General features: G+C 37.2%; 4 protein-coding genes, 2 long non-coding RNA genes, 2 other non-coding genes and 5 pseudogenes across 24 annotated transcripts in view; 8 read left to right on the forward strand and 5 right to left on the reverse strand.

Moving 5' to 3' along the window:
- Positions 1–7,500: 7,500 nt before the first annotated feature.
- Positions 7,501–19,482, reverse strand: LOC120596303 (uncharacterized). The gene is made up of 3 exons (XR_005651133.1): positions 19,335–19,482; positions 18,394–18,488; positions 7,501–10,379 (listed from the first exon to the last, which is right to left on the reverse strand). It is a non-coding gene; the product is annotated as an uncharacterized LOC120596303 (long non-coding RNA).
- On the forward strand, positions 19,399–24,468 carry MED18 (mediator complex subunit 18). Of its 4 annotated transcripts, none has more exons than XM_039854895.1 (3): positions 19,399–19,508; positions 20,241–20,380; positions 23,554–24,468. In XM_039854895.1, the coding sequence occupies exons 2-3, from the start codon at positions 20,308–20,310 to the stop codon at positions 24,105–24,107; spliced, it is 627 nt and encodes a 208-aa protein (XP_039710829.1). In that variant the 5' UTR covers positions 19,399–19,508; positions 20,241–20,307; the 3' UTR covers positions 24,108–24,468. The 4 variants fall into 4 exon arrangements, with proteins under 4 accessions (XP_039710829.1, XP_039710827.1, XP_039710826.1 ...); XM_039854893.1 differs by having other exon boundaries at positions 19,457–19,580; XM_039854892.1 differs by having other exon boundaries at positions 19,491–19,650.
- Positions 22,799–43,355, reverse strand: LOC120596300 (uncharacterized). 2 transcript variants are annotated; one of them, XR_005651131.1, is made up of 3 exons: positions 42,933–43,355; positions 40,957–40,992; positions 22,799–24,074 (listed from the first exon to the last, which is right to left on the reverse strand). It is a non-coding gene; the product is annotated as an uncharacterized LOC120596300 (long non-coding RNA). The 2 variants fall into 2 exon arrangements; XR_005651132.1 differs by having other exon boundaries at positions 22,799–24,331.
- A 145-nt stretch (positions 43,356–43,500) lies between these two features.
- Positions 43,501–119,520, forward strand: PHACTR4 (phosphatase and actin regulator 4). 9 transcript variants are annotated; one of them, XM_039854878.1, is made up of 17 exons: positions 43,536–43,637; positions 47,674–47,758; positions 60,883–60,936; positions 93,837–93,860; positions 94,819–94,995; positions 95,573–95,653; positions 99,810–99,983; positions 100,487–100,888; positions 102,770–102,832; positions 104,273–104,873; positions 106,251–106,435; positions 107,252–107,399; positions 111,472–111,527; positions 112,898–112,959; positions 114,273–114,410; positions 115,005–115,081; positions 117,370–119,520. In XM_039854878.1, the coding sequence occupies exons 2-17, from the start codon at positions 47,704–47,706 to the stop codon at positions 117,383–117,385; spliced, it is 2,313 nt and encodes a 770-aa protein (XP_039710812.1). In that variant the 5' UTR covers positions 43,536–43,637; positions 47,674–47,703; the 3' UTR covers positions 117,386–119,520. The 9 variants fall into 9 exon arrangements, with proteins under 9 accessions (XP_039710808.1, XP_039710810.1, XP_039710813.1 ...); XM_039854874.1 differs by lacking the exon at positions 47,674–47,758 and having other exon boundaries at positions 43,501–43,637; XM_039854879.1 differs by lacking the exon at positions 47,674–47,758 and having other exon boundaries at positions 43,504–43,637; positions 93,837–93,864.
- LOC120596378 (uncharacterized) lies at positions 49,908–50,026 on the forward strand (annotated as a pseudogene).
- Positions 59,557–59,675, reverse strand: LOC120596351 (uncharacterized; annotated as a pseudogene).
- Positions 66,342–66,460, reverse strand: LOC120596348 (uncharacterized; annotated as a pseudogene).
- Positions 80,036–80,154, forward strand: LOC120596401 (uncharacterized; annotated as a pseudogene).
- A 4,297-nt stretch (positions 119,521–123,817) lies between the features above and the next one.
- Positions 123,818–132,442, reverse strand: LOC120596293 (endogenous retrovirus group K member 5 Gag polyprotein). 2 transcript variants are annotated; one of them, XM_039854881.1, is made up of 2 exons: positions 132,338–132,442; positions 123,818–129,996 (listed from the first exon to the last, which is right to left on the reverse strand). In XM_039854881.1, exon 2 carries the CDS (start codon positions 129,809–129,811, stop codon positions 127,883–127,885), a length of 1,929 nt encoding a protein of 642 aa, XP_039710815.1. In that variant the 5' UTR covers positions 129,812–129,996; positions 132,338–132,442; the 3' UTR covers positions 123,818–127,882. The 2 variants fall into 2 exon arrangements, with proteins under 2 accessions (XP_039710815.1, XP_039710814.1); XM_039854880.1 differs by having other exon boundaries at positions 123,818–130,015; positions 132,338–132,438.
- Positions 132,443–132,505: 63 nt separating this feature from the next.
- Positions 132,506–144,179, forward strand: part of RCC1 (regulator of chromosome condensation 1) — a 26,995-nt gene continuing 15,321 nt past the window's right edge. For 2 of the 4 annotated variants that reach the window (XM_039854882.1, XM_039854884.1), the window contains exons 1-4: positions 132,506–132,628; positions 133,566–133,599; positions 134,407–134,504; positions 141,532–141,669. The gene's annotated coding sequence lies outside the window, so the exon portion shown is untranslated. Of the gene's footprint in view, positions 132,629–133,565; positions 133,600–134,406; positions 134,505–141,531; positions 141,670–142,955; positions 143,084–144,179 lie in introns of those variants that run through there. The other 2 variants (XM_039854883.1, XM_039854885.1) reach the window with 1 other exon arrangement.
- On the forward strand, positions 133,252–133,455 carry LOC120596473 (small nucleolar RNA SNORA73 family). The gene has a single exon (XR_005651164.1). It is a non-coding gene; the product is annotated as a small nucleolar RNA SNORA73 family (small nucleolar RNA).
- On the forward strand, positions 134,123–134,327 carry LOC120596474 (small nucleolar RNA SNORA73 family). Its single transcript, XR_005651165.1, has one exon. It is a non-coding gene; the product is annotated as a small nucleolar RNA SNORA73 family (small nucleolar RNA).
- LOC120596446 (uncharacterized) lies at positions 138,693–138,811 on the forward strand (annotated as a pseudogene).

The following is a 144,179-nucleotide window of genomic DNA, read 5'->3' on the forward strand; positions in this document are numbered from 1 at the left end:
CTAATTGAAGAAAAGAATAATAATAGAAATTTGTCCATTTAGTGAAGAGAGTTTGACCATTGATAAAAACTATACCTGCAAAGCTACAAGAGGTACATGAATAACCGATTGCTTCTTGAGAAATGATGACATATATAAGGCAATATTTTTATTTAATTTAAATATTTCTAAAGAAAACACACTTGAAAAGAAAGAATTAAGGATCAATAGTCATTATCCAATTTTTTCAATTTTGTCTTTTAATTTCATGATATACAAATTAAGAATAATTCTGAAATTTCAAAGAGATGTCAAGGAAGAAATGAGGGAAAATGATAAAGTTCTGTTTTGTGATCTCTTGTTGAATAGGAAGATAATCATTATATCAAACAAAGAATAAGTAAATAAGCAGGAGAAATGTTTTCTCTAAATTTAAGGTGGTTAATGCTGAAACAATACCTAGATGGTGTTATTGGTCTAAATTAAGGCAACTTTTTTTTAAAATATATTTTTAACACTTTTTAAAATATGAAAAATCAACAAATTATATGAGAAAGAAAACCAACTCATATTCTCATTGTTTTAATCGTATCAAACAAGTCTTAAGTCATCTCCTCAAACACAGTCTGGTGTCTGTAATTCTCCTGCTTAAACATCTTCAATGGATCTATTTTGCCACTCCTTTTAGTTTTGCATTCAAGTAGATTAGTTTTGTCTGTTTATAATTTCATATAAATGGAATTATAAAGTATGTACTATCCGTGTATGGTTTCTTTTGCTCAGCATATTTTTAAAGTTTACTCATAAGTTTCCTATATCAGTAGGTCTTTCCTTTTTATAGTTGAGTGCTATTTCATTGTATGAATATATCACGAGTTGTTCCTCTGTTCACCGGTTAACATTTGGCTTGTTTCCGATTTGGGACTATTGAAATTAAGCTGCTATGAATAGTCAGTTATAACTGTTTTTGAGAACATATATTTGTGTTTTTCTTGGAATTGGAATTTCTAGATTGAATGACAAATGTATGTATAACTTTGCAAAAAGCTGCCAGATTCTTTTCTAAAGTGGTTGTACCATTTTATACTCTCACCAGCAATGTTCAAGAGTACCAGTTGCTCCACATCCTCTTTAACACTTGAGATAGTTGGTCTTTTTCATTTTAGCCATTCTCACAGGTTTGTCATGGCATCGAAATTTTTAAGGTGAGCCTCATCGAGGTATAATTTGCATACAATAAAATCTATCCATTTTAAGTGTACAGTTCATTGAGTTTTGAACAACGTGTACAGTCCTGTCACCATCACCACAATCATGATAGGAATATCTTAATCTCCCTAAAAATTTCCTTGGGTTCCTTTACTGTCAGTTCCTTCCCCTCACCCCATTCCCTAGCAACTACTGATCTGCTTTATCACTAAAGTTTTGACTTTTCTAGAATTTCATATAAATAGAAGTTTCCATTGTGTAATCTTTTGTGGCTGGCTTCTTTCAGTTAGCATAATGCTTCTGAGATTCATTGTGTTGTGTGTATCAGTAGTTCACTCCTTGTTATTACTGAGTTTACTATTATGTGGCTACATCAACTCACCAGTTGATGGACATTTGAGTTGTTTGAAATTTTGGCTATTATGAATAAAGCTATTTGTGTGGGCATAGGTTTTCATTTCTCTTGGGTAAAAACATAGGAGTGTTGGAAAATGAGATAAGTATATATTTAATTTTATAAGAAATTTCGGAATTCTTTTCCAAAGCGGTTAAACCATTTTGTAGTCCCACCAACAACATATAGGGGTTCCAGTGGCTTTGGATACTTGTCAACATTTGGTATTGTCAGCGTTTTTAACTTTAGCCATTCTCATGGGTATGTAATGGTTTTATCTCATGATTTTTAATATGTATTTCTGTGATGACTAATGATACTGAACAGGGTGCTACTATCATTAATGGGTAGCAGCCAGGGATGCTGCTAAACATCCTACAATGCACAGGACAGTCCCTTACAACAGAAAATTATTCAGTCCAAAAGTTAGTATAGTCTCAAGGTTGAGAAATCCTAAATTAAATAATGTACACAATATGTTCAGTATAACACTTTGGCACATATCAACTGCTTGGTAAACGGAAAACAAATAACTTTGGGGGAAAAAAATGTTTCCAGGAGGAGGACTATGAGTTTGGTGGATGAAGATCCCATGGTATTTTTCCCAGATATCTAGTCGTAAACGCTAGATATTTGGGGAGGCTCGCAGTGAAGAAGTGGTTTTCCACCACAAATTCCTCAGAAACCAAAGGGTGAGCAATGCTTTCAAGACAGGAGACCTGCAGCCTTGGACCTTGGACTCCTCTACGTGGGGGAGGATGGGAAGGCTCACACATTCCTCCTCCCCCACCAGGCAAGATCTCCCTTAGCAAGAGTTCCAGCTGTTGTCTGGGTTAGTGCAAACAAAGACCTTTGGGCTGTCCCAGATTCAGGACTTATTACCTATGAGCTCCTCTCAGTTTACAGGAGTGCTAGGAAGACACATTCAGGGTCAGCAGGAATTAAGTGGGGCCCCCAGGGGTGTGTGCCTCACGTGGGCTGATGACAAAGTCAGGATGAACTGGAGAGGGGCAAACCACAGTCCAGGGGAAAGTGCAGCCAAAGTGGAATTTGATTCAATTCAACAGAGTTAAGCATTTAAGCGACATTCATTGCATTTCTGCTGTGTGCCAGGCACTTTCTCTCTCCTATGCGGGAGGCCATTTGGAATAGTGGTAGGAGCACAGTCTATTTAAAAAAGGTCATTTGAGTCCCAGGTTTGCCAGCACTTGCCCTTTATAAGGCACTTCATGTCTCTGATATATAGTACATATATGCTCACTAAATCAGTCCTCACAAAAAAACTGAGGTCGGAGCTATTATCACCCCTATTTTACAAAAGAATAAGTCAAGGCTCAAAGAGGTGAAGGGTACTGCCCCATGTCACAGGACTAATTAAGTGGCAGAGGATCACTATGACAGACTTTTGGGAAATAGAAAGATGAATAAGAGGCATTTTCTGTCTTCAACCAACTTAGAGTCTCAGAGATAAAGACAGGTCAAAGTCTAATTCCAAGCAAAGGGACAATGAGAGATGTTAACATTCAGGTAGGGCAGGTGAAAGGTCAATTCCAGGTGGGGGCAATGAAGATATGGTAGTTGAATTGGTGGTCTTCGAAGATGAGTAGGCTTGAAAGTTGACAGCCAGTCTTCCATCAGAGTGAGCTCCTGAGAAGTGTGACCAGTGGGTTGGGCATAGAATGTGTGCCCATGAGGGCAGGAACAGTTAAGAAAGTTAATAAATTGGGGCAAGAGTATTTGGTGGAAATGGGCAGGAGTAATGTTCATAATAATTAAAAACCGGAAGGGCATAGGCATCAACTGATCAGAATGGATACTGAGTTGTAAACATCCCCCACGGCCACCCAGCCTCCTTTACACCTCTTGGAAACAGCATGTTCCTATTTTACTTTAGAAAGTCACTTATACTACTCTCGTTCTATGTAGTTTGGTGAGCCTGAACCTGCCTTTATGTCTCCAGATGTAGATGCACCATTGAGTCTGGTCTAGCCAATTAGAGCACAATAGCGACTAATACAAAGATGGATCTATAACCCAAGGTAGGTCAATGAGAATCTTCCCCAGCACATTTTTTTGGAACTCTTGGGGAAAAAAAGAAGCTCTGTTTCACTAGGGAAGCTAAGAGAAAGGAAAGCCAAGTTAAAAGTGAGACAGAGAGAGAGAGAGGAAAAGACAGAAAGAGAATTAGAGAGAGAAAGACAAATTCTTTACGATTATTTTTGGGTCTCTAGATCCACATATGCCTGAGTCTTCACTTATCCTCTTTAGTTACATGAGGTTGGCTTTTTCATTATTTGCAACTAGAGGAATTCTGACTAATACAATTATTAGGGGTCTCAAATGTTGTTCTAAAGAGTTCTACATAGGTCCTAGAGAAACATGAAAGGGGAGAGGGCAGACAGCCAGCAAGAAGGAAAAAGATGTGATAATTACTAAAGCAAGCTCCATGGGGGGTAAAGAGAATTGAAAGTATAGGAAAGTAGAGGGAGCATCTATGGATCCCTATTCTCAGGGAAAGAGGGCACCTGAGTTTCTACCTTGATTTAAAGAGATAGAGAAGCCAAGAAATTAGTCTTTGCCATCATCCATCTCTTTCTCTCTGAGTCAGCACTTAAACGTTTCCATGAATCTGATTTTAAGTGTACCGAGACAAATTTAGAGAGGCTCTGCATGTTATAGAGCTCAAAACATGCACAAATGTTATTTAGCCATTAAAATCTTGTTATAAATGAACATGCATGATCATGGAAGATACATCCAGTATATCGTCAAGTGATAAATCAAGTTACAAAACAGTATGGATGGTATGATCTCATTTTCTGATTTACAGATATATTCATATTTTTGTAAGAAATAGGTCTGAAAGACATTGTAACAGAATATTGTTATGCGCCCAAAATCTCTTTTCTCTTTATTCTTTATTCATTGAACTCCAAGTTTGCTAAGGTATTTGTCATTTAGGATAGGTGTCCAAATCCAGCGTTTAGCTGAAGACTTAACTCTAAGCCAATCATGATAATGCTAGTGATTGTTTCAGGGGCAGCTATGAATACAAGCTTTTTATGGTCGATAGAGGAAGGAGAGTCTGCTGGAGGGCTTCTGGGAAAAGTTTCATGCTGGTTAAAAAAAAAGAAAAAAGGACAGAGGAGAATGTGGAAAAATTGGAACCTTCATACAATGGGAATGTAAAATGATGCAGTCAGTTTGAAAAACATCTGGCAGTTCCTCAAAAGGTAAAGCAGAGTTACCACGTGACCCAGAAATTTTACTCTTGGGTATATACCCAAGTGAAAACATCTGTCCGCACAAAAACTTAAACACAAATGTTCACAGCAGCATTATGTGTAATAGCCAAAAAGTGGAAACAACCCAAATGTCCATTAGCTATTGAGTGGACAAAGAAAATCATATAATGGAATATTATTCAGCAATATAAAGGAATTAAGTAGTGACATTTTATAACATAAATGAACCTTGAAAACATTACATTAAGTGAAAGAAGTCAGTCACAAATGACCACATATTTTATGATTTTATTTAAATGAAACATCCAGAATGGGCAAATCTATAGGCACAGAAAATAGATTAGTGTTGCCTAGGGTTGATGATGGGGAGCGTGTTAGGGGACAATGTGATAACTAATTGGTGCTAAATTTCTTCTTGGGATAATAGAATGTTCTAAAATTGATTGTTGTGATGGTTGCACAAATATGCCACTATAAAAAAAAATATTTAATTGTATATTTTAAATGGGTGAATCGTATGGTATGTGGATCATATCTCAATAATGCTATTTTTTTTAAAAAAAAGAGAGAGAGATACCTTTATAGGAATAGCATCCTCTTTTTGTTCCACTACAATCTACTGGAGCTGGATGTTATATCAGCCTGCAGTGCTTGAAGTTGTGACAACTGTCTTTCAGCCATGAAAGAGAGAATGCCAATATGTTGAGAATGGAAAAATCGAGAGAAAGAAAGAACTGGGGTCCTTGACGAAATCTTCAAGTTACTGAAATAATTCTAGAGCTCAGGAATTCATAATAGGAGACAGAATAATGTTTTAAACAAGCCTGAGAGTAGTTTTTTTTTTAAATAATTTATTGAGATGAAATTCACATAACATAAAATTAACCACTTTAAATGCCATAGTTCAGTGGCATGTATACATTCACAATGTTGTACAACCACCACTCTAATTCCTAAATATTTCCATCACTCCAGAGTAAAACCCATTACCCATTAAGCAATCTCTCCCATCCTCCTTTCCCCCGGCCCCTGGGAACCAAGAATCTGTGTTCTGTCTTTGTAGAGTTATCTATTCTGAGTGTTCATGTAAATGGAATCATATAATATATGGTCTTTTGTGTCTGGCTTCTTTCACTTAGCCTAATGTTTTTTGAGGTTTATCCATGTTGTAGCATATATCTATACATCATTCCTTTTCACAGCTGAATAATATTTTATTGTATGTATACACAGAATTTGTTTATCCAGTCATCCATTGAGGGACATTTGGGCTGTTTCCATCTTCTGGCTATTGTGAATAATGCTATGAACATATGTGTATATGTATTTGTTTTCAATTATTCTGAGTATATATCTAATAGCGAAATTTCAGAGCCATATGGTAATTCTGTTTAACTTTTTTAAAGAACTGCCAAATTGTTTTCCACAGAGGCTGAATCATATTGCAGCCCCACCATCAATATATGAGGTTTTAAATTTCTCCACATCCTCGTTATTTTCCATTTTTTTTGATATAACAATTCTGATGCATTTGAAGTGGTACCTCTTTATGGTTGTTTTTTTTATTTCACTTGCAGCTAAAATCATAGAAATCGATACAAGTGTTAAGAGTGGTAGAATTACAGTTGTTTAAAACATTTTCTTCATTTTGAATATTTATATTTTCTAATTTTTCTATAATCATACTAGTAGTTAGTAAGCCCTTACAATGTACCAAGTACCATACTTAGCATTTTATATGCATTATATCATTTGTTTCTCACAACAGATCTATAAGACAAATAAAAACTGAGGGAGAGAAGAAAAGTAACCTTCTCTAAGACATAGAGCTAATGGATGGCTAAGGCATAATTTGAACACTGGGCCCAGAACTTTTTATATTAAGCCTTTTCTTTCTGTGTAATTACGAATTCATATGCAGTTGTAAGATATAATACAAAGAGATCTATGTGCCCTTTACATAATTTCTCCCAGTGGTAACATATTGCAAAACTATAGTGCAATATCACAATGTTGACTGCAGTCAAGATACAGAATATTTCCATCTCCACAAGGATTCCTCATGTTATCCTTTTATAGCCACATCCAGTCCCTTCCTGCCTCCACCCCCTCCTTTAACCCCTGGCAATAGTCATCTGATCTCCATTTCTGTAATTTTGTCATTTCAAGAATGTAACGTAAATGAATTGTACCAAGTGTAGATTTTTGAGATTAGCTTTTTTCACTAGGCATAATTCTCTGGACATTCATTCAGATTGTTGTGTGTATCCAGATGTCATTCCTTTTAATCACTGAGTACTATTCCATGCTGAGTGGTATTCTATAGATATAACATAGTTTGACTATTCACCTATTTAGGTACATCTGTGTTATTTCCAGGTTTCAGCTACTACCAATAAAACTGCTCTAAACATTCACGTACAGGTTTTTGTGTTAGCGTAAGTCTTCATTTCTCTGGCGTAAATGTACAGGTTTGCAATTGCTGTGTTGAATGGTAGTTGCATGTATAGCTTTTAAGAAACTGCCAAACTGTTTTCTAGAGTACAGAGGCCAGGATTTTAATTACAATATTTTACAATATTATGTATAATTACATAATAATATTACACATTGCAATATCCATTTTATAATAAATGAATTTAATAATAATATATTTTATAAAACCCCCACAATATTAATTTTAATTTTTAATTAAAAAAATATTCACTGGGCCTTTATACATTAGAACCCATACAGCAAGGGCTGCTGAGCTGCTGACCTTGGGAGAAGCTGAAGCACTGTCTTTTCTCCAGCATGTGGTCAGATGCCAGGGTCAGTAGAGCATGCTCAGTACTCACCAAGTCCTCAGGAAGCCCCTGCTCTCTGCCCTGGTGTGGGTAGAATTTGTCCTTTTCTGAATCAGGGCCTTTTTGGGTGTAAGTAACAGAAACATGCCAAGCTTTAGGCTAAAAAGGGAAATCTATTTTGAAGATACAAAAAGTTCAGCTGAGCAGTGCAAAAGACTGACACTAAGAAATGGGAAGGTCTTCAGATCCAACCAGCCAATCTAGGGGCCAGTCCCATGGTGCAAGTGTGCTGCAGGCAAACAGAATAATTAAGATCTTATGCTCAGAAGCCCAATGATTTGGGATGAAATCCTGGTTCTACCACTTACAAACTGTGTGACCTTGGGCAAGTTACTTAACCTCAGTTTTCAGATCTTAAAATTGGGTTGATATGGGGAACTAAAGGAGTTAATATATGTAAAATGCTTTAAAATAGTGCCTGGCATGTAGCAAATGCTAAAGTTAGTTGTTATTATATTATTAATTATTATTATTCCAGAATTAAATTAGAAAGACACTTAAACAATAGCACACTGTCTGGCAAGTGTTCAATAAATGTTAGCTTTTAACAGAAACATACAGTTCTGGAGGCCAGAAGTGATAAATGAGTCTTGTGGAGCTAAAATCAAAGTGGCAGAATTGGTTCCTTCTGGAGGCTCCAGGGGAGACTTCGTTTCCTGGCCCTTCCAGCTTCTAGTGGCTGCTCACATTCCTTGGCTTACGGTCACATCACTCCAGTCTCTGCTTTTGTAGTTAGGTATTTCTCTATCTCCCTCTTATAAAGACACTTGTGATTACATTTAGAGCTCATCTCTCCATCTCAATATTCTTAACTTAATCACACATACAATCTCATTTACCATATAAGGTAACATTCACAGGTTCCAGAGACAAGGGCCTGGATATTTTGGGGGGCCAATTTTCAGTCTACCATACCCCTTAATTAGAAATGTCTCTTCCTCTTCTAATATAAGGAAATGGATCCTATAATCAGTACGATAGTAATGATACGACTGGCCTGAGGCATGTATATGTGACAGTTGTACTGGTTGCTTTTTCATCACTTTTGTCTAAGTGGGAAAGTGCCATTGCAATATATACCCTTAGCTCAAGAGGTGCAATTTCGGTTTGTAGTGGAAAAGGGGGCGTATTTCAGTACAGGATCCTAATAACAATTTATGAAGAGTTTTCTATATTCCAGGAAATTTATGTCTTTTAAATCTAAAAGACAATTTTATAAGGCGGGCATTCTATAGAATAAAGAAATTGAAACTTAGTGAGGGTAAACCACCTGCCCAAGGTCACAAGGACAATAAGCAGCAGTCTGAAGTCAGGGTCTGAACTCAGATCTGCATAAAGTGGACACCAAAAGTCCAGGCCCTGGCCACATCAAACTGCCTCATGAGAAACAGTAGCTCCCCAGCCTCTAACACATTCCCCTCTTCATGACATTGGCCCTGGACAGCTGTTAGACAAGAATAGCAACCTGGAGATGTTGTATACAACTTAGGAACCTCAGTTCAGTCATCTATGATGCCTCAGGGACCAGAGTTCACAATCTGTGCTTGGCACCCCCGTCAGGGCTTTGACGAGCAATGTGTTTGTTAGACACAATGTCCTTTCAAAGCCCAACCAAACAGCCCCAGCCTGCCTGCACTGACCAGCAGAACAGGCCCCCAGGCTGAGTCACTGCCCAGGTTGTTTCACAACCTGTTTGTGCACTGAGGTGGCAGAGGCAGGGAAGGTCATTATGGGTGGCTAATGTCTTCTTGAACTCCTGGATAGAAAGGTGGATCCCACTGACAGGTGCAAGGAGAGCTTAGCTCATCCTGTGTCCACCCAATTCTCACCCAGAGGTTTCTTCAGTTTCTTCTAGGCTCTGTTGTTGACCTTAAGTATAATCCTGAACCAAGGGAAGTTTCAACAAACCTCAGTTCCTCATCTGTAAAGTGGGAAATGTATGCATGTTTAAATTATTGTATATTCTACATGTACTATATAATTTAATATTTATAGCAAATCAGTAAGGTAGATGCTATTAATTCATTTTACAAATGCGGATACTGAACATCAGAGATAGATCACATAACTAGCTAGTTCACGGTCAAGAATCGACCCCAAGTCTGTGTGGCTAAAGAGCTTGGGTTCAGAGGAAATAGCAAAAGTCTGGCCACTATTCCTTGTTCTATGCTGAGTTATTTAAGTCCCTTCTGCTACTTGGACTTTGGTTTCCTCATCCATTCTGTGGGCTAATGAGTCTGAAAGCTCACTTTTAAGTCTATGATCTATGATTTCATGTCAGAAGGTCTTTCCCTACATCACCCCTTGGGCATGGTCTCTATTCCCTGTACAGCCCACTCTTGCCTCTTCTTGGGGAAGAGCAGACAACAGTGATGAAGAATTCTTCTAACTTGGAGATATCTCAGAAAGTCTCAGCTCTTGCTTATAATTTTTTCATGACTTCAATTGACTCATGTCCTCATCTGTAAAATTGGGATGACCATAATACCAGCAATCCCGTCGCAGTACATACCACTGTGCTAGGTGTGTCATATGCAGTTCCTTTTATCTTCATAATGGCCATAGGAGAGGATGTCACTGCTTGAGGTTATCTGGCTTATAGGAGATGGAGTTGGCATTTCAGCCTAGGTGGGGAACGTCTGCCTCTTTGTCCTTTGCCGCATTGCCCCTCCTCATATCTCTTACTTCTGATGGTGGGAGAATGAACTGAAATGAATGAAAAGTACTTGGTGAACTGAAGAATTGCTGTGCATATGTGAACTATTAAGAGTTATTATTAGTTCGCTTTTCCCCACTGTAGTGGGAGTTGGGTTCTGAGTCTTCAATCATTATTGCATCTGCAAATAATGCCAGGATAGGGCTTTCTATGGGTTCTTGATACATAATTGCCTACTGATAGAATTCTATTCACAAGGACTAAGGAGTGGGATCAGTTAACAATACTTTGGCCAAGCAGGAAAGACAGCAATGTTGGGAATTAACTCCCTGGTCGACTTGGTCATTACCGAAGACCCCCGGGCCCATTTCCTCTTTTATTTATTCTCAGTGTTTCTCTGCTGTTATGATTTTTATCACAGTTACATTCTCACTCTTTTAAATGGGGAGAGAGAACCCTAGGAACAAGTGGAAAAGCCAGTCAAACACAATTCCTTATCAGTTCCCCCATTCTGACCTCCATTCTCACTTCTTCCCCAATTGGGGTTTCACAGAGGTCACGCATCTGTCCTATCAACCCTGACAGACTCATCTTCCAGCAGGGCTTTTCCTAGATTTACATATTTGACTGGGTGTTCTGTTCCATTCACTCTTCTCTCCTTTCTGATGGGGTTAATTCTCTCTCTTATTCTGTTTTTTAATTTACCAGTATTTACTGTGTGCCAAACCCTGTGCTTAGAGTTGCAGTGACTTGCCATTTTTCAAAGTGAAGAAAGTAATTTTTTACTAAATGTTAGAATTTTTTTCTAAAAAATTAGAATTTCTTATAATGAGCATGTACTGATCTTGTAACCAGAAAAAATTATAATTTTTTTCATTATTTCAATCAACTTTATTTACATACAATTAAAATTAAAATACAATTTAAATGTATAGCTTGATGAGTTTTGACAAATATACATATTTGAGTGACCACCACAATCAAGATATAGAATATTTTCATTTTCCCCAAACATCCCTTATGTCCCTTTGCAATCAGTCCTTCTCATTCTTTACTTCAGGCAAGTGGAGATCTAAATGCTTCCACTATAGATTAGTTTTGTCTGTTCTAGAATGTCCTATAAATGAAATCATGAATTATATATATTCTTTGTGTCCAGCTTCTTTTACTTAGAATGTTTTTTAGATTCAATTATCTTGTTGCCTATCTCAGTAGTTCTTTTTTATTTTTTATAGTATTCCATTATATGAATCTATCACTATTTATCTATTGATGGACATTTGCTTTGTTTTAAGTTTGTTTGTTTGTTTTTTAAGTAACATGCTCATAGAAATTTTGTAAAATAGAGATAGGTAGAGGGAAAATAATCTCTGGTCTCATTAACCAAACAAAGACATTTATTGTTAGCATCATAGTGTTTTTGTTTTTTCACCTCTGTGCACAGATGTTTTGGAAACTACATATAGCTAAAATCATATTGTACATATGACTTTGTAACTGTCTTTTTTAGTTGACATCATAAGTATTTTTCACATTATTTCTTTTGTAACTATTTCAATGCTATATAATATTTTATTACTAAAATGTAGGCTTTGTCAGAGGAGGGATTTAGGCTGTCTTACTTATTCTTATAGCATTGCTTTGCTATGTTTATATAGAGATATATCAATTCTCCTTAAAATTTTCTTTTCATTAGTCCTCTTTTCAACATTTATGTCCTGCCTCTTCAACCAAGCTATTTGAAGGCAGTGTCTGAAACAGCTATTACATGCTAAACACATTGTATATATCATCTACACTCTTCACAGCAATTCTGTCAAGTAGAAAATCTCCCTGTTTTACAGATTAAGAAACAGAATCAGAGAAATTTAGTGACTAGCTCAAGGCCACACACCAGTATGTAGCTGAATCTAGATGTGATCCATGTTTGTTTGTTCGTTTTTAACCAATGTTTAATAGAGTCTAGTTGCCACAATAATATTGGAAATAGTTAAAAATTTTTACCGACACTTGCTATGTGCCAAGTGTATCAGTTAACTCTCATAATAACCTTAGAGGGAAGTACTAGCATTCTCTCCATTGGAGAGATGAGGACGTGAGGTTCACAGAGGCAAAGTAACTCACCCAAGTTTACATGGCTAGACAGTGAGAGGATTTTAACTTAAGCAGTCTGATTCCATGGCCCATCTTAAATCCTAAGCACTAGTGTGTTAACTCATGCCCTTCTGTTTCTCCACAGAGTCTCCTTGGTCACCTTCATCTCCTCTGGACTATACAAAGGTTCTCCCCAGGAAATGTTTGAGTCGATAGTGTAGATGATGGCATATGACCCTCTGGCCCAAGGAAGGGGTTAATAATGATGAAGGAGATCAGAAACAAACCCTCTTATTTCCAAAGATACCACATGACAGACTCATAGTTCTTGCAGCTGTGAGACTGGAAGAACAGCACCTGCTTCAGAAGGCTGGTATGAGGAGTAAATGAGTGATCCAGATTCACAGAATGTGCTTACCCCAGAGCCTGGGAGAGTACTCAGTAAGCATGCACTGAAGGGGAGCTGTCAAAGGGCCTCCATCTAGGAAATTTGAAACCCAGTGGGTTAATTATCCTCAGACAGAAAACAACACTGACTTCCCCAGACAGACCTGGGAGGGGAAAAACCCAAACAGACAGTTACAGTTCAGCTAAAACACAGCTAATCGTTAATCTTTTATAGATATGTGTAATATATTAACTATTATAGCTATCCCCTCGAGGCACCTCAACACCTGGTCAACCAGAGGCTGGGGTTGGGTTGGCTGGGCTAAGTAAAAAGGAGCAAGTAAATAGGTCAATTATCTGTCTGCAATAGACTTTCTTAGGTCCCCACCTTGAGATTAAGAGGATGAAATGGCTGATGCTGCCTGTCATATGGGGTGGGGTAGGGAGATGAACACTTGAGTCAGCAGCCAGTGAAGAATACTAGGCACAAAATAAATAGGGATGTCTTTCTTACCTGTCTCTCAGCAAACCAAACTCCTTAAGAGAAAATATTGTATCATTTATTATTTGTCATTGGATGTTTGCTCTTGGTGGTTACTATTAATAATGATGCTGTCATTTTTATAATAGGAAAAAAGTACAAAGGTGAAGAATTACTAAAACTAGGTGTCTCTATGAATTATGAAATCATAAGTTTCAACTACTATATTTTTTTCAGCTCTAAAGTGTACTTTGTATCCATGTTTATTACGCTTTGTCTTATAATACATACATACATGTATATGGAGGTGTTTCTCAATTGCCTGAAACTTTGTTATTAAGGAAATGCTGTGACTTAGAGTGGCTAGTGCCTAAGAATCGAGGCAATGTAATAGTTCAGTCTCCCACTGCAGGCAAGAATTCTTTCTACCATAATCTCTGCTTCAATATTTCCAATGGAAGGAAGTTTACTTCTCAACCAAGCAGTCCTTTCCATTACTGGACACCATCACTGTGATCAGTTGTTCCTTATATGAAGCTGCAATCTGTATCCCTGTAATTTCCACCCAACATTTCTAGTCCTGTCCTCTGGAACTATACAAAATAAGTCAAATTTTTCTTAGGAGGTGGAGTGGCTTAGGACAGTAAGCAAATTCTCTGGAGGCAGACACATGAGGGTTTTAATCCTGATGCTACCAGTTATTAGCAAGTAACTTAACTTCTGTTCCCTCATTTGTTAAGTGGGTTAAAGTACCTATCCTTGTGAAATTTAAATAAGACAAAGATGTATAAAATATCTGGCACCCGATGCTCACTACATGTAAGATACTCCCCTCTTTCTCTCCACTCTCTCCTTGTTGGCTTTGTCGTAATTTTACATACTTGAAGATAGATGTATGTCACACCCTTCTCAAGTCTTTTCCAAATTAAACATTCCTCAGTTCCTAAACCATTCTCCTAATAATAACTCTGATTCATTGTATATCTACAACATTCAGTATGTGCCAGATACTGAATGAAAGGCCCAAGAAGTTAAATAACTTGCCTAGGGCCATATAAGCAGTGGCTAGGATTCAAACCTAGATCTATCTGGCTTTAAATGCACAGCAGTGCTGTCCAATAGAAATATAATGTTAACCGCATATATAATTTTAAATATTTTAGTAGCCACATTAAAAAGGGTAATAAGAAACAGGTGAAATTAAATTATAAAGGTATTTTATTAAACCTCAAATATCCGAAATTCATTTCAACATGTAATCAATGTAAAAAATTATTAGGATATTTCACATTCCTTTTTTTCATAGTAAGTCTTCAAAATCCAGCATGTATCTTATAGCATATCTTAATTCAAACTAATCCATTTCAAATGGTTAATAACTACATATGGCTTGTGGCTGCCATATTCAATAGCACATACTTAAAGCTGCAGTGTCCCTGGAATTTAAGGACTTAGATTCCTCCCTTGAAGCCAGTGCTAACTAAATATAAGAGACCAACAAAATAATTTAATAACCCCTCTGCTAACCTCTGCTCTCTACCAATGATTCAACAAAAACAGTATTTATCAAGTGCCTACACTGTCAGGTATCATTCCAGGTGCTAGGGATATTACAGTGAATAAGACAAAGCCCCTGCTTTCATGGAGCTTATGATGGTGGTGAAGGGAGAGATAAATCAGTAAGTAGGCAGTGTGTCACCTAATCAAATGTGCTGTGAAGAAAAATACAGCAAGGTAAGAGGGTCGGGGACAGGGCAGATAGTGGATTGCAATTTGAAATAGGTGGTCAGGGAAGGCCTCTCTAATAAAGAGTTGAGCAGAGACCAGAAGGAAGCAAGGGAGTGAATCCTGCAGTTCAGTGGAAAAGGAGGAGTTCCAGGCAGACTATACAACAATTACAAAATACTTAAAAGCACTCGTGACATGTTCAAGTAGGAGCAATGAAAACAGCATAGCTAGAGCTGAGTGGATAGGGAGTGGGCAGGCACAGATGGGGATGGTTGGAATATGGTCAAAGAGGAAACAGGTGATGGGGGGCAGATCACACAGGCATAATGAGGACTCCGGCTTTACTGAGTGGAGGAACAACATGAACTGATAAGGATACTGGAGATAATTAGGTTGAGAAGCAACGGTTCCACCTTTCTCATGGGGCTATGCATATAGGAAGTAGCCAATAAATGTCAGCTCATCCCTAGGGAAATATTAGTTTGGTACTCTAAGGTTGAGAGTCTAGCATTGCATATAATAGGAGGGTAGAGCTATCTTATTTCCAATAAGATCATTCCAGAAAGCTGAAAAAGGAATTGTCTATAAGTAAGGGGTGTCTTGTAATCCATATTGACTGTCAGCTGCCCTGATGAAGACTGGCCAAGAACTGGTCCTACTCTGAGAGCCCTGTCTAGTGATTGGCTGGGAATCATTAACATATGAACTTTTCTCCTCCTTTGCTGCCATTAATTGTAATGATGGGGAAATTCGCTGTGGAGAAAGAGCCCATGAATTCAGAAGAAAGCACAGGAAAGAGGCGTGATATCAGAAAGAACTGAATTTGAATTTGAGTTCTGCCATTTGGTGGCCATTTGGCTTTAGTTAAGTCACTTCTCTGAACTTCTTTCTCCTCTGTCAAGTGGAGATGGTAATAACTTCCTTTTAGCAGTATTTGGCATATTTATACACATATGGTGTAAAGTTGCTGGTTTGTAGCACCTGTTCAATAATTGGTAGCTATTGTGATGTGTTCACCAAAATTTTGACAACCTACTACATGTAAAGCACACTGCTGTGGACTGAATGTTTGTGTTCCCTCCTCCCCCCAAATTCATACGTTGAAACCCTGCTCCCCAATGTGATAGTATGAGGAGGTGGGGCCTATAGGAGGTGAATAGGATTAAATAAGGTCATGAGGGAAGTGCCCTCACTAATGGGATTAGTGCTCTTATAAAACTCCTGAGTTTGCTTTGCTTTGCTCTTCACCATGTGAGGACACAAGAAGTCGGCAATCTGCAATGCAGAAGAGGGCTGTCACTAGAACCTGACCATGCTGTCACCCTAATCTCAGACTTCTGGCCTCCAGAACTGTGAAAAATAAATTTGCTATTTAAAAGCTACCCACTTTATGGCATTTTGTTGTAAGAGCCCAAGCTAAGACATATGTAAATAAAGAAAATACATGATTTCCTCCTTTCAAGTTGTTTATATCCAGGGAAATGAGACATGCACAAAATATATTCAATAAGACATAATGTACTTGCTCAAATGAGAGATATAAAATATAATAATAATAATAGTTACCACTCGTTACTTAAATAAGCCAGTTACTATGCTTTTTCATAAACGTCTCATTTTATTTTTGCAAACTCCACCTTAGAACGTTTTGTTTTTTATCTCTATTTTACAAAAAGAAGGAAGCTGAGGCTCAGAGCAGGGAAGTGAATTGCCCAAGGTTGCACAGCTGGGCAGTGGCAGAGGACAGAAGTGAGCCCCATTCTAAGCTACGGACCTCACATCCTTATCAGAAAAACTCATCCCTGAAACTCCTAGTCCTTACTCAAATTTTACCACATTGTTCATTCATTTCTGTCCATCTTTTTTTTTAGCTTAACCCTACCTCACAATGCCAGCTAAAATTTGAGTAAATACTGTAGTACCTCAAAGGACTCATGATTCACTGAACTTTACATTCTGAACTTAGTGTCTATATAGAAAAGGAGAGGCCAAGGAATTTAACGACCTCCTCCAATCATTACAGCACTGAGAGCTTGTCACTCTGCCCAATAATGTGAACCACCAGCCTGATCAAGAGGCACATCCTAAGCTCTGGGGTATGTGCAGCCCCAATAAATGTCAGAGTCCTATGCAAGGTCCAGTTCTTAGCCATCTTCTCTTCCTATTCTGCACACATCTTTCAGGGTGATCTCATTTATTCTCATACCTTCAGCTACTTCTTTGAAGCCCTTACTCTGAAATCTCTACTTCTAGCCCAGCTCTCTCCCACCTGAACTCTGGCTGTGCACTGTCACTTGGGTGTTCCATAAGCACCTCATGCTCAGTGTATCTACATATGAACTCATCTTTCCCACCTCACCCACAATGCTTTGTTTCTTAGCTAAAAGCACTACCATAGCCACCCAAGGTAGAAACATTTGTGACTCCTCCCTGTCTTTACCTCTAGTTACTCATCAGATCATTTTCTATTATATTTTTAAAATCTATCTTTTCTTCTGCAATTACCTCTCAGCTGAAGTTGTGCCAAAGCTCCTATCTGGTCTTTCTCCATGCCCTCCTTTCCCAGGCTTTTCTCCACACTGCAGCCAGAGTGATCTTTTTAAAGTTCATCAGTGCTTTGGTCTGACATGCAAAGTCCTCCAGGATCTGCGCCTGACTCCTTCTCCAGACTCATTTCTTACCACTCCTAGCCTCAGATTCTATATCATAATTCTATTTAACTTAGTGCCCTTTTGCACGTGTTGTTCCCATTATCTTGAATTCTCTTTCCTCCCTTCTTTATCTGGCTGACACCTATTGTTCCTTCAAGTTAATTTGGGCATTAATTACTTTTCCAGGAATCCTTCTCTGATACCCCTAAGAAGGATCAAGTGTCCTGATTGCTTCCAAAGCAGTTGAGCTATTTATGTCCCATCACCCTATTGAATTGAATCACATGGTACTGCCTGTTTAATTCTGATTGCCACAACTCGTCCAGAAACTCGAGAGCACAGATAAAGTAAACAGCTAACAGAATGTCTAGAACACAACAGACTTTAAAGAAATGTTAAATAAAAAGAAAAATGAATGGGAAGTAGTATATGTTACAGCAAGGAACTAGAGTTATAAGTGGCAGTTCTGTTTAGTAATTAAGAGTGTGGGTTCTGAAGTCAACAGTTTAGATTTGTATCCCCCTGCCTTTCCACTCGCTTGCATGTTATTTAACTTCTTGTTGCCTAAGTTTTCCCATCTTTAAAATTACAGTAATAATTGTACTTGGGTCCTAGGGCTGCTGTGAAGATCAAATTTAAAAATTTTGTCATTTTAATGAAGAGGCAATACATATATACAATGGACTATTACTCAGCCATACAAAAAGAATGAAATCTTGCCACCTGCAACAACATGGATGGACCACGAGGGTATTGTGCCGAGTGGAGTAAGTCCGACAGAGACGGATAAATGCCATGACTTCGCTTACATGTGGAATCTAAAGAACAAAATAAACAAAACAGAAACAAACTCATACATGCACAGAGAACATTTTGAGGGTTGCCAGATGGGAGGAGGTTTGGGACGGTGAATGAAAAAAAGGAAGAGATTAAAAAGCAAAAAGCAGTTATAAAATAGGCATAGGGATATAAAGTATAGCATAAGGAATATAGTCAATATTATAATAATAACTATGTATGGTGTCAGACAGTACTAGCTTTATCAGCGGGATCACTTCATAACTGATAAAAATGTCTAATTGCTGTTATACACCTAGAACTAATATAATATTGTATGCCAACTATAACTGAAAAGTGAATTATTTAAATTTTTTTTGATATTCTGCTTATGAATTTTTTTTTGTAAATTTGTAAATCATTGCATTAAAATATCATTTATCTTACTGAGTTTTTCTGTCCCTTTTTAAAATTTTTGTTCCAGGCGAGTGCCTCATTCACTTAACTTAGTCCCCACTTTGTCAGCACCTTACACACCTGACACATAAGCAGGGTTCAATAAATACTCATTGAACTTACTTATTTCCTTATATTTTTAAATTTAAGTAAAATATACACAGTAAACAAATATTACGCGTATTGCTGAACTCCTTGTTCAGAACATTATGCTAAACAGTAAAGGGTGACTTTCCTTTTCAAATCGGGTACCTAATAAAAAGAAGTCTTTTATAGATCTCTTTTTTTTCCGTGCAGCTCTTTTCCCCGGGCTCTCTCCTCCCCTGTCAGTTCCAACTGACAAATTTCCTAGACAAAAATATCTTCAGGTGGTCGCATTTGAAAAAACAATATTTTCCTGAAGGACAGTCTTTGATGTCAAGGGCCCCCACCTCCTGTAACTTTCAGAAGAGCGCTTCAAAGGAGGCCGCCATCTTCCAAACAGCGGTACCGCATCTCGCGCATGCGTTTCTGCTTGTCAGAGAAAGAGCTATTTTTAAGCCCTCTCGGCATCCTTACGTTGCGGAGCGTTGGTGACGTAGGCTTCTTGCCGGAAGCAAGAAGAGGTAGAAGTGTTACACTGCTCTGGGTGATTTAACTTTAGGGCTGGGGGCTAATTGCTGCTCAAAAGCTCCGAGGTGCGTGAGTGGACCAAATTCTCCGCTTTGCGAGAAGAAGTTAGGGCGCGCGCGGAGGTTTGTTTTTAGTGTAAGTGGGCACGTGTTCTCGCTGCCGGTTTAGGAGGACCTAAACCATCATCTTACCTTCACGCTTTTCCTGGCTCACTTTAAAACACTTTTTTTCAGAAAAGCGAAACGCCTAGAATTTAGTCCGATACAGGCTCTGCCACCGACTTGCTGTGTGTCCTTGGGGTCCTCATCACTTCTCAATATCCTTATCTAGAAATTGAAGGGTAGACAAGTTTCTTAAGTCACCACTCAGTTCTGAGTGTTATTGCATGGCTATTATGTTACCTGAGTCAGAAAGCCTTGGGGGTTAAATATCGTTGACTCCATTTTATAAGAAAGACGTTGAGTCCCAGGGTGAGAGATTTGATGACTTCCTTAAGATTGAACAGAAAACATTTAGAGGTTTCAGACCTTGAAACTAGAAGATAATGTTGTAATTCCATGATGAGGTCTCCTTTGTGTATTTCTGTATCATTAGTTTCTGAAACTAGCCTATAGCAGTTAGTCAAAAAATATTGAATGGACCAATGAATCTTGAGGTCAAGGCCAAGGACACAAGCAGATCTGGTGCCTCTATCTTTTGATATATTAAGTGTAATTCTTCTCCAGGTGTATCCTGTGCTTGATTGGGGACCCTGAATCCAGTCTGTTAAGTTCTTCAACTTAATTAGACGCCATGGAGGCACCTCCTGTCACCATGATGCCTGTCACCGGGGGCACCATAAACATGATGGAGTACCTGCTGCAGGGTAAGTGAACCACGGAGCTTGGATTACCTGTTTTCCTCTTTTTTCTATTGGTCTGTGGAGCTGAGAGGCTGTTATACAAAGGCAGCCAGTATAACTTCTGGCACCCAATAGACAACAAGTTAAATTTTTACTTTTACTTTTAATTATGGTCACAAACACATAACATTAAATTTTACCATCTTAAACATTTTTAAGTGTACATTCAGTAATGTTATGTATATTCACATCGTTGTATAGCCGATCTCTAGAACTTTTTCGTTTTGCAAAACTGAAGTGCTACACCCATTAAAAACTAATTCTCCTTTCTCCTGCCTCTGCCTTTGGCAACTACATTCTGATTTCGACTACTTTAGATACTTCATATGAGTGGAATCATATAACTTTTGTCTTTTTATGACTGGCTTATTTCACTTAGCATAATGTACTCAGGGTTCATCCATATTGTAGCACACAACAAGATCCCCTTTTTTAAAGCTGAATAATGTTCTATTATATATATATACACACACACCCCACATTTCTGTATCTTTTCATCTGTCAGTGGACATTTGGTTTGCTTTTACCTCTTGGTTATTGTGAATAATGCTGCAGTCAGTATGGATATGCAAATATCTCTTCAGATCCTGCTTTGAATTCTTCTGGATATATATCCAGAAGTGAGATTACTAGAGCATACGGTAATTCTATGATACTGTTATTAGCTCCATCTTATAGATCAGGAAGCACAGGTAAAATAACTTTCCCAGGTGAGAAAACTCAAGACCCAGAAAGGGTAACAATTTTCAGGAGGTCATATAATGTTTAGTGAAAGAGTTTAGGCTTCAATTCAGATCATTCATAGTATCTTCATGTGAACAAAATAGGATTATTCACTTTTATTCCTCAAGCTGCTCCCTCCTTTAGTCATTTCTCATTTCAGTTAGTGCCATTTTCATTCACCAGTTGCTAAAGCCAAGCATTCAGGAGTCAATCTCCATTTTTTACTTTACCCCATATCTAGTCCATTTCTAAGACCTAGTCATTTTACTTCCCAATTATATATTTTAAATATGTCTTTTCTCCACCTGAATCCCTTAACTACTTTAGCAACCTCATACTTAATACATTGCTTCCACTTTTGATCATGTCTCTTCTCACACAATAGCTAGTAATCTTTTTAAAAAATTGTTTTATTATTAAAAAATTCAGACATAAAGAAAATAGAGACTAATATAGTGGACACTCCATTTCTATCATTTAGATTCCAGTTTCTATCATTTTGCCATATTTGCTGCTGCTTTTTTCTTTTATCATTTTTAAAGAAAATTTTAGATCTCATAACATTTTACCCCTGTGCACTTCAGTACACATCGCTGAAAAAAGGATATTTTCCTTCACAACCCCAATACCATCATTATTGTTTTTAAAAATTCTATATTAATATCATCTACTACCTAGTCCATATTCAAAAGTTTCCCCTCAATTATCCCAAAAATGTGTTTTGTAACCAGTATACAATCAAGTTTCATGGATTATATTTGATAATTGTGTCTCTTAAGTCTCTTTTAATTTGGACCAGTCTACCCTCACCCCCACTTTTTTTTCCCATGACCATGTCTTATTGAAGAGTCTATACCAGTTTCTCTGGAATGATCTTTTTAAAATGTAAATCTATTTATGTCTTTTCCTATTGTGTGGAGAATAAAATATGGAGCTAATAGCTGCCCAATGACTTTAGAATAAAATACAAGGTCACTATATTAGTTTCTCTTTTCTTTATGTTTGTATATAAGGCCTACGTGCTTTGTCCTATGCCAAATCCTCATTTCATTCTCTTCTGTCTTGCTCACTACACTTCAGCCATACTCCTTGAATTCCCCGGGCCCTTTCCTGCTTCCGCGCTTTTGCATTTAACGATCCCTTTAACCCCAGTACTTTTTCTGGCTCTTCAAATAATCATCTCATTTTCATCCTTCCAGTCTCAGCTCAGTTGTCATTCCATTAGAGAGATCTTTTCTTGACTACTCTAAACCCTTTGAGAGGTCTCTTCTCCACCCCCATCAGTTGCTGTCTATCCCATCTGCCTTTGATTTCCTTGTATGTCTATTTGTTTACTTATTTTTTGCTTCCCCCACTAAACTGTAGTCTCTGTGAGGTCAGGGCCTCTTCTTAGCATAATGCCTGCCACAGCATTCAATAAGTATATGCTGAGTGAACCAACTCATAAAACTCATCAAATGTGAACAGACACATTTTTGACACTGTCCTGAATATAGGATACAATACATTGAATGTAGGACTTGTTCCTTGCTCCTATGATCTGTCCTATGATTGCTGGGACCTGATCTGTTGCTTTTCTTTCAACATTACCTATTTCCAAAAATTTAGTCAAGTGAGTCCCACTATCAGTATTTCCCATTGTTAAATAATATACTCTTATTTACTTTAACAGATTTATTCAATAAATATTTGAATATGTTCCTACCATTGGAATGTCAGCAATGGAGGAAGAAAGATGACTAAAACTCAATACATAATTAATATATTGAAGATTGACTAAAACATAGAGGTGATAATGCTAAAGAAAAATAAAACAGGGAAGAGGAGAGGTTGGAGGATGATATACTATTTTCTTTAGGGTGATCAGAAAGACCTCTCTGATAAAGTGACACTTGAGCAAACATCTGAAGAAAGTGACTGGTTGAGATATGCAGATATCTGAGAGAAGCATAGGGATTGAGGGAAGGGGTACTTTGTCAAATATTTGACATTTTCAGGAAAAAGCAGGAAGATCACTGTGGCTGGAGAGCATGATATAAGGGAGGATAGTGGAAGGAAATAATATTGGATGGGTAGCAGAGACCACAACATATAGGGCCTTATAGACAATGTTAAAGACTTTGGGATTTGTTCTGAATGACATGGGAAGCCACTGGTAGGTTCTGAGCAGAGGAGTGTCATTATCAGTTGTATAGAGAAAAAAGGAAAAATATCAACAGGTTGATTTAATGGAACACATAGAGATGAAGATGTCTCTGAGGCTTCCAAGTGGAGAAGTTGAGTGAACAGTTGTGTGAGTCTGTAGTCTGGATTTTTCACTTAAGTTTTTTTCTTTTCTTTTTTTTTTCAATCTTTTGCTAATTCCATTACCCAGAATGAAAGGTGGAATTCAACAGTGCTTTTTCTTTCTTCAGGAAGTGTTTTAGATCACAGTTTGGAAAGCCTCATCCACCGCCTTCGTGGTTTGTGTGACAACATGGAGCCTGAGACTTTCCTTGACCATGAGATGGTATTCCTCCTTAAGGGTCAGCAGGCCAGTCCATTTGTTCTAAGGGCCCGGCGCTCTATGGATAGGGCAGGGGCACCCTGGCATCTGCGCTACCTAGGACAGCCTGAAATGGGAGACAAGAACCGCCATGCTTTGGTGCGAAACTGCGTGGACATTGCAACATCTGAGAACCTCACTGACTTCCTGATGGAAATGGGCTTCCGCATGGACCATGAGTTTGTTGCCAAAGGACACTTGTTCCGTAAGGGCATCATGAAGATTATGGTGTACAAGATCTTCCGCATCCTTGTGCCAGGGAACACAGACAGCACTGAGGCCTTGTCACTCTCCTTTCTTGTGGAATTAAGTGTTGTTGCACCAGCTGGGCAGGACATGGTATCTGATGACATGAGGAACTTTGCGGAGCAGCTGAAACCTCTGGTTCACCTAGAGAAAATAGACCCCAAAAGGCTCATGTGACTAAGACAGTCTGTCCACAGTTTGGGCCTACCATCTGTTACAAAAAAGCAGACATTGTAAATGCCCCATTTCACCACTACTGGCCAAGCAGTCTTCTCCCAAGAAGGAGGACAGTGAAAACTTAATTGGTTCTTTTCATTGTTTTCCTCATGTGGCAAGTTTATTTTTGTATCAGCTTTTCTAAATTAAGGCACAAGAAAACGTGGAGAATCTGCATAATCCTTCTGCATAAAGAAAGAAATGGGTATAAATTAGCTTCTGGAAAAGAAAAATCTCTTAATCATTTTGCAATTTATGCATAAGATTTGTAAAATAAGACTGTGAGCTCATATTGTGTGGTAATAAAGGTTATGAAAAGAAATGTCTGTATTTCTGACTCTACCCCATTACCCTGCTAATTTGGGATGGATTCATACAAATCGGAGCAAAAAAGTGAGTTTTCAGTTTTAATTTTGATAGAGGTGATAGTTTTTACTTTTCATAAAAGTAGCATTTGTTGAAAAATTTTAAAATATAGACAAAAATAAAAATAACCTGTACTCTTATTATTCAAAGAGATGTACTATTTCTATTTTGGTATATATCCTTCTAGTATTTATTTTTGGAAATTTATATATATGATATAAAAATATTCTGTATATATTGGTTTGTAACCTCTTGTTTATTATTAACATCTTTCTAGGACATTAGGCTACTGTGTCCTATAAAAACAGAAGACTCATTTTTTGAGTTCTTATATGTATCAGTGCTATCCTGAGTGCCTTTGGTGTGTTCATTTAATCCTCACAACTGGCCCATTTTGTTAACAAGGAAACTGAAGTGCAGAGATTAATTAGCTGTTCCTGGGCTATACAGCTACTAATTAGCAGAGCCAGTATTTATTGAGAATTATAATTACTATTTGTATAACATCGTATGGATTTTCTATAATTTAATTGATTTTCCTACTTTGGGATTATTAGTTTGATCCCAATTGTTTGTTTTTATAAACAATCCTGCAGTGTTAGTGCTTTTAATTAAATCTTCATTGATATCTATGCCTATTTTTTAGGCTAAATTCCAGGGAACTACTGAGTCAAAGAGTCTGAGCTATTTTAAGACTTCTGCCATGCATTGTCAAATGCCTTCCAGAAATGTCCTGATTTTCTCTCCTACCAGCTGTAGTTGAGATTTCCAACACTTGCCAGAACCGAGTGTGACCCTGAAATCTTGTTTTTCCCATTTGATGATAAATGATAACTAGTGTTAATTTTCTTTTTAAAGTATTCATCAGTGAGGTTTAAATTTTTTATGTTTATTGGACATTTTTCTCTTACGTAAATTCCCTTCATTGTTTATTTTTATTAATTTGTAAGGAGATTTTATAGAATTTTTCTCATTTATCATTTGACTTTCAATAGATTTTTTTTTTTAAGTGACAGTTCTTAGTGGGATATATATTGGCTTTTAATACTTAAAGAGTTTTCATATACTGGAGAGAGTTTGGCTTGCTAAAATAAAAAATAGGTTACTCAAAACTTTCATTTTCTTCTGGAACCTCCACTTAGATAACGCCCCCAGTTGAGCTGCATTTGGACAAATTATACTTCTCTTTGGACCTCAGTTTGCCACTGTTAGGATGCCTTGAACTACAAGTAATAGAAAGCCTATCCAAAGCTGCCTTAAACAGTAAAGATGGTATCTCATCTAATGATAAGTTCTAAGATGGGGTGTTTGCCAAATTGGTTAACTAGCTCATCATTTCTCTGGCTCTAAGATCCTTTTCTTGGCTTTCCCCTGAATGTTGTCGAGATAGCTTTCCCCCCATCAGTTGAAGATTGCGTAAGTTGGTAAATCTTGTTTCTTTCACAGTGTATCGGTATAATGACTCCAGCAAAGTCTTTTCTTGTTTTGTACTCCTCCCCTTTATTCCTAAACTCTATTTTCATTCCCTCTATCCTATAAGCACCCATTCTGATATGTTCAATGTATGTCTTTGGTGCCCGTCTTGTAAAACATGTAGAGTTATGTGAATATGTTCAATTCACATAGGTGATATTGTGCTATAAATGTTCCTTTTTAAAATGAACATTGCTTTTGTGAATGCCCTTATCGCTATATATGAACCTAACTCATAACTTCCAACTCGCATATACTCTCATATTAACAGTAATGTTAACACTTAAATAGTGCTTAACTCTGTGGCAGGTACTTTAAATATTTTAACTTAGGTACTTCTCTCAAATTTTCTACTTCCGTTCTTCAAAGTCAGAACTAGTAATTGGTGTAGGCTGAATTTCAACTCAGGCAGTCTAGCTCCAGAATCTAGGCATATAAATGCTGTTTTACTCATTTAGTCACGATAGAAACCTAGATTACCTTCACCTCTCTATTACCATAAAAAATGCTAAAATAAGCAAATTTGTAAATTGATGTGAATATTCCCTTGAGCTATCTATCTACAGGCATGTTGAATTTTGCTAAATATTGCCAGATTGCTTTTCAGAATGATTGTAGTATTCACATTCCTATAGCCAGTGCACAAGAACTCATCCACATCATCACCAGTCTTTGGCGTTATACATCTTCTTAATTTTTGCCAGTTTGATGGATGGAAAGTGGCAGCTCTTGATTTTTTGTTTGTTTGTTTTTTATTGTGGTATAATTGACATACAATATAATATTGGTTTCAGGTTACAGCATCGTGATCCAGCATTTGTATGCATCGCACGATGATCATAAGTCTAGTTATCCTGTCACCATATAAAGTTAATACAATATTGACTATTGTCCTTATGCTGTACATTATATCCCCATGACTTAATTCATTTTAAAACTGGAATTTGTTTTTGATCCCCTTTACTCTTGATCCCCTTTACCCATTTCACCTACCCCAAAGCTCTTGGTTGTTTTGATTTGCATTTCTCTGATTATAAATTAAATTTGAGCCCTTTTAAAAAAATTTTTTTGAGCCCTTTTTTTATGTGCTTTTTTGTATATGAAATTGTATAGACTACTTAGTATGTGAAACTAAGGTATCTATATCCTTTGTCTATTTTTCTAATTGCTTTCCTGTCATTGATTTATAGGAATCCTTTGTTTATTCTAGACATTAATCCTCTGTTAGTTTTAAACACTGCAAATACCTTCCCCCAATAGCTATTTATATATCTTTTGCCTACTTTTTTCTACTTGATTTCATGTCTTGTTGGTTTATAGGAATTGTGTGTATTCTAGATATTCTTCCTTGTTTATTTTAAACATTGTAGATAACTTCTCCCATTCTATTACCTTCCTGTTAACTTTGAGATGTCATTAATTAAGCAGATGTCTTAAATTTTGGCCTTATGATTTAGTCTTATTTAAGAAGTCATTAGCTGTAGGTAACTTAGATTTTCCTGTATTTGTTTTATAGTTTTAACTTTCACATATAGGCCTTTAATCCCTCTGGAGTCCACCTTTAACATAGTTTCAAGTAAAAATTCAGTTTTTCTACATATGGTAAATTAGTTTTTCAATCACTATCTGAAAAACAAACTTTCTAGTGTTTTGTGATGTCACCTTTATCACATATTAGGTTCCCATGGATATACTTTATTTCTAAGCTCTCCATTCTATTCCATTGGTCTCTTTGTTTCATTGCCAGCAACACAATGTTTTTTATTACTGTGGCTTTGTGGTAGAGCCAGTTCTACCAGTAAGGCAGGTATTATTTCCCCCTCAAAATAGACTTAGCTTTCATGGACTTTTATTCTTTCATATTCATTTTAGAGTGTTTTAGTTTCTCAACATTATTAGACTTTTTATTGGAATTTCATTGAAAAGGGATAGATTAATTTGGGGGAGAACTGACATCTTTGACTAGAACACTGCCTCCCCAGAATTCAGTGTGGTAAGCTTCCTTCACCTCTAACATGTCAGAGAAGCCTTCCCTGACCATCCGAAATTAAGTAGCACACTCACCACCCATCACTCTCTGTCTTATTAAATCTTCTTCATAACATTTGTTACTAAACGACTTTATTTATTGACTGCTTCTCTACAAAAATGTAAGATTCATGAGGAGAGGTGCTCTGTTTTGTTCTCTGCTATACTCTTAAGACCCAAAACAATGCTTGGCCCATGGTAGTCATTCTGAATATTTAACGAATGAATAAATTTTTACACTACTGAGATTATCCCGATTATATTTATTCTGGTGTTCTTATATCCCTTAAAAGAGTTTAAATTTTTTCTTGATAAACTTCCGAAGCATAGCTTTTAGGCCAATTACTATATGTCAGGAGTCAACAAATTATACCTGTGCACGTCAACCTGCTGTCTGTTTTTGTAAGTAAAGTTTTATTGAAACATCCATATTCATTTATTTAAATATTATCTACTGCTGCTTTTGAACTACAATGACAGAGTTGAGTAGCTGCAACAGAGACTATGTGACCCACAAAGCAGAAACTTTGCCGTCTTGTCCTTTACAGAAAAAGTTTGCTGATCTTTACTCTAGACTATCATTTAGTTGCTACTATAGATTGTGTTATACTTTTATTACATTATTAGGTAGTTATTCCTGGTATGGAAGAACACTTGATTTTTTAAAGATAATTTTTATCCTTGCAAACTTGATTAATAACTTTTATAGGTCTGATAGTTTGCCTGCTGATTATGTTGTATTTTCCATATAGACTATCATGTCATTGACAAGAATGGTAAGCAGGAAGAGTACAAATATCTTTTACCTTTTTCTTGTCTAAAAGAATTGGGCAGAATCTCAAATACTCTAGATAACACTAGTGGTAATAATAAGCATTCATGACTTAGTCCTGATCTTAATGTATTTGCATCAGGTTCCTCTATTAAGTAAGAAAAAATTATGTGATCTTTACCCTTTGGTCCATTAATGTGGTGAATTGTATTGACAGATTTTCTGTTGAACCATCCTTGTATTCCTGGGATAATTCCTATGCATTATGATATTATCTTTTAAATACACTGTTAGACTTGAGTAGCTATTATTTTGTTCTGGATATCTGCATTGTAGACTACCTTAATTGCCATCCAGAGACCTATGCAATGAGACTACTCCCTATTTTTCCAACCTCTCTGCTGGAACTACAATCTAAGCACTGTGCTAGATGCTGGGTTACAGCAATGGCTAAGATACAGACCCTATCTTTAATAACCCCCATTATTATAGCAGAAACAGACATTTATACAGTTTGTATAGTCATAAAAGCTATGTGAACAAAGGGCTCCTTCCCAAAACAAATGAATCTTTAGCACTGGCCAAGCAGGTCTCCTTCCTTTTCCTTGTTTATAATTTACTCCTCTTGCTTATGTATTATCTTTCTTAATACCATTTCACCTTTGCCTTTTCCATCCCTCTCTATGTGACACCTACAATACCAAAAAACAAGATTAAACAATGGAAAGCATGTAACATAGTGGTTAAGGGCTGAGGCTTGAGAGACAAATAGGTTCTAATTCTAGTCATACCATTGACTAGCTATGTGACCTTGGACATATTGCATCACCTCCCGAATAATCGATTTCCTCATCAGTCAAATTGAGAATAATAATACCTTCATCATGTAGAGGATATGATGCACTAACCTGTGTGAAGTCTTTCAACATAGGGCCTAACAAGTCACCAGGATTTTCCCTTTCTGTCCTACTATGATTATTCCTGGACCACAAGAAGGTCACAAAGTCTCTTTCCTCTGACCTCTGACATTTGATGGCAGCTGAGTGCATCACTTGTTTCACATTTCCTCGTGTTCTCTATACAGTAATTCTTTCTATCTTGGCTTCTAGTGCTATCATTTAATAGCTGTTGGTGTCTTGGACAAATAATTTAAACTCTCAGAATGTCTATTTTCTCATCTTTAAAACAATTATAGTTATAATATCTACTTCACAAAGTTGTCATATGAATGAAATGATCAGTATACATAAAGACCTAGCAGAGTGCTTGATACATGAGTGCTTAATACTTGTTAGCCGTTTTCAATTTTAGCCTTATTAACAAGACTGTATGCTTCTTAAGGAAGGGAAAAGCAGAGCCTGGAGTCGAGTTCAAACTGAACTCCACCACAAATACATTGCACAAGCTGGGTAAACCTCTTAGGCCTTAGTGTTCTTATCTACAAAATGGCAATGATAATAGAACCCAGTTCCCAGAGATTGTAGGTACTAAATGAGATATTCCACTTATTTAGCCTTTAGCACAGTACCTGGCATAAATATTGATTCATTGCCAGGTGCTGTGCTAAATGTTTTATTTAACTTTGTTCTAAATGTTTCATTTCTATGAACCCTATAACCCCTTCCTAGCTTAGCGTTATTAATATAATAACCTTTCAAATATTCATTGAATCAATGAGTGAGTGAATTAGTGAATGCTGAGTTGTAGACCACAAGAATCTTGCCTGTGTAAGTGTCTTTGTCCCAGGTTAACATTCCTCATTCCTCTGGGATGAGTTAGTGTGTAAGCTATTAGATTCAGCATCTATGAAAAGCTAGAGGGGATTATGGAAAGAGGGAGTTTTTAACCGCTGGCTTTTTCACTCTAGAGAAATCACTCATTCTTTAGTGCTCTAATTTATTTGTCAGAACTGGTAAAAAGAATTTTTTTAAATTATTGCAGGCAAAAGTGTTAAAATTCACAACATTTAAGGTCATAGAGAAAATGGAGAAAGGAATACTGTTTTAGAGGGAATAAAAATCGATGCAACTGTTTTTAAGGGCATTTAGCCTAAAGAAATAATTAAGGAAGCACAAAGATGTAATATAAGGCTGGTCATTTTAGTGATGGGTATAATAGCAAAAAATAGAAATAATCTAGATGTCTTATTAAAGGAGACGAAATAATTAAATGATACTTCATCCGTTCAATGAGATATGTTGCAGCCATTTAACAACATCTGTAGAAATAAATTTAATGACATGGAAAAACATTCCAGATAGTTAATTTATGAACTTTGTGAACTTAGGCAAATTACTTAACTTCTCTGCCTCAGTTTCCTTATCATTAAATGATAATACTAATATTGCCTTCCTTATAGAGTTATCATGATGATTAAATGAGTTATTATGTGTAAAAATATTTGGAATCCTACCTGGCCCATGGTAAACATATAGATATAAGCTGTAATTATTATGTGAAAAAGAAAATTTCAAAACTATGTGTATGTTATACTATTTTTTATAAAACATGTACATAGAGAAAATGGTATGAAAGTAAATACTTCAAAATGTTCGTAGTTATTGCTTGGTATTGGAAAAATGCTGCACTTTTTATAATTTTTGTCTTTTTTTTATAATGAATGTATATTTCTGGTATAATTTAAAAATAATAATAAATTCAAAACAAAACAAAACAGAAAAAGATTATTGCTTTAGTAGGGGAGTAAGGGTATCTAGCATTTCCCACCCTACCTATGCCCTGATTTTTTGCTAGTGTGGCCTGTGTGAGAGTGGGAAGCAGGGGCCAGTCTTCTCCACACACTTTAAACTGTATCTCCCCTTTTCAAAGAGGAGAAGCTCCCACATCCAGGATGTCCTTAGGCAGTGACAGGTTCTTAGCAGCATGGGGCCCAACAATATAAAGCCAACACTGAACTCTAGAGGGTGACAGGATGTGAGTCATCACATTAACATTTTGTCAAGTTGACTACAATTGTTTCTCTGTTTTTTCTTGGAGGTGTGAATGTGAGGTGATGAGATTAATTTAAAAAAACAAATATGTCTAAAGATAAACATCTAAATGAGTGGTTCCCTTCAAAGTACTTATTTTGAAAAATCATACACTCATTTACAAATTTTTACCATGCAAATAATTTTTTTTTTATTTTTCAGGAGCAATGAGGGAAGTCAAAATCGGTTTGTATGAAATATTTTTCTAGTTCCCAATTTACTAAAATTGTGATACCAAATGTTTTTTTTAGACGCAGTGAAATGGGTATTCAGTGAAAACCTATTGGAAAGCAGTTTGGAAATAAATATCGAGAACAATCAAATCTTTATACCCTTTGACCCAACATTCCTCTTCTGCTAATCCAGGCTGAGGAAATAAGCTAAAGTATGGAAAAAGCTACATATTGCACATAATAGAAAACTTGAAGTTAATAATACTGTATTGCATACTTGAAAGTTGCTAAGAAAGTAGATTTTAAAAGTTCTCATTGCAAGAAAAAAATTGTAAATGTATGGTAACGGATGTTAACTACACTTATTGTGGTGATCATTTTGCAATATATACAAATATTGAATCATGTTGTACACCTGAAATTAATAAAATTTTAAAAAATAAACTTGAAACAACCTAAATGTTTAGCAAAAGAGAAGTGATTAAGTATAAATTCTAGCACATTAATTAAAATTATCATGAGACCTCCACAGCAACATGAAAATATGCTTATGATAGCATGTTATAAATTATATATACACAATTACTACTATTTTTAAAATAGTAGTGGGGGAGGAAGGTGTCATAGGCCCTGTAGTCATTTCTGAATTGAGCATCTCAAAAATGTTTTGGACAGTAGAAACATCCCTGGAATAAGTGTACTGCCTCCAAGGTGATGACAACTTTGAAGTAAATAATATTCGTTTGTATGTACAAGGTGTGTCTTTTTTTTAAAGAATCAGTCTTAAAACTGACCTTGGGCCCACTCCTGAAATTCAGTCCTTATTAGATACGTATGATGAGGTAGGTAGCCTACAGGTAATAATCATCGCTACCACTTATTAAGCACTTACTATATTCTAAGTGCTGTGCTAAAAAACACTCTGCAAAAACTATCTATCAAATTTTAAACTCTCTCAATGTAAATCCTGGATACCTAAGGAATTATAGACAATAAAACTGTATTATAAACATTAAACTTGATAAGAAATTAGATCTTAATTGTTCCCAACACTAGAAGAATGATAACTGTGAGAAGGTGGAGGAGTTAGTTAATGCTACAGTGGCAATCACATTGCAATATAAATGTATCAAATCGATATTTTGTACACCTTAAACTTACACCATAAGTCAAATATATCTTTTTTTTTTTTTTAGGCGAGGCAACCCTTGGTTGACCGCACAGATTGCAAGGACCTTGTCATCTTACAATCCCTTAATTTTTTTGTATTTATTTTTTATACCTACACCTGGTCTTCCTAGATGATCTCCCATCCAAGTACTGAACAGGCCCGACCCTGCTCAGCTTCCAAGATCAGATGGAATCGGGCTTGTTCAGGGTGGCATGGCTGTAGACAAGTCAAATATATCTTAACAAAATTTAAAAAAAAAAAAACCAAAAAACCCTTACAACGAAATTTTGAGATAGATATTATTATCCTCATTATACTGATAAAAAAACTGAGCCTCACGAAGAAACACGGCCAAACACCTGCAAGAGGCTGACTTCAGACATATCCTCTCAAGATTCAACTGCTGTGCTGTACGGCTTACTATTTGCATTTTTATTTGAGGGGCTTGTATTGATGAGGAAGAGAAAAGAATGCATGGAAAAGACAGTCTGATGTCTCACTGATATTAGTCCCACTGCCCAGCCTTGAGGATCTGTCTGTATCTGAGTCCTATAGAAAGAGAGAGGCTGGAGTGTTCTGATGTTTTGCAGGGGTGTCTTAATGAGAGTCTATTCTCACTCACTGTGCTGGGTACAGAGTGGACCTTTTTAATCTGGAAACTTATGGGAAATATTCTTTAATTATTTTATGATTTCCTCAACTTCTTAAAATATTCTCTCTTTATGGAACTTACATTCTGTTGTACTTCCTTGACTGGTCCTTTAATTTTTCGATCTTTTTTTCCTCCTGTTTTCCATATCTGTCTTTTTGCTCTACTTCCTAGGACATTTCCTCAACTTTATCTTCCAATCTTTCTGTTGGACCATGATTTCTGCTTTCATGTTTTTTCATTTCAAAAAAATGTGTTTCCCTTCTGAATATTCTTTTGTTTCCTGCTGTCATTCCTTATATTTAGGTATTATTTCTTCTCTTTAAGGATATGCATGATAGTTTTAAAAGTTTACCCTGCATTGTCTCGATTTGTTTGTTTTAGTCTTTTTCTTTCCTGCTAGAGGAAAGCCTCACATCTGGTTATCCTTGTCTTTCTGCTTACAAATAAAAGTGGGGGATTAAACGCTGATTGGAAGCTCTGTGCATGAAGATGGAAGCCATTGACCATGAGGTCATGTGTCTATGAGCCAATGACCATGAGGCACCATTAGCTGAAAGAGCTCAATGCCATTATCATTTTGTTTTTCCAATTCTAAAATTTTCTGATTTTCTCTATATTGATGTTTCTAAATGCAACATACAAAACAGTAGTTACCAGTGATTTTTTAAAACTTAACATATTATTCAGTCCATTCAATAGAATTTAAGTCAGGAGCAGCTAAATAGAAGAGATGCATAGGAGAAGGAGGATGCAGAGCTTCCTTGCTCTGTCCAGGGGTCCCATCTTGACAGCACTATCTCAGTGGCATTATCTTTATATCTTTCATATTGGGCCTTGTTTTCTCCATAAAAGACTCATCTGCCCAGAGGATAAATGTCGGCTACCAGCGTTCTGGAAGCAGAGTATGGGAAAAGTCCACTGATTACCCTTTTTTGGGGGGATGATGCCCTTAACTGTACCTAGCGACCATTATTCCAGAGAGTGTCTGTTTTACTCTCTCAAGAGAATAAACCTCCATACTTCTGCTGAGGTGGAGGGCGGGCAGTCACCTAGAGGGTATAGTGAGAGAAGGGAACCAGGGCTTCAACCAGTCCCTATTTTTGCTGCTCTTCACCCCATCCTAGGGTTACCACGGGTATGTTAACTCCTGTACATATCATGCTTCTTAGCTTTCTCCAGTTTCTGGTCCAGGATTCAGCATTCTTGGGTCTGCCAAGCCAATCATTATTCATTCATCTGCTTTCCACCTGCTAACTTCTGTTGTATTTACTGCCCCTTCTCTCTTTCCTTATGCTTTAAAACAATCCTTTCCTGCAGTTTTAGTGGGATTGGGAGAAGAGGAAGTGGATAGGAAAATTACATGAGAAATTACAGCCATTGTCTTTATCCAGAACTCTTTAGTTGTTTTTTATGGGATCATACTATATTCTACTACTTACAGATAGGTAAATTACTTGGATTCTCTATGCATCAATTTTTTCATCAGCAAAGTCTCAGAAATGATGGTACCTACCTTATGCTAGTGTGAGGATTAAGCAAAATGCCATATTTAATTGTTTATAAGAAACACATTTCTCTACATTTTTTTAATCTCTAAAATCAGAATGTTTAGTACAGGTCCAAGTATGTTGTAAACATTCAATAAATAATATCTTAGATTCAGTGAAATTGGATAATACATGTAATGCACTTTGAAGAGTGTCTGAAACAAGGTGTAATAAATGTTGAAAATAGGATTATTATGCATACTAAACCATACTTAACATTCTGAAACCTGCTTATTCTACTTAATACAATCTTGTGTCCATTATGCTATATCAGTAGATGTACATCTAGCTTACTCTCTTTAAAGTTACATGGTATTCTATAGAATAGATGTACCATTTAATCATTCTTCCATTGGTAGACATTTATTTTTCAAAATTTTCTCTGAAGTCCACTGACAGTGGACACCCTAGTAATTCATTCTTATACACTTGTGCTAGTATTTCTGTAAGAGAAAAACTGAGAAGTGGAATCACTATATCACACTTGCTATATGTCTAATAGGAATTTCCAGAGTGAAAGAGGCATGTGAGTGTTTAGTAAGGATCCTGATTTAGGCAGGCAATATGTAATTATTGAAAGCACACTAGACTTGAAGACAGGAGACCTAAATCCCAGAGGTGGCTCTACCATTTATCTTGGGAAATATTGTTCAAAAATATGTACTGAATTCTGCCTATTCTGTGCCAGGCATAAGAATACAGAAATGAATAAGACATAGTCCTTACCCTCAAGAAATTTATAGTAATTGATGGGGAAATGGACATGTAAACAGATGTGACTTGCTCATTGTGTGACCTTGGGAAGTTGCTTACCCTTCTGAACATCTGTCTCTTTTTCTGTAAAATAGATAATAGTCCTTATACCGCAGGGTTATCATGAAGATTAAATGAAATAATGTATGAGAAGTGCCCTGCACATAGTACACACTCAATGAATGGAAGTAGTTATTATTGTTTTAGTGATAGGATAATTATAATAATTTGTTATAGTTGCTGTGATAGAAGATCTATATCTCTGAACTCTTTCTAAAATATGAAATGAATTCTTGGAGAATCATATAGTATACAAAAAGTGGCACTCCATAATAGTCTTTTTTGCATTTTTACATTGAGATGAAGGTGAAAATGTACACATCATATGTTTGAACACAAGAGTGATCTTCCTGGTCCATGTGTCACAGAGCCAATTTCGGGCACTTCTTTAGCTACACAGATTTCTCCTCTGGCCATATCTGAATATCTGGAATGAAGCTGCATACCTCCCTGCCCACAGCCATAAGTAATCGTGGAGACAGGATGTTCATATGGCCCAGGGCTGATGGCTGCCTCCTGCAGGGGATTTTTTTCTCTCAGCTTAATAAGCACAACTTACTTCCCATCCTTAATGGGGTTGCTTATTTGCTTGACATTGACTTTTGTGAAATAGTTTTTCTTTCCCACATAGATAAAAAACAAGAATTGAAGTGTATCTTGATACCAAAAATTCTGAGCTTTAATTACTAATTAAATTTAAAGATAATTCCAGAGGCAAATTTAAGCAGAATTAAGTGATAGAAAATAATAGTATAAATATTTTGGGTGGACTCTCTGTTTTAGGGATTAACTAATATGTAATTACTAGAGACATTGTTGGGGTTTTTCTCCTCATTTCTTTACTTCCCTGGAGGGTTTTTAAAGCACTGATATTTGTTTCTCCTGTCTGGATGTGTATCTGGCTATGCAGATCATTCCACATTTCCCTGGTTTTCACTAGCTGATTCTCCTTGCAGATATAGTGTGGTGCAATGGTCTAGAGCTCAAGTTTTGGAGTCAGGCAGACCTGGGTTTGAATTCCGGCTCTTCTGTTTACTAGCTCTGGGATCTCAGGCAAAAATCTCTGAAGCTCATTTTTCTCATTTGTAAAATGGGCAATATTAGTATCATTAATACTATGATACAGAATGAACATGAGTTAAAAGAACAGGGTTAAAATAGATAATAAATGTAAACTGCTCAACAGAGTCTCACAGTATATGCTTTTTAGTTTTTAGTTATGATCACGATCATGTTCATCATACTTTCATTAAAGCATCTCATACAGTGCTTGGCACATGGTTGACACTCAAAACTTGGTAGCTATTATAATAAGTTACTTATAGTTCCTAACTGCCAGGATTATGGCTCTATTTTTTAATTTTTAAAATTTTTTTAGCGATGAAAACAATCATTAGCCTAGTACTTAGGGACTTGTTTCATTCCTCTAACTCTGACAGCATCTGGCACCATCCTATCATATAGTAGGCACTCAATACACAGCTGTTGAATATTCAATTAAATGGAACATCTTTTCAGACTTTAGCGCAAGAGCTGTGTCACTAAATAGCTGTCATTCCAAAACTGATAGCCAACCCTGACACAGACATGTTTGCATAGTTCGTAAGCCATGATTTCAACTTCCTGCATTGCAGATGTCTCAGTTAATAGTCCATTCCATTCACATGACCCTCAGAAAAAAAGGACAAACTAATAGAAATATCTGCTAAGAAATATTTTAGAAGCTAAGAGAATGAGTTTTGGTCTAGGTATAGATCCAGGCTTACATCCTGGCTCCAGCATGGCCTAGTGAGTCAGTTGCTTAATCTCTCTCAGAACATCCATCTTCTCATTTGTGAAAAGGGAATATTCATAGCCTCTATCTCATTTGGTTATTGTGAGAATAGTCACTTCTTTCAGAAAGCTTCCTTGCTGCTGTGGTAGATCGTGTTCACTCTTATATTCTCCCTATAGTAACTGCCAATTACCTTGTGTAATTACTTCTTCGACTACTCACTTCCTTTCTGGACTGTGAACTCCCACAGGACAGAGATGATAACTGTCTCATTGATCCCTGTATCCTTAGTGCGAACAGTCCCTTGGTACATAATATTTTGGGTGGACTATATTTGTTAACTGAGTGAAATAAGATAATAACACACATAAATACAGAGCCTAACATTTAGCAAGCTCTCAATAAATAGGGTATATTATCATTAACAACATTGTATTGATGCTGAGTTTATCCACCTTGAGAAAAATAATATGGTAAGAGGAATGACAAATTAGAGACAGGTATTGTGAATCTAGCTCTGTTTCTCATTTGTTATATGTCCTTGCCCAAATCCTTATTGTTCTCATTTTTCCACTGTTAAAATGAACGTAAAACATTCACCCTGGGGTCCAACTTAACTTGGTTCTTATAAAGTCTGCCCTTTGCCAAACCGCACCTAATGTGCTATCCTGTGTTTTCCCAGAGTTTTTAGAAATTTAGATCCTTTACTGCCCTAGCACTCTACTATCTCAGCTGCTGATTGTTGACTTTTGACCCTCTTCCATTCTGTCTCTGTCTAGCTATTCAGTTTGTTACACCAATTGCTATCTCCTAGCTTCCAGACTTGAACTACACTCATCCTCATGGTACAGTCCAAAATCCTTAAGGTGCTGACTGGAGCTTCATCTTCCCACCTTCCGCTTGCTCACTGTGCTCCAGCCACTAGGCTTTCCTGAAGTTACTAGGAGGCACGAGCGTCCCTGATTCAGGGCCTAGTCTCTTTTCTTGGAGCACTGTCTCCCTCTCTTTATCAGGCTAACCTCTATTCAACCTTCATGTCTCAACTTTAACATCACTTCCTCTGGGAGCATTATTTGGCTTCCTTGGAAGAAATTAGGTTTCATTGTTACATGCCATCTTCCTTGTAGATCTGGTGTGATACATTGTCAGAGCTTCACATTTTAAAACAGAAGTTAAGAATCTGGATTAAATGTGAAATTTCTGTTTTTAATGATGGCAGGTAATTTTAATACTATAAAATACTGAGGGCCGAACCAAAATATTTGTAGGTTAGTGATCGCCTGTGGCCTGCCTGTTTGTAACCTGAGTTGTCCAACCTTTGGCTATAATTGGCAACTATTGCTATGTTAATCATCATTCCATTTGTTAACTGTCCACTCAATGAGCTTGGTGCTTTACATAGATGATTTCATATAATATCCAAAACTACCTGAGAGGTTATGTAAGGTTCAGAGAGGTTAAGACACTTGCCCAAGTTTACAAGCCTCAAGTGGTAGAGCCAAGTGCTCAAGGTCTTTCCACTGGACTACTGTGTGTCAAGGTACAATCGTCAGTTCAGAATGGGAGAGGCTTCTGAAGTTCTGCCTAACAACAATTACTAATATTTGTTGTGTGCTCACTATGTGCCAGGCATCGTGCTAAGCACTTTACGTGATCTGTTTCAATCCTCCAACATACAAAGGAAGCTACTGTCATCATCCCCATTTTATAGATAAGGAAACGGAAGTATAGAACAGGTATCTGATTTACCCCAGGTAAAGACAGGATTCAAACCCAGACAATCTGATGCCACACTCCCCAATCACCAATCGATTCAAGCTGGGGGAAAAGGGAAGAATTCATGTTACTCTTTCTCCAATCCAAAGCCCCACAGAGGACTCAATTCCGAGAGGTGCTGAGAGATGTGGCCTGCAGGTGGCAGCAACATTAAGTCTCTAAATTGTGTAATGTTCAAACTATCTTGAGGGAGTTTTACACAGTCAGATTCACTTATTTGCATATTATTCTCTGATTGGCCCAACTAATTATTTGCCAGTTAATTGGACTTGGTTCTCAGCCCAGGGAGAACTGTCAGGCTTATACAGCCATTTACAACTGTGATAGAAGAGAGCCTACAGGATTTGAAACTATGATGAAGTCTGTGAAGTCTTCCAGTCCAACAACCATCGTGGTGATTTTCACTGTGTTTGGTGGAACAGTGTTTCAGTAGACCCCCCAACAGTTTTTGAGTTCTTAGCTTAAAAAAAAAATCCCTGTTTTGTTGCTGTTTCTAAGGTCCCATAAGGTATAATTTTAAGGAAAAATTCAATAACACGAAAGAGTACACAGCGTAGTTAGTCTCTCTATCAAGCTTACCCCAAGTCACACTATTTTCCCACCCTCGATGGAAGCTGTGTATCCTTCCAGGTATAGACTATGGATATAAAAGTATATGCATATATCCTTCTAAAGAAATAAATGATAACCTAAAACTATAAACTTCTATAAGAAAATTTAGAGGGAAATGTTTGTGATCTCATGTTAGGCAAAGATTTCTTAGATGACATGATTCACAGGAGAAAAAAGGACAAATTGAATTTAATCAAAAATTTAAATTCTGCTCTGAAAGATACTGTTTAGGAGAATGAAAAAGAAAAAATACAAACCAAGAAAAAACATTTGCAAATCACATATCTGATAAAGGTCTTGTACTTAGAATATATTAAAAAAACTCATAACTCATTAATAATAAGAAAACAACCCTGTAAAAAAATGGGCACAAGACTAGTACAGATACTTCACAAAAGAAAATCTATAGATGGCAAATCAGCACAGGAAAAGAGGCTGAATATTATTAGTCATTAGGGAAAAGAACATTTCATTGAGATATCACTACACACATATAGGAATAGCTAAAAACAAATAATATTTTTTAAAAATCTGACAATATCAAATGCTGGTAAGCATACAGAGCAACTGAATCTTTCATTCTTGATGGTGCAAATTCACAATGTTGTAGCCATTTTGGAAGAGTTTGGATTTTTATAAAATAAATTTAGAATGTATACTTACCACAAAACTCAGCAATTCCCACTCTTAAGTATTTGCCTAAAAGAAATAAAAACTTATGTTTATACAAAAATCTGTACACAACTGTTTATAGTAGCTTTATTCACAGACGACAAAAACTGGAAACAATTCCAATGTCTTAAACTGTGAATGCTGAAACAAACTATGGTACATCCATACAATGAAATACTACTCAGCAATAAAAAGAAACAAACTACTGATACGTGCAACAATATGAATGAATTTCGCATGCATTATTCTAATTTAAAGAAGCCAGATTAAAAAAGCTACATACTTTTCTATTTCATTTGTATGACTTTCCGGAAAAAAAAAAACTACAGAAACAGAAAACAGATCTGTGAATGCCATTATTGGGGGAGAAGAGTTTATCATAAAAAATAGCATGAGAAAATACTTGGGGCTAATGGATAATTTAGATTATTATGGTGGTGGTTATACAAGTGTATGCATTTGACTCATAGAACTGAACACCAAAAAGAATAAAATTTACTGTATGTAAAACAAAAAATACTTTGAAAAACAAAATCCAATACTTCCTCCCCTCACCCTCACCACAAAAGTCATTGATTTCAGGTTGGCATAAAAGCAATTGTTGATACAAATGAATTACTGTTTTCCTTACAAAAGAAAAACAAAGAAGGTAGCATATTTTGTGCACTGCTCTGCTCCATGCTTTCTCTTAAATAGAGAACTATCTCATGCATATAGAAAAATAGAAATTTATATAACAAACATCTAAGTACTTTTCACCAACTTTATCAAACCTTCACATTTTGCCTTATTTTCTTACAATTTTTTTCAAGAGATAAAATGACAAAGATACGTTTTAAACCCCAGTGTATCCCTCCTTTCACTCATTCCCTTTCCTCTCTTCAGAAGAAATTCCTTGCCTGAAGATTTTATTTCCACACGATTTTATATTTTTACCATGTATGTATGCATCCTTAAACAGTAGTGTTGTCTGTCATGTTTTAAATTTTTATATACACGATATCAAGCTGTGTATACCCTTGTGCAACATTTTTTCTCAATATTTTATCCATGCTTTAGTTTATTCACATTAACTGTTTCGTAGTATTCTATATCACAGACTACTTGCCCATCTCCAATAGATAGCTATTTAGATTGTCTCCTTTATTATTTGTTTGCTATTTTAAACAGTGCTACAATGAACATCCTCATAGCTGCAGCCTGTGTCTACATTTATGGTTGGAAAGTTGGAAGCTTAAAAAAAGATAGATGAAAACTAACATTACCTACCATAACAGTTATTGTTTATCAAGCATTGAATATATATCTAATACAAGTATTGGGTACTTTATGTGTTACTTTAATTCTCACACCAACTTATATATTAGATATTATAATGTTTCCCACTGTACAAGGAGGAAACAATCTTAACAAGTTTTAAAAATTTAGCCAAGGGCACACAGATAGGAAGTGGCAGATAGTTTTGTTGCCAAAGCCTCTGCTCTTAACATCATACTCCAGCAGTGCCTGTAACCCCCAAATCCAGACATAGTAATGGTTTAAATAGTCTTTACTGTTAATTGGTCTCTCAGAAGACAAGAGAGGCCTGGCCCAGGCCACTTTCCATTTTAAAAATTATATTGAGGGTATAATATATATGCAAAAAAGTATAGATAAGTGTAGAAAAGTATACACATCCCAATTGCTGAATTTCTACAAACTGAATATACCCAATGGACCCTGTAATAAATCTAACTGAAAGTAACCACACAGGGTGATCTGATCATAGATTCCTAATTGGGCAGGTCATGGTGGGTTGTCAGTGCTTCAGGCCTGTACCTTCCCTAGTTAAGAGGTTATCTTTGCCTCAAGCAAGTCCTGTCCATTGTTTTTGTGAATCTAGGTTAACATACTTTTGAGATGCCTGATTTTCATACTCCTGGAAAGTGTACCAACTCTCAATACAGCACATAATCTTGTTAACTAACCTGAATGCAATCATAGATTTCCCCGCCTTTCTCCTGGAGGCCTGAAACAGACTTGAGAGAGATGGTGGCTTCCTCTAGGTGAAGGTAGTGGAGAAAATGGAAGGAGCTATTTGGGATGTAAAATAACTGGACTTAAGCGGCTTAAGTCTGTGTCAAGAATGATTCCTGAGTTTGTCTTCACTCACAAAATTGAGTTTTGCACTTCAATTGGCCCTCAATAGTTTTTCTTTTAGGGGAGATTGTAGCTGAAATTCGGCCACACAGGAACTCAACAATTTTCTGAAACAACACACTTGCATCCGCTCCCTCCTCAGGCACTGACTGGAGCTCAGTATTTGAACTCTGTCCTCCCAAGTCCAAAGACCTTTGTCCCGCTCAGTACCGCCCAGGAGAGGTGGCCAAGTTCTACTCCTACTCGCGGGGTTCCAACAGCCGGGCGGCGCATGCCTGGAAAGGCCGTGTGGGGCCCACCGCCCGCGGAGATTCCCGCCATTTTGTCCGTCCCGCGGCACAGCCTGCGCGGCCCGGGGGGACTACAAGTTCCGTGAGGCCCCGCGGCGGCGCTTCCTACCCCTTACAGTCTGGCCCGCTCCCTCTCCCCCCGTCCCGGGGGCCGAAGGCTCTGGCTGCCGCTGGTGGCCGGCGGGCCATGTAGGATTTCCGGGGGAAACTACTGTGGAGGCTGAGGCGGCGGCGGCGACTCGGGTGAGTTCGGCGAGCGAGAGAAAGTGAGCGGGGAGTGTGCGAGGTCGGACCGCTGGCGCCTTTTAGGTTCGGGCCACGTTCTTGGTTCCGCCAGGGGGTCGCAGTCCGGGGGAGGGAAATGGCTCTGGCCGTGGTCGCCTCGGCCCAGGGCGGGCCGGGGCTGCCGCCTCCGCCGCCGCCCCCCTCCCACCGTGGTCCCCGCGGTGGCTCCTCCACCGGCCGCGCGCCCGGCTCGCGCTCGCCCTCCCCGCCCCCGGCGGCTTGGCGGGGCCCTTTTGTCTGGGCTACTTTGCGCCCCTTTGTGCGGGTGTGTGGAGTCGCTCCTCGGGGAGCCCGCCGGGCCGGTCTCTGACGGGGACCTGTCCCTGGGGATCCGGTTACAGTAACCAGATCGGATCAAAGTCCATTTTTCAAAACCGTCCTGTCTCCGACCTCTGCATCCCGGCTGGGCAGAGCGGAAGCTTCAGACTCCGGCAGAGGTAGACGGAATTTCTGCAGAAAACCTCGAGGTTATTGTCTAAATTATTAAGCGTCAGCCCGGGGCGGCTTCAGGGCACGAAACTCGGGGCGTTTTTCTAGGTGGTGGTTGGGGGAAGATGGGCCTTTGGCAAAGAAGTGAGCCCCACTCTCTGGGAAACCCCAGGGGGATCGGCTTTGCAGCGATGTTTGTATGGGTCGCAGCTGTGATCGGGGAACCCAAGAATCAATGCGATGGGCAGAATGGTAGGACACCTCTCGAATCTCGGAGGAGAGAAAGTGATTTATAGGGCAGCGAGCAGCTTTTTCATTCATTGCATGGAGAAAAAGACTACAGCACTTCATCCACACTCCCAATTCCTCGCCTCCGCCCCATCATCCTTATTTCTTTTGCTTAAAACAAAAAGTCGAAAGAACGTCCATCAGTAGAACGATCTGCTTTGTAGAGAAATCAGAAACTTAGGGGCTTCTAGAAAGTAACAGAAAGGACTAGTTGTTCACCAAGTAATAGGAATGAAGCCAGTTTGCTGGAAGGAGAGGTGGTAGATCCTTACTACAACCGGTGAATGTGTGGATTTGATAAAATTTTGTTATATAGTGGTTACGTTATGTATGTCCCGTTGGAGGACTGAATCGCTAGATATTCGACTTAAGATAACTCTTTGTAAGGTCATTGCAGGTACTCTTTTTGAGAAATAGACGTAGTATTTCAAGTTTGAAATGAGGACAACCAGGACCTCTTTACATGAATCAGGGAAAGTTATTAAAGTTAATATAGGTTAAATTCCCACCCTAGCCAAGTAGGCAGATAAAGCCCTTTGTACTTCATTGCTTTCATAATGGAAGCGATTTATTCTGAGAATCCCAGATTGTGTTAGTAATATCCTATTGGGCTAGAGGTCTTTAATGCAATTGTTCTTCATTTTTTAATCCAGCAGTGAGTGGGGATTGTTTGTGTTTTCCTAACTATGCTTTGAAGAAGCATCCACTGAATTGTTCCAGTAGTTTTAAAACAGCAGTTGCTAATGACTGGCTGTTACTTATTTCTCCAAACATTACAATGCTATCACTGTTATTTTTTGAAAACATCTTATATACATTACGTAATTTAATTCTCACTATGATTCTGTGAAGTGGTTGTTCTCTCATTTTATGGCTGATAAATGTTAAATTTACAGCCTCAAAAATGCTGACTTGCCCAAGGTAACAGAACTAACTTAGGAAGGAAATAGTAAAGTAAACCATACTCCAAGTCCAGTGCTCTTTCCATCACCTTAAACCTATTGCTGTTACACCTCATACTACCTTGTGATTTACTGCAATTTAAACATTAGAGAAAAATAATGAAAATATTTTCCAATCAGCAAACCGATTTATTAGGAACTAGAGTTTCTGGAATTATAAACAATCATTCTGAACCAGAAGTCATACTGAATGTTGGTCCCATTACTTTATCTTATGATGTGCTGTGATTATCTTGTACCTAGACAGAATGGCAAATTTATGGATCCCTAGAGGTGGAAGGATGGTGTGTTCCTGGGCTGAGGTTTTGACTAATCTTTGCTTAAAGGTTTATTAAGAAATATGTTGGAGAACATATATACAGCAGCTTTGGCTGCTGGAACATTGAAGAACTGAAACTTTTCAAATACTTTTCTAGCCAAAGAGTCAAGACTCAAGAAAATGCTTTCTTTAGTTTTTGCTCTTACTAAAAAATTTTAATCAGTTTCAGACCTGCAGTTTAAGTCTTGGATTTATGTTAGAACATGCCATGAATGTGACATCAGAAATAGAAACCTATTTCACCTCCCTTACTTAAATTCTTTTGGGGTAAAATGTATAACATACCAATAGAATTGAGTCAATACAATTAGTCTGGCTTTCCTAACTAGTAGAAGCCTGTTTTAAATCTCTCTTTTATTATGCCATCATAATGGGAGGAACTTTCCCCGTGTGTGTGTGTGTGTGTGTGCGTGCGTGCATGAGTGTGTGTGTGTTTGTTTTGCTGTAGTCTTACTTCCAAGTCAATTCATTAATTCAGTCAACAAATATTTATTGAAAGCCTTTTGTGTTCTAAGCACTGTTGTAGACCGACCCTGAGGACAAAGCAGCGAAAACAAAAGAAGTCTTTTCTTTGGGGACTTACGGACTGATGGGGGTGGGGAAGAGGGAGGAGTCAGACAGTAAATAAGTATTAAATACAGTCCCTTCTTATTTACTGTGCAACTTTGAGGGGTAACCTCTTTGAACTTTAGTTTTCTCATCTTTAGCATGAAGGTAATGATTCCTTCTCTACCTAGCTTGTGGAATTGTTTCCAGAAGCGGGCAGGATAAGTATATGGTTGGTTGTATTATACTCTTCAAATTCCTATAGTAAGTTACCGTTACTACTATTAGAAAAGGGAAAGGACATTTAAAAGAAGGTTATTTAGAAAGAAAGTCTAATTTCTGGTCTACGAGAAACTAATGTCCCATTGTGAACCGTCTGTGATTATTAGTCATGTCTTCGCATAGGCTCCCATAACCCTTTATGTAGACATTATTTTTTATAGCACTTAACGAATAAGACCATTATTATTCTGTATTGTCACAGTTAACTGTCTTAATGGCAGGGACTGTGTCCTAGTCTACATCCTTACTGCTTAGCACACAGTCCAGGTATTTCGTTGGAACTTTATAATTTATGTTGAGTGAGTGAATGAATAAAAAAAAGTAAGCAGAGGTAGTTGTGGAGAATATCAGAACACAGATGTGATGGCAAAATGGTTCTTTTATTCAGCAGATTTTTGTTGTTATTGTTTTGACCATCGTGTGCTAGGATCTGGGTTATGTTCTGGTGGTACCAACGTATGAAGGTATATAGATTCTGCTTTGAAAAGCTGACATGACAACATTTAACTGTGTGGTGGGGGTGTTTAATATGGGTAAGGGCCCGAATGATTCTATTTGGTAGTCAGCGAAGGAAGGGATTACAGAGAAAGTGATTTTGGAGTTTGTTCTTGAGGGATGAATAAGAATTCACTGGGTAGGCCAGTTAACATTAAGGTTATTCAAGCCAGAGGGAGCATCTTGAGCATAAGAATGGAGATGCAAAAGTATGAGGTATGTCTGGGAAGAGTGAGCAGTCTGGTATGGCTAGAAGGTATTGCAGTTGGTTTTTCACATTTTGGGGGTTAGATATCTGCTCTAGAAAATTTGAGAAGAGCATTAGATTTCCAGCCCAAAAAATTGCAAATAAGCAAACATATGCAAATAATTTTAGGAAGTTAGGGAATGCTGTGGGGTCTCTGGACTCCTGGGGTGGAGTAGCTGAAGAGTTACAATGGTGGTGAAAGGAAAGTTTGCTGGTTTGAAAGTTTGCTAAAGATAGTTCAGGCTTTTGATTAGGGAATTGCTAAACAATCGAAGGTTTTTAAGCAGGTATTTACAATCCGATCTGTTTTTAAAAGTAATTGCTGTCTTCAGGGTAGGTTAGAGAGTTTAGGAGAGATGTTTAGAAAGTACGTGCTAAAGAGACGGGATTGAGGGCCTTTTTAAATTTTTTTTTTTTTTTTTGAAGAATGGGAGAGATCTGACTTGTTTGAAAGTAATGGAAAAGGAGCCAGCAGAAAGGCAGATATTGACGATCTACACAAGAGGAAGAGGTGAGCCTTGAAAAGGAAACATGAAGAAAGGATGGAAGAAGATATATTTGGAAGTGATGGAGATGGAGGTTGAAATTGGAGTAGTTACCAACTGCTTATTCTGTATCCACACACCAATTTATGTATTTTTATATACGTTATTTAACTTTACAAAATTCTATAGAGTGGATAGGCATTCCCATTTGACAGTAGATCACGGCTCAGATGAACTAAATGCCCCGAAGGCACCGAGTCAGTGGAAGAGATCTGGAACTCATATGTTTCGACTTCAAAGCTCAGGATCATAATTTCTGCTTTAATAGGGTCTTGTAATGTCTGACCACCTTTTTTTTTTTTTAATCTTCCTTTCTGAAAGAATGGGTTATCTGCAGCATGATGAAAGGATAGAGTAGGCTAGACGACTTCAGAGTGTTAAAAGTTTGGAATAGCAGTAGCAGAAAAGGTAAGGAAGTCAACCAGAGGGCTGCTGAACAGCCTTTAGCATTCAGCTGAAGTCAGACACAGATTATCCAGTAGTCCACCCATTCTGTCTCCTACATTCTCAGACAACGTTTCTTGAATATTATTGTAAACCTCAGAAGACACACTAAATGTAATGGATGGCGCTGATGCCACTGTCTCTGAGCAAGTCATAAGTCTTGTGCTTCAGTTTTCTCATCTCTAAAAGTGTCTGCTGTATTAGCTGATCACTCAAATTCTCGGATTTTATAAGTTACTACCAAAAACATTCCAAGGGGTTTTAGGAGAGGAAGCGTGTTTAGTGACTGAGTTTTTAGGAAAGAGATGGTCGAAACTACAGCTTTCGGATTCAAGTGTGGTTTTCAGTTTAACTTCTCTATTATGTTTAAAGCAAAACCAGATGTTTGTTTGATAATCTGAAAGTTCTGACATATTTACTCCATATGAAGCATTTATTTCCTTTGGAGTCTGAAGACTTGGGTTCTAGTTCCAGGTCTATGGCTTCCTAGCTGTGAATATCCAAGTCAGCTAACCTCTTTAAACTTTAGTTTCCTCATTTATAAAATAGGGATAGTAATAATTTCTTCAGAGATTTCAGGTGAGGTAATAGATGTGGGAGGTCTTTGTAAACTGTGTAGTATTTAATAAATATGAAAAAAGTTGTTATACCTGGCAAAGGAAAAGAGGTAGTACTGTGATCAGTGCTGTATGAGGGAGAGAGCACAGGTTTAAAGTACATTTTTCGGTTCTGGAGTATTGAGTGGTAAGGGAAACAAACCTCTCGGTGTGAACTGTCAGTGCAATGAATTTAGAAGTTCATTTGTAGTATATTATGTTGCTGGGTGTTTTTTTCAGGTATACATTTAAAATAGAATCTAATCTTGAATCAAATCTGTGACTTAAAAAACTCTATTGTTAAAGATTCTCTATATTTATTCTCTCAAATATGAACTTGTTAACTAAATTTCCAAGAGGATTTTTAGATAGATGTTGACTATATTTTATTTAAGAGTAGATAACAAGTTTATGATTGTCTTGACAGAACTTAAGTGCATTGCTTGGTTTGTTAGTTTCCTTATGGATGCCTTGTTCTGATGGAACTCAACATATTTAATCTCTTACAGACGATCCCTTTTCCTGCCTTTACCCTACACATGTCATCTGATAACCAGTGTCCTTGCTTCTCCCTACATTGCTGCTTGCTTACTCTCGTCTTTGCAAGTTGATTGGCAACATAGTGTCAGAAATTGGCATAAGGGATTAATGATTCATCCTTAGCTTGAGTGATCCCAAAGCACTTTGTCCATATCTCTCTGCAGAATGCTTTTCCCTCTGTAGTTTACTTTTCGATATTCTCCCTACTAAACTGTACCTGTATATGAAAAACTGAATTAGAAATTCCTGTCATTGGTTTCAATTTATTTAATCATTACACATGATAAACAGTTTTTACAAATAATGCTGCCACATAGATCTTTGGACATGTAATTTTTGTTTGTTTGTTTTGTTTGTTTGTTTTTTAATATGAGATCACTGGGTCAACAGGTATGAACATTTATATAGAGCTTTATTAGCTTTACCAAATTGTCAACATCAATATTCTAATTTTCGGCGCTACTGACAGTTCAGTACTTGTTTATTTACAACCAACCCTACTAGTAATAGATTTTAATATTTTAAAGTAAATATAGCCTACAGCCATGCCACCCTGAACGTGCCCGATCTTGACTGATTTCGGAAGCTAAGCAGGGTCAGGCCTGGTTAGTACTTGGATAGGAGACCACCTAGGAAGACCAGGTGCTGTAGGAAAGGGAATAAAGAAAGGAAAAATAAATATATTTCCAATTTAACAGTTATAAATGCTGCATAATTATTGTTTTAACATTTTAATTATTAAGAAAAACAATTTTTCATATGACCGTAAATTTTATTCTTGTTTTTTGCTCATTTATTTGTTTGAGTCTTTATGGTTTTAGATACTTTTGTAAGCCTTTTGTTATGAATATTATTTATTTTCAAGTTTATTGAAAAATTTCTCCCAGACTCTGGTATTTATTTTTAGTTTTGTTTTGTACAGAAATCTAAATATTTCATGCCATAGCTATTCACTCTTTTCATTGTAATTTTTGTATTTCTTCCATCATTAGAAAGTTATTTCTCCATAGGTAAATACTCTCTCTATTAATTTTTCAACTTTTATTTCTGTTAATCTTTCTTAACTTTTTGAAAATTAATTTTGTCATATGGGATAAAAATGTTATTCTAATTTTTTTTCCATAATGCTATCAATTATTCCCAGTAGCAATTGTTTTGAGTTTTGGGAGACACTAAATTAAAGTGTTTTTATTCATCTTGAAATACTAATATCCACCCAGGTCATTAGAAATTTAAAACCTTCACTTATTTATAAGGGATCAAAGATATTAAAAAATAATAAAGTATGTTTCTCACATTAGTGTTGATGATGTATTTCATTCGTATTTACCTCAGAATGGGGCTCATAGAGAAATGGTTGTTCTTTGGGTGTGTTGATTGTTTATAGAATAAGGTTAAAAAGTGGAGCCCCGAAACACTTTTCCCCATGTCCAGTAAGTGACAGATAGAAAGGGGGAGGATTCCTAAGGGAAAATACAGCCTTACCTCCTCTTCTCCTTCCTCACTAATAAATCCTATTAAAAATGCTGCCAGTAGATGCCAGAGTTGCTGCATAGAGCCAGTCATAAGGTGTGAAGAATACTTTTCATTTCCTTTTACTTGGATACACCCAACTTTACCCCCTGTCCCTTCCTCTGAATTTAAATTTGAGGGAGAGCAAGCATTATGACTCAGGATATGAGAGCACCTTTACTGTATGTATTAAAGGATGATACAATGTCTCTTACCTATTGGTGGCACCAATAAGACTGGGAATTTTAATAACAGCCTTTTGCATACTCTACATGCTTACATAAAATTAAGTAAAAGATAACTGGCTTCTGGGACATCTTTGTATAATTGAGAGAGGGGCTTCATCCTTCCACTGTAGCCACATACCACTTAAGACCATTCTGTTAAATGAATGTATTTTTGCATACTGTGGCATGAGATAAATGAGAAGTCTTTGCATTAATCATTGCATACTTTCTATACATTTTTATTATGGTCAAGTTGACCATTTTAATCTTTTTTAAGCATATAATTCAGTGACTTTAAGTATATTCACAGCATTGTGCAGCCATCACCACTAACCATTCATTTTCAGAACTTTTTCATCATCCCAAACAGAAACTCTTTACCCACTAAATAATAACTCCACATTGCCCTCCTCCCTCAGCCCCTGGTAACCTCCATTCTACTTTGTCTCTATGGATTTGCCTATTCTAGGTACTTCATATAAGTGGAATAATAATATTTATACTTTTGTATCTGGCTTATTTATATTTTTAAATTATCATCTTCTCTTTGTGCTTACATTTATTTTGTAGAAAATCAGAAGTTCCTTCTAGCTTCTTAACTCTTTGGAGGAAAGCTACCATTTTAATAAAGTAGAAAAGCAGCACTAACTCTCTTCAGGGCTTAAAGAATTAATAACATAAATATCTCTTCAGATACTTAAGGAATTAATAACCAAAGATTTAGAGGATTTGGTAAATAAAATATTTTAGTATATGCTCTTGCTTTTAGAGTGTAGAATAGAATGAAAAATATTAAAGAACAGTTGTTGAACAGCTTCTTCCTTTTAACTAAAAGGTTAAAAGGATTAACCTAATATCAATATGCCATATTAAATTCCTGTAAATAGTGAACTTAAATATGTCATGCGGAAATATTCATACTTGATATCACTATAATCTAGGCATACATGAAACTTTTTTTAAAAGTTCATTTAAGTCAGTCTTTCTATCAATCACTTTTTGATTTTTAACACTTTATAAACATGTAGCCAAACTTGCTTTATTAAAAAGAAAATTTTCTTGCCTGAAGTTCATTTTTAGTATTAAGTATTCCAGGAGAAGAAATAAGATGATTAATTCTGATCTGAAAATCTTAAAAATAAATTTTAATTGTAAAAGAAAATATACATAGAAATTCAGATAGTAAAGAAGCACATAAAATAAAAAGCAAAAGTCTTTACCTTCACCCTACTGTCTCTTAGTTCCACTCCTGTCCCACTGATTAACAATATTAGTGAATATCCTTCTATTCCTGCCTATTATGCAACTTTTTTTTTTTCCAACAACATTGAATACATCCTTTTACATTAGAACATAGTAGGTATCTTTCATTCTTTTTAATATCTATATGGTATTCAATGCATAAAGGTTTTGTACTTTAACCATTTTCCTGTTGACACACATTTCAGGTCTCTCCCAATTTTTGCCATTATACATAATACCTTTTGTGAGTAGAGATAGTTTTTCTGTAGTTTAGAAGTAGAATTGCTAGGGGGTCAAAGGTTTACAAATTTTGCATTGAATTGGTGCTGCTAAAATGCCCTCCAAAAAGATACACCAAATTACCTTTCGATTCAATTTATGAGAGTGTACTTTTCTGTACATTAGCATCATTTATTCATTTATTGAATACCACCAATACTGAATATTTTATTTTTGTTTTTATTTTTTCCAACTTTATTGAGCTATAATTGACAAATAAAAATTGTATGTATTTAAGGTCTACAATGTGATGTTTTGATGTATGTATACATTGTGGAATGATTACCACAGCCAAGCTAATTAACATAACCGTCACTTCACAGTTACTCTGTGTGTGTACGTGTGTGTTGAGAACATGTGAGATCTTTTCTTAGCAAATTTCAAGTATACAGTACATTACTATTAACTGTAGTAACCATGCTCTTACATCAAGTCTCCAGAACTTATTCATCCTACACCCTTTGATCAATATCTCTCCTTTTTCCCTACTTCTTCCCCCATACTAGATATTTTAAATCTAAACCTTTCAGTTTTTAGCCATTCTGATAGGCAATAAAAAGCAAAACAACTCATTTTACATTGGCATTTTCCTTATCAGTAATCAGGTCGAATATAATTTCATGTTTATTAGCCATTTGTATTCAGTGAATTCCCTGTTATTCCAATTTATTTGTTCATGTATCTTAATCACATTAACTATTTTAAAAGATCAGGTTGACAACAAATGTGAACTTTGTTTCTTTACATTTTTAGTTTTGAGATAGAATTATATTTGGAGATTTTATATATAGTATTCTCATCCCAGTTAATGTTTGCTGCCAAAATTGTTTTTTAAAAAGATTTGATATATCACTGAATACTGTAACTTTTAAAAGTTTGTTTTGAGTCATTTTCTCAGAATTTGATGTATATAATGCAAGAAAGAAACAGCTGCATTTTTCTGGGTGTAGATTTTGCTCACTGACGACAAATTGCCTTTGCTGAGATCTGTATTTTTCCCAAAAGTAGTGTTCTTTATAACTCACTAATGATATTTCCAGTGAGTACTTTTGCTTATCCATGAGCCACACCTCTATTTTAAAGAGATGATTCATGTCTCTGGTGACAGAAGGACCATGTTTAACTAGGAGGAGGAGGAGGTCACAGTTTTCTTTAAAAGGGAAAATTAGTTCCATTTTTATGTCTTTACCCTTAAGTAATATGTTTTCTTTGTGGTAAGGCAAAAACAAATAAAGTTATGAATTCATTCTATTTGTAGCTACCAAATTTCTGTATAATGTATTAACAAAAATAGTTCAGAAATAACAAAGAAAGTTATTTTAGAGAACTGTAGAGGTTTTCTACAGTTTTCTAATTTCCAGTCAAAAGAGTAGATTCTCTGGTGACAGATAATAAAGATACATGTAGATTATAGTATTTACTCCTTATATTAAGGTAGTAGCATCAGTCTGAAAAATTATATGTCACTCTGGAAGAGCAGGTGATATACACTATTTGTGCCTTAATTTTGTTTCTCTGATAATGTAAGTCAAATCTAGGGAATAAATGGAAATAATACTTTAATTGTCCCTTCTCTGCCAATGTAAATTGGTTTCATTGTCTTGATAATGTTTTTAGATGTTATGTATTTTGATCAAGTGTAGATCACTTTTGTTTTAGAAGTAAAATCAAGGAGTGAGATGAGCTTATGAGTATTACCTGAAAGTCTAGCCCTACTTCTCATATAATTAAAAAGGAAAGAGGGAAGCCTTTTCTTTGCTTACATATATTTCCATTATTACACATATCATAATACCTATTTATTAACATGGCTGTCTCTTATCCTCTACTAGTATTGCTTCATAAGGGTAAAACCATAAATTTATTCATCTTTGTATGTTCCCTAACATGGCACTTGGCATGTAATTGGCTCTTAATAGCTACTTGCTTAGCTGAGCTGTTATTAAGTACCCACTGTGTGCAGGAATAGTCCATATTTTACTGTTTTATTTTTAACAAATATTATTTTATGAGATTCTCAGAACTCTTTGAGGGTGGGTATTATTAATCCCACTTGAAGCCACAAGGACTAGGAGGGTAAATTAATCTGCAATATTATCTTCTGTGACTAAAATGACTAGTGTGAGTGATTGATATTTGAATCTAACTTGCTTTGATGTGTCAAATGAGGGAATCAGAGTTCTCTTAACCATCTTCTTAGTAAATTTTCATTCTTTAGTTTTTGCCTGAGTAAATATATTCACTTGCTGAGCTTTCTCAGGAGGAAGACAGTTGTTTTGAAGAATGCAGATCTAGTGTTATGGAAGTAGCATTGAAAGGAATAGAAAAGGCAGAAGCATAATCTTTAATAAAAGGTTCTTATCCATCAAAATAATGACTTGATCGTTTACATCGTGGTAAACTCATTTATATCTGTATTTGTAATTTAAGGCTATCCTGGACACTCATAGTGAAATAGTGAATGAAAGCTGCTATAAAGAGGGTGATTGAGACGAAAGAATCCTTTTTGTTTTTGCACAGAAGTTATTAGCCTGTAGTGCATGCTTCTGTGTTTGTTCCACTGGATTGACCTAGCCACAGTTATTAAGGTTGAGGAACCGATACACATGAAGTGTTTGGCTAAAGCTGGGAAGGACATAGATGTATTTCACAATTCTCATATGCTAATATTAATACCTCCAAGACTATGGCTACCACTCGCAACAGCAGCATTAAATGTTTGTTAGGTAAACTGTAGACCAAGGCTTTTGGTATTGCAGATATAAAATAAAACCGAAATGATTTATTTGTCCTAGATTTTATGGACATGGTCACAGCTACCAGTTAAATGTGAACCAGATTGGCACATGTTTTATATGCCTCTAAAATGTTATTTTTAAATCTGTTTGATATTAAAAAAAAAACAGATGCTTTTGGTTAGGAAGTAAAAACATTATAGTCAGTTGCCTTATGTAAATCCACTCTTGTTTATGTTGTGTGGCCCAGCACATCCTTGTACGAATGAATGTCCGAGGTTTAGTTAAAACCTATGTTTATAGAAAACAAGATTTTTAGCATTCAGTTAAGTAACTTAGCTGATTTGTTGTTTGGCTAGTTTAATTTGTAATTGGTGCTTTTATGGAATAAGAAAATGACTGATATGTACTAACCTCAAACCACTTCTTTGTCCATGCAAAGTGGACAGTCAGGTGTATGGCCTACAGCTCTGCTCTCTGAGAGGATGTCCTTTACCAGTGCTTTTCAGCGCCTCCCCCTGAGTAAGGCTGTGGTGCAGCCACTGCATTTTTTGATTTGTATCCACTTAATAGCCATCTGGAAAAACTGAGGGGTGTGTGTGTGTGTGTTTGTCGGCTGGCTATAAGGGTCCCCACATGGCCAGAGGTATCAGCTGAGGGAGTGGCGCTTGCACAGCAGTGGCAGATTACATGAGGGTTTGAGCTGTCCACTAATGCGTGTGACTTCTGGTCCTTGTGCTTGTTACTTTCATTTTATGCTGGATTGTTGCTGGGTCCACCTCACCTTATAACTTGATGAGTCTCACAGAATCCAGGTCATGATGATGGGTGATTATGGACAAAAGGTCACTTGGTGTCACATAGTCTGGTGCTCCGTATCTACTAGGACCTAGAAGTATGCCAGGAGTTGTTTGCAAAAGGCATACAATTTTCTACTGCAAATGCCATGGCCTTGTTCCAGACTCCCATGGGTCTGTGTAGTGATTCTCCCACTGAGGCTTGTGTAATGCCATAGCAACTGCAAGATTATTTGCATCGCCACCTAGGCCTGCAGAGTCCTTTTCTGTTTTAGGCTACTCTCGAAAGTGGCAACTTTCTGTGTCACTCAGTATAAAAGCCAGAGTGGTTTTGTCGGGTGTGCTTCCTTCTCAATGGATGCCTTTACTTGAATGGCATCTTTTTTTTTTTTTGAATATGTTTTATCAAGTCCCTGACTCCCTGACTACTGGGCCTATAAACATTTTACTGATGTAATTTGTATCTGAATCTTTGTAGCATTTATCTCTCACCCTCTGGAGCACATATGTCCTGGCAAGGCCTCCAATGTGTTATCCACTTCTTGCTTATCTGGGCCAATTAGCAATGTTTTTAATATAGTGGGTCAGTGTGATATTCTGCAGGAAGTCCAGATGGCCCATATCTCTTAGGACTATATTATGTGAAAGGCTGGCAAAATCAACATAGTCTTGTAAACTTTCCGGTAATCTATTCTATGTGAATGTGAATTATTTTTGGTCCTGTTTTCTTATAAAGATAAAAAGAAAAACATATTCCTCCAATCCTTGGCTACATACTGTGCTGCTGGGGCTGTGTTAATCTGCCCTAGCAAAGATACCACATGGCATCTTTGGTCTCCCATGGTCAAACTGGCAGCTGCAGTTGTGGCAACTATTCGATTGAGCTTGTGGTAATCTGCTGCCTTCCTCCAGTATTTGTCTGGTTTCTGCAGTGACCACACTGGTAAATCCTGCTTCCTCCGAGGGTGTAGCACTAATTTATGTCATCTTTCCTCCCTCCCTCTGGGATGCAATATTGATTTGTTTTGTATTTCTTATCTTGGCAGGTGGAGTGGGGCAGCTTTTAGTGGCTTCCTTCCACTTGGTCTTCCCCAGTGTCATAACTCTTATCTCACATGCCAAAGACTCAAAGTGGGGGTTGCACTAATTTCCAAGTATATGTATTTTAATTATACATTCAGGGACCAGGAAAATGATCACGAGGAAGGTCCACAAACCCAGTGGACCCATTGTGAACTGGATCTTGACCAGAACTCAGTTTATTTCCTTGTCCTCATAAGGTCATGATGACATTTCCAAACTCCAGGTGTCATTGTCAACCTGTCCTCAAAACATTAGTGTTCCTGTTTCTCCAGTTTACGGTTACCTGAGTGAATGAATGGCCATAAGCAGGGCCGAGTACATAATTGGCGTGCCTGGACTCATGGATTGAGAGTGGGCGAGAGAAAATGCTCACCAAAAGTACCTGGCACTCTCAGCCGAGGCAGGGAAAGGATGGCCAGGTAGGACCAGAGGTTGTGACCAAGAGCCCCCTCCCAGGAAAACAGGAGGAAGTGGACCATGTGTGTGAGCTGAGGCTTTAAGCCCCCAGCACATCCTTCATTTTTCCCATTAAACTTCACTTACAGAACACAAATTCATAGATGAAATTAAGAATTTCAAGACAGAGACTGCAGAGCATTAAACTTCAAGTGCAGGGACCTTCTTAGTGTGGAGTCCCTGAGATTGAGAGCATATGGGTCTCTTAGAGCCATAGATTTCTTAGGGAATTGTTATACTTGCTTTGGTGTTACTGGTCCTTTTCTCCTGGGTACCTGGCCTTCAGTCAGTGCATTCAGATCTGAAACTGGCTAAGATCCAGAACTGAATGTGGGATTCTGATTATTTATTGGGGTGACCATCCTTCTTGTCTTGATCTTCTATCCTTGATTTCTTTGGATGTTACTGTGGACGAAAAAGGGATGCTGTACTAAATCTAACTGAAAGTAACCTCACAGGATGATCTGATCATAAATTCTAACTGGGCAGGTCATGATGGGTAGTCATGCCCTAGGCTTCTAACTTCTTTAGTAAAAGCTTTAAGCCAGCCCTGTTCATTGTTCTTGTGCATCTAGGTGAACACACACTTTTGAAGTGCCAGAAATAATCCTTTTTCTAGACCCCTGAAAAAGAGCACATAATATTGTTAACTATCCTATAATTCAATCCCTGCCTTGCTTTCTCCCACCTTCAGATAATCTTCCTTAACCTTTCCTTCTCAATTACAAATGCGTAAAAGAAGCTACAAACTGTCATTCTCTGAAATATTCGAGAACTTGCTTGCCGGCCATTGTCATCAGTTTTGGCTCAAGTAAACCCTTATAAAAATTTTTGTACAGGTTTTGGACGTTCTTATGTTGACATAACAGAGGAGAACTGCTCTTATTAGGTGCTTGTCATTTTGCTTCTCCTGACATTGTTTTATTAACTGTCCCCATAAATCTGAGTCAGATCCTTTTGACTGTCACTCTGACTTTGCTGGTCTTCATGGTAGTAATTATGTCCATCTGGCTTCTAACAGTTAAGTACCAAGGACTGGTCTTTGTTTCAGGGTCCTGTCATCAGTGAGGTTAGATGTGTAACAACCTCTGCTTTGGAGGAGAACACTAAGGTGCCCCTTTCACTGGAACATTCCTTATGACATCCTTCTGGCCATTCCAAGGAACATAATCATTTGATGGCTTTCCTGAACACTTCAACAAGCCTACTTCCCTAAGCCCTTTAATCCCTTACTTCACTGTCTGCCACTGCAATTTTGACATTGCTCCTTTACTTATCATAGGCCATGACTTTTCCAGCTTTTAGGAACCATCCTAGTGGTAAATTCACACCATATCCTGAGTTTTTTGCCAGGGTGTTAAATCTTGTATCTCTGGAGAATGATCAGTTACTTTTCCTTTTGAATCTTCTGTTCTGGTCCTCATGTTCAGGCACCCTCAGAATCCAGTCACATTTGTACTCCCCTGGACCCTGCCAGTACTCGCTAAGTCTTGCAGCTTCCTCAGGTTGTAGTTCTTTTCTGACCTTATCAGGCACAGCACGCCTGGGTCCAGTTATGCTGTGACCTACTAGTAGTGAAAGGCCTGATAGCCAGGAGGCATGGAGGTGGCAGATCCTGAGGCAACACTATTTGTTTTACTGAGCAGGTTGGGGTGGCCTCTGCGTTATCTTCAAGTGAGAGGAGAGTGCTTTTGTAGGGAGGGTGGGCTACTTTTGTAGTCTCAGATGGCTAAGGGTATTTGGGTATTTGAGATTCTGGAGGGTTTTTTTTTTTTAAGGCGAGGCAACCCTTGGTTGATCTCACAGATTGCAAGGACCTTGTCAGCTTACAATCCCTTATTCTTTATTTTTTACGCCTACAGCACCTGGTCTTCCTAGTTGGTTTCCTATCCAAGTACCAACTAGGCCCAACCCTGCTTAGCTTCCGAGATCAGATGGGATCGGGCTTGTTCAGGGCAGCATGGCTGTAGACTCTGGAGAGGTTTCAACTCAGGTTGTCTCCATCTCATGTCTTATTCTTTCTCAGATCAGGGCCCTGACACCTGTACAGCATACTTTCCTTGGCTGAGAGTTAATGCTTGGAACTGAGCTACTGTGGTGGTTAACTCCTGGCTCTGGTCTTCAGCTTTTTCTGTCCTGCTACCACAGAAAAGAGCCTCTTTCTGTGTTACCTAGGAGGCCCTGTGACTTTCATGTTTGACTTTCAGTCGACTGATAATCACTCTTAGCTTTTTGTTATCTTACGGAGTTTAATAATAGCCATTTAATTCCATTGTCGTTGTTTTCCCCTTAACTCTTCAAGTGTCTGATAACATCCAATCAACTATAGCATTCGCTTCCACAGATAGACCATCACTATTTACCAGCACCTTGTGCCAGGTATTATTTGTGTTACATCTACCACCAGTGTTGGGGTCCTCTCTGCTATCTAGTCTGTGACCAATTCAACTCCAAAACCACATCATACTCCCTGTTTTCTTATATCACACGTGGCACCAACTGTTAGTAAATTGTGTTCTCTGAAAAGCAGACTCTGTTTAGTATTCAGACTGTTTATTAGGGGATGCCCTTGGAATCAAAACCATGAAAAAGATAGGAAGCAAGAGTGAGCAAATTTGATCCTGTCTTGATCAAGGATGAGGGAGGTTGGATATCTACACTTAGTTAAATTTCTTTCAAGATATATTTTTTAATTTTCATATTTGGGAGTTCTAAACTTACAACTTACTAAACCATCCTCCTGTATTTAAAATAACTGCTTCTTTCTTTAGGCAAACCAGTTCCTTCTAAGATATTCTCATATCCTTTCTCAGGTGTTTATGTGAGTTTGGTGGTGGTAGGGGGTGTGTTCTTTGTTTTTGTTTTTGTTTTTTAACATAGAAATTTGCCTTTTTCCTTATACTCTAGTAAATTCAAGACGGAATTAGGAAGGGAACTTATTTGAGGAAACTCAAAATGACATATTTTAAAATGAAAAAAATAAAAATTATCCTTAAATATTTAATGATATTTCTATATTACAAATCTGTAATCAGTCCCCTTAAAATAAACCCCAGTTGGCAGTGTTCTCTTAATAAGTTATACATTTCTATAATGTTCCAGTTTTAAACTGAATTTCTAAAAACAAAAGGTGATGGATTTCATGTTTAAATGTATATTTTATCTTTTTCTCTTTTTAGAAACTATACCTCACCTCCCTAAACTGGTTAAAAGTGGCATGGAAGATCCATTTGGTGAGTATCATCTACATTTTCTTAGTAAATGATATTTATATTTTATCCTCACCTCCATTAAAGCTTTGAGAGTAAATTAATTTTTTTCATGTTCAGTATGCTACTCTCTGGATTAGTGGTTCTCAAACTTTTGATCTCAGGTTCCTTTTATACTCTTAAATATAATCGGGGGCTCCCGAGAGCTTTGTTTGTATTTACAATATTACAAGTTAAAACTGAGAAATTTTGAAAATATTAATTTATTTAAAAATAACAATAAACCCATTGTATATTATATAAATAACATTTTTAATGAAAATAACTCCCAAAATAAACAAAAAAAAATAGAAGAGTGGCATTGTTTTACATTTTTGCCAATCTTTTTAATGTCTGGTGTAATAGAAGGCAGCTGGATTCACATATCTGCTTCTGCATTCAGTCTCTTTATCACATGCAACGTAGTCTCTAGAAAATTGTACAATTGGAATATAAAGAGTGAAAAAGGAAAAATTTTTTGTATTTGTATTCTTTGTATTATTATGAAAAATAATTCTAACCTTGCTATTAGAGATCCCCAGTGGGCCCTAGATCATGCTTTCAGAACTGCTGCTCTGGAACGTCAAGTACTTCAAATAAAACAACCATTTGGCAAGTTAAAATAAGAACATTTGAATTCTCTAACAACATAGTTAAGAGAATATAAATCTAGATACACAAAGGTTTAGTATCTACCTTTTTGACTGAAATGTCAGTTACTGTTTATTAAACCCTATTTTTCCATTGACTCTTAATTTCAAAAAGAGACGTAGTCTAGGATAATCCAATTAAAAAAAGCATGTTACAGACTAGGAAGACTAGTTAGGAAGTACTTCCCACTTATAATATGCATTAGCAAAAAAGGAACCAGAGACAGTTTTTCTTGTTTAACCTCAGTGTGCATGCTGGAAGATTTTGATTCAAGCATTTGGTGATGTTTTACCAAATTGGAAAATCTGAATCTTGTTTTTTGCCAGTGTAATTTGAAGAAGTAGAGTTACCAAGTTTCTATTCTACTCATGCCTGATTACCATAGATGACTGAGATTAAGCACTTTGTGCTACTTGTACAAGTAATCAGATAGCTCAGATTAATAGCTGTTCGTCTTGGCTTTGAGAAGACTTTTCTTGAAAACCTTGCAAGATCAAAATTTCTCTGTTAAGGACCATAAATGGCTTCTTTAGGACCTTGGCTTTTTTTTTCCCTTGAAAGGTACTTACATTAAATGTAGTTCATTAGTGAAATCCTTTGTTTGAACACAAGAGGGCAGTCAGTACTTTATTCATAAATGTGTAGTCTCTACCAAGTTAATTCTTGAGATTATTTCTTGATCTCAGGTTCCAATTTAGTAAACGGAGTTTCAGTTTAGTAAACGGAGTTGATCATAGTTACCTGGTGACAAATACTAGAGAATATATCCATATGATAAACGAGAGTAATGTATGATAACTCCAAAGGTTTTTACTGGAAACTTATTTTTTCTCTGACTGACATCCTACCTTACCTAACTCAAGCATAACCTAAATTTAATTTAATCATTCATATTTGTTATTGAGCTGATTAAATTAATATAAATTATATTAAGTATAGCTTAAATTTTCTAGAGAATACCAAAGTGAGAGTTGCTGTGAAGGTAATAGTTGGCCAGTAGTCAGTTGAAATATGAATCAAAGTGTGTTTTTGATCACTGATATGAGAAAAAGTTTATGTTCTGTGCTAGTTAGAAGTTTTTCCTTTGAATCTTGGAATTTTTAAATTAATTGACTTTCATATTTATAATGTGAATTTTAGAAAAAATGGAAATGATTCAGTTATATATTTTATAACCAGCCTCATTCTGTGTCTTCCATTCTTTCTTCAAATATACTGATTTTTTTCCTTAGTTGTTTACAAAACATACACATGATAAGAATTTAGTTTATTAAGTTATGGTCTGCTCAATGCTATTTGACAAAAGAATTTTGAATGTAAAATGATTTGTTTCTGAGACGATGGAGTCCCTATAAGGTGGGGTGGGAATTTTGTTATGATTAGATTAGTTAACAGTTATGTAGATATGTTGAAAAAGAATTATTTTTTGCATTCTAAAAATAAAACTGGGGGATTTTTATCCATCAAGTTTCAGTGAGACTGACCTAAGGCCTCTAGGACCTTTTGTACATGGACAGATGTTACACATTTTATTCTAAAATTTGTTAATTTCATTTATATTAGTATTTGTTAATACCACCACTGGCATTGGACGAATCTTTATATATTGGGGAGCTGTCAAGCTTACTCTAGCTATGTTTTTGAAATTTTAACATTCTCTCGAAAGCTTTACTTATATCACTGACAATGCATAGTCAGGTTTTGTTGTTCATTTGATTTTGAGAAAATATCTGTCAGATATATAAGCATGAAAAGCATAGTTTGTCATTCATTCTTTCAAGCAAAAATGATATTTCATGAAAAAAACTGGCTAGTTCAGCTTGTAACTCAGTCATGCAAGTGCCTTTCTTAAAGGTAACCATTGCAGCGGTTCCCAACCTTTTTGGCACCAGGGACCGGTGCTCCTATGAGAATCTAATGCCTGATGATCTGAGGTGGAGCTGAGGCGGTGATGCTAGTTAGCTGGGGAGCGCTGCAAATACAGATGAAGCTTCGCTTACTCAACTGCAATTCACCTCTTGCTGTGAGGCCCAATTCCTAATAGGCCACTGACTGGCCACTGAACCATTTTACTTAACTATATGCTTTATGCATACTTACATTTCATCACATGGAATAATAAAAAGATATGTACCGAAGGGTTGGGAGTTACTAAAACTAGAAGTTTTATGTTTTTATCAAGGACATTCTTAAAGCATTATTAAGTACATAGTTGTACCTCTTGGACTCTTAAAAGGGTGTCAGGGACCCCCAAGGATATATGGGCTGGACTTGCTTTAGTTTCCTGAAGTTCACAGAGTTTCTTCTGTAGAAATCATGGGCGAAGTCAAAACTTAGTCTTGGAAATTGTATTGGGCAGTCTAGGTCTTGGACATTTGGCACAAATATGGTCAGAGGAAGTGAGCAGCTCTGTGGTTTCTCTTAAATTTAACTGTGACCTACCTACAGCTGTTAGGAGTAGGTTTAAGAACACTTGTGGGGTGAAACGCGTGTTCTGAGCTCATTAGGCAGCTGAGTATTTTGAGAAAAAATATCACCAGCATGTAGTCAAGACAAGCTGAGGGCCAGGCTCACCTGGGCACTATGTCCCTATCTTTGAAAAGAGGGTAAATGTCAGCAGAGATCTTACTGATGACTTGAGTTACACTGCTTCAGTCTGGATAGGTGCCCCTTTGTGTGCACTACACAGCTGTTTTTCTGGGATATTCCTAGTCATTTGGCATTTTTTGTTTCTTAAATCTCATGTCGTCCTTTCTTGATTGCTGATAGCTTCTTGATGTTGGACCTCCTGGAATAGTTCTCTAATTTTCATCTTTTTCTTTTAGCTCTACCTTCTAGAAAATTTCTTTATCTTCCATTAAATTTTTCTTTTTTACTCTTATGTTTTAGTTTCTAGGGGGTCTTTTTTATTCTTTGAATGTTTCTTTCATAATATTCTTTTATTGTTTCAATAAATTTTCTTTGCCCTGCTTTGTCTTTTTCCCTAGAGTTGCTTTTCTCTGTTGTGATCTCTTTTATGTTAGACTTTTCCTCTGATGGTTAGTGATAATTAGCTGTCTGCTCAAAGTTAAGAGAGGAAAGCTTTAAATTGGGAGCTTTAAATGCATAGGCTGATTGCTTTTGGACCTTACTGTAGGGTGAACTTCTTGTCCCTGTTGTTGAGGAGCTTCCCCATATCAGTATCAGCGGCCAAGGGGCAGAGTCTTCCCATCACTGTTTAGATGGTAGGGGCGGAGAGGACTGTGGGAGTTGCTGCATTCAGCATTGATTGTGCATATGTTCACTTAATTCCCCTCAGTTTTTAGTACTTGCCACCATCAACTGCTTTTTTGTGTCCCCCTGTCCAGAGACTGTTTTGTCCCTTTCAGAAAACATCTTCAGAATTTTACCAGGGTTGGAACAGACATTCAAGGCCATGGAGTGGGGAAGATAATAAAGGATCAAACAGCTTTTACCCTGATTCTCCTTATTTTATTCCTTTCCCTTTCATCCCCACGTTCAAAGAATACATGGTAAAACACAGTGAAAGTACTATTAATGTACATTGGTATACGTTACCAGTTTAAAAAAAAAATGACTACACTGTACATAAGTGCTAGGGGAGGAAAGGGTACAGAGAAGATGTATGCATAGCTTATGCTGTGATGCTTCATACTCCACTACTTTTTTTTCTTTATTATTAAAGTATACTTGACATACATTATATTAGTTTCAGGTATACAACATGATGATTCAATATCTATATATATTATTTCATTTCAGTTTGTCAAGTTTATCTTGTTCTTTGAAAAGAACAAGATTTTTTAAAAAATATATTTATTTAAATTAGTTTCAAGTATACAGTACATTGGTTAGACATCTATATTGTTCATAAAACGATTACCCAATTGCTCCCTCCCTCCCCTGACCCTCCACTTAGCCATCATATTAATGCTAACTGCATTCCCTATGCTGTGCTCCCCCCATCTCGTATTCAAGCACAACTACTATCACTTGTACTTCTTAACTTTCACCCTATTCCCTCAGTCCCCAACCTCCCCTCTGTCTGTTACCAAATTGTCCACTCTATTTGTGAGTCTGTTTTTGATTAGTTTATTCTTCTTTGTTCCTTAGATTCTACATATAAGTGAAATCATATGGTATTTATCTTTCTCTGTCTGACTTATTTCACTCATCATAATAACCTCTAGGTCCATCCATGTCGGTAGGATTTCATTTTTTTAATGGCTGAGTAATATTCCATTGTATATATGAACCATAATTTCTCTATCCAATCGTTTGTTCATGGGCATTTAGGTTGTATCCATATCTTGGCTATCGTAAATTGTGCTGTCATGAATATTGGAGTGCATAGATCTTTACGGTTATTGTTTTGGTTTTCTTTGGATAAATACCCAGAAGTGCAATTGCTGGGTCAAAAGGTATACTCATTTTTAATTTTTGGAGAACCTTCCATACTGTTTTCCATAGTGGCTGTACCAATTTGCAATCCCACCAACAATGTATGAGGGTTCCCTTTTCTCCGCATCCTCGCCAACGCTTGCTGTTTCTTGACAATATTTGTATATACTGCATAATGATCACCACAATAAGTCTAGTTAACATTTGTCACCATATATAGTTACAGAATTTTTTCTTTTCTTTTCTTTTTTTTTTTTTTAAGGCAAGGCAACCCTTGGTTGACCTCACAGATTGCAAGGACCTTGTCAGTTTACAATCCCTTATTTTTTTATTTTTTACGACTACAGCACCTAGTCTTCCTAGGTGGTCTCCCATCCAAGTACTAACCAGGCCTGACCCTGCTTAGCTTTCGAGATCAGACAGGATCGAGCTTGTTCAGGGTGGCATGGCTATAGACAAAAGTTTTTATCTTATGGTGGGAACTTTTAAGATCTACTCTCGGCAGCTCTCAAATTTATAATACAATATTATTAACTACAGTTGCCATGCTGTACATTACATCCCCAAGATTTATTTATTTTATAACTGGAAGTTTGTACCTTTTGACTCTTTTCACCCATTTCTCTCACCCTCCCATCCTACCTCACTGCTTTTAAAAATTCCTGCTTATGGTTTCTTTTTTCCTTATCAACTTTTTTTGGGCTGATAGCCACTCTCCATAACATGCCAGAAGAAAAGGGACTGAAACTCTGGCATATGAAACTTCTAAAAATTTTTCGATACAGGAGAGAATTTGTATGTATACTAAATTACCTTCCCAAAATGTTTTAAATCTTCTGTTTAAAGTTTCTGTGTACCTTCTTTTCCACAGGTGTGAACACTATTTTTTGAAGAAAAATTTTTTGGTATGTGTCTGATGAAATACTTATTTAATGAAATAGTTTATTAGTGTGAATCTTGAATTTGAAGCTTGTCGTAAAGACTACTCATATGCATGGCTTTCTGAGAACAGATTTACAAGGCAATGTTTCCTTTAGATTAGAATTTATATCACATAGGAAATATGAGAAGCAGTTTGCTCGGGTAGAACACAGAAGCTGTATCCTAAACAAATAAAGTCAATTATTTTCTTTCTATTTTGTATCTGAATTTATAAATCATTTTATGTTATAAAAGGTTTTTCCCTAGCTTTTCAAGGACACGTATTAAGGAGACATGCTCAAAATTAATGGAGTTCACTTGAACTCCATTAAATTCATGGGAAAAAATTTTGTGATGTTATATTGTTATTAGAAGCTCAAAATGTGCTAATAACAAAGTCCTCCCCTCCCTCCTCTTTAAGAACGAAGGACAAATATGAACTTAATTAGTTTTGACATTCTTAGAATGTAGGAGATGAATTCCTCTGGGATTAAACAATGCCAAAAATGATGTTCTGTTTTTTTCCTGTGGTTTTGAGTAGATATTTAATATAAGAATATATTAAATATCTCCTGTCATCTTATTTCCTGATAAGACTATCAGGAAACTTATGGAGGGCAAGATCTTTTTACTGTTGCACTCCACTGCCTAATAGTAAACACACAATACTTATTTGTATATATTTCTTAACAGTGGTTTTAAATTTTCCACGTGAGGTAGAAATACCAGTCTTAAGGGAAATAGAGTGCATGGAACACCAGTTCATGAGCTCAAATAACATAGATGTCATATAATTGTTTTTTCTATCAATAGAAAAAGATGAACTGTAGTACTAGTAATGCAAGCCTGACAAGTAGTAATGCTGACATTCTGGACTGTCTTCCATGCTTCTCTCACCATTTTTCATCACCTCTGACTACTACTTATTCTCTAGAAAATCAAAGCAAATGTGATAGGTTGACTAAATATGTAGACTGGGTTCCATCTGAGCCCTTATCAGTGTATCATGCATACTACATAGACAATGATTATAAAAATTAAAAGAGAGGGATAGGAGGGATGGATGGCTTTCACTTAACATTTTGCGTCTTCCTGTACATACATTACTTTTATTTTTAAAAATATAAATAGGGATTTTAGCTGGGTTTTAGGGTTAAGGGCATTTTTGTTTCTTTATATTTCTCAGTGTTAAATATGAAATACATAAAGTTAATTTCTTACAAAGGAGATAATAAAAAAGCATTTTTAAAAGGAATTAAATACTATAATGGTCATAATGGTCATTGTACATGCACAGCTTACCTACTATACCCAAAATAATCACTTTACATCTCTCTTTAATAATTTGCCTTTTAAACTACAATTCATACTTTATTCTCCCTATGAGCTAGTTTTAAGCTATCTTACCAAATTCTAACACAGCTGATTTATTCCTCATTCATTCATTTGTTCAGTAAACACTGAGCAAAATCAGCAAGGCAGCATGTCATAACAGTTAAGCTCTCAGGCTCTAGAGTCAGAAAAACGAGTTCAGATCCCAGTTCTGCCACTTCTTGGCTGAAAAACGAGTTCAGATCCCAGTTCTGCCACTTCCTGCCTCCTTTTGGGCAAGATGGTTACTCTCTGATCTTCAGTTATCTGTAAAATAAGGATATGAATGTTGCCTTTCTCACAAGATTGCTATAAGAATGAAACACATTAATGGTTGCTGTGGGCTTATAAGCACAGAGTAAACATAACTATAATATCCTAGGCACTAAGGGTATAAACATGAATAAGGCATGATCCCTGTTTTTATGGAGCTTTCAGTCTGTGTTAAGCAGTTACAGAGTGCTCCCTAGGATTTCCCCCCCTTTTTTTAATAAGTCAGTTTATTTGAGATTTATATACAATACAATTTGTCCTTTTTAGGTATATATTTTTGTTTTTTGACAAAACATATAAGGTGTGTTGTTACCGCCAGACTGAAGATACAGAGCATTTTCTTCACCCCAAAAAGTTCCTGCCAACCTTTTATAATCAATTTCATTCCTCTGACCCCAGCCCCTTGCAACCATTTATCTGAGTTTTGTCCCTTTTTCTATAATGTGAACAGAATTGTATAATATATAGCCTTTTGCGTCTGGTTTTTTTTTTTTTTACTTAGCATAATGCTGTTGAGATTCATACATGTTATTGCATGTATCACTAGTTCATTCCTTTTATGCTTTTTTTAGAATTTCATATAGTTGGAATCATACAATATGTAGCTTTTTTCAGACTAGCTTCTTTCACTTAGTAATATGCATTTAAGATTCCTCCATGTCTTTTCATGGCTTGATAGTTCCTTTCTTTTTAGCACTGAATACATCGTTTGGATGTACCACTTTTTATTTATTCAGTCACCTACTAAAGGGCATCTTGGTTGCTTCCAAGTTATGGCAGTTATGAATGAAACTGCTATAAAAAACTGCATGCAGGTTTTTGTGTAGACATAAGTTTTCAGTTATTTGGGTGAATACCAAGGAGTACAATTGTTGGAACGTATGGTAAGAGTTATGTTTAGTTTTATGAGAAACTGCCAGATTTCTTCCAGAGTGGCTGTACCATTTTGCATTCTCACAGCAATGAATGAGAGTTCCTGTTACTCCATATTTGGTGTTGTCAGTGTTTTGGATTTTGACCATGCTAGTAGGTGTATAGTGGTATCTCGTTGTGGTTAATGACTAATGATGTTGACTAACTTTTCATGTTTATTTGCCATTCATAGCTTTTCTTTGATGAAATGTCTGTTCAGATCTTTTGCTCTTTTTAAAAATTAGCATATTTTCTTATTATTGAATTACGAGTTTTTTACATAGCCACATACACGTTCTTTATGGGATATGTGTTACGAAATGTTTTCTCCCAGTGTGTGGCTTGTTTTAGCAGAAATTTTTAATTTGATGAAATCCAAAGGGATTAAAAGTCATTCATAATAACAATCAAAATTATAAATTACTTAGGAATGATCTTAACAAGAGGTATGAAACCTGTATGTAGGTAAGTGGATGTGCTGTGCCAAGGAATGGGAAGAATTATTAGTGTCATTTATTCCTCAGCTTACTATACAGATTTGATGTAATGTTAATGATTCAATTAAATTTATATTAGCTTTTGATAATTGACAAAATGATTATAAAATATAACTTAGGAAAAAATTAAAATGAAATAGTTAACAAACTGCCCTTTTTTTGTTGATTTATGTTGCCATTTTGGTCAAGCTAAGTTTTGTAAGGTCTTGAGTATTTTTGAACCGTATGTTTTGTTCTTTTGAACCATCTGTCCATTTTTACACCAGTTCTACATGGTGTTTATTATTATAGTCATATTTTAAGATCTAAAATTATATCCCTTTGTTATTCTACTTTTTCAAACTTTTCTTGGCTATTTACCTAAAAAAAGAAACTTGATAAAGACCAGTATGCACAGCATAGCATATATAGTATAGTCTTAATTTAAAATGTGCTATTTTTATATGAAAAAACTAAATTCTTGAAATGTTTATGTTTTAGTATTAAGTGATAAGTAAATTTCTTTAAAAATATTTTTCCTCAACTTTGCTTCAAATTCATTTTTTTTTAATGATTATTTTTCAATAATCAGCTACATACAATATTATATTAGTTTCAGGTATACAACATAGTGATTGGACATTTATAGAACTTTTGAAGTGATCACCCTGATAAGTCTAGTACCAATCTGACACCATTCATAGTTACTACAATACTATTGATTATAATCCTTGTGCTGTACTTTATATCTCTATGACTGTTTTTATAACAGGAGATTTGCACATCTTAATCCCTTCCCCGTTTTTATCCATCCTTCTAACCTCCTCCCATTGGGCAGCCATCAAAATGTTCTCTTTATGAGTTTGTTTCTGTTTAGTTTGTTCATTTATCTTTTTTTTTTAGATTCCACATATAAGTAAAATCATATGGTATTTGTCTTTGACTTATTTCATTTAGAGTAATACTCTGTAGGATCATCCATGTTGTCGCAAATGGCAGGATTTCATTCTTTTATGGTTAATCTTCCATTGTATATATTACTACCTCTTCTTTATCCATTTGGCTATCGATAGACGCTTAGGTTGCTTTCATATCATGGCTATTGCAAATAATGCTGCAGTGAACATAGTGATGCACATATCTTTTTGTATTTCTTTGGTTAAATACCCAGAAGTGAAATTGCTGGGTCCTTCTTTGTCTCTTGTTATAGCCTTTGTTTTAAAGATCTTTTTCGCTTGATATAATACTCTTTTTTTTTGTTTTTGTTTTTCCATTTGCATGAAATACCTTTTTTCATCCCTTTATTTTTAGTCTGTGTGTGTCTTTCAGTCTGAAGTGGGTTTCTTGTAGGCAGCACATGTATGGGTCTTGTTTTCTTATCTCTTCAGCTACCCCATGTCTTTCGATTGGAGCATTTAACCCATTTAGATTCAAAGTAATTATTGATAGGTATGTAGTTATTGCCATTTTAGTATTTATATTTTTTACTTTTTTTCCTTCTTAAAAAAGTCCCTTTATCATTTCTTATAATACTGGTTTTGTGATGATGAACTCCTTTAGCTTTTTTTGGTCTGGGAATTTCAAATTCAGTTTAAGGATAGTCAGTGGGATCTAAAAGTCGGTAATGAAACTAGTATGAACATTTGCCATTAGGCAGGAAACCGTTAGTTTCGAAACAACCTCAGTGGTTGGCATCTTGTGCCTGCTCAGAGTTTATAATGTTAAAAATGACCTTTCACGATACAGCTTTGACTTCACTCAAAGGCAGGATAGTTTTTACAAGATTCCAATTTGAATCATGGAGTCCAAAACACATGCAGAGGTGCACACACCCACCCACTCCGTAATGGAGGCTTCCATTAAAAGAATGTGATTGTAGTATAATGGGCTAGTGGAATGTTGCTGATGGCCTCCAATTCCTTATTTAAGATTTGTGTTTTGTCTTTTTTTCCTCATCAAGCCAGAGTTTACATCTATTAGTAGCCAGAGTGAATCATATCAGATTGCAGTCTGTAGCTACAGCTTTCTTTTTTTCATTCCATGAAAAGATCAAGTACTACATTTGAACTCACCATTTAAACATCTTTTATATTTCATATATTTAAATTTTCATATTTAAGTTTCCTTTGATGATTTTATATCTTCTGTTTTTCTTCTTCGATCTCCCAAAAGAATGTAAATGGTGCAAAACAGGTGGGTCTAGCTGCTTTATTTTGTCAGTTTTTCTCCCCAGAGGTCAGTCTTTTCTCTCTTTAGTTTAGAACTCAGTAATCAAAGAGCTTGAATAGCAAGAACTCATAAGAATTTTGGCTTAAATAATAAATGAAAAAAGTTTTACTAAAGAAAAGACATTCTTGTTAGGATGAGAAGCTTGGCTTAATACTAAAGGTGTGTGCTTGCTTAGTTCTGGTTATAATCTTATAATGTATCCACAGCATTGGCTTAACACTGGTTACAGTGAAGTGTATTTTGTTTTGCTTGATTATTTATTGTCATACTCATTACTAGCTTAACCCCAGCCAAAAGGTGAAAAGGTGGATGGATGGATGATTGATTCATTAAATCACTCAATAAATTTTTGTTGGCACACTACCTTAGCTGCCATGAAGGAAAAATAAATGAATAAGATACAGTTTCATTTCTCAAAGAGGAGATTAAGAACTATTAATGCTAGGCAGAATGAATAAGTGTTTTTATACAGATAAAAATAGTTATGTCATTGGAATTTCATGCCATGTTATTCAGCATGACTTGTACTTAGGAAATTATTAAAACAAAACTTGCTTATATAGCATCTGTATTTCCTTTTCTATATCTGTGTTCTTTGAACAGTGTAGTGGTGATTTCCTTAAGGAGAGTTTTTCATTTTATTGTCTTTGTCTTGTATCTTAACAGGAGAATTTGGTGAACGTGGGGAAACAGGAAAAAAACTAGAGGTTTTCTCACTACCTTTGAGGAGTATAGATAGACAATACTTGGGGCGAAACATGTTTGTACATTGTTGATAATAACGCCCCTACTTGCATAATATGTGTTAAAGGTATTGTAAACCTGTGCTTTAGTTATTTGAGTTTCTCATGAAACACTGGCGCTGGAGTATTTTTATTGTAAATTTAGTTTGAGAGGTAGTAGAAATGTCTTTGTCCCATATAGCCAACTTTTCTTGATTTTAGACCTTTTATTTATTTTCTAAGAAATTCCTTTAAAATTTGGTTTTGAGATAAGAAGCAACATTTTTGTTGGTGGTCATACTGGAAATATCAGGGATGAGCTAAGAGAATAAATGTTTGTTTTTTTATTCTAACATTGTCATTTAGGGTAATTTGCATGATTGCTCTATAGCTGAATTTTACTTTTGTTAGAGTAATATATACTAGAGTTTTTATAAAGTTAAAAGTAAACATCCTTATTTAAAATTCTAGGAAGTATTGTGTGAATCCAATGTATATTTAACTCTATAGTTTAGTAGTTAGGAGTAGAGATGCATATCCAGATGACTTAAATATGACCCCTAGCTTTGCCATTTATTAGCTCTGAATTCCTTGGATAAGTTTACCCCTTTGTGACTTAGTTTCCTCATCAATTAAGTGAGATAATAAATGATATCCTTATATGTTTGTCATAAGAATTAGATAAGTTAATACATGTAAAACTCAGAATAATTTCTGGCATCATAATACATGCTCAGTGTTAGCTGTTATTATTCATAGAGAATGGGAAGCATGGGAAATTGAGCTTAGTTTATTTTTTTAAGTTTTAGCTTTCTTTTTGATCATATCTGTTAGAGACGTTCATATGTAACAGAGTAGATCATTTTGAGTTTAGTATTATTTTATTTCTTTATGTTCTGATTTTTCTGATGGAAACTTTTATCATTTAGTGAAATGATCAGAAACCAGGAAACAGGAATGAAGGGGAAAAGAAGTAGAGACCAGAAATAAGCTTTGACTGATTAAAAACTGGTGGTGCTACTTTAGTTCTTGTGTTTCTTTTAGAAACTAGAAGAAAAGCAGAGCTATTTTTAAAAATACGTTTTTAATAAATCTAAAAGCAACTATACGTAAAAGATTGCATTGTTGTTAAGCATCTGGGAGTGAATTTATAACATGTAACAATAGCTTGCAAGATAATCTCATTTATGTCTGTCTTTTTCCTTTTTGTCATGAAATTGTTCTATTATTTATTATTGTATGTTCATTACCTACAGGCCTGGCACTTTTCCCAGCATAAATACTCCATAACCTGAAAGGATACCTGATAAGTTAAACTAGTGAAAGACCCTATTCTCCTTTTGCCTCCCTCCATGTTTTTTAAAATATTTATTGAATGCCTACTATGTGCTGAGCAGTACATAGCTACTTGCTGAGGATATAGACAGTTTCTGCTTTCAAAGAATGTAGGAGAGACAGATAAGTAAATAATTATAATAAAAGTGATATACCCCATGAGTGACTTGGGAGCACAGAAGTGAGGTACCTAACTTAATTTTAAATGTAGAAAAGTGAGTGTTCAAAGAAGGCTTCCTAAAGAAAGTTATGTGGGGAGGGAGGGGACATTCCAGGCAGCCAGAACAGCAAATGCATAGGTAGGTAGACCTGGGAGAATATGTTACAGTTTAGGAACTCCAAGTGTTTCAGTAGAACTAAAAACTAGTCCTAAGATGAAAGAAAGTTGAGCAGGTATGGGAGAGTGGTGAGAGAAGAGGCTAGATAGAAAGATAGGCATTGGGTCAGGTCTTGAAGGCTTTTGGAGCCTAGGCCTGGGAACAAGGTAAGTATAGGCACAGTGTTTAATAGCTATGAGATCCTGTTTAATTTAGGACTTTTTCAATAAAAGAAATTATTTTTAGGTCAAAAAACAATCAAATTTGCATCTTGAAGAGTTTTATTTGGTGACTGTAGTTTAACAGTCTCAGTAGAACTAACAAATATTAGCTTTTCAAAAAAATTAAACTAGCCTTGGCCTAGTTACTTTAGCATAGATAGGTAAGTAAAGGCATAAGTCCATATTTTCTCTGACCTCACTAAATTGTTTTCCTAAAGTGTTAATGTATTTCACTGTTATTTTATTAACAAGATTTAGAAGCAAGGGTATATATAATCCAAGACACAATTTCTCTTTGAATTTAGAAATTATGTACATAACTTTTTTTCCCCCTGTGCTTCATCTTCTAGATTCTATGGTGTGAAAGATTGAGGGTTTTGAGGGAAAGGAATGATATAAGAGATAGATATTTCATACGTGGAAAACAAGGAATAAAGTGCATTTTAATTACTGGCTAGAGTAAGTTTGATAGAAACATGATTTGTGTAGTCATCCTTGGTTCTTTTGCAGGGATTACTGTTGACTCATAATGTAACCAGGTGTTCATTACTGAGAATTTTTATTTAGTAGAAGATGAAGGTTATATTCTCCTGTACGTATACTGGAAAGAATGTTTAAGGAGATACCTTGTTAGACATTTCTGTATAATGTTTACAAACGTTATAGCTATTATCAAGCATCATAATCCCACTAGATATATCGCTGAGTGTTAGTAATATTTAGATTTGTTTCTCACTCACCGTGAAATTAAGGGCCAGATGAGTTAGAGTTATGAAAGGAGGAAGAAGTGGCAGTGGCTAATAGTCACCTTTCTGAGTCACCAGCAATGAATGCCACTTTACTAGGGAACATTGCTTGATTTCTGACTGGTTAGTTTCTACAAATCATTGATACTTTATGGTTGCTTAATAGAGGCTATTTTGGACTTAGTTTTTATGACTGTCTTGTGGTTTTATAGAATATGTTTTTCTTTAAGATTAAGACTCCCCAATTGCTTTCACTGTAACTACATAAAATCACCCTTCAGCTCATGAAAAAGTAGAATTTGGCAGAGGAAGAATATTAAATGTATGGCCAATAAGCTAGAGGTTGTTCGTTTGATAACAAATGGATATAATTCTCAATAGGTCTTTAATCTGAAATAAAACTATTATTCTTCAGACTTTGAATTGTTGTTAATAGTCAGACGTATAACTGAGTGTTACTAGAAAAAGTAGGAATTTTAGTTACTAAAGAAAGAGTATAAATAGTTCAGCAGTTTATACTGAATAAAAGAAAACATTTCTTTTTAACTTTCAAGGTTCTTTTAGAGTGTACTGCCTTCAGTAGTTGGTGCCATGGAAAATAGATACCACATGCTGATGAAAGGTGGAGTTAGTGCTTTGAAGTACTCTGTTTTGTTATTACTGAGAGACTTCTGTGTGCTTTGAAAATACTTTAGGTCCAGCATGTTTAGTAGAACTTCTTCCAGTGATGGAAATGTTCTCTATCGGCGCTGTTCAGTGTAGTAGCCACTTATGGCTACTGAGCACCTGAAATGTGGCTAGTATAACTGAGAGACTAAATTGCACATTGTATTTAATATAAATACATTAAATAGTAATATAAATGTAAATAATCATGAAGCTAGTCACCACAGTATTGGACAATGCATCTTTAGATATTTAGCAACCGAACAGCATAATTTGATAGCCATGTCATTAAAATGTACTACAATGGAATTAATATTTATTTTCAGTACATTTGGAAATATTGCTTTTTATTTTGCTTCTTTTAGAACTGAAGGAACTATAGTATTAGGAAGATGACAGTAGTAGTTCAATGCAGAGTTTTTTTGTTTACTTCAGGTCTTTACATGTCACCTCAATGAGGCTCTTCTACTCCCACAATTTATCATTTTGCACTTTCTCTCTCCCAACCCTCTCTCTCTCCCTTTCCTGAATAATTTTTCTCCGTAGCATTTATCACTATCTCATATACTAAAAAGAAGACACAGATTTCTCTTGCATTGTATTCACTGCTATATCCTCAACACTGAGACAATACCTGATACTTTAGAAGTGTTTAGAAAATATTTTTGGAATGAATAAATGAGGCTTGTGGCTTCCCAGTAATAAAAATCCAGTTCATTAAACATCTATTTTGCATTATATGGCAAGCATTGAGTTAGATTAGTTATATGAAGTACACCATGACCATTGCTCGTTACCATAATATATTTCTTGGAGCCATTATTTGAAACAAAACCTTGAACTGTTGGTTTGGCCCTGCCATAAAATTTCAGAACCAGGAGGAAGCTTGGCAATAATTCGATTCAACTGCCTGATGTCACATAGAGGCTCAAAGTGCCATCAATGTCATTTTTATCCTGTCACCTCACGTTTTCCCTCATCTCCACAACCTATGAATCTCTTTGCTCAATTATTTTTTTCCCATATCATCTCATCTCCATTCTGCGAATTCTCACTTTCATCTAGGCCCACCTTTCCCACTGACTCTGCTGTATTCTAAGGAATGCCTGAAATCTTTAACCCAACCATAGAAAAACACCTTCATCGTTCTTAACTGAAATTTCCTAGTTAATATAATTTCTTATAATTCTCTGCTCAATTCTAGAAGCATCTCCTAATCAGCATCCTTAAGAATTTATTGTCTTCAAAAACTTTAACAGAAAGCAAAAAGGCAGAATATCTGTAGTACCAGTTTCTTAGCCTAAGTTCTTTCATCTCATGGAGCTGAAAGCAGTCCAGGTGCTTTCTTTCTTCCTCTTTCTTTCAGTTTCTTTCTCCCATCAACACAGTACTACATATTATAGGCTTGTAAACGTACACATTACATCACGCCTGCCATGTATAGAGCCATTGTGACATAAAAGCATGTCAGAACCTCCCTTTTTTCTTAAAAAACTGTATGTTTAAACTTAACATTTGAGAGGGATTAATTTATATAAGGAATCTAAGTGGGCAAGAGAGAGTCAAATATATTAAACACTTTCAGTCATTAAACTCTTTAGAGACTCATTTAATCCTCACAACAACTCTATGAGGAATTATCTCCATTTTACAGATGTGGAAACTGAGACTCATCTAAGTTCAATAACTTGTTCACCTAATCAATAAATGGGAAAGCTGAAATTTTACATAGCTATATGTTGCTCTAAAGCCTCTACTTTCTTCCATTGGTAAGCCATGCTGCCTTCTGGAAGTAGAGGTAGTCAGGGAACAAGAGTTACAGTATTTGATGTAGAATAGGAGGCAGGTATGTTTGCTTTTTCGGATCCAATGAGCCAGCCACAGAAAAAAAAGTGTTATTTGGGCTAAGTAGATTAGTATCTGGTGATACCAGTGGCCATGCCTTAGCTTTAACCTTCTCTGTCTCTTTCAGCCTGTTCTTCAGGCTAGTTCACATGAAGCACAAATGCTTTCTGCTGAGGATCTTGAGCCTTACAGTAGTGATTATACTGTAAGGTTTGAGATTTTATGTAAATAGTCACCTCACATATTTGTCTCCTTTGAAAGTTGTTAGTACTTGGAAAGCAGTAAATTCTCAAAAATTATCATGAACATGCCATTTCCCCCCACAAAAGTGAGATTTTGCTGCAGTCTCAGGATTGTTTGGAATGATAGAATAGTCCATGTTCTCTACATTTCTTCCCACCTCCATCTCTAGTAATTTTCACCCTAATTGTCTTTAGTTACTAAATTTCATGAGCAAAGCTTAAAATTAAAGAATTCTTTTTCTTCCCATTCTCAAGGTTAATAAATACTTGTTGCATGAACACTGTGCTGAGTTGTGCCAAGAGTTGAGAGTTTAAGGATAAAAATCATCACGGTCTCTGCCCAGGAAATAGCCTCTTAGAAAAGTCTGAAGATCACTGCAGTTTAGGGTGGTATGTCCAGCACAATCAGCCATGATCAGTTCTTTGCCTCTCCAATTTATATCTTGATGCTTGTTCCTTTTCCTCGCCTCTGTCATCCCTTCTATGACTGACTTTCAGTTTAGGCGTCACTTCTTTTTCAAGATAATTTTCTCTGATCTCTCAGGACAAAGCTAGACACCCCTACCCCTACCAATATGTGTTTGCATAGTACCTAAGTACTCATTATCCTCTTGTAGGTCTTAATTTACATTTAAGGGCAAAAACTTTTTAGCACCAATTCATTGCTGGGTACATAATCAGCGGTCAGTAAATCTTTGTTGGAATTCTACTTAGCTGACTAAGGAAAAACTCATAATAATAGAAGCAGCATTTGAGCCAGTTCTTAAAGGATGAGTAGGAGTTTCCTAGATGGATATGGAAAAGAAATTCCATGTCAAGGGAACAGTTTGTACAAATAGATGAGAGGAAAGTCACTGTAATCTGTCATTGTTTTCACCTTCCTTTTCTTTTTTAGTACAGAAATTAAAAGTAAGTAAAAAGCCAAAAAAAAAAAAAAAAGATGATGAAGAGTTTATAAGCGACTAGCAAGGCTTTCTGGTTTCCACATGGAGTTTGAGACAGGTTATTAGTTGTAAATGTTTTCTCCTATACCTATCCAGAGCCAACTAGATTAGATTGGAGTTAGATCATGGGGTGAAAAATAGGAAGCTGCTCCCTCCCCCAATTATATACCCAGAAGTTGAAAAAAATTTTCTTTTACTTGAATATGTATATATGTGACCTGTTAATAATTTCTGTTGGTCAACCTATCCTAGAGGAAAGTGACTTTCTTCCTAACTTCGTACTAGAGCTCACCTCTTTGGGACATCTCAGGCCAAAAGAAAGTAAGCTGAATTAAGCTGAGGGTGATGTGATTAAAATAGCTAAGAGCTTACTCTCCTAGGTAATCCAATTTATATTAGTACTGCAGCATAAAAGTACATTTAAATGAAAGCATCATACTCTCATGATTGATCTTATAAACTATTGAAAATATAAAGCACGTTCTCATGTTAGTGTATGATATGGTGTGTTTGCCAATAGAAGGTTTTAGTGTTGTAAATGTCAATAAAGATTTTAAGTGCTCAGCTCTGTATATGTTACGTTCAGTGTGTAGAAACAGTACTTTGATAAAACGAGGCTCTGGTTAGAGGGTTTCAGGTGCTGTCTAAGCTGTCCCTAAGATTCCTTTGCCAATAAATTTTATTTATATAAGCCTTGCTTTCACTTTCCCTAAATAAAATAGGAAGAGATTCACAAATTTTTATCTGTTACTTCCCCCATTCCTTGAGGCAGTGAACTGTGGAGGAAAAGTACTCTAAAAAGAATATCTTTTGTCTATGGCCATGCCACCTTGAATGTGCCCGATCTTGTCGGATCTCGGTATCTAAGCAGGGTCAGGTCTGGTTAGTACTTGGATGGGAGACCACCTACGAAGACCAGGTGTTGTAGGCATTTAAAAAAGAGAGAGAGAGAATATCCTTTATTAGATGGCATTTAAGAAGAGATAGTTGTCTATTTCTTATAAAGTGTAAGTGAGACTTCCCTTTGCATTTCTAAAATATAATGCATGGAAAGCTAGAATGAACTCAAGGCTTTAATTGTTCAATTTTAAAGTCATCAATGGACTGGTATCTTCCCTTCTCTCTGCTCGTTTGCTTTCTAGTTGGCACAAAGTATATATTGATTGTTAGAATGAAATGGCAATGTCAAGGGACATTTATTGGCTTGGTTCTTGGGCAGTATAATCTGAGAGATTTGTTGTTGTAGATTATGGACTTTTCAGAGAACTGAATGTATCTTTGGGAAGTAAATACTTCCTTGACCATTTTTTATACAAGAGCTGAAGTGAGTCCTAGAATTAGAATCAGGAAACTTGGGCTTTAGTCCTGGCTCTAAGCAAGGCTTTTAACCTCTTTGACTGTCAATTTCCTTTTTCTATAAGGAGTAGGCGATTGAGCCATATGCTCACCAAGACTCCAGTCATTCTTTTATCTTTAAATTTTATGTCTGCCTTCACAATAACCTAGAATCAGCCTCAAGCCAAGCCAATATGGGTGTTTAAATTTGGTAGGTGGTAAATAAACAGCAGTTATACCGGGACCCACAAACCTATCTGTTCTACTCTTGTATGGTCCTGTCAACATAGATTCTGCTGGCAATTACTTCTCTGGAAGCTGGATGGGTGGGGGAGGTGTGTGTGTGTGTGGTAATGTAAATCTGTTTGAAACCTTATATTCATGGTAATACTTTTGTCTGGACTCTTCCATCAGCCTGATGTACACCAACCCCGATTGTATTCAGACTTCCTCCTTGGCCTGCTTCTTCCAATTTCCTCTCTGGATTCATGATCCAGAAATGTCATCCTCTTTCGTTTCTGACTAACCTCTTTGTAATGACTAAGTTTTTGTCATGTACTATTATCTGCTGCTCTTGACTTGGTCTCGCCTTTCTTGACTTTTTTTTTTACTGTATCAACTGTGATAATTACTGCTTGCATTTATTGAGAACTTTCCATGTGCCAAGTACATTGCAGAGGGCTTTGTTTATGGTCATGTTATTTAATTCCTGCAACTGCCGTGTACTGATAAGTATTGTATTGCCCATTTTGCAGAGTAGAAAACAAAGACTCAGAGAGGTGAAGTTACTTGCCTAGTGTTACCACGAAGTGGTAAATCTGGAAATTAAAATTTCAGTTGCCTCCAAAGCTCATCCTCTTAACCAATATGCTATATATTATTTTCATGATGATGACTATCATATGTTGAATACCTACTGGGTGCTGGGCAGTGCATTTTCCTTCTTTTCCTTCCCTATTTACAGTAGTGGAAACTGCTATTGCACATGTTCTGCTTTGGGGCTAATATAAGTGCCAGGGTTCGAAGGTATTAGGTATTCTTACATTGGAGCATTCTTTCCATGTGTTTTTCCTTTTGTTCACTTTTCTATTTAAATGATCAACATCGTAATGTTTTTCTGACTACTATCAGTATTAACAATTAAATGTTGCCCAAGAATTTCTATGCTTTTTTTTCTTACTGATGCCTTAGCATTATTTTTTGTTACCTTTGCTATTTTTTTCTGTATCAAAGCAGATAATGGGAATAAGATAATGGGGGAAAGGGAGAAAGTGCTAATGAAAGGCAAAAAGAAAGTCCAGATACTAGAAATCTTTCTGTGATCTCAGTTTGGCGAACAAAGATTTAAACTGAAAGCTTCATGTTTTGAGTAGCTGTCACTTGTTGAAGGAATATTAGGGCTTTGGCACTTACATACTCGGTGACGTAAGATACAGGATTCGACCTCACTGGCCGCAGTTTTCTTATCTGAAGGAAGGTAAATAATACATTCTTTACAAAGTATGGTTAAGTGTGGGATGATCAAACGAAATAACCAATGTAAAACTCCTTAATACAGTGCTCAAATTGTTCCCTGTTTACCTTCAGGTATTAGCGAAATAATCCAGAGTATGTGGTTCAACACTGCAGTAACTTTGTGTTATGTGTGGCTTTTTTAGATTTAGAAAATTTAATGTTAGCATATATAGGTATGTGTGAATAAAAATTCATCAAGCAGTATCCTTAATATTTCTGTATTTGGCTGTATTTAAGTTAGTTATAGCTCAATAAAAAAGAAAAGTCAGTATGCAAGTTGTTCCTTTGGTTGCTGTATGTAGTTAGCTGATATTTCCATGTATTATTCCCAGCGCATGGGGCTACTCCTTTGTATTTATTCCCCAGTCATATGGTGGTTATTGAACTTCAGCAGAAAAAGAAATATTGTGTAACACCTTCCAAATATTTATTTCAAGTTTACTATCTTAGTAAGCTAAGATTTTAGAAATATTTCTTTTTATTTTTAGAAAAGGTATACTCAATCCTAAAATATTGTTCCTAATGTTAATTCCCAGTATTTAGATCTCATCCTGCTTGGATATGCCACTCACAGGTAGGAAATACAATTTTATTGCAAGCAGTGAAATGTAAGAATAGTGTGATACTTCTGAGGCAAGCATGTATCTAAATTTTATCTTCAAATGGATTTCTGTTCTCATTAGCCTGCTAAACATAACCCTGATGTTTTTTGTGTGTGATGAAATTTACAAGTTCTTCTTTGGTAGACTCTTGAGCAGGCTCCCTTTCTTCTATGTATGTGAGTCTAGAGAGCTAGAACCAAGCTCAATGTCAGGAAAAGTAGGTGTGGACTTTTAGGGCTGTGCCGCTTAGCAGCTAGAATGTGGTTGGCAGTCTCCTCCCCTTCCTGCACTTCTGCTCTTCACAGTGTGCACCCTGGAATGACAGGCATTCCTGTGTGAACAGAGCCAGCGTGAAGACGTATTTATAAAGAACCACAAGTGCCAGGCTGGGATACAGGGAAACAGAAACTCCAGCTGATTGACCCCGTGCCGTTTCCTGATGTTTGGCAGTGACACTGAGGAAACAGAGCACATCCCCTCCTCGTGGATTTATCTTTTAAGAAAAGTTTGCTTTGGTCCGGGACAGTTTGTTGTCGTGAGACACATCAGACAATATAATCATGGGGCAAGCTGATGTCTCCAGACCGGTAAATCCAGATGCAGTTGGTGAGTAATAAAAGGCTAAGAAACAAAATCTTGACAGAGGCAAGGCAGACCTACAGGTGAAACAATATTTTATAGGGATTTGAATGTGAGGATTTTGATGTTTGTAACTTTGGGACATTTGTAACTTTGTGAAGAATGAATGAAAACTTATCAGTTATTTTTCATTTGGTTACATTTATTTACCACACGTAGTTTTGTTTTATTTGATCCCTTTGGAGTTTTTTTTAAATATAATGTTGCTAGGAAACCATCTGTTAATTTCTTGCCTTTGCAGAAGATAAGTGCTATAGAAACTGTTATTTAGAATTCAGTGGTGTTTTATTAGTATTTTGCAAGGTTTGGGCAATTGAGATACAGATATAGATATAGTTACATGGCGTAGAACTAAACTGTTGACTTCTATAAACAGAACCATTTTAAAGAATTGATTTAATTTTTTAGACTCAGTTATACATTTTCCAGATAAGTCTCAGGCTTTTCCCATTGTGTTGGTGTTTCCATTTCTCATAAGGTCACACTTTGCTATAAACATTTCTGAAGTCAGTACTTTACCTTTGAAGTGTTATTATCTCAGTGATAACTAGAGACCAAGCTGATAATTTTAAGTGTAGCTCAGAGCTTTAAAGCTTTTTAATGAAATGGAAGTCCATTATCTGAAGACTCATTTTTCCAACTTTGTGGGATTTTATATAAGATGAAGATGAAAAGGTAGGAAAACATGTTAAGGAGATGTTCATGAAAGAGTTGTTAAATATAAGCAAAGTGGGTGGAAAGCCTGTGGACATTATACAATTTAAAAAAAAACAACTAAAGATTTATACCTTCTCTTCTTGACTTGGGGAGCAACAGAAAACATGTTCAGTCCTAGGCTGCTTTTTTTCCTGCCCCCAGAAATGAAAAATGTCCATGACTTTAAAGAAAAGTACAAAAGTGTAGGAACAGAGCTAACACTCACAAATATCTCATGGTTTAATGATTTTGTTTCTAAAGGTATGTTTTCTCCTGAGAACTTGCCAGATGAAATTCCTATGAAGTATTTTTCATGTTTTACTGAATCCGAGGTGTATAGATTGCAAAATGAGTCATTCAGCAACAACTTTTTAACACTGGAGTCAGGACTTGACTCACTTTACCTTGATCACCAGGGCTGGGTCCATATCAAGTCACTAACTTTTTTTTTTTAATGAAATGTTTCCTAAATAGAAAAAGGTATAGAGAAAAATATAAAAGGACCTTCTGGGGCCACTACCCAGTTTTAGAAATGAAATTTAAAACAGAGTTCTATCCCACCCACCCCACCCCTCTTTCTGTGGTCACGTTCCCTAATGATGACATTTTGCTTCTTTGCTCTCAGAGGTAACCACTCACCGGAATTGGGTGAATTCACTTTGGGGTAACTAAATTCTCTTGTGATTTCTACTCCAAAGTTTAGTTCTTTGTTAACAAGTATAATAAGGACCTAAATAATGCTTAGTCAGATGGAAATAAAAGAGCTTTGAAAAGCAAGAAATGTGTGAGCAGGTGTAACTTACTGATGGTAGCGATGTTTTTGAAGCATGCCCATCTAGCATCTTTCCAAGTAGAAAAAGTTTGATATTTTTTTATGCTTCTAATGAAAAGTGAGAATCAAATTTATCAATTTTTCTGACTACCAGATCCCTAATAAGATATCTATAAAGAAGAAATAGAAACCACTTAAGTACCTAACTAAAGTTTTTATGTTCTCTCTAGATTTAATTTTGAGGTTTTATTTCCTATTACCTAGATAATTTATAGGTTACTATAAGCTATTTTAATGGACATTCTCTATTATTTATAATCCAGGATGTATTCTGAGAACATCAGGACCAAGTCATAAAGGTTTAACATTGACAGCTTTGAGGATTTGTGCCATTATGTTAAAGGCAAAACAACAATTTGAAATTTAGAAACCATTTCAGTGAGTAGGTGTCAGAAAAGTCTTACTTGCTTCTTTGGAAAGATAAATGTACAAAGTATATTAAGACTTAAATAATTTGTTTATGGTTCGAGGCCTATAATATAGTGGTTAGTTTTGAGCTTTAAAATTGATGGTACTAGTTTTGGGCAAACCAAGTGATATAAAATATTGAATATATTGAATCGATCTCTTATTATTGTCAAAGCACTGTCTCGTCAGTGTTATAGTGGACCCCTGTATAGGTATAAGTCATATCCTTGCCTTTAAGAAGTTTACTTTCTAGTTTACAATTTAAAATATTAAAATAAAAAATTCTAAATATTTATAAATTTGAGATAAGACTTATTTATTTTTCTAAGTTAGTTGATTCCTTTGACTTATGGTGGATGTTCAGAGCTGTTAAGAAGAGTCTGCTTTCAAACAAATAATCTTTGCGTGAGACTCATATGCAATTTATGAGATGTATGTCACTATCTAGCTAAAGTTTTTACCATAAGATCTAACTGGTGAACTCATTCGAATGATACATAGGAACTTATGCTGTGGTGTCCAAGAAAATAAGCAGTTATCGTCCACAGTTCATATATTTAAAAAATTATCCTTAAGTGAAATATGTCCATAGGAGAAAGTCTGTAAATTTACTCAGATAAAACTTTGTGGTTCTTTATCAGCACAAGCGCTATTTCTATATTCACTAGAATTCTTTACTTTGTATCATATAAAAACAACCAGCATATGTCCTTAAATTAGGCACAGACTAAAGATTTTTAATAAGCTCTACCCAGCCATTTAGTTTGGAACTTCCCTCTCGTTGCCTTTTTATTTCCTATTTCTAGCTTTTCTTCTTTTCTTCTTTTTTGACCCTTTTATACCTTTCATTTATTAATTAGCCTCTTTTTTTTTACCCTTTTATACCTTTCATTTATTAATTAGCCACTTTTTTTTTTACATAGGAATATACTGTTTTAAAAGGTATTGTATTGTAATTCCTCTTACCTACATTCCTTTTCCATCATTATTCGAATTTGCTCTGAAATCTCATGCATATGATAATGGGAATAGTACTGGGAAAGGTGATTTAGGAATAAATCGTCATTCAGAGGCCAAATCAGTAAGGAGATTGCTGGATGAATAAAATTTAATGTAGCTTTATAACAGTATTAACACAGGAATAAATAATAGCTAATTAAAAATAAACTAATTCATAGGACCTTAAATAAAACATTTGGCATTTTTTGGTTATTAGGGTTATCAGAGACATTTCTCATACCTATTTAGGTCTAATAATAAATGCTGACTTCCGAGAAAGAAGGAGCAGGCATATTTTCTCCCATGTAATCCAGTAATGAGGAGGAAGCAATAGTATAGTAGTCTGTCATGGACTCCTTACAGGATTTCTGTTATCAAATGTAGAATACCAACCAAAAATTATTGTCCCCTCTTTCTGCTCCACTGAATTTTCTGAATAGCCTATTATCACAACAGTATATTTCTTTCTACTTGCAAGTAAACTTTGGGAAGTTTAAGGGTTTTTTCATGAGAATATATTACATTCTAGCACCTCACTGTAAAAACTTACTCTCAATTTGGAATTTTTATCAAAAAGTATACCCATCAAATTGCCAAGGGTAAAAGCAGCATCACTTCTTGAGGCAGTCATAGCCAGAAAACTATATTTTTCCAGAGTTGGAATCTCATACCTAATTGTACCTGCAAGTATATAGAGAGCTTCTCCCTGCCTTGTCTTCTTGAGTTCTTTGCCTAGTTCTTTCTATTTCCCAAAGATCTGAACCATGCAATATTTCCAAGGAAGTTATGGGCCTGTACGAGACAAAACCTGCTTTTGTTCATTAATGACAGCTTTGCTTTCTATAATTTTGTTGCAGTTTTCTAAAGTAATTCTTTAAATCTAACAATAATTTTTTGGAAGGCAAAAATGAATAAGCACAAGAGTATAAGTACCATAAATTAATGTTCTCCATTTACAAAGTTCTGATGTGTTAAAATGCTTGTTTCAAGCTACACGGGCATAAAAGGTATATACACAGACAGAACCACTAGATTTAAATATAATTAAACAATATATGTAAGTCAGGTCATTATGTTGTATACCTTCAACTTAAAAAAAAGATAATAAGTACCTCTCGATAAATGGAGTATGTATCTCTTTATACAAAACTATAGATTAAAAATTTTGGACAAATAATTATTTTAAAAGCTTTATGGTAAAATGGGAGAACTTTATATACTTTAAACAATTTTTAAAACCTAATAAGGTATAAGAAATAGAGGTAGAACTAAAACATACCTAAGAATTTTGTTGCTTATTACCAAGCCTAGTGAAGGCTATGTTGAAATCTAAGTTTTCTGTTGACTCCAGTTGCCTCTGCCTTACCTTGACTTCCAACATGGATGATTAGAAATTGGTGCAAATTGGATTCTAAAATGAACACTGTCTTTGACCTAGGGCCTCTTGTTGAACCCTGTCTTATCCCTCATCTCTAGGAGGTAATATAAGTGTAATATGTATCTACAGCAAATAGTTAATGAATACTTTATCTAAAGATGAAATAATCTAAGTACTTTTTAATAATACTATGCATTTATTTAAAATCATCCCAGAAATTCACCTGGAACAACTAAACGTGAACTAAAACACTTGAATTAAATGTTGGCCAGAAAAACCTGGGGATTGAAGAATGAAACTACTAGAACTCTGCTTAATACATGATATAAAAAACAAGCCTATGAAATGTGAGGTCCTACAGCTTGAATGAGGGAGTAAGTAGTTCAAACACCAGGACATAGTTTCAGGGTACTGATCAAACCGGAAACTGCTCAAACTGGAAACTCCAAAATCTAATTTGGTTAATTATCTTCCTCTCCCAACCTCCACCCCCTTCAAAAAACATGAAGACCTCCAACCCTCTGACATGCTTTCCTAGTGGCCTGCAGCTGCATGACTCAAAGAAAAAGGTGTTTTCTTTGGAACACACAATCAAAACTAAAGCCAGCATCCTAGACCATGTTCTCTGGCAAACAAAGGGAAACAAGGAGGGAAACTTTCTCATTTTGGCTCTCACGGAAAGCAGAATGGGGCCATGAGGCCATTTAAAATTTTATAACTAGTTTAAACAGAAACAATACAATGTCCAGACGTGACTCCAAGCCTGTATTTATTCTGTCAAATTGTAAATGGGAGGGAGATGGTCATAAAATTAGAGTTGTTGACAACAAATGGTTGCTATGCAAATTTGCTTATGAACAGTTTCGAGCTCACCTCTCTTTATTTACCAGTAAGAACAAATTTGAGATATGATTGTGTCATTAAAAATAAAAAAGGGATGATTTTTAGGTACCCAAATATACTTTTTGTTATATAATTTATTCATTTGTCAGTTTCTCTTTCTATTGCAGTTTTCTAAGTGATGCAATTGGGTTTTCTTCCTGTCAGACAAAAAATCATTGTGAGGAGCCTGAATTAGTATGCTGGTTTTAATAGATGCAAGAATGTTCCGCAGATTAGCGACTTCAATTAGATCTAGTCATCCACTGCTATCAAGGATTTTTGCATATTTTAAAACCCTTCATTCTATAGCTGGAAACTTTACACCTGGTGAATTTAGATCACCATGAAATTTGGTCTCTAGTTACTTTAGCACGAGATTGTACTCCTGGCAAACAAGGGTGGTCTATTTAAAAGAATGTAGGCCTAGGAAGTATTGTTTGGGTACTCCGAATCTGCTCACTTTAACATATGTCATTACTCCAAATACCAAAGTAATATATCTTTGAGTGCTTTTCATGTAAGAAATAATTTATTTTTTTAAATATTTTATTTTTATAAGAACCCAATGTGCCAAAAGAATGGTTTTCTTCTGTATGGTTTTGTATATGCTGGACTTCATTTATTAACTGTCATGGTTTGAAAGCTCTGACTTCCCACTGTAAAAAGTAAATTTTTTTTTCCAATTATAAAAGCCATACATATTCATTTTTTAAAAAATACACAAAAAATATAGGAATCTAGAAGAAGAAACACAAGTCTCCCATAATCCTGCCATCAAAATATATTTACATTTTAGTTTAGTTCTCTTGGGTTATTTTTACATTTTAGCATAGTTTAGATAATATGATATATATAACTTACATATAAATTTATTTCTACTTTTAATCTAGGATTACTCTAGAAACTTAATGATTATATACTGTTTTATATAAAACTTAGTTAATTTATTCATATACCTATTGTACATTTAAGACATTGCCAATACCCTAAATAACACTATCAGAAACAACATCTTTGGGCAGCTTCTGTCTTCTAAAGCTAAGTTTTATAGACTTTTATGTAAATGCTATGAGAACTTAAGCTTTTATTAGAGAAAATAGTATTATATAATTTATACAGAGTTGGAATTAAAACTTGAAAAAATGTATTCATGGCCTTAGCTACTATTCTAGTTATAAATAGCACCTAGTTAGGTAACAAAAGAATTTGTGCCCAAATAGAATTTGATGGTGGTAAACCAATACTTATCTCATAGATTGTTCGAAGTTGGATTCAGGCAGACTGCTGAGTAGGTCCTTCTTATGAATTCTGCCATTAGTCTACTTTGAGTCTACTACCTTCCATTCTTGAAAGTACTCTTGGACTTAGGTAGGGAAGGTTTCGACAGGCTGCCTCTCTACTATCAATTACTCATTTGAAGATCCCACCCCTCCTATGTAGGACATTTGATGGAATCAAGGTTTTGTGATTTCCCTCTGGTGTCAACATAATGGATTTTGGGGAGAAAGAGAAGATGTGATCTACCTCTTTCCGTTTCATTAGGAATGATTAATCTGCTTCTTCTTCTTTTTCTGATATCTTTCATGCATGAGAACACCCCCTTGCTTTATTTCATTCAGCAGGCACCTACCTAAGCAAAGAATGTGTGGGAAGAATTTTATCAACACTTTATTTTAATCAGTTATAGGTGTTGCTCTTGAATAATAGCTAAAAGTTGAGTTTCCATATTACTCCCAGACTAGTCTCCACTAAAAGTACCTAAGAGTATGACTTCAGAACTCTGTCCTATGTATGTTATCGATAGCATAAAGAATCTGTCTCAGCTGGAAGCAAGATCTGAAGAAATATGGTGCACAGCAGTCAGTGAAGAAAGACTCCAAATAAAGACTCCAAATAATGATTTGTGAATAAAAATATCAGTAATATATGAAAATAATGTACAACAATGATCTAAATCATAAAAGTTGATTGCTACATCCAGTTTAAGTACAAAATAATGACTTCTAAGAGAAGCAAAGGAATTTGAAGTAACTATAACTAGGTGGCAAATAAGTTTATAAAGAGGCTTTAATAAGAAACAACTTTAGAATTTGTACCCTTTATAATTTTGATAACAATATTTGGAATGAATACCAAACTGTTAAAGTAAATAAAGTAAATAAAATAGAGATTAATACCAATCATCCAAGTTATTGTAAGAATTAAATCCTATAATTTGCCATTTTTGTAAATTATATTCTAAAAACCTTTGCTAGTGAATGAAACCGGATGTTGGAAAGACTTGTAGCATTTCAGCTTAATCTTTATTCTGAAGGCAGTATGATCAAAAGGATCACTGGCTTTGAAGTCAAAGCGACTTGGATTTGAATCCCATCTATATTACTTATGCTATAGGCGAGTAGAAACCATCCAAAGGAAAAAAAAAAAAGCAGTCCAACAAGGGGGAAAAGGCCAATGAAATGATATTTATAAATATCTAAAATTAAATTTAAAAACTCAACTCCCATCTGAAAATACTATATCCAGTGCAAATATCCTTCAAAAAATGATGAAATAAAATTCTCCTAGTTAGAAGCAGAGAATTGCAGAAAGAAATGCAGAGTACCTAAAAAAGCAAATATGTAGGAAATATAAAATAACAATTTTTATTAAAGCAAAACAATAATAATTTTTAATAGCTTTTTATGTGTCTGTAGAAGTAACACAAAGAGTAAATAGAGTTGAAATGTAAAATTCTTGCATTGTTCAGTAAATAGTAAAAGTAATTACGTAGATTGTAATAAGTGGAGGATGCACAAAACAATGAGACAAATAGAAAATAAAAAGCAAAATGGTACACCTAAGCCTAGCTGTGTCAGTAAAAACATTAAATGTAAATGGACTATACACTCTTAAAAGACAACAATTGTCGAACTCGATAGAAAAACAAAATCAAGACAAAAGTGTTATTTGAGTAATATATGGAATTTCATAATAAGAGGGTCGATTCAACAAGAAGATATAACTCTAAATTCATATATACCTCATAACATAGCTTTAAAGTACATAAAGCAAAAAGTAATAGAACTAAAAAGGAAAAGAGACAAATCCACTTTCATAGGTAGAGATGTTAACAACATACCTTTCTTGGTAACTGACCATAGAAGCTAACAAATCAGAAAGGACGTTAATGATTTATACACATGATTACCCAACTTGACCTATATATTGGCATATATAGAACACTACACTCCGCAATTGCACAGTACACTTTCTTTCCAAGTGTACATGGAACATAACATAAATCTGGAAAAAATAACTGCAAACTTTTATATTGTTTATTTTTAATTTAAACTATATCTGAGACTAAGAAACAGAAAGACCCTTACAATTCTTCATAGGACTACTATGTTTGAGTAGGAAATGCTGGAATGATGCCATAATTTTCTAGTTTATTTTTTTTCCAACAAACTATTAGGCGTATAGAGAATGTCTGCCTCTGTCCCTCTTAAATGTATCAGGTTTCCAGATAATAATCTGGGATTGGGTGTAACAAACCTGACTTATCATAAAAATCACCAGTGAAGATTTTTAAAAACAGATTTCTGGGTCCCACCCTCTAGAAATTCTGTATTTTCAAAAGGCAGCTGGGCTGATTCCAAGTATTTGGGAATCACTGAAATGATGTTCTGTTTGTCATATGGAGAGGGAAGGGGGAAGAATATAAGAATATGAATTAATGAATTTGGGATAATAGCTGAGTCAGGACTGGGTATGGCTGAACCCCATTGAATGAGGCAAGAGGCATCTATCCACTGCTAAAAGTTTTATAAACATGAAAATTAAGCACATTTGCATAAAGCATCAAAGAAAAGAACTTACTCTTTTTACTGACTGTATTCAGCGACTTTATATAAAGAAAGAAGAGGGCTATTAGTAGATGTAACAGTGCACATATTCATTTTTTATCATAAGCTCTTGGTATTTTCCAAACACTGTACTTTTTAATATAAACAGACTTGTTTTGAGTTAATATGCTAGCACGCATAAATATATTTGAAAAGATGTCATTCATGCTTTTGTTATTTTGAATGGATAAGAGGAAGGGGACACAAATATATTGTTCAATATAATGAGGAATTAAAAGAGATGAACTAAGGTCTACTTGAAAAAGTAGGTACTTGAGAAGATAGTGGAAACTGGCTAGAATGGCAATTATTCATTTAAAGATTTTACAGACAGGAGCTTTTCTTTCTGTAAACATGTTACAATCTAAAATTCATAAAACTTGATAGCTTTTTTTCTTTGTAAAAGTATCACATAGCACTAATAACCTCTTTTTTCATGTTGTTAGTCTGTTTTGTTTTGTTTTGTTTTGTTTTGAACCTACCCTAATACTTTTAACCAAACAAGCATTTTCCCGTGTGCCTTTTTGGAACTGAATGAACTTCACTCAGTGGATGGGTTAGCAGGACATTTAAAGTTTCAGATCCTCCTTGCCTGTGCAAGTAAGGCTACTCTTTGGGAATGAGCAGCTTGTTAACTTAGCTCCATTTCTGAAAGAGTTATCAGTAACATATGTTATACATTATGCTATGAATGCTCTGAAATGTCTTGAGGTCTTACTGACGTTCCATAATTGGGAGAATACTGTCTTAGTTAAAGCACTAACTCTTAAAAGCAATACCATGTGTTCATTCTTGGGGGTCCATCCCACGGTACCATTGAGGGGAAATTGTTATGACAGGTTTTCTAATGTCTCTGGCAATTAAACTTTTAAAAATACATTCAGTGCTATAATCAGATTCTATTGCATTTCATGTAAGGAGGTAAAGTACTTGAGACCCAGGACACTCTGGAGTAAATTATGCAACTAGGAAGAAAGGAGTCACTCACTGTTCTCTGTCATCTCGATTGTTGCACTTCAGTAGCCAGGACCTTGAGTCATCTGGATACAGCAGAATAATGCATCAGCAGTCATTGCCGCAGTCACGGATAATTACAACTGTGTAAATCTGACCTTCATCAATGGATTTCCGTAAACTCAGGTCTATCAATTGAAAAAAGATTGTGGTTTCTAAAATAAATTAATGCTTTTTGATTGTGTATTTTCTCTTATTAAAAAAATCTACAATATTAAAAAAAAAGATTTAGTGCATTGATTCCCCTTTAAGCACCCCCGAAAAAATGATATTTGCTCCACATGTGAAATTGTTTACAATAAACACGTTAACTTATTACATGCAATAATATGGTATGTGGTCCTTCATGTATTTCTATAAAGTAAAGGTTCCACTTTAATTCCAGGACTGTTATTCCACATGACTCTTTTTTTTCTTCTCCTCTAGACTTCTCCAGAGAACCCTGGGACAGTAGGTGGAGTGCAAAGCTGTATTGTGTTGCCTTCCTTCTTTTTTTGTTGCCTTCCTGCTGTTTTTTAAATTATTATTCTTGGCCCAGTCTTGGCTGCTCCTTTCTCTGCCACTAAAGCTACCTAACTAAACTCTGCATGTATGGTATTATGAGGGACTTATTTATACTGTTTCATTTCAATCCTGCACATTTATCATGTCAGTTATGTTTCTTGTGAAATCCTTAAAATCGGGATTGTCCCTAAAGCAATCTTGTGATAGGCAAACTAAAATCTCACCTCTGCTTTCCAAAAAAAATTCCCTTCCATTTTAAAGCACTCTTTCTGTGCCCCTGCTCCCTATCACAAGACCCTTCCAGTGCTCCAAAACTGCCTAGGGGCTTGTAAAGGGAGAAAATAATCTGAAAAACAGATATAAGTAAGGCGTTAACACTTTATGTGTTATCCCTTCTCAGAACTATTTATATCCTGAAAGAGGAAGACAGGGAGGGGGCAATTTAACAAAAAATAATGACTCACTAATAATGGAATTCCCTGCTTCAGTGACATGGAGGTAGTAGTGTTAGCTGGGACAGGCCTTCCTCCATGCCAAAAGGATGAGTGGCAACAACAATAGGCTGCATCTGGGCAAGATCTCATGCACATTGGGAAGACATCCACATTTGTGTGTGTATAGGCCTTTAAGAGATTTTGAACTGGTTGTGATCATCTCATTGAATTTTTGTCCTAAAATGTTGTCAGCTTGGTTTGGTTCCTTTTACTCCTTAGTAATTTATCTGTTATGAATTTTAGTGTTTGGTGTCCATGTGATGTCAAGGAGTCTGACTGTCTGCATGATTGTTTATCATTGCTCTAATCCTTTCCAACTATCACAGGAAGAGAGGGGAAGGGACATTTTCAAGTTTATGCTGAAATAATAAATTGGCTATTTTCTCTCTCTTCCTCTCACTATGCAACAGAAGAGGCAGACCAGCCCACTGCAAACCCAGGCATGATCATGGACAGTGTGGAAGCAGGAGGAGACACGACACCTCCCACCAAGAGGAAGAGCAAGTTCTCAGGCTTTGGGAAGATCTTCAAGCCCTGGAAATGGCGGAAAAAAAAAAGTAGTGATAAATTCAAAGAGACATCAGAAGGTGAGATATTAAAATTTAAATGTATGTTCTGAGTTGAAGAGTTCTGTATTTTACAAGTACTTAACTTTTTCATTCTTTGCCCAAACTTCTCCCTCTTTGAGGAGGGAATTTAATCTTTTAGAATTAAAAAACCAAGTGGTCATTCACTGAGCCTTCTATACTAAGCCTCATTCCCCAGTTGGCATTTTGATGAGATTCAAGTTTATCTATCCAGTGGTAATGGAGTTCCTGAACTGTAGCAAATCTAAGATGCTTCTTTTTTCCTATTCTAGCCACTTCCTCCCAGAAAGAGTTCATCTGTAGATACCTTATTATTGAAATTTCAGTAAAAAAAAAAGATGTAAGGATTAAAAAAAATTATTTAAGGATAGTTCCTTTTAGAAATGCCACTTTCCTGGTAGCATACATAGTGTGTGAAAAAAATTAAGTTTTTAAATTTAAAGTTAGTTTTCCTGTTCTTTTCTTTCCAGAGACTAGAAAATTGAACCACTTTATTCTTTTACCTGTGGAGTTAGAATGCTTAAAGTTGACCTTTAACTGCCACATTTCTGAGTGCTGTTTTCCAATTTAATGTTAGTTTTAGAGCGAAAAATATCTATGCGGAAACCAAGAGAAGAGCTGGTTAAAAGAGGGGTTCTGTTGGAAGACTCTGAGCTGGGTAAGTTTGCATATAAATAGCATATGCCTGTCTCTGTACATTTGGTCTTTGGTTCTGGCTAGGCATTTGAATTTCCTTCCTCCCTCCTTCCCTCCCTCCCTTCCTTCCTTCTTTCCTTCCATTATTGCTGTTTTTGAGAGGGAGCGGGGCTTTAAAAAATTGTTTATGCATCTAGAATATATTTTTTAAAACATCTATTAAAAAAGAAAAGAACGACTCAATAGAAAAGTCTACAAAAGCCTTGAACGGACAATTCACTAAAGAGTATGTACAGATGCCCAATAAACAAATAAAAAGGCAGGGTTTTGTTTTGTTTTTTTACTTTGTTAGTAATTAAGGAATACAAAATAAAACTAAAAATAATCCTACATATAAACTAAAAAACCTAAAATTAATCAAATAGCCAAGAACAGGAGGTGAGGGTATAAGTAAGTGGAACTAACATACAACTGTTGGTGGAAGTATTAAAGTGGAATGATTACATTGAAAAACAATTTAACATAATCTATGAAAGCTGGAGATATGTAAACCCATGTGCAAGTATGTCCAGAACTTGGCATGTATCCAACAATAATGTATGCACGTGTATATCTAAATGTACAAATATGCCTGTAGCAGCAGTATTTACTAACAGTAGAGCAAAATTGGGAAGAACCTCAGTGTCCATTAATAGTTAAACATATAAATAACTTGTGATACATTTATAAAATGACATATCTATACAGCAGTGAAAACAAACTAAATCTGCATGCTGTAATATGAATCTCATAAGTAATATTAAGCAGTTAAGTCAGTCATGAAAGAATATAAATTATATCATTTCTATAAATGTAAAGAAAAGCAAGCAGTATTAAACTACAGTGTTTGGAGATGACTGCTTAAGTGATTAAACTGTAATTTAAAAAAAAAAGAATCATCACAAGTTGAGAGTGATTGCTTTGTGGGAGAAGGAAAGGTATGTTATAGGGAGAGAAGGAGGCTTTAGGGGTTTGGAAACACTTCTTACTGTCCATGATTATCACATGGGTGTTCTTGTAATATTTCATTGAAATTTACATTTATCTTTTACATTTTTCTGTACTGGGTTATACTTCACAATGAAAAAACGAAGATCTTTCTATAGAATTCAATGTTATACCATCTAATTTTAATTTATTTAAAGAAGTCAGATATTTTTGTGGAAATGAAAATATCTGATAGAGGAAAAATAGTAAAACATAAGTGAAAATAACTGATTTATTTATTTATTTATTTTACTGAATGTTAACTTAGCTGTATTTTATTTCTTCTAATAATTTCCTCCTATTTCCTTTATTAAAGTCTGTTTTCTTGCTTGGAGGGAAAAAAACTGTTCACCTTTCCTTGCAAGTATCAAAGTTATCTGGCCGTGATCTTTAACTCTGAAATTGAGTGGTTGGCGAAGGGTCCTTGGGGCAGACATTCTCTGTCCCCGTACGTCCTCAGCTTCGTGCTAGCTGCAGAACTGTATCGTTTCCTTTTTTTTTTTTTTACCAACTTTGTCTTATGCCCATATTGCTGCCCTTCTGTCTGTCTGTCATAAAGATCATGTTTTGGTGTTTCAACTCTCATTGCTGGTTTAATAATGCCAGGACTTTCTCCGAAGTGTGACGTTTATGAAGCAGTTTATCAGAAGAGTTCAGACTGTAGTACATTGGTTGAATTTCATTTCTCTTCATTAGAGTTACTTTGCATGAGACAAAACCTAAAAACCAAGTTTTAAAAATATATCCTATCCTTTGGGTGATGGGAGAAATGAGCTCAACTGACACAGTATTAAACTTTTACAGTTTTGAACTATGTGAACGTCTTGCTTATTCCCAAAATTTAATTAAATTATGTATATTGAAGATTTGGTACCTCAACTATATAAAAACTAAGCAAAAGAAACAAACTCAAAGGAAAAAAATACTAAAATATTAGCCCTGGTTACCTCTGGTTGTTGAGATGGAAATATGGGGGATGGGAAGAGTTTCTATATTTTTCTGAATTTTCTGCATGGTTAGTATGAACATGTATAACTTCTGTTGTATCACGAGTCTTTTTACAGTAAGACACAAAATATTCTAGGTATTCAGGTAGTTAACTACAATTATAACACCTCTGTCGCAGCACCTTTGGTCCTTGCTTTTTTGAGAATACCATTCCTCGCTCCATGCCCCCTCCTGCCTCCCACTTATCTTACTCACTAACCACAACCTTTTGTATTACTTCTTTTTTGTTTTTTCACCTTCATTCATTGTTTTTCAGTCTCTTTTGCCCCATGCTTCCTATTAGCTCTTGATCCAAGTTGTTTTTAGCCTAGAAGCTCAAAGGGCCAATTGATAAATGAGTTATAACCATTTGACAAATGCCACTCTGCCAATCAGAGAACTAATTTAAGCTTTAGTCTATTAGAGGAAACTCAGAAAAAGGCCTTAAGGCATGGCTTATATATTTCCACATTAGGCCAAAAACAGTGTTTGAACCTTGAAGTACTTTTCATATTTGAAGATGGCTTTTGGCTTGGTTATGATTCTAATTTGATTGTATTAAAAATACTTAATGGATTTTCTGAGTTGGTGGGGGTAGGAGGCATTCATGAGCATCAAAGCCAGATACCGCTTCTACTCCACTCTATTAGCATTGCAGAAACTAAACCCTTTGTATTAAATATAAGAAAATTTACTTTAAAGTAGACAACCCTTATTAAGTAACTTGAGAGAGAACTGATCACCTTTGCATATATTTTACTGGTATATGCTGAGTATAAACCGATTAATAATGTGTCTTAACCTTTCACTATATGGTTTTCAAAATTAGCAATCTTTGTTGGCTTTGTAATGATTCATTGCTTTATATTCTAGAAAGTCCTGTTTTTGTTATTCAGTGCTCATTTGCCTTAATCTCTTCACTACTTTTAGTCCAAGCTCCACCTCTTATTGAGACTTCATGAAGAATGATACTGTCTAATCTCCCAGTAGGAAGTGGTAGGCTGGGGTGAGGGAGACTGGTTGTGAGAGCTTGAATGACTAACTTAAGAGACATTAAAATGATACTACTCAAAGTGTCTCACTATGGAAAGCAAAGAAGGATACCATCTAGAGAGCATCTAGTTCCAATCCCCACGACACTAGAAAGTGAGACAGTTTTTTGTCTCTAACCTCAGTTTTTTCATTTCTTTTCTCAAAAAGAGTCTAGAAAACCTCACAGTAACTGGGAATGTTTGTCTACTTATTCCATGAAGGAATCTTAACTTAGTTTTCATAGGATGAGTGGTGATTCCAAAGCCTCCAACCTAGTGATCATTCCTGCAGTTTAGTTTGTCACTGTATATCAGTCAAATTTGTCACTGTATATCATGTTGACCTCTGATCTATCTGTCAGTCCTGCCCCTTGATCACCACTCCTAACCCGCAGGCATCTTCTGCTGCTTCTCACCTATATTCTAACAGTAACTCAGTATTAAAAGCACTACATAATCCATCCTCCTCACAGCTCTCAGAATTAACCTTCTAAAAGACAGATCAGGTCATATCTCTCTCCTACTTTCCTTCATTGGCTTCCTGTTTCCTACAGAATTCTGTCCAGGCTCTTTTACATGGTGTTCGGAATCCTTCATAGCTTGGCTCTTGCTTGCCTCTCCTGTCCTATCCGTAACTATTTCTCATGTGCATCTATTCTCCTGCCAGACCAAAGTAGTTGCTAGTTCTCAAACATGTCAAATAATTTCATACCTTCATATATACTATTTCTTCCTCCTAAATAGACTCTCCTCATCTTGTCATCGTGTGATAGGCTCTTACTCCCTCTTTAAAACCCAATTTAGCTACCACTTTCTATGAAGCTTTCCTAACTCCACTCCTACCCCAAGAGAATTTCTTCTTCCTTCCCACATCACTTCATCCACTATAGATCTTAACGTTTAGCATTGTAATTACTTATACAATAAGCCTGTCTTATTCATGTAGCAAAGCATCTAGCACATAATAGGCAATCGGATGTTTATTATAAAAAGGAATTACTTAATTTCCATTACTACTATATAGATCCAAATGATAATAACAATCTAGATCTAAATAATAAGCCAAAACCAGAAGAAGGGGAAATGGGATAAAGATGACCATGCCATTTCCATCAGTTTGCTCTTTCCCTTCAGACCTTGCAGCTGGTGAGGATTCAGGGAAGTCGAGCAATACCGTGTTGAAGAATGGCCATACGGCCCCCATAGGGAGTGCCAGGTCTTCTATTCCACTCCAAGCAGAGGAAGAGCCAGGAAGAACAGCAAGCTTTAGGAAGCCTGTTCTAGAGGAGGACCCAAGGAAGCGACTAGGTAAGAAATTCTGGATTTTTAAGAGCCATGGGTTAATCATTATTGTTTATTTCATGGGTTTGCAAGAGCTAGGGGATAAATAAAATCCAGAGAGAGTTTTGCTCTTTAGCAATCCTCAGCTAGTTGTAACTATAACTAGAATTTCCCCCATCTCATTCTTTCATTCACATAATAGTTAAATTTGTGATTCTCAAGGACGGGAGGAGACATTAAATGTCAGAAACCCTTAGAACTTTTTCAATCTACACATTCCTTCTCCTTCACTCAAGGGATTCTGATGTGCCTCCTCTTGGCTCTTGTGTGAAGGATCGCTATGCTGACAACTCTCTCTTACTGATTGAGAAGGTTTCATGTACTTTAAGTATGTCAAGGTTGGGGAACTTTTGCTTGTAAACTAATATGTAAATTAAATAATGGATGAAGTTGACCAGAAGTCGGTAGATATGTTAGCTTTTTCAGTCTGTCTTGTTATTCCTTTTTAAATCATATCTGTTATTACACAGGCTCAACTGGAAGCCAGCCTAATTTTGAAACAGAGTCTGTTCCTGAGAACGCACCCAAACAGCCTTTATTTCCCCCTAAAAGACCCTTGTCCTCTTCTCATGAAGCAAATGAAGGGCAAGCAAAGGATCCCACTTCCTCTGGCAGCACAGCAAGGCCCATCTCCTCCACTGCCACCACCACCACCTCCACCGCACCTGCCGCCACCATTGTTGCTGCCACAAACCTACCAAAAACTGTTGTTAATTCCTCGGTCCCTCCCTCCCCAGCACCCAGGACTCTGCCTGCTGCTCCTGTCAGCACGAACACTACTGCTACCCCAAGTCTCCCTCCCGCGGTCCCTGCCAAGCATCCCCCCGTCCCTCCCCCTAAACCAGCTCACAGAAATAGCAACCCTGTCCTTGGTGAGTGAGCCTTTAAGTTTTGTTGTTTTGGGTTGGGTTTTGTTTTGGATAGTTGTTTTATTGGATAACTGATAAAATATTGATCTATGAGAGAGTTCTCCATATCTTGTCCCTTCGAATGTGCTAAATATAGAGAAAAGTCTTGATAGGGAGGCAGATGGCTATGGAAACAGGCTGAGATCAGATAACACTACAGTTAGGTTTAAGTGCGGGGGGGATTAATACCTGTTCTCCTAAAACAGCATTTCTGAAATAGAATTTATAGTTTGGGGGACTGAACATGTGAAGATCACAACAGATTTGACCGGCATGGAGAAAAAGTTTCTTTTTAATCTACTTTAAAACCGCCAGTGCATTCCTTCAGCATAAGCCCAGTAGATGAAAAAATGATTATATAGATGCCAGTGTAATTTCTGATTCAGTGTCTGGCATAATATCTTCATGGGGAACTGCAAAAGATATTACTTAAATTGTCCTGATAAGATCATGTTTTATCTTGGGAGAGTTAAGAATGCTGCTCGTAAAAGAAGTGGTGGAAGAGAGAAAGCAGGGGAAATAATTGGTTTTGGTAAATTTTTTATATTTACCTGAATTCCTACGTAGGTCTGTTTTCTTTACACAAATGCATACCTTCTCAAAGGAATTTCTAAGAAAGGGAGGAGAAGAAGGAAGGCAGTTTTTCAGGAAAAATGATACTAGGCTTAGTACTGCTTGAAGTTCTTGTTAATGATTGGAGGAATAAAACATGCTTGTTGAATAGCTAATACCGCCAAGCTGCGAGAAGTCACCAGACCCTTGAAAAACAGGCTTAGAATTCATTGTGACTATGACAGGTTGGAGGGATAAAAACAGGATAAAGGTTGTTATTATTATCACCCCACCTTGGAGGGGTAGTGCCATGCTGATTTATCTTTGAGGAACTTGAGCTTTCATATACTTATTTTCAAAACCTCCTCGTGAAGCAGAAAACTGATTTTATCTGTTATATAGTTAGGGCTAGTAGAACATGAAGAAATCGTGACTCCCTTAAGGTTGCAGTTAGTGAAAGATGGAAACATATATAGGCTTTTCAGCTCTTTTTAACTCTGTTCTGTACACCTGTGTTCTCAAACTGTTGTCTGGACAGGTGTTCTGATCACAGTCACCTGGAGGGCTTGTTAAAACAGATTGCTGGGCCCTGCCCTTTAGTTTCTGATTCAGTAAGTCTGCCATAGGGCCCAAGAATTTGCATTTCTGATAAGTTCCCAAATGATGCTGATGCATATACGGGGACCACACATTGAGAACCACTGCTCTAAACCAGTAGTATACCCTACTCTTTTCAGGGTAGACAACATTTTAAAAAATGATATTATGTGTATTATATCCTGGGCTAAACCACAGAGGCCATTCTTGGTCTAAGGTGAATAGCCCAAAGCAATAGGCCCTGTGACTGAGGGATCACCATCAATCCATGAGTAGTTATCAACAACAGGAGAAAAATAGGACCGTTCACAGAGTTTGTATTAAAGTTAATAGATTTGATTTAAAAGACTGTCCTTTATTCTATAGCTATGGCATTATTCTTTGGTGTTAAAAGGCCATGTCCTTCATGAAAGGATTATGTTTATAAATGGTTTACTTAATATCAAGTCTTGAAAATATGAAAAATTGACAACATGAGGTTGGTTGAGAATTTCTTTTTGATTGTATTGGTCCCAGAAATCCAAACTACTTGGAAACTACTGCTGTAGACCTTGCCGCATCTCTTAACAGGCATAATAGTCTTATGACTAAGGACTAACTAGAAGTATTAGAACTAAGGAAGGAGCACCATAATAGCCGAACGGAAGAAGGGAATTTGTAACCTTTCCAATGAACATTCTGGCATCTTTCCCACAGAACTAGAGCCAAATGCCATTGTCAGGGTGTATGTACCAGAATCCACTTCCTTAACATTTTCAGGTATATGTTTTCCTTAAATTACTAAAGATAATATACCGTATCAATTCAGATGTTAAAATACTCAAATTTGGTCTTGTCAGAGGTTTTGTTGTAAACGGAATAGCTAAGTGCTATTTTTAGAGAGGCAGCAAAAGTCCATTCTGCCCAAAAATATCTTTCATTGATCCTAAAACTCACATTTTTTGAAATTTTTAAGTATTTATGCAGTATTTTTCTAGAAAGTCTTTTTAGAAGTTTGCTTATAATGAGTGACATTTAAACATCAAATTACCTAGCCTTTTACTTTGAATGCTGCTCATAGAATGCGATTTAAGGCAAGTAAATTTATATTTCAGGGAACCTTGAGACATGTGGAACCATAAGAAAACAATTGGTGGGACCAAAATAAGGAGTTTGGGTAAAGGGTTAGAGGTTGGTGATCAAGAGAGCTACTATTCAGTTATTTTGCAAAATCGACCCCTGCATAATGTGATAATTCGCTTCTTAAAGGCCATTTGGAGCCTCCAAAGGGACTTTGTTGAATCTACATCTGAGTCACTATGGAATTTGGGGGATCACATAGGGGTATATACTGTCATGATATAGGGTGCGGGCCTCAGTCTTATATCCACAATGTGCCAGGCACTGTGTGTAACCTGTGGATATGCTGATGGAGATGAGGTTGCCCTGTTATCAAGGAGCCCCCACTATAGTGGGGAGTGGAGATCGGTTGAGCATAAAGGACAGCAAGAGGGGTGGATACTAATAAAAATCAAATACAATGGGATCCAGAGATTAGAGCCTACTAATGAGACCTGGGAACTAGCTGAGTTCTTGCCCGTTTATAGTATGATCTTAGGCAAGTCACCTGACTTTTGTGGCCTGAGTTTTTCCTTCTGTGAAAGGGTAAAGATAATCTCATATAAGGAGACTTTCAAGTCAAGGGTAGAAAGCAAATGATATTTTTCAAAGGACTTTGCATTTGCTATAAAAATCCAAGATGTCATTATTGATAGTTTCATAATACAGAACTAAGATATCTAGATATCACTATCAGAATCTAGTAACAATACCAGATAGTGTTTTTTATTGCTATCTGCATGTTTAAATTTTTTAATAGAGTACTGTTGACAAAAAAACTTACCTGAATTTTTTTCTCTATATCCATATAAACTTTATCTTCACAAGAACAAGTCATAAAACTTTGTCATCTCTCATCATTTCAAAGAAGTAAGAAATTTCTCATCAGAGTATTAAGGTAGTAGTCTTCCTACACCTCTATACATTTATTAAGCCTCATAGATATTTAAATATAAATTTTGTTTTAGGATGAGCTATCTAGGAGATGGCAGAGCCATGAAATGTTATATTTTGCCTGAAAGATTAAGACTGACCTCAGCTCTAATTCTAGGCCTTGGGCTGTCCCCTCAAACCATTGAAATGTTGCTCTCTCTTTTACAGCTGAACTGTCCCAAGCAATAAACAGTGGTATATTATCAAAACCATCCCCACCCTTACCACCTAAGAGAGGCATTCCATCAACCTTGGTACCAACCTCGGAGTCTGGCGCCGCCACCACCACCACCACAAAAGCATCAAATGATCAGAGGGAGAGGAGCACATGCTCCGTGGGCTCTGAACCACTGCTGATGATCCCACCTCCCTCTCCATCCCCACCACTGCCTACTCACATACCTCCAGAACCCCCACGGTCCCCTCCATTCCCTACTAAGACTTTTCAAGTTGTGCCAGAAATTCAGTTTCCACCTTCCTTAGATCTACCCCCAGAGGTTCCCCAGCAGGAAGAACAGAAAAAGGAAGTACCCAAGAGGATGTTGGACCACAGCTTTGGGGAGCCCCATGTACCCTCTAGGCTGCCCCCAGTCCCACTGCATATCCGAATCCAGCAGGCCCTGACTAGCCCACTTCCCATGACTCCTTCCTTGGAGGGCTCCCATAGAGCCCATTCGTTGCTCTTCGAGAACAGTGGCAACTTTTCTGAGGACAGCAACACCCTGGGTCGGACCAGGTCACTTCCCATCACTATTGAAATGCTGAAAGTGTGAGTGCCTTTCTTCAAACCTTGCCTCTTGTTTCTTCTCCTTTACTCTTCTTTCTTAGTTAGCCCTTCTTGGAAAAAATTAAATGAATAAATTTAAAGGAAGAAGAATACTCAACAAATAGGACATGTTATAGCATCTGGACTCTGTTTACCCTGCCTTCTGTAACATTGTTTCCATGGCAGAAATTTTCATGATGATACAAAAGTTACAAACTTTCGTCCTTGAAAATTAAAACCATTATATTTTTTAATATGATTTCTGGTACGTAAGAGCATTGACTTTGGAGTAAGATAGCTCTGGGTTCAAATCCCAGCTCTATCTCTTATTTACTAGCTGGTTGTAGTGTATGTTACTTAACCTTTCTGCTCTTTAGTTGTCTAATCTGTAAACAGAATAATACCTATTTACAGAGGCTTGTGAGAATGAAATTAGACAAATCTGAAAGCACTTGTGCCTGGCACACAAACTGGGTACAGAGGGACAGAGAAAAGTCTAGAATAAAATAAGGGAGCTCTGAAAGATAGCTCAATATTCCAGCCCCATAGACTAGAACTGGTCATCTTGTTCTCTCCCTCATCTGTCCCCAGACACTGAATCTGTTCACACCAGCATTGGTACTAACACCTACTCTGTCTTTTTAAAATTCCAACAAATTGCAACTGAAGATTTAACACTTTTCTGCAAAGTTGGAGATGTGCCTGACTACCTAAAACAATTGTTATAGAGCTGTTACAGCATCCTACTTGTTACTTGTTTTGCCATAATCTTTGTTTTTGCTAGTATATTTAGTTCACACCCTGAAAAGAGGCCGTTTAGTAGTTTGAAGGTAGGCTAAGTCATAGTTTTATGCCTCCAGAGTGTAAAGCAGGGAAGTTAATTTTCATCTTTACTTCTGTATAATAACCTTCTGGGATTAGGTTATCATTTTGTCCTACTTCATTGTTAAACCAAAGGGAAATGGGTTCAATATTTGTATTAAGTGTCTTCTATGAGGCAGGTACAGTGTTAGATACTGTGCAGTCTTCTCATTTAACCAGATCAAAACAAACTTGCACCTCCCATGCAGATCATCAGGGCCCTATGTGCCAGACACTAGCACATTCTAGAGTTTGTCTATTTCATTCTCACAACAAGCCATGAGGTGGTATCATTTCCATTTACAGAAAAGTAACTTACAAGCTAGTAAATAAGTTATAGATCTGGAATTTGAGCCTTTAGATTAATAGGTGCTAGAGTTTCTCAGCAAGATTGTTAAAGGAAGGAATTCTAAATTATTTCATTCATGGACTTTTCTGTAGACATTCAGTATTTTGCCTTCCAAATCAGTTGTCCTTTATGCTTCTAAAAGGGAAAATATAATTATATTAATTTGTTAGTCCAGACGATGAAGAAGAGGAGCACGCCCGCCCATCTGCATTCGATGAAGACATGCCACCTACCTCAGTCGTTCCTAAACTGCCACGGTGTCTACAAGAGGAAGAGGAGGAGAAGGAGAGCGACTCTGACTCAGAAGGTCCCATTCAGTACCGAGAAGAAGAGGATGAAGATGAAAGCCAGCATAGTAAGAAAGGGAGGGAAAAGCAAAGGAGAAAATTCTTTTACAGATAAAGGTACTTGCTGGTCTTAGCAAGTGTAAGATGAATGTAAACAGGCACTGTTCTCTCATCAAGTCATCTGGCTAACTGATGTTAGAAGTCACTGGGAAGGACTCTTGTCCCTGTTATTTCTACCGTTATAATAAGCCAGTGAGGGGGAGCCAAACTCATTGAGTCATTGGGTTTTTTCATCTGTTTTTGATTTAAAAAGTTATGTACCTTGATGGTATTAAAGAATGTGGAGGAGAGGACAGTTGGTATTTGGGCTAAGTTGAAAAGACAAAAGTGATGCTCTCCTTCAATCTAATGAACTTACTGTGTTCATGGAGCAAAGGCAAAAAACATATTCATGTACACAAATCTACCAGCAATGGAATTCTGATTCTTAAAAGTGGGAAAGCAGCTTTAAGAATAGGAATTTATTGTTAATTTTTTTTTAAATTTAAAATAAATAGTATAGGAATTGTATGAGGTATGTTAGCACGAATGTCTTTTTGTTGTAATTCAGAAGGCTGTCCCATGCTTAGATGCTCTCCTCTAGCAATTCTTACTGAGGAGAAAAATAGGACTGGTAGAAGAGAGAAGATATCTTTATCTTTAGCCCATCTGAGTCCATCTGGCTGAGATTTTTAGATGTCTAGCTTTACCCCCAACTCTGCGTTAGCTGGATGACCGGAGGCCAAGTAGCTGGGAGATATGATACTGTTCATTTGGACTCTTGCCTAACTCCAGATGAGGTTGAGCCTTAAGCTTCTATATTTTATTATTTCCCTTCTGCAAAGGTGCTCTGGCCAACAAAGTGAAGAGGAAAGACACACTAGCAATGAAGTTGAACCACAGACCCAGTGAACCAGAGTTGAATTCTTGGCCTCGAAAAAGCAAAGAGGAGTGGAATGAAATACGGCACCAGATTGGGAACACACTGATCCGGTAGGCCTTAGCTTAGAATCAATCCTTTGATTTGATTATGCCAGTACGTATGTTGGAGACTTACTTTGTGGTAGAGCATTCATTCATCTTTTTGTTGTTGTTGTTTTTAATTTTAGAAATAGCGTAATTTTTTAAAATATATATTGTGCCCAGTTGGGTATCCTCTAAGAATTTGGAAATTGAGATAAATGTCTAACCAACATACTGTATACTTGAAACTAAAAAAAAAAAATTGGAAGTTAAGGAACTAGATGGCTCTTAGAACTTTAAACCATGAGATAGACATATCTCACAGCTTTAAACCATAAGATAGACATAAATATGTTTTTTTTTTAAAGTTTGAGAGAATTCAGGTGGTTCCCAGGACAGCAAGACTCCTTGTCATTTCTCCAGTTGCTCAACCATGAGATGCCAACCCAATTAAAGATCACGCCTACAATTGTCATTATGTCTATTATACATGGTCCATGTAACTGCCTCCCTTCAAAGTGTTAGTATATTTTTCAAGTCAGCTGGAACCAAAAGCATAGAGAAACTGAATGCAGGTCAGCTTCCTGCACATATAATACATATAAGAGCCCAGATATATAGACAGGTGTTTGCGCAACTCAGATGTGTCTCTTGGTATAGTGAGGAAAAGGAGATGTGACTCTTGACATTCCTTACAATGTAATTAACTAAGGATGTCCATTAACAAAAATATATTCTCTTCTGTCTTAGACACCTGTCTGTGCTATTGCCCAAGATGGCCGTCTTAATGCAAAACTGTGGCCTTCTGATTGTCAGCAAGAGACCATCAAAATTAGGAATTAATGTTAAGAATGGGGATCTTTGACAGTTGATTCCTTTTACTTAAGAGCTGGTTGCACATCTTTGAGTGTTTTCACAAGTCATAGTCATCTTAGAAGAGCTTGTTAGACACTTACAATGAACCACCTGAAATTGAAATCTAAAAATATAAGAGATTAACGTTTACAATAGCAATTTACAATAGCATCAAAAATATTTACAGATAAATCTGACAAAAGGTTGTATAAGACCTGTTCACTGAAAAGTATAATATACTGTGGAAGAAAGTAAAGAGACCTAAATAAATGGAGAGAGATACCATATTCATGGGCCAGAACTCTCAGTATTATTAAGGTATCGATAGATTCAATACAATTCCAATCAAAATATTCCCCAGTAGGCTTTTTTTCTTGGTTGAATTTTTATTTTATTTAAAAATTTTTTTCAGTTATAGCTGACATACAATACTATATTGATTTCAGGTGTACAACATAGTGATTAGACATTTATATACCTCAGGAAGCTATCACACCAATAAGTCTAGCAGCAGTAGGCTTTTTTTTTTAATTGACAAACTGATTCTAAAACTCTTAAAGAAATACAGGGCACCTAGAATAATGAAAGCAACTATGAAAAAGAAGGGGGTTGGAGAACTAACACAATCTTAAGACATATTATATTATATTAATCAATGTCACCCCAATAATTTTAATTAAAAAAAACATGTTATGAAGCTAAAGTAACCTAAACAGTATGGTATTGACATAAATATGGACAAATAAATCAATGAAACAGAAGAGAGAGCCCAGAAATAGACCCACCCATACACATACAACTCATTTTTGACAAAGGTACAAAAACAATTTCATTGAGAAAGAATGGTCTTTCCACAACTGGTGCTGGCGCACAAATCTCAATTCATACTTCGCATCATATGCAAAAATTAACTCAAAATGGATCACAGAGTTATATATGAGAGCTAAAACTATAACACTTCCAGAATATGAGTCAGATATTTCTTAGATATGATCTTAAACACGATTAAGAGAAAAAAACATTGATAAAATATACTTCATTAAAATTAAAATTTTTTGTTGTTTGAAAGATACTGTTAAGAGAATATAAAAACAAGCCATAAACTGGGAGAAAATATTTGCAAACCATGTGTGTGATAAAGGTCTTATATGTAGAATATATGAAGAACTCTCCAAACTCAATAAGGACACAAGCAACTCAATTTTAAAAGGAGGAGAGAGGCAGATTTCAACAGACACATCACCAAAGAAGATGTACAAATGGCAAATAAGCATATGGAAAGATGCTCATCATCATTAGTCACTAGGAAAATGCAAATTAAAACCACAGAGAGAGACTACTACTAACTAGCCCACTAGGATAGCTAAAATGGCACAATTTAAAAGATTGATAAAACAATGCTGAGAAAGAGGAGCAGCTGGATTCTCATACACTGGTGATGGGAATGTAAAGTAGAACTACTTTAGAAAACAATTTGTAAGTTTATTTTAAAAAATCAAACATATACCTACATATGATCTAGCCATTTCATTAATTGTTATTTTAATGCCAAAAAAAGGAAAAATCACCTAAATATCCATCAAAAGGCAAATGGATGAACAAATTGTGGTATAGTACAATGGAATACTACACAGCATAAAAAGGAGTGAACTATTTATAATGCCACAACTTGGGTGGGTCTCAATAATTATGCTGAGTGAAAGAAGATAGACTAAAAAAGAATGTATACTATATGGTTTTATATAAAATTTTAGAAAGTGAAAACTCATTTATGGTGATATAAAGCAGATCAATGTTTGCCTGAGAGGAGGGAAGTTGAGATTACGAAAGAAGATGAGATTTTGTGGTGGGTAGAATTGTGTCCCCCCCGCACAAAGTCCTAACCTCCGGTACCTATGAATGTAATTTTATTTGGAAGGAGGGTCTCTGTAGATACAGTCAAGCTAAAATGAGGTCATATGGGATTAGGGTAGGCTCTAATCCAATGACCGATGTCCTCATAAGAAGAGAGAAATTTGGACACACAGACACACAGGGGAAAAGCTATGCCTCTATGGAGGCAGAGATTGGAATAAAGTACCTACAAGCCAAAGAACGCCAAGGATTGCTGGCAATCACCAGCTCGGAGGGAAGCATGGAACACATTCTCCTTGATTTTGGACTTCTGGTTTCCAGAACTCTGAGAGATAAATTTCTGTTCTTATAAGCCACCCAGTTGGTGGTAATTTATTACAGCAGCCATAGGAAACCAATACTAGGTGATGAATGAGTTCATTATCTGGATTATGGTGATGGTTTCATAGGTGTATACATATGTCAGAACATCAATCGTGCAGTTTATTGTATGTCACTTATACCTTCACAAAGCTGGGGGTTTTTTTGTTTGTTTGTTTTTAATGAACATTTAAAAAGGAAAGTCTTATTCAGGGGGACAAAAAACTGAAATACATAAAGTTTTATATCGTATATAAAATGGGGCTGGAAGTTCTTTCTGCAAACAACTAAAGAGTTATTAGCATGTAGTCCAAATATTGCCTGAGACGTATAAATTAAAGGTAAGAAATGAATAACTTTCTAATTCCAGACATGACACATTGTGGTAACATCTCACATCTGTGGATGAGATGAGAAACTTTATCAAATATTTGACAGAAAGGACCGAATTTAAAATAATAGTTATAGAATACCATTCCAAAAGAGACCACCTTAATTTCTAGTGGTTCCTAAACCACGAGTTTAAAAATCAAGAAAGAGACATCAGAGTCACATGGGAAGCATTGTAATATATACATATATATATAAAATCTCAGTCTTCATCCTTGTTTCCTGAATCAGAGTTTCTGTTAATAATGCCTTGAGCATCTGTGTTTTTAACAGATTTGCTGAAGGAGCAAATCTGTTTGGGAGCCATCAGTCCAGTCCAAACCTTCTTTTTACAGTGAGTACATTCAGGGTCTGACTGAGAGCCTTTTTGTGGTGATAGGTCTTGTTGATGTCAGAGACAGAACTAGAATTTTGAGCTCCTGTTTACATGTACAATTCCTTTTTATGTTATAACATCTGTATAAACACTTTCAGCATGAAAATTGTTTCATAAACAATGAATCAGATAAGCAAATGAAATATCAAAGCAGTATTTATGATTTCTTGCTACTGTAGCGGGTAATATAAACTAAGACTAAAATAAATTTTTATAAACAAGATTGGGAGGTTAACATAGACAATACTCTTATTTATCTCCTTTTAGACGATTGAGTCAAAGACCAACACCAGAAGAACTAGAACAACGAAATATACTACAACGTGAGTCCAGCTATGGAAATAAAGTTGTATAGATTTCCTTTGTATATTTCTGACTTTAATATACATAACAGAGAAGCATTTTCTACAAGGCTAAGGAGGGAGTGTACTAGCCAAGGAAGGACTAGTCATATCTTTTCTTCTCTGAAGAGAGTTCCCTGAAACTTCCTTTACAAGATATCATTATGGTATTGTTTAGTGTACTGAGATACTACAGAACAGTTTGTTTTAATGTTCTCACAGTATCCTGAGACTACCTTGGGCATTTGGGAGGATTACACAGTGTGTGGTATATGCTGCCCAACTTTTCTCTGTCTTTAGGAAAGTAAAATCATAGCTGTTCATTTGGAGGGGATCTTCTTGTTGCTAGTGGAATCTGAGGATAGGGCTCAAGGCGATTCCCAGATGCAGTGGTCTTCCTGCCTTTTTTATCTTCAGACTTTCATATCTCTTTAAGTCACAAAATAGAACCATGTATTTAATTTTCTTTCTGTGTACATAATTAACTTCCTGAAATAACATTCTAATCTAGTACAAGTTTGTTTTTCCAGGTTATAGGGTGAAATTTGGCCCTAAATCCTCCACACCGAAGAGGATTAGGCTTTATAGTGTTACTTTTGGGCATGCTCAGTTTGACTAATCCATCCCCTGTTCTCTCTTCACTATTTGGATATATGCAATTTAGTAAATTTTAAATTGTGGAAGCCTTTATAGACATGTCACACAAAACTTAGTGTGATCTCTATTCTAAGTGGTTCCTCTTCAACAAAGAATCTGCACTTTTTCTTAAAGGTCACATAGTAAATATTTTCAGCTCCACAGGCCAAAAGCAACAGGAAGCTATTATGTAGGTACTTATCAAGCCATCAAAAATGTAACCGTTTAACTATGCCCATGCCACCCTGAACCAAAGCCCGATCCTGTCTCATCTCAGAAGCTAAGCATGGTCAGGCCTGTTTAGTACTTGGATGGGAGACCACCTAGGAAGACCAGGCTCTGTAAGCGTAAAAAATAAAAAATAAGGGATTGTAAGCTGACAAGGTCCTTGCAATCTGTGAGGTCAGCCAAAGGTTGCCTAACTTAAAAAAAAAAAATGTAAGCATTTAAAAATGTAAAGACCATCCTTAGCTCATGGGCAGTAAAAATACAGGCAACTGGCCGAATTTGGTACCATAGTTCGCTACCCTTGCTCTTTAGTATTTTGACTACACTAGTTGACAAGAAAATTGTCTTGGTTAGCTATCTCAAAGTTTGTATTTTATTCTGACTTGAAGCCTATAAGAAACACGGGCAGTGTAATTAGTGAAAATCTTGTTTGATATGCAAATTGCGATTTTGAAGTAATTTTCCTTGTTTCTGACTGTCAACTTTAGCTAAAAATGAAGCTGATCGTCAGGCAGAAAAACGAGAGATTAAACGTCGGCTCACTAGAAAGGTATGTTGCCCAAATGTTAGGTTTCAGTCTATCTACTGAGTGCATGCATGCCTTATATTCGAATAACCTATTTAATTGGAAAGAAATGATTTGACTTGAATTCCCATAGATTGCTGTGAAAATACAATACATTATTCAAATATAGAAAACAACATAGCATTCAGGAGCTTTTTTCCCCCATTTTTACTATTTAAAGAAAGCCTGGCACAAGAAGATGCTCAATAAATGTTTGCATAAAATTTTACCTTTTATTTGGTAGATCTAGGATTTTGATGTAAACTCTAAAACCTGTTGAAGTTTAGAGATGGTAACAGGAGGAGTGTGTAGCATTCAATTCTGTGAGGCAGACTGGTTATTTTCTAATCAGGGAAAAAAACTGAACTGACCCTTAGTAATACCTGAAAAGTATGAAAAACCAACTAGGATTTTTTTCTTTGGTCTCACATTAGTTAGGGTGGAATCTTTTCTGTACCAGACCTGTGTTAGCTTTTAAGCTCTGGGTTTGATACCTTTTTCCTTTCCTTCCCATGATAATAGTTTGTAATCACCTCCTGTAACTTCTGATTTGGTCTGAGTTCTCTAGATATTTCTTAAAATTTATATGAATCCCCAGGAAAGTGAGGGATCTAGACATTTTCTCCCTATTTCTCCCACTTCTTCCCTTCCCTAGGAACAGAGGAATTATCCCAGATAGACTGTGAGTAGCTAGAGGTCACAAGTAGACTTGATGCCTTCAGATTGAACAGGTTACCTGATTGTGTGATCTTAAGTCATAATTTATTACAGAATCTGCTATCCTGGGTATTGTGCACTCTTAATATTACCCACTAGGTATTGCTTTCATTTTAAATGTGTTTAATTTGAAATGCATAAATACATACGTGAGTTTATAGCCCTAATCCTTTTGCTACCCAAAATGTGGCCCATGGACCAGCAGCATTGGCATTATATGGGAGTTTGTAAGAGATGCAGACTATCAGGCCCCACCCAGACCTGCTTAATCAGAATCCACATTTAACCAGATCCCCAATTGATTTTTATGCATAATAAAGCTTGAGAAGCACTGGTTATACTGGTTATACTGGTTTATAGCAGGAGTTCTCAGTCTGAGCTGTGCATTCAGGAGCTTAAAAACAAAAAGAAAGTTTCAATACCCAGAATCTCTGGGGATGGACCCAGGCATCAGTAGTGTTTAAAGGCCAAAAGCAAAAGAAATGTACAGAGAAGTTGAAGCGCTGGGTTAGAGGCAATCTGAATGCATGATCGATACCTGATTCCTGGCATAGCCAACTAAGAGACTCCATTTCTTTTAGCTCAGTCAAAGGCCAACTGTGGCCGAACTACTTGCCAGGAAGATTCTGAGGTTCAATGAATATGTGGAAGTAACAGATGCTCAAGATTATGACCGGCGAGCTGACAAACCTTGGACCAAACTAACACCTGCTGACAAGGTGTGTTTGTCTGTCTGTCTGCCTTTCTCTCTTTCTCTTTAAAGGATGCAAGACACTAACTAGAATAGGAACCATAAACAGAATTTCTACTTTTGATATAATGTTAAATTTGTAATCAAGAAACAAAATGCCAAGACATACACGCTAAAACTTTATACTAATGATTCCACCACCACCACCAAAAGTGAAGGAGAAAAGAAAATCCCTGCTACTCACAGAGTACAAAAATCTGGAAGAAAATAAAACACATTTTTAACAGTAGTTATGTTGGATGGAGGGAGTTTAGGGGCATATTTTAGTAGTTACTCACATTTCACTTTTTAAACAGGAAAAGCACTTTCACATGTTCTGGAAACAGTGAAAGCTACAATATCTTATCTAAGCTTTTCAAATGTTTTGATTGACCTGGAAATTGTAGGTTTATTATACAGTGAATAATGTCACCCAGTGTATTCCTGGCTTCTTCTCTCAGAGTTGCTTGCCATGGGTTATAGTGACTCACAGAGTTAAACACAATAGAGAATAGATGGCAAATCACACTGCTGTGCTCTAGCAGACAGAAGATGCTGAAACATTTTTGTTTTTATTCTACAGGCTGCCATAAGAAAAGAGTTAAATGAATTTAAAAGCTCAGAGATGGAAGTTCATGAAGAGAGCAAACATTTTACACGGTAAGAGCCAAAAGACTCAAATACTGTGTACTAAGTAGAGTTCCACCAAAAAACAAACATATACCCCAGAGTTGTTCAGACAGAAGGGGCTCTAATGACATCATTAAAAGGACTCTCAGTGTTGACTATAAAACTACATTAAGAGAAAGGGATGAGAACTAGAGAGTCAATAGTAAATGCCTACTATACAGAATGTGGCATTATATGTGTATTATTTAATCCTTACATCTTCAGAGTGTGTTAATATCCCCATTTTATTGATGAATAAACAGGCTCAGAAGGGTTAGATAACTTGCTTGACTTGCTAGTAAGTTGTAGAACCAGGATTTAGAAAAAGAATGAATGACTAAAAAGCCAGTGAGAGCTCTCTTCCCTGTACCTCACTGTCCTGAGTTAGGCGTGAGGATGTTACTGCTGAGTGAAACAAGATCTCGCCCTTTCTGGTTTCAGTTCTTTCTAACTCAGTTGATCTTGCATATTTTGTGTATAAATTCAATTTAATTTGCTGTCCTCATGAAACAAGCCAAGAAGTCTTTTGATTTTGAATTACTGTTGTGATTGAGGACCCACCCAGCACCTAAAGAATCAGCTAGCCAAAAATGGAGTCACTGAAAGTGTTACATGACTCTTAGAACATTTATAAAAAGAGGCTAATAAAGAAGATATAAGAACAATTCCAATTTACTGTAAAAAGAAGGAACAGGCAAAGTTGAAAAATAAAACATCGTTAAACCTTTTTCCATGACAATACAGGCAAATTGTTATTTTAATTAAAGATTTTTTTTTTTTTTTTTGTATTGAACTCTTGCAGTAGAGAAGGCACATTCTTTGAACAGCAATAACACTATTCAGGGTACTAAAATATGAACTCAAATAACAAACCATACATACTTGCCAGCAAGAAGATTGTAATCTAATCTGGGAAAAGACCTGTGTCCTACTAAATACAGTACAGCCAATAATGCCTCAGTCATTCTCAGTCCTGAGTCTGCCAGGTTTTGTATCCCAATGTCACCATTTCCTAGCTATGTTAGTATTGGCTAATTTTTTGTTGTTGTTGTTATTAGTAATCATAGAAAGTACTATAGTGAGCAACAGTTAAGGAAAGAGTGATGGAGAAGGTGACATTTAGGTTGGATCTTAAAATATATAAAAGAATTTATTTGGACAAGAAGGAAGGAACATTGTAAGCAGAAGGACCAGCTTTAGCAAGGCCATGGGAGGTAGGAAAGTGCATGATGTTTCTGAGTAACAGAAAATGTAGCTGGAGCAGAAGACGTATGGGAACTTAGTGTGGTGAAGCTGAAATCAGCAAGTTGGGTTCTGGTCACACTTTGAAGGGCTTTGACTGTTATGCTAGGATATTGGAACCATTGGAAGTCTTTGTATTTCACAACAAGCTCTGGTGAAACGGTAGAAGGTGATGTGGAAGGATGGAGAGACTAGCAGCAAGGAAACCAGTTAGGAAGTTAACTAAAATAGCCATGGAGAGCGAACTGGTAGCTTAAACTGGGGAAGTGATAATGAGAATGCAAGAGATAGATTTGAAGTACATTTCATTCATAGAATCAACAAGATTTGGCAGTCTATTGATTCCAGAGATGAATCAAAGGAAGTAATCAAAATGATGCTTAGATTTCTAACTTGTGATTTTTAAGGCCTGTGACATTGCCAAGGAGCTCAGGTGAACAGTTTAGGACATTTTTTCAGGAAAATATTGATTGAGCACCTACTATATGATAGATACAGTGCTAGGTGCTTGGGATATAGCAGGGAACAAGATAAAGTCTCTGTCCTTAACAAGCTTTTATTCCTAAAGAGAAAAGCAGACAATAAACAAACTGGAAAATAAATAAGATATGTTGAGTTTGAGCCTGTGACATATTGACATGGAGATTTCTAGAAGACAGTTGAATACGCAGTCTGGAGTACAAGAAGAAAGCAAGCTCTAAAGATAGCAAATTTATGAGAAAAGATCGTGGTTCGTAAGGGAAAACCTTTCATATTTAATGAGTGAACTGAGGAAAATGGACCAGAAAGCATACTGAGGAGAAGCAGTTGAAAGAAGGAAAACTAGGGAAAAGATAGTGTCACAGAACCCAGGAAAAGAGAGTTTCAAGGAGGGAGGAAGAGGGTCGGGAGAGTTAGGACTATCAGATGCTACAGAAATGTCAGGTAGAATTAGAGCGGAGGACAGGCAACTTGCAAAAATTAGAGCATAACATTACTATTAATAACAGCCATCTACAATATCTGGTAACTCAGCTCTTTTTGATCATCTGTTTTAGCTACCATCGTCCATGATGCTGAAGTTTGAGAGAGGAATTAAACAACTCCCCAAAACAGCTGCTTTGCTGCCTCAGTCTCCTGAATGACTTGGCAGGAACTTCAGCACTTTCCAGCACAGCCAGAATTGAATCCTCTGGGATATACTTCTGGGGTGAACAGCACTTCTATGAATGTAGCATTTCACTGGAATGGATTCTTATGTGCCGCCTTGAGCAAAACTGAACACTTTGTCAGTGCTTTCGAACCTTTTAATATAGCAGCGTACTTGAGGGGGACTTCCTTCACCAGCCACCAACGTTCCGGGCCCATCGCAGGTTCTAAGTCTCACTGACTGCACCACACCCTCACCCCAAGACGACTGCCTGCGCTGAGGCAGTGTATGCACCATTAGCCTTACCTACTCTGTCCTGGTTGTGAGACCCACTTGTGACTAAATTCCGGCCATCAAATCCAGTTGGTGATGGGGAAAACCTTCTCGGGGGCCCCCACCTCCGGGGAGAGCCTTCATAACACACTGGCATGTCAGTTGAAAGCATTGCACTGTACCTCTTGTAACCCAGCAATATAGTCCTCTTCAGGCGGTCCAGCCTGGGAGAAGCTCAGGATCTGACATGTCTTTATTGACACAGTTGTCCTCATTTTTATTTTTAAAAATATCTTGAAGATGTGATGGAAACTTATGTTTTTTCTATTAAACAATCTGAGTTGTAACCAGAATCTAAGTTGGAAAAATGCAAAATCATGTATCTTTTCTATATACCAAAAAAAAAAAAAAAATCCTTTATGTTAAAGCCATCTTGGCAAAAAACCGACTTTGTGGCTTAAATTTGAAGGGCTATTTGTTGTACTTTTGTTGTACATTCTGACCAATAGATGTATTCTCCATAAAGCAGAGTTGTAGCAACTCTGTGGGAACACTCGTGTGCTGTCGGCCTCTACACTTCCAGCCAGAATCAAAGCAAGGTCCTAGGGCTGTGGGGCGCTAAATAGGAAAAGGTCTTTGGAGAATTAGGAGGAGCACGATCATGCCCCACTGCCCCTCCCCTCCTCAGTACTGTTTGCCCTCTCCCACTGCCCCCTCTGGCAGTTGCCACCTCATTCATCCCTCCTCTTCCAAGCTGTAGCCAGTATAGCTGGTGCCCATGCACTGGCTCAGCCCCCACCCCTTTTTGTATTTGTAATATATATTAATGTAATTTCCTAAAACAGAAGATTCAGTTACTTTCTTTGAATTTTTGTTGAAACCAGACAGCCTCACTATTTCCCTCTACTTCCTATCCACACTAAGTGGAAGAAAAAATGGTTTCTATTTAACCGATGAATGTGGCTTTTTCCCTTTAATGTGCAGGAAATTGTGGCTGTTTTATACATTTCTTTTGACATCCCTGTTGTTCTGTATGTATCTTTCAGATTTTTCTTTCTCCTTTCATGTCCATGTAAGATTTGCTGAAGAATCAGAATATCAGGTCAAAACAAAAAAAGCTAAAGTGACCTTAATGTGTAGTGTCTTCTCTCTGTATGGGCAATAAGGAGGTATTTGAATTTCTCAGTTACTGTCAAATGCTTTATGGCTCTGGAGATATACCAGCTCCACATCTTGAAACTCATTAACATTTGGTATGACTGAGGAAAGATGTGACAACTCTACAGAGTTGTTAGTGGTCTGTTTGTAAGGTGGCCACACATTAACTGCTAACTTCTAACCTTTCTATCTTGGTTTGGAGGTTACTTGGCTTATACCAGCATACTCTGGCCTAAGATGACATTTTCAAACCCTTCTTTCACTGCCTTTCTTTCCCTTAATGTGCCAAGCTTAAAACAGGATTTGATTTCCTGAGCTACTTTGCTTTCTATGTGCCACTAAGGAATCTAGTTCATCTTTCATCTCATTCATTGTTCTTTTGAAACAAGAAACTTTGGGGTCAAGTCTTCTTAGGTGTTTTTATATATATATATATATATATGTATAATGGATTTTGTGTTCCCTTTCTGTGTAACAATTCACAATCATAATGTAAAGAATAAAAGCCTGATGTATTGTACTTCAAGATGCTTCCCTGATGTACAGAATCTCCTTGTAAAATAAATAATTGCATTGTATATCAGTCTTATCGATATTAATTATTAAAGTATTTTAGAATTAAACTATACTCTTCTGGTGTGAAGTGTTTCTTTTATATTCTACCTTATTCCAAAAGATGTAAGCCAGCTTAAAATGATACCTAAGATACTGCTAGACACCCTCAATGAGAAGTAGACGAGGTGGGAAAAATAATAGTAAGAACATTATATGTAGCCAGAGATGAAGGTCAGTCATGTTTGTGTCTGTGCACTTATACGGAAAAAGATGAGGCTGCAGAGAGGAAAGCCGACTGGACCCTACAGTATGTACCAGGTACTGCACAAGGTCCTTTATCCTTTTTATTCCACCCCTAGCCTGGGAGGTAAGTGGAAATATACTCATTTTACCAGTGAAGAACCTGAGAGGTGAAGTTGCTTCCCCAAGGTCTAAGCAAATTATGTAATCACTCTGCATGTATTCAAGGACCAGCAATTGCATCCCAATCAATTGTCCCTACATGGATTTCTCTGTGTGGACCTCAGGCTGACATCATAATAAGGCAGTTTGTACCTCATGTACTCTCTGGCTAGTAGCTCAGTTTCAATCCAGGAGGCCTCACCAGTGACTCTCTACTTGTCACTTCAGAGTGGCCTTGATAGTGTACCACCCTTCACCAAAGGTTAAAAGAAACCATGAGTCAGAACTGCTAATGTCATTGGGTTCTACCTGCTCCCAGACTTTCCTTCTAGCCCTCCAAAGTGCCCTCAAATTGCCCTGAGTTTAAGCATTGTCTCTAGAACGGTGTTTTGAAGGTGCACGTTGCCCAGTGCTTGCTGAAACAATAAATGAATTTGCGTTCTTAATGGACTTAGATTACTGTACCCCAGGAGAGGGAAGGCTAATGGTTGTAGAGTGACAGGTTTGGAAAGCCACTATCAGGGCAAGTCCAGTAGATATTAAACGGGAGGAGGGGAGGGGATAGGAAATGTAAAAGAGGAGAATGTACAACAAAGAAAAGCCAAGCCCTGAAACCCAAATAGCCATCTGTTTCAATTCCAGCTCTAAGAGGCCTGAAGGGAAAAGCAGGACCACCAGCAAGCTGGACCACTTACTCCACCTGTCTCTGCAGATACCATTAATTTCTTCCCTCAAGAATTCTTGCCTCCAAGAATTTTTGAAGGAAAAAATACCTTCGATCTCCCTCCATCTGGTTCTAAGGAGGCACAGTTTATTTATTCAATCATTTATTTGTTTAATGTTTATCTTTTCCTACACTTCCACCAAAAAAACCTTCCCTTGACCCTATTTTCTCTTCAACCTATCTCCTGCATTTCCTACACCCTCTTCACATTTTAATGTTAAATTTATTTACACTCCAAGCAATTGAACTAAATGATAAGTAGAGGAAAAAGAAGTGATGGAAATGTAAACTGAACAAGCTTCTTGACTTAGGTCATGGCCTCTGGTCTGTACACAGTTTTCCATTTCTAAAGCCATGTTCACTTACCTCATTAAAATCTAAACTAAATCCAAAATTAAATGGCTTTCCCTGAGGACACCAGCAACTTCTGTTAAAAGCCTGTTTCCAGCTCTTTATGTTTTTGATCACTATGCAGTATTCGATGCTTTGGACCACGTCCTAGACCTCAAAACTTCCTTGGCTTCTCAGACACCAATGTCTCCCGTCTCCTCCAATCATGCTTTCTCTGTCTTGCTGGCTTCTTTCCTTACCTCCAATTAAATGAGTTTCCATGTCCTCTCATCACTCTTCTTGCTTTCTCAAGATGAATTCAGGCATCATTCTTATTCTGATAACTTCTACATCTTTATCTACAACCCAGGTTTCTTGCTAGAGTCCAACCCTATACCCATTTGTCCTTTGAAAACATACGTATACACCCAGACGTTCCCGAGGTAACTTATATGTACCTCCAATGTCTACCCTCATGGCCTGCTTTCTCAATTATCAGAGTTAAACTAGATCATCATATGTTCAGCCTCCCAAGCCTGAAACTTTGGTATTATCTGCAAGTTCCAGTGAGACAATAAATTCTCATAGGTCCAGTGAGACAATAAATTCTGTGCATTCTTTATCTCAGAAGTGTCTTAATTCCTAAATATTAGATTCCTAAAATTCCTAAATCTTGCCTTGTTTACTATCCAAATTTAAAGACTGGAGGACTTTATAATCTCCAGTCTTTCCTTCAGTGTTGCCACTAAAATTACCTTTCTAAAACACCAAGATCGTCACAGTAATTCTTTACTTCAAAACTTATTGGTCCCTAGTTACCTGCAAGATAAAATTTTAACTCAGCCTGGATTACACAATATTTTGTAATTTAGCTCTTGCCTACTTTCCAATCTCATGAAAAATCCAGGCACTTCTCCCTTTAATGTTCTTTTTTTTTTTTTTCCCCAATACACGGTTTTTATTGCACCTTTAAAATATCACAAATAAGTCTGAGGAATCATCCAACATCTTTGTGTCTCTGTAGCTGGACAACTTAGATCTTCAGCCTGCTGAACTATTTCTTTTTCAGAAACATAGATACCATCCAAAAAATTGCTGATATCTTTGTTTTTATCATTTGTGGCCTGTTGAATCAAAGCAGCTGAATTTGATATAAGTTCAATGTCGTCTTCTTAAGGATGAACTCATCTTTCTAGGCTTGAGATATTGAACAAGCAACACCTGGCCCTCATCCAAACTAGACCACCATTCTCCTGAATAACGAACGACGCTGATGGGGAAAGATTACACAGACCTCATCTTGTAACAGAAGCCCAGTGTAATGCCCTGATCATGTTCTTTCGCGACTACAAATAGTGCAAACAGTAGCCAGTTTCTTTTTATTTCCCCACCATGTGTCAACCTGGACCCTCTTCTTTTTCTTTCCAAGGAGACTGAGTTCTACATTGATGTGACTGAATTCCCTCCACAAGGTGCGTGTCGGATATCAGCCGACCAAGTCAAACCAGGTCCCTGAATGGGGGAGCGGGGACTGAGAATGAAGAGAAGACAGACAGGGTGCAGGAGGCAGAACAGATCTCACAACTGTCTCTCCGAGTTTATTTCTTAGGCTCCTTTTTATACATATTCTGTTCCTTTGTATATCCCAAGATAACATAGTTAAAGTAACATCTTGAAGATCAAGGTACAATCGAACTCCCTTCAAAACTCCCGAACTCCCTTCAAAACTCCCTTCGAACTCCCTTCAAAACTCCCTTCGAACTCCCTTCAAAACTCCCTTCGTACCTCCTGTTTCTAATCTTAATCTTCTTCCTCCTGCAATTCCTCAGAACCAGCCTTTTCTCTTTTATATGCAAGCAGGCATCCGGAGATAATCCATGCACTCCTTTGAATTTTGGGAGCTTTAGCTCCCTACAATTCCCCGTTTTTTACTTTATAGTAGACTGTGCCTGTCTTAGGTGGCTTCCTGCGAAACATGGAGCTTACCCGTCATTGGAACATGTATTCCATCATACATGCCCTGTCTTAGGTTGTCCAGTTTCCAAGAAGTCCTTACCCGTCTTTGACTACCAGCCACTATATTGGGGCATTTTTATTTTTTAATTTTATTCCATGTATCTCGGAACCAACATCTCGCACTGCTCGCATTGCGCATTTCAACAGATATGGCAATAAACACAAGATGACTAACATGAAACAGGCTAAAACGATAACAGATCCTAATAAATGAGTAAATGGTCCCCAAGTAGGGACTAAACCTTTTAAACCCTTTATAAATTCTTGCACTGTTTGATCAGTATTTATTTGTAGTTCGGGAGCTTCTTTTAAGGCTAAAATGTCTCGATGGAATTGAACTAAATCTAATGACATATTAGCACTATGCCAGATCCCTTGTAAATGATTTTTTATCTTATCCCAAGGATGGGTGGTACTATTATACCTTTTTGGAGTTACACAAATCCATTGATATTGTACATGGCAACGTAAGCGGGAGGACAATTTTAAGGCTTGAACTTCTTCTCCCAAAAAGTTTACTGTTTCATATAGTGCATCTAATTTTTGTTCAATTTTTTCATCAATACTTTCTTGAGATCCCATAGCTAATGAAACATTTTTTGTCAGATCATTAACAAATGTTGCAGTTTGCACAGAGTTGGACAAGGATATGGCAGCAGTGGTGGCTATAACCACCAAGCCAACAACTGCAAGAATACCTGCCACAACAACAGCCACAGCCATTTTAGATCTTCCTAATGCCATGTGAATCTCTTGTAAAACCTGTAACCCATATTCATCAAACCAAGGGCCTGTAAGGTTAACAGGAACCATTATAAATGGCGGTTGTCTAAGCATGAGAACAGAAGTGTTAGCAGGAGTAACACAATTAGACAGCTGACAATTATTACAAGATACATTAAATTGATTAGTATTATCATCTACGGTAATATTGAAATTTCCTAACAATAATATATATGGGACATTAACACAAGTTCTAAGGGCATATGAGAAGCTTTCTCCTGAACCACTACTGTGTGAATTGATCCGAGATTCATTAGTCATACTAATACTCATTGTCACAAGTCCGGCAGCCAGTTTCCAAATATGAGTCTGCCAAGCGCCAGAGCTTGTTTTCCAGAGTCCAGCAGATAAAGCAGTCCCAGTGTCATAAGGCCGAGAGAAGTCCCAAACAGTTTCATTAAATCCTGTTACCCGGTACAAAGTGACATTCTCTTGATGACAACGATGCCACCATACTGAATCTTTTTGCACATGCCTCTTCAAGTGACAAAGTTCAAATGGGATCGTATCATTGTTGCTTACACCTTCGCCATCAGGAGCCCCACGCATAACAGCCCCTCCTTTCTTAGGCCAAGGCTGCTCCGTGATATTCAAACTCCCAGGTTGGGAAGTAGAACTGAATAGAAAACAAATAGGTAGTCCTATTGCTGATCCTGAAAAATTAAAATTATCATATACACATTGCTGTTCCATGGCTAATGGCAATCCTAAAAGTCTAGAGTTATTAGAAAAAACCCAGATCTGTGGCCCAGACCAAACAGTTGGATGTAGTACCGGAGGTTCCGGGATGTAAGCCCAATGCACTGCGGCATAAACTATGTTCCATGAGTCAGAATCAGTATTCCCATCAGAAGAATAATCTTGATGTTCATTTTCGGCATGCCGCACTAGTCCACTAGTCGTTCAGGCAACCAGCGTGCTCCGTCAGCTCCCTGCGGAAAAACACAAACATGCCCTCGCCCCCAAATTAATACAGGATCTGGTCCATTCCACTGTCCGGTTAACGGATCTTTCCATCTTACGGTGGCATAATTAGAAGTAGTAGTGGGATGCCATAAGCGCTCAGCTGCAGAGTGCCCTTTGGCATCCAAATTTTAAAAATTTAAAATGAATAAGGCATGATTTAAATAATTTTGTGGAGAATAGGGGTATAATTCCCCCTTTTTTATTTTCTCAAGTTGAGTCTTTAGAGAGCCATGGGCACGTTCCACAATGCCTTGACCTTGTGGGTTGTAAGGAATACCAGTTTTTTGTTCAATATGTAACTGAGAGCAAAATGTTTTAAAAGCGGCACTAATATAACCGAGCCGTTGTCTGTTTTAAGAATTTGAGGACATCCAATAGCTGCAAAGCAGCGTAAGCAGTGATTAATAACAAGTTTAGTAGCTTCACCAGTCAAAGCAGAAGCAAAAATGAATCCAGAAAATGTGTCTACAGTGACATGTACATATTTTAATCTACCAAATTCAGGAATGTGGGTTACGTCCATCTGCCAAATTTGATTCGTCATCAAACCACGGGGATTAATACCATAATGAGGATCATGAAAAAACTGAGGGCAAGTGGGACAACTTTTTATAATTTGTCTTGCTGCTTCTCTGGTGAGATGAAATTGCTTTCTTAGATAAGAGCTATTTTGATGATGTATAGCATGAGATTGTCATGCTTGTTCAACATTACTAGTAAGCAGACATAGGTGAGTGGCTGCATCGACAAGTGCATTAGCCTTAGACAAAGGACCGGGGAGATTCGTATGAGCTCGAATATGAGTCACATAGCAGAATTCTTTTCTGTTGTGTATAGCCAATTGAATTTGTGCCAATAATGAATGCACCTCAGAACTGTGGGTAGCAATATAAGGTACAGTCAGTCTCCAATATGATTAAAGCTTTAGCAATGTATTGACTATCAGTATATAGGTTAAGGGGTCGTTGAGCAAATATTTGAAAAACTGCAGCAACTGCCCGCAATTCTACAATCTGAGCAGATGCAGGGGATGTTTGTATGACAGTAGGATTTTGGTTGTCAACAGCATACACGGCTTTTCCATTAGAGGAACCATCAGTAAATATATTAAGAGCATTCTGTATCTGGGTAGTCTTAATTATGCGAGGAAAGATAAATGATTGCATATTAGCAAACTGTAAAAGTTTGTGACCAGCATAATGATTGTCAATTTTTCCTGTATAATATGCAAAGGCTATGTTCCATGAGTCAGAATTTTGAAATAACCAATTTAATTGCTGTTCAGTAAATGGTACTACTATGATATGTGGCTCTTTGCCAAAGTACTTCTTTGACTCTTAACAGCTGTATGAGAGAAGCCACTGCTTCATGATATGGATTGAGAACTTTAGAAGGGGACACAGGGAGGTGGATCCATCGTAAGGGTCCATGCTGCTACAAAACACCAGTAGGTGTATGTTTTGTAGCGAGAACATATCTATACCACTCTTGAGTATAATTAATATATTGTACCTGCTGGGCAGATATAGCGGATTCTACCAGCTGTAAAGCTTCTCTTGCTTCCTGTGTCAATTGTCTAGGTGATGTAGGAGATGCATCGCCTTTTAATATATCAAACAATGGTTTTAATTCTCCAGTGGTAATCTTTAAATGAGGTCTTATCCAATTAATGTCCCCCAGAAATTTTTGAAAATCATTGAGAGTTTTTAAATGATCTCTTCTGATCTGTATCTTTTGAGGCATTATCACCTTGGGATATAACATGTATCCCAGATAAGTATAAGGCTCTTCCCGTTGTACCTTTTCAGGGGCAATTTTTAGTCCCCAATGTTCCAATTCCTTCTGTAATTGATCATAACACTGTAAAAGTGCAGGCTCGTTTTTATGAGCTAACAGGATATCATCCATATAATGAATTAAATAGACTGTTGAAAATTTTCTCTGTATGGAAGCCAATGCTTGAGCCACAAATTTTTGACATAGTGTAGGACTACTGGCCATGTCTTATGGCAAAACTTTCCAGTGATGCCTTGTCATAGGTTCTTTAAAATTAGATGAAGGCACACTGAAGGCAAACCGTTTACAATCAACAGGGCATAAGGGAACAGTATAAAAACAATCTTTCAAATCGATAATGATCTTATAAGTATCTTTAGGAATGGCAGCCGGAGAAGGCAACCCAGGCTGCAATGCTCCCATTAGTTCCATTGTCTGGTTTACAGCCCTTAAATCTTGTAAGAGTCTCCATTTTCCTGATTTTTTTATTACAAATATAGGAGAATTCCAAAGGGAATTAGATTCCTCAATATGTCCGCTCTCCAGCTGTTCCTGTACTAAATGCTGAGTGGCTTGTGTTTTTTCCTCAGTCAAGGGCCACTGATCCACCCATACAGGATCCTCGCTTTTCCAGGTTATTGGATCCGCATGGGGTACAGGTTGCTCAATGACCCTTGTCAAAAATATCCAAGCCCTGCTCAAGGTGTCAATGGCATAGGCTGCAAAGGGTTAATTATTCCTTGATTATATCTCCCCATCCCCTGAAATGGGAGTTGTCCCTGATCAAACATTTGTTGAGTAATTTTCTTATTTGGGCTGTGGAGATATACTCCCATCTTTTCCATAATATCTCTTCCCTAAAGGGTAACAGGTAATCCTGGAACAATATAAGTTTGGAATGTCCCTTTATTGTTATCTTGATCTTTCCAGGTTAATAAATCACTACTTTGCTCAGGAGTGGTTTGCTGCCCTATTCCCTGCAACTGTGTCATAGTAGGTTGTTTAGGCCACTGCTGGGGCCAATGCTGCAGAGCTATAACAGATACATCAGCTCCTGTATCTAGTAACCCTATGAATTCTTTTCCTCTAATTTTTAACTTGAGTTCGGGTCTCTTTGACCCAATAGCTTGGATCCAATAGAGATCAGATGAGCCAAAACCTTGTGTACCCCTTTGCTTACTACTCTTAGCATGACCAATTGGATTTGCTGGCAGGATAATAAGCTGTGCTATTCGTTGTCCCGCTTGAATTGCAGAAATTTTAGAAGGGGACCCAGTCATAATTTTTATTTCTCCTGTGTAATCAGCATCAATTACGCCAGGATGAACAATAATTCCTTGCATGGTAGTACTACTTCTTCCTAATAGCAATCCTAATGTTCCTGATGGGAGAGGCCCCCACACTCCTGTAGGTAGGGCTTGAATTCCCATTTCAGGAGTTAAAACTGCGTAGGTGGAGGAACTGAGGTCCAGTCCTGCGCTGCCTGAGGTTGCCCGGAAAAGTTCTGTAACAGACCTCCCTGGGGATTTCCCTGCTGAGGGATGAAAGTTTGCATTGCCCGGTAACATTGTGCAGGGGCCCGGGGCGGGCCTCTCCATCCATTTCCCTGAATAGACTGGCCCGCCACATTGGTCTTAGACTTACAATCTCGTGCCCAATGCTTTCCTTTTCCACATTTCGGACACACTCCAGGCGCCCTTGGGATATTGCCCCTAGTGGGACACTGTCGAATCTGATGGCCTGATTTTCCACATCCAAAGCACACACCAGCATTAATCCCTCTTCCTTTCCCATATTTTGCTTGAGCTGTTAATACTTGCTTAATAGATTTTCCTTGCAGTGCTGCAGCAATGGCTATTCCTCGGATATAAGAAGGCCCAATGTCCGAGCAAAGTCGGATGTAATCTCCAAGATCCCCTTTCCTTTTAAAAGGTCTAATTGCGGCCTGACAAGCAGAATTAGCATTCTCATAAGCTAATATTTTTACTAGAATAGTTTTGGCCTCGGGATCACTGATAAGCCGACCCACTGCATTCAACAATCTATCAACAAAATCTTGAAAAGGCTCATCAGGTCCTTGCCTAATCTTAGATAATTCTTCAGTCTTTCTGTTACCATTAGGTAGGGATTTCCAAGCTTCTTTAGCTGCAGTATTGATCTGGGCATAAGTGCCAGCAGGATAAGTTAATTGGTTTACATTTTCTTTATATGGACCTTCACCAGCAAGCATATCATAAGTAATTCCATTATTGGCTCCCCCGTTTAATTTAGCAGTCCTTTCACAATGCTCTCTAAAAGAAGTATCCCATAATAAAAAATCCTCATCAGATAAGCAAGCTCTTGCCACAATTCTCCAATCCCAAGGCGTCAGGGCAGAAGCCGTAAGTCCTTCCACCTGAGCCAAAGTAAATGGAGCAGTAGCTCCATATTGAGTACAAGCCACTTTCAATTCTTTTAATACCTTAAAAGGCAAAGGCTCATGTACTCTGATGTTTTGCCCTTGTTGATCATGCTGATCTATTACTGGAAAAGCCATTTTAAAATCTCCGATATTGTCTCCATTAGCTGCAGCTATTCTAAACCCCTTCTGTAAGCCAGTCTCAGAATAAGGGACCTTAAGTACAGGAATAAGTTGTCCTTCAGAATTCAGGCCCTTAAATTTCACTGGAGGAGGGTCCACACTAGCTATAACTGTGGGATGTAGAGGATGCAAAAAATCCTCTGGAGTCAGAATTTTACTCGGAGTGTCCATAGCAGGTAGTTGCAGCGGTTTACCGCCTCCTTGTTTCCCGCTCATTTGCACAGTAAGTTGCTTAAGTTGGCGCTCAAGCTGATCAATTTCTTTATGAATGTTATCTGGTACTGCGGGTTGGGCAACGCCTCCAATAGCTACAAGTGGAGCTGAATCTTCATCAGGCGAATGATATCTAGCAGCCTCCTCCTCATCATCAGTGAAAATGGAGTCGAAAGGAGGGGGAGGCATCGGAGGGGCAGAAGGCACAACCCCAGCAGCCTCAGATTCATCATACTCATGAACAATTTTTGTTTTAAGTACAGGTGACGTTTGTTCTTTAATCTGATCTCTTTCATGCCTAGGGTCTAAAGAATCTCTAATCAAAGTCCAAAGCCCAAAAGTATCTACCGGAACCTTAGTAGGTCCGTGGGCATCATAGTAATCCTGTAACTTCTGACCCACTCTTAACCATGTCTCTAAATCAATTGTCCCTTCCTCAGGAAACCAGGGACAAACTTCTTCTATAAATTGCAAGAACTTCATTAACTGTTGCTGATCTACTTTAGCTCCTCTAACTCTAAGCATATTCTTAAGCATATGTACAAATAGCAGTCGACTATTTCCTTGGCCCATTATATCTTCCCTTTCAGTTTCTATATTACAAAAACTCCTGCGTACTCACCTTCACCGCCCACGGCTTCTTTGGCCAATCTCGAGTGCACTTGTCTTGCAGTGGGTCCTTGCTATTTTCCCCCGTTTTCAGGTTGCTGTTCGGGCGCCACTTGTCGGAAACCAGCCGACCAAGTCAAACCAGGTCCCTGAATGGGGGAGCGGGGACTGAGAATAAAGAGAAGACAGACAGGGTGCATTAGGGAGAACAGATCTCACAACTGTCTCTCTGAGTTTATTTCTTAGGCTCCTTTTTATACATATTCTGTTCCTTTGTGTATCCTAAGATAACATAGTTAAAATAACATCTTGAAGATCAAGGTACAATCGAAACTCCCTTCGAAACTCCCTTCGTACCTCCTGTTTCTAATCTTAATCTTCTACCTCCTGCAATTCCTCAGAACCAGCCTTTTCCCTTTTATATGCAAGCAGGCCTCCCGAGATAATCCATGCACTCCTTTGAATTTTGGGAGCTTTAGCTCCCTACAGGTGCCTCTGGGGCCCTTCACAATAACTGTGAGTCTTTTTGGAGTGATGGCCACATTTTCTGGAATGCTGACAGTCTGATTACTGAGAATGGTCTTCAACTTCGCAGTTATTACGGAAAAGAGAGAACCCCTTTAATGTTTTTCCTCAAGTTGACTTCTTCTCACCCTTCCTGGGAGGGACCACAGGCCTGCTAGTTCCTCAGCCTGGAGTGCTGTCATCATCCACACCCCACCCTCTATTATTACTATTATTATCCCTTCAAGTTTAGCTCAAATTTTAACTCCCCAGGGAAACCGTCTCAGCCTTTAGCATATAGTTTAGTTCCTCTGTGTTCTCAGAATACTTTATTTATGTCATACAGTAATAGTATAAAATTTGCTGTCTTATCTATTTCCTCCACTGTGAGTTCTCAAGGACTGAAAAAAGTGTTTCGTCTAGAATCCCCCATGTCTACAGCACAATGCCTAGCAAAGAAGTCATATCCACTAAGTAAATGTTGAATGAGTGATTTAAAGGTAACCAAATACTGGTAATATCACCAAAGAAGTAGCGGAATTATTTGTCCTCCTCTAAACTACTGGTTCTCAAGCTGTTTGGTTTTGTAACCCCTTTACAATCTTAAAAGCTATTCAGAACCCCAAAGAACTTATGTATCTGTGAGTAATATCTATTATGTATCTGTGAGTAATATCTATTGATAAAATTAAAATTGAAACAGAAATTTAAAAAATACATTTCAAAATAACCCATTACACATTAATAATATATTTTTATGAAAAACAACTATTTTCCAAAAATAGTGAGAAGAGTGGCAACGTTTTACATGTTTTGCAAATCTCTTGTCTAATAGAAGACAGTTCGATTCTCGTATCTGCTTCTGCATTCAATTTATTACTATACACTGTTTTGGTTCAAGTAAATGAAGACAATCTAGACTCACAGATATATAGTTGGTAAAGATGATAACTGTTATTTCACGGAAAATGGTATTCCATGAAAAAAATGTGGCTGTTTCAGCACACAATTCAATTGCATAAGTGCTTTTCCTGGAGACAGCCACAGCACTTTTGTATGCAGCAAAAGTGCTTTATGTGTATTTCTCATTCAGAATATTAAAAAGATGGATACTCAAAAGTTGAGAATAAAATTATTTTTACTTCTTCAAGGATATTCTTAGGTGAAACCAACTTTTTTGAAAACTGTAAATTTGTGATGATGAAGAATACGACTACCAGTACTGTTCCGTAACAGGGGCTTGAAACATACTAAGGCACCAGCAGTTTCACCCACGATTTCATTTCAGAATATCAGTACGGTCAACGCAGTGAAAAAGGCAAAGAAAGTCTAAATATTATTACGAAATAATTTTGATCTCATGGACCACAAAAGAGTCTCTGGGACTTCAGGATCCGACAACTACACTTTAAGAACAACTGCTCTGGGTCTGTTTCACATCTTAAAATCTGGGTAATAGTACCAATGTCTTAGAATTGCTGTGATAGTAAATAATGTACTTAAAATACCCAGCACAAAATCTTTTAAAAGGAACACCATAAACCTTTCTACTTATATCTCAGATGTGGGTTATTTGCATTACACCGTATTTGAAATCTGATCACATTTGCAATTATTTCACATGTAAATGTAACTTCAGGATTTTTGCCCAATTCTTTACATTAGTTGGGTTAAAATAGTATTTAACATAAAATTTACCATTTTAACCATTTATAAGTGTTCAATTCAGTAGTATTAAGTCCATCCATTATTGTTCATATGAGGCTTTTAATTTTAGCCAATTCTGTGTAGGAGCACTTGTCTTATTTACCTAGGCATTTACCAAATATTTACTTTACATGCGACAGGGCAGATTCAATCCCTTTTGAGACTCTTCGCATTTCTCTAGATGACTTCTATTTTTCAAATTTTTTATTTAACAGCGTATCCTCTATATTGGGTGAACTGAGCAAAAATAAGTAAATTTGCTGTTAGAAATGTACCTACCCGCCTATATCCTTAAAAAACTCAGTTTCTGTAATTTACATTACCCGACCAGGGTCAGAGCCGAACCCCGGATAGATGACTTTGAGCCAGGAAGGGGTGGGGCTTAGCCGGCAGTAGCTTCCCAGCACCCTTAGCGAATTTCTGAGTCCCTAACTGCGCATGGCGCGGTGCAGGCGCAGGCGCAATAGACATTTCTTGATTTCCTGTCTCTTCGGAAGGTATAAATGAGGGTGTCTTGAGCTTGCTCAGTCTTTTCGGAGAAGAGATTTCGTTCTGTTCTGGATCAGTTCGGTGAGTGTTTCTACCTTCCTGGTTTAGCAGCTCTAGGTCTAGTACCTGGGCCTGACAAGCAACCTTTCTTGTGGAGATTATACTACTTAGAAAGATTGCCTTTTGCGTCGTCCGCGCTAAGTACGCTTAAGTCGTGCAGTGGGTTTGGATCGGACTCTCGCGGGCTCTGGAGGCCTCGCGAGTCGCGGACGATGGCCATAACCGAGAGACGCGAGGGATACCCTGCTCGCTGAGACGGTAAAATCGCATCCCACCGCCATCCCACGTTGGCTGTTGTGCCGTTTATTACCTTGCTTCCTAGGAGTCTCGTCGTCCCCGGAGTTGCACGCAGAACGGTATTCCTGATGCCCAACCACATTTGAGCCCTGATTTCGAAGCGGACGGCTCTTAATTTTACTGCCAACTTTAACATTTAAGAGTAATTTAACGACCCTAGATGATCGGTTTAAAGATATATAAAGCTTAATTTCTGTCAAAACGGCTCTGCGTTTACTCTTTTTTTGGCAGCGTGCTAATGGAGTATTAATCTAGATGTTTAGGTACCTGGCTGAAAGTTAATTCTGGTTTCTGATATGTGACTGCTGGTCCGTCTTGAACTTGAGTTTTGTTGACTGTTACAGTAAGCAACGTGGATACCCCGGGAGGTCACTCTCCCCGGGCTCTGTCCAGGTGGCGTAGGGGAGCATAGGGCTCTGCCCCGTGATGTACAGTCCCTTTCCACAACGTTGGAGATGAAGCCGGGCCTTGAGTCTGCGCCTGCATATTCCTACAGCTTCTCAGAGTCCTTTGGACAATGACTGAGGAGATAAACCATGCAGGAAACAGCTTTGTAGAGCACCTTGTCTAAATCTAGGTTGGTCAGATGTGAAAGGAAATTTCGCATTAATCAGTTTTACTGTGCTGCTAGATTAAGCTCTTTGCTTTCCTTGTTTTGCAGCATTCACTCAAGATTCCAAATAACTTGGTTTGGGGTAAGTAAATCTACAGATTGCTTTTGGCTTATTGGTGTTTGTCAGCATTTTGCAGAAGACATTTAATCATTCTGAGCTCAGTCCCCTTTCATGAAGAGGCTATTGCTGTTTATTACATCCAGATAGCTTTGCTACATTTTTGTAGGAGTATTAACAGTGTCTTAGATGTATGCTCATGTGCTGAAGAGATGGCTTTTTTCCTCCTGTAAAACTTAAGATTTTCACATCCTTAATTCTTGTGTTGTAGGGTTATTTCCACTTTGCAAATGAAAAAATTATGATAGTTTGGGTTGACATAACCAGAGTCACAGCAAAGCTCGCATATGAGTGATTAAGTAAATAGACCATGAAATAGTCGATAGTAGTGACTGGTTTGGAATTGATTTAAAACCAGTTACTAACCCACTATGCACTCGAATCTACTACATGTGTGGTATGGGATGAAGAGATCTCTAATGGGTTTTGAAGAATAACGCTGTTTAGCAGTATTGCCTTAGATTACACAAATTTGTGATTAGGCATTCCAACGTGGGTACCCCCGGGAGTTCACTCTCCCCGGGCTCTGTCCAGGTGGCGTAGGGGAGCATAGGGCTCTGCCCCATGATGTACAGTCCCTTTCCACAACGTTGGAGATGAAGCCGGGCCTTGAGTCTGCGCCTGCATATTCCTACAGCTTCTCAGAGTCCTGTGGACAATTACTGAGGAGACAAACCATGCAGGAAACACCTAGTATACTAAACTTTAAATTTTAAGATCATAAGTAAGACTCTTAATTAACTCTAATCCTTTTCTTCTCTTTTCATTCAGGAGAGAAGAGGAGCTTTATGTAAATTGTTGACAGTTGACAATGCTTTTGCATCCTTTATTTGGCAAGGAGAGTTGGTAAAGTGATAACCCTCTTGAAGGTATATATAACTGCTCTTTATTCATCAAAGGGTAACAATAGAAATGTAAGTTCAGGCATGGCTCCAGACCCCTAACAGCTGGAAGTGGTGGAATGGTCCATTGGCCAAGTGACGCTTTGGAATTTATCATTGCAGCAGCTCTTTTAGGGTAGTATAGTCCTTGAACCTGGGAGACCCAAGAGACCTTATGAGATGAAAGTGTCATGAAACTAAGATGTTACTTTGCCTTTTTCATCATTACCAAGTCAACTGGGTTTTCTACCTAACAGAAAGCAGAAGCCCATGGGAACCTGGGTATCTTTTTTAAAAATGTCAATTTCTGATGTATTTATGAATTAAAATAAAGAGCTGTATACATCTTTGTGGTTTCTTTTTTATTTGGAAATGTGGGATCAGCCCAAAAAGTATTCAGTGAATAGAAGTGCTTGTTAAATACCTTATATAACAGTTAATATCTGATTAGTTCCATGCTAAAGACCCTGAGCTTTTGTCCTGTGTGTTGTCACTATCTTGTGTTCGACTTTATATCATTGCACTTACACCATTGGAAAGATGCCTGGTTCCTGACCAGTTACACAGGGCCCAGGTAAAAGCTCCCTAGCTAGATCCTACTTTCATTATATAGTTAGCTGGTTAAATTCAAGCCTGGGTTACATTGGGGTGTGTGGCTTGTGAACTTAGTTGTCTCAGGCTAAATAGCCCTCTGGACATTTAATGATTAGACCAATCCTGTCAGGTTTTCTACAGTGTACAAGGTAAATGGGCATTAGCAGCTATATGATTGGTCATAAATGTTAAAATTGTACAGCTGTTGGATAGCACATCTTTACAAGCAGAAGGTCCTTGGTTGGAGCTATAGTCCATGGTCTTAGGGCCATGCCACCCTGAACAAACCCAGTGACTGATCTCCAAAGCTACTGAGGGTTGGGCCTTGTTAGTGATTTGATGGGAGACCACCTAGGAAAACCAGGTGCTGTAGGCATAAATACTAAAAAATTGTGCAGTTGTTGCATGCTAAACCTATCTGTCCAAGTGGGGCCCTTTATCCTTGAAGAAAATTGCTTGAGTGATGTGAGGTTGAGTCACAATGGAAACTATCAAACCCTTGTACAGGCTGCCAGCATTGTAGGGAAGTCATAGGCCCTGAAGGATGGGGACTAGTGGGGAACCATCTAGAAGGTAAGAGTCTAGATTCTTAGTGGGGCTAAGTGAATATAAGGTGAGGGAAGGGATGCTCATGAACTCATTTAGAAACCATCGGGATCAGTTTTAGAGGGATTCGGGTGAATTTGGGTTTTGGTGGATGGTGGTCCAAACGAATGTCCAGTCCAGATGAATAGTTGCAAATGGTGTTTGAGGATGAGAAGTAGTTAACATGAATTGCACATAAATTGCCATGGTTTAGGAGAACAACCTAGGAGAGCTCGTTGGCTTTTTAAACTAAGAACAGCAATGTATGAAAGCTCATCTACCTACCCAAGTAGCATTTATGCTAAGCACCGTTCTAAGCATCCGGCTTAAGTGGGTATTAATCTAACCTATCTTCAAGGGAGAACTGAGGAACAAAAAGGCTAAATTGCCTAAATCCACAACTAGGAAGTGGACCCTCTGCACAAACCCATCCAACTGCAGACTTGCTAGGAGGGAGCCAGATGGAGGTCAAAATCTTGTTTGTATCTCCAGGACTAGCCCTGCGTCCACCTCTCAATATTGCCACATACATGAGAGTAGGTGCTCAGTAAAATGAACAGCTTTTCCCCAACCAACAACCAGGGAATTTATCCAGTGCTTATTACAAAGTCACAGGGTACAGAGGTGGATAACTAATGCTGTGTGGGAAATACTTGCATTTCTCCTGATGTCTAAGTATAGCTGAAACAAAGCTGTCATAGGTAGTCTAGGTCTTGCCTTTTGTGCTAAACTATCTTGCAACATATCTCCCTGTCTGTAGACTTTTCCAAACAGGCTTTTCTGGCCTTTTTCTGCACTTGGGTGGGCAATCGTGTCAACTGTTGCCAAACTTGGAGTCATACTGCTTAGGTTTGAATCCTGGTACTACCACTTCCTGTCCATGTGACCTTGGGCAAGCCACCTAACCTCTCTTCCTCAATTTCTTCATAGAGTGGGGATGATAAAAGTATCTACATAAAGAGCTCTATAAAGTGAAAAAAACTATCTCTTGGGGTTTTAACGAAAATTAAGTGAGTTAATATTTGTAAAGTTTGTTAGAGTCCCATAATGAGTACAATGAGCTCGTTATACAAAATCCCCCGACTTCTCAAGCAAACAAGTAGGGATACAGTTACCTCACTCAGAACCACCATACTTTTCCAGGAGGAAAAGAAAGGGCAATAACTTCCCCAAATCATCTATTAAGTAGTGGAACCAGGATTTGAACCTAACTCCAAAACCGTATTATACTATTATCTCTGAACAAGGGCATGTGGTGAGATGTGTACATTATTTCATCTAATGCTCTATCTCTGTAAAGTAAGTACTCTTGTGCCCATTTTGCAGCTGTAACATTGGAGGATTTGAGGAACTTGCCCAAGTTACAAAGCCAGTAAGTGGCATAGCACGCACCTGAGCAAGGCAATTGACTACAGAACCTATACTCAATTTATATGTCACGCCTCAAAAAGTATCAACTATTTCCACCTGGTTAAAATGACAGAACTTTTCTGAACTAAGCTAATATAGTAACAACTGCACCATAAAAACTCAGTTTCAGTTGTAATGGAATTATAAATCTAGCTTTATGTAACTCTGGAAAATGTTAAAGATGAGTACAGTTTTCTGGGAGGAAAGACCCCTTCCCTGGCCATGCCTCCCTCTTTCACTCCTTTCTGTCTCTGTGCGTGTGTTTACCTCTGACAGTACCTGACATTTAATGAGTACTTGCCACGTGTGCTAGGCATTCTTTAATTCTTACAACAGGTCTATGCCACGCAGGGACTTTTATTAAATCTATGTTATAGAAAAAGAAGATAAGGTTAGATTATTTGCCTAAGATCATGCAGAGTGAGACCTGAAGGTCTGAGTGTCTAGAGCCTGAACCGTCAGCCACCATCCTCACTTCCCCATCCCCTAAACATCTGGCACCTTGAGCATTCCATCATGATCATTAGCATTCTGATATGATTATTTTCCAATTGATGTCTATCTAATCGACTAGTGGGGGACCTCAGGGAATGGGACTATATATGTAAACTCAGTACCTAGTACTGTGCCTGGCACATAGCAAACACTGGTTGACTTTTTCTGTGTCTATTTCACTGATTTCTGTTTTAATCTTTATTGTTTTCTTCTGTTTAGTTGGGGTTTAGTTTGCTCTTCTTTTCCTAGTTTCTTAAGGTAGAAACAGAACATTGATTTGAGACCTTGCTTTTTTTCTAATATAGGCATTTAGTGCTATGAGTTTCCCCCAAATAATTGCTTTAACAATATTCCACGAATCTGGTATGTTGTCTTTTCATTCAGTTCAAATACTTTCAAATTCCCTTCTGATTTCTTCTTTGATATATAGACTACTTAGAAGTGTGTTAGTTTCTAAATATTTTGGAGTTTTCCAAAGAACTTTCTGATGTTGTTTTCTACTTTAATTCCATTGTAGTGTAAGGATATATTTTGTATGACTTGAATCTTTTTTAATTTACCAAGACTTGTTCTATGACCCAGAATAAGGTCTATCTTGGTAAATATTTCACATGCACTTGAAAAGTATGTGCATTTTACTGTTGTTTGAAGAAAACAAAGTGGAGTGTGAAGGAAGGTGAAGTGCTTTATAAATGTCAATAGGTTCAAATTGGTTGAAAGTGTTCAAGTCTACTATATCCTTGCTGGTTATCTGTCCACTTATTCTGTCAATTATTGAGAGTGGGATATTGAAATTTCCAGCTATAGTTGTAGATTCGTCTATTTCTTCTACAAGTTATATCAGTTTTTGCTTCATGTATTTTGAAGGTCTGTTATTCAAAGTTTCATATATGTTTAGGAGTGTGCATTTTGATTGATTCCTTTACTATTATGACATTACCTTCTTTGTCTCCATATTATTTGCTCTGAAATCTATTTTGTCTGCTATTATAGCTACTACAGCTTTCTTTCGACTGGTGTTACCAGTGTATATCTTTTTCTATCCTTTTACTTTTAACCTATTTGTGTATTTATATTTAAAGTATATTTCTTCTCTATGGCCATGCCACCCTGAATGTGCCTGATCTCGTCTGATCTCGGAAGCTAAGCAGGGTTTGGCCTGGTTAGTTCTTGGATGGGAGACAACCTAGAAATACCAGATGCTGTAGGCGTTAAAAAATAATAATAACATAAATAAAATATATTTCTTGCAGGCAGTGTATAGTTGGGCCTTGATTTCTTAATTTATTATGACAATTTGCCTTTTAGTTAGAGTATTTAGACTATATATATTTTTATATGATTAATGTGCTTAGGTTTGAGTCTTATCATCTTTGATTTGTTTGTCTCATCTGTTCTTACTACCTTTGTCTTTTCTGCCTTTTTTTTTATTATTATCTTTTTCTAATTACATCTTATCTTCTTTATTGGCTTACTAGCCATAACTTTGTTTTGTTATCTTTGTGATTGCTTTTGAGTTTATAGTATACATCTTTAACTTCTCAGAGTCTACATTCAGTTGATTTTATGAACCTTCACTTATTATAGTATAAGAACCTTACAATGTATTTTTCATGCCGCAGTCTTTCTTATTATTGTCATGTATTTTATATGTTATAAAACTCACAATGCATTATTTTTGTTTAAGTAAACAATTGTCTTTTACAATTGTCTTTTTTTTAAGTTTTGGGAAAAAAAATCATATATTTACCCATGTAGTTACATTTCCAGTACTCTTCATTCTTTCGTGTAGATCCAGATTCTCATCCAGTATCACTTTTCTTCCGCCCAAAGGTCTTTCTTTAATGTTTCTTTTACTATGGGGTCTGCTGGCAATGAGTTCTTTCATCTTTTGTACATCTGAAAATACCTCAATTTCGTCTTCATGTTTGAAAGATGTTTTTGCTGGATATACTTTACTAGATATAAGTGTTTTGCTGAAACACTTTGGAAATGTTGCTCCATTGTCATTTTATTTGCATTGTATTCTTGTTTTTGTTTCTCTGTACTAACATGTTGCATTGCATCCTTGTCTTGTTCCTCTGTACATAACAGGTCTTTTTTCTGACTGCTTTTAAGATTTTCTATCATCGATTTTGAGCAATTGAATTTTGATATGTCTTGCTTCTTGCACTTGAAGTTCCTTGAGCTTCTTGTATTTTGTATTAGTCAGAGTTCTCCAGAGAAACAGGACCAATAGGATGTATGTGTGTAGATAGATATAGATAGGTATTTTAATGAATTGGCTCACGTGTTTATGAGGGCTGGCAAGTCTGAAATCTGTTGGGTAGGTTGGCAGGCTGGAAATCCCAGCAAGAGATGATATTACAGTCTTGAGACTGGAGGCAGACTTGGCAGAATTTTTTTTCTTAAGGCCTTTAACTGATTGGATGAGGCCCACTCAAATTACAGCAGTTAATCTGCTTTCCTCAAAGTCTACTGATTTAAAGGTTATCGTGTCTGAAAAATAGCTTCACAGCAACATCTAGACTGGTGTTTGACCAAACAACTGGGAACCATAGCCTAGTCAAACTGACACAAAATTAACCATCACAGATCTCTAGGTTTGTAGTTTAGACATTTTTTAGCCATTATTTCTCCTTATATTTTCTGTCCTCAACTCCTTGCTTTCAAGGTTTCTATTTACCTGTATATTAGGTCCCTTAAAGTTATAGCATAGCTTACTAATGCTATTTTTACTTTTTAAAAATTTTTTCTGTGTTTCATTTTGGGTCATTTCTATTGCTTTGCCTTCAAGTTCATTAATCATTGCTTTTGCAGTATCTAATCTATTGTTAATCTTACCCAGTATATTTGGCATCTTATATATTGTCAACAATTTCACTTTGGGTCTTTTTATATCTTCTATGTCTCTACTTGATTTTTGGACATATAAAATATGTTATAATAACTTTTAATGTCATTCAAGTTTAATTCTATCATCTGTGTCAGTTCTGGGTTGGGTTCATTACTTGTTCTCCTTATGGTGTGTGTTCAATAAATAAAACAATCAGCATGTGGAAAAAATAAAATTGATATTTGGGTTCAAATAAAGAAAAGATAAGTGGGGCCGAGAAAAGCTACATGGAGATGGGGACTGAATTAAACCTTAAAACATATCAAGAATTCAACTAAGCAGGAAGGAAGGCACCTGAGAGGGAGAACAGCCCAGATACAAGTGAGAAGGCAGGAATGAGCATGGGCACCTTCACAGTACAATATAGAGGCTAAGGGGGAAATGAGAAATCAACAGCTTGGATTTGCCACCTCATGCTCCAAGCACAGCAGTGAAGAAATATCTGAGTTTTTAAAGATTTCTAAACAGGACATGGTCTCACAGCCATAATTTAGGAAGACTAACCTGGGGATCTTGGTAGAATAAAATGGAAGGAAAGAAATGAGAGGTGGGAGCAGAGGCAAGGAGGGTGGTACTTTAGACTAGAGAGGCACAAATAGAAACATGAAGAGGAGAGGGAGAAATCAGAAAAGAAGTTAAGGTTTGAATCTGTACTTCTCAGAGAACCTTTACTTTGGAATGATGAAGTTGCGGGGAGCCTAGATCCATGGGAAACAAGTTTTATTTTGGGTGTTGGGTCTTCTGGGTAGAGATGTAGGGCGGAGGTTAGAACCAGACTGGATGGATTGCCCCCTCAATTAAAAGGTGATGGCTCAGCCCTCAACAAGGGTTCTGGTTCTCTTCTGCCACCTGTATGATAACCCCCAGAAATGTTTTTAACTTCTTTGAACTTCATTTTTCTCATTTTCCAACTGTCATGAGGTTTGGAAGGAACAAATATGCTAACGGACATAGATGGACATGTTTCTGTAGTTAACAAAATAAAGGTTTTACAACATAGATGATAATAATAATCATTTTTACAATTCCATTAAGCCATGTGAATGAGTAAGATCCTGGAGGAAGACAGCAGAGCGAGATCAGAGATCCCAGGGCTAAAACTTGGAGAAATTTCACAGTACTATATCATCCAAAGGAAGTGTCCGTGATGGAGGCAGAGGTAAACTTGGAGAGGTAAGAGACCCTGAAGATGGGGAGTGCTTTGGGTGGGCTCTGCATAATAAAAGAAATTCAGTTGGTAAATACTCATCAAAAGTGTCCATCTAACACAGAAGGTCCTGGGTTCGCGCTCCAGGTGGAGCCACGGACCATACCCCGGGTACGCCAGGCCCCGGGTGCACTAGGCCCCCCGGGTGCGTCTGGCCCCGGTGTATGCCGCCAACGTGTGGGAGGGGATGCCCCGTCTTCAGAGATCCAGTTCTTTAGGGGAAACGGCAATATCCATGGGTCAGGGGTGGAAGTGGAAGGGGGATTAAAGAGGGGGGAAAATTGTAAAATACCTTGTAAAAAAATAATATCCATCTAGAGTTCAGGTATGATAAAATGACTTTTAAGTCAGAATCAACATGAAATGGAAAATACCCTTTTGCAGAGGTCACTGCCCTGACCTAGGTAATCCGCCAGATAATCAAATGCCTGAGAGGTCACTTCAGGGCACACCTAAAATCCTCAAGAAGTGTTTGTATCCATCCTGAAGAATGAGTATATTAACAAGAGAGGGTTGTCTGCTTGGTGCTTATTTTCCTTCTCCAGCCCCCAACCCCAATTCACACCCTCTTCTTTCTAATCTGGTTTCCCTCACTCCACTTGGTTTCCCCTTCCTGGCCCAAGTCCATTCTCCATTTTGTTCTAAAACAAAAATCTCATATCACTCACATTCTCAAATCCCTTTCATTATTCCCCATTGCTTTGGGATAGAGGCGGCACCCCTTAAACACACAAGACGCTACGGAGATCCATGGCCTGACTCTCTTTCTCCAGGGCTCTCCCCTGTCACGCTCACAGGCACCCTCCGCTCCAGTCAGACCCTCTTGGCAGTTTCCCAAAACCACCCTAGGCTCTCATCACCCCTGTCATTGCAAGTGATGCTTCTCCTAGGATGCCCTGGCTTCTTCGAATTAATTTGGAAAGCCTTTCTTAAGCCCCAGGCTGAGCCAGATGCCCCTGTACCTACCCTCGTCATGGCTCTATGTGGTTGTTGATAGTCTGATTTCTCATCTTTCTCACTCTCTTGAGAGCAGGGAACGGCAGTATCTCCTTTCTCCGTATAGTCCCTTCCACACCAGATTTTCCCAAACAAATCCTATTTTCAAGTGGTCTTTCTGGTTGTCAGTCCACCTGTCCCGACTTGGGGTCTCCAAAATACACACCCACTGTACCGGTGGAGTACAGGTGGAGAGAGCCTGGTCCAGAGCTCCCTGGCCGGAGCGCGCCACTTGCACCTCCCGGGGCGGCCGCCAGGGGCCGCCGGGCTCTTTGTTTTCCTTTCTGGCCCGGGTCGGGGCTGGAGGCCTGCAGAGCGCATGCTCTGGGGCAGTTCGCGGCCGGTCAGGCGAGCGGAGGAGTTCCTTCTGGCGGACCTGCAGAGGTAGGTCGTCCGCGTACGGGAGAAGGGTCCTGGCGGAGGGAGTCGCGCTGAGCTGCTACAACCCGAGCACCGGGGATCCTCGGCGGGCCGGGGTGTTGCTCGCGCGCGCCCAGTCGCGCCACGCCGGCTCCACGTGAAGCCGGGCGGCAGGAAGGCGCGGGTGCGGGCTCGCGGTTTCCGGCCCCGTGGGGCGCCCGGGCGCTAGCCGGGCCCCTCCTCGTCCGAGCGAGGGCCCTCCTGCCTCTGTGCCGCCGCCGGTCTCGCGCCCGGCCCGCAGCGCCCGCGCAGGCGGGAGATTCAAACGACCCGATCGCGGCCGGCCGGGATGCGCGTGACCGCGGTGACCTCGCCGGCCCTGGTGCGCAGACCCGCGCGCCTGGCGGGCCGGGGCCCACCGCCCTGGTGGGGTCTGCGTTTCCAAAACGGAGAAAGTGATTTTGCCCGGCTTTCGTTAGAGAATGCTGTTTGCAGATTGAGGAAAGAATCCTGCCCGGCGAGGTCTGCTTTAGGAGCTCAAGGGTAGGCTGGTGAAGGTCTGCTGCGGGGAAAGAAAGCTCAGCGTCAACAGGCACCAAGACAATGCCTGTTGCCCTTTTGGAGAGGTGGGCTGTGACTTCATCAACTCATCTGTCAACACGTTATTTACTGGCTGTCTTACCCCGCGCCGCGCTTGCAGGGCTGGGGAACAATGGTGAGAAGGTCCGCCTGTGGCCTTTACAGAGCTCCCCGTCTCCTTGTGACCCATGTGGGGCCACAATTACATAAGGGCCAGCCAGTGTGATCACTGAAGGATGCCCTTGGAGCCAGGAGCCCTGCTGCTAGCAAGTCATTCATTAATCCCATAGTAATTTAGATGCTCCAACCAAGTGTGTCCTAGTAGAAGATGAGTGTATGGAGTGTTACGGGAACTCTGAAGAGGTCACCCAGCCTTGCCTAGGAGGGTCAGTGATGGCTTTCAAGGTGAGGTGACATTTGAGTGGGGTTTTGAAGGAGCAGTAGTTACTCAGGCACACTGGAGGGTGGAGGAATTAGGGTGATCCAAGCAGGAGACACACAGCATATGCAAAGGCTTGAAGGTCTGGGTGTTTTGGTCAGG

The sequence above is a fragment of the Pteropus medius genome, unplaced genomic scaffold, assembly GCF_902729225.1.
Source record: "Pteropus medius unplaced genomic scaffold, Ma_sr-lr_union100, whole genome shotgun sequence".
Classification (NCBI taxonomy): Eukaryota; Metazoa; Chordata; class Mammalia; order Chiroptera; family Pteropodidae; genus Pteropus; species Pteropus medius.

Coding starts and splice junctions, on each gene's coding strand:
- PHACTR4 (XM_039854878.1), top strand. CDS start 47,704: ATGGAAAAGGAGCCAGCAGAAAGGCAGATATTGACGATCTACACAAGA. Junction 47,759..60,882: donor GATCTACACAAGAGGAAGAG/GTGAGCCTTGAA, acceptor TTCTCTTTTTAG/AAACTATACCTCACCTCCCT. Junction 112,960..114,272: donor AACGTCGGCTCACTAGAAAG/GTATGTTGCCCA, acceptor CATTTCTTTTAG/CTCAGTCAAAGGCCAACTGT.
- MED18 (XM_039854895.1), top strand. CDS start 20,308: ATGGAGGCACCTCCTGTCACCATGATGCCTGTCACCGGGGGCACCATA. Junction 20,381..23,553: donor GATGGAGTACCTGCTGCAGG/GTAAGTGAACCA, acceptor TTCTTTCTTCAG/GAAGTGTTTTAGATCACAGT.
- LOC120596293 (XM_039854881.1), bottom strand. CDS start 129,811: ATGGGCCAAGGAAATAGTCGACTGCTATTTGTACATATGCTTAAGAAT.